The sequence below is a fragment of the Mustela putorius genome, unplaced genomic scaffold (genome assembly GCF_011764305.1).
Source record: "Mustela putorius furo isolate JIRA1106 unplaced genomic scaffold, ASM1176430v1.1 tig00000179_pilon_pilon_pilon, whole genome shotgun sequence".
Classification (NCBI taxonomy): Eukaryota; Metazoa; Chordata; class Mammalia; order Carnivora; family Mustelidae; genus Mustela; species Mustela putorius.
In genome coordinates this window covers 9580695-9719086 of record NW_025421305.1, presented here as the reverse complement: position 1 = coordinate 9719086, position 138392 = coordinate 9580695, and the positions used below count along the sequence as shown (strand labels likewise).

The window sequence follows — 138392 nt, the reverse complement described above, 5'->3', positions numbered from 1 at the left end:
ACTGAGACACACACATGCCCCCCTAACCACCATTTTTTAAGAGAGAAGAACTGTCTCTAAAATGATCCTAAAAAATGAATATACTTAAACAGAAATCTCTAGAGTGAAGGAGCAGAGCACAGGCCAAGTGTCATAACTTAGCTAGCATGGCTCCCATGGATGGTAAAGTCTGGATTTAGTGTGTATAATGGGGTCACAGGTGGTGGGAATTCAACCAGTACAACCCCTGTACTGTGGGGTCAAGGTCAGGAGATGACTCACAGGTGAAATGGTTGGTCCACAGGCAAAGAAGTTGGTTATATACAAGATGATTAAGCAAATAACTAAATATCTTGAAGATAAGAAGAATTGATTATTAATTTTTGAAGGTTCAGATATGAAAAAGGAAAGATTAGAAAAACCCAGTGGTATTCAGTTAGAATCAGTGTAAATTCAGTTTTATATTTATATCATTGCCCATCTGTATAAGTTTTCTATTGCTACATAAAATTACCACAAATTTAGTGGATTAAAACAATACTCATTTATTAGCTCAGAGTTCTGTAGGTCAGAAATCCAAGGGGGCTCAGTTGGGTTCTCTACTCAAGGTCTCAGAAAACCAAAATCAAGGTGTTGGTCAGGCTGGGATTTTATCTGGAATCTCTGGGAAAGCATCTGTTTTAGTCAGGTTGTTGACAGAGTTATGTTTCTTGGGGTCACAAGGACTGAGGTCCCTGTTTCTTTCTGGCTGTCAGGGCCATCCTCCACTACCTGAGGCCACCTGTATTCTTCAATATACTGTCCCTTCATCTCAAGCCAGCAAAAGCATGTCAAACCTTCTTGTGCTTCCCATCTTTGACTTTCCTTCTGCTTCCAGCTGGAGAAAATTCTGCTTTTAAAGGACTCACCTACCCAAACCATCTTTTTTCAAGGCCAAATGATTTGGGACTTTAATTATATCTGCAAAATCCCTTCACAGCAGTACCCAGTTGGTGTTTGAGTGAAAATGAGAGACAATAATCTTAGGCAAGCTATCTTTAGAATTCTTTTCCCCATATCATCAATGGGTTAGTAAATATCTATGTGGGAAATATAGAAATGTTTACGTGTGTGTGTATTTCCTACACATGTCTTTGGAAAGAGCCTAGAAACGATGATACCCCAGTATCGATGAGTATACCTTGCACTCAAATGGTTTCTAAATATCATTCCCCACTAAGTGGAAATAGGGTTTCTTGGATAATTCTGTGTTTGAAGCAGGGAAAGTACAAGAGGCCTTGCAACAGAAAGTAAGGAGTGCTCAAAAAATGATAGGCCATGTCAAAAGGATCAGGGGTCAGGATGAAGGGATTCTCATTAGCCAAATGTGACAATCTAAATAATGATAATAATGGATTAAAACCTACTGAATCAAATAGATATCCATGAGTCCTTATTCATATAATTGGATACATAAGGGAAAAGGGGAAATCTCTTCCTAAAAGCAGAATGTTAGCTAATAAATGTTGAAGAGATGATAGAGTTAGAAATTATTCTCTTGCAATCACAAATGATTCAGGCAAAAAATATCAGTGTATGCTAAAGCCAGTGTGTAAAAGTCTGATGAGGAATGGTATATTTACATAGCCTCAAAGTAACTTCCCATGAATTACATATCAATTGCTTATTAATTATTCATTAACTATACAGTGGAGAAATCCAGCCCGTACTATTTTCACCAAGTGATAACAGCATGGCCAATAATGGGACAGACTGCCATTGTATGTTTCCCAATATGATGTACTGGGAAAAACAGACTATCCCTGTGGTGGTATTTCTGCTGACATGCATAGCTTTATTTGAATCTTGAGGAAATACCAGACAAACCTTTGCAAAGAATACTGCAGAATTACTAGGCTATACTCTTCAAAAAATGTCAAGGTAGAGACGAGACAAAATTGGGACCAGTTCCAGCTTGAAAGAGATCAGAGGCACAACAACAAAATTGTTCTAGATCCTGGATCAAGAAGAAAGGGGGGAAAAGCAAAGAAGTTTTCTCTTTGTTTGTTTTTGTTAGGAAGGACTTTTTTTGACACAGTGGCAAAATGTGAATGGAATTTTGTGGCCTAGATGGCAGCAGGTATTGATGTTAATATCTTGATTTTTATGGGGATAATAAGATTATGTAGAAGAGTGTCTCCATTTTTAGGAAATGCATGCCTTAGTTTTTAGGAATAATGGGGCTATGTGTCTACAACTTATCCTCAAATGTTTCAGCAAAAATAAGTTTTAAAAACCCTGTCGAAGGTTGAATTGTGCCCCCCAAAAAGATAGTATTGAAGATTTAACTCCATCCCTATGAATGTGTCCTCATTTGCAAGTGTGATTTTTGCAGATGGAATCAAAGTTAAAATGAGGGCATGCCGGATTAGGGTAGTCCCTCAATACAATGACGGATGACCGTATGATGAGAGAGAGATTGGGAGGTACAGGGACACAAGAAAAAAGGCCATGTGATGGCAGAGGCAGAGGTTGGGGTAATACAGTTATAGACTGAGGATTTCTGACAAACACCAGAAGCTAAGAGACAAGTGTGCAACAGAGTCTCCCTCAGAACCTCCAGCAGGAACCAATTCTGGTCGACACCTTAATTTTGAGCTTCCAGCCTCTGGAACTGTAAGACCTTAACTTTCTGTTGCTTCAAGCCGCCCAGTTTGTGATACTTTGAGATGACAGCCCTAGGAAACTAAGACAAACCAAATTGCTTGCTTGCTATTAACACCAGCATCTTATGCATCTGATTTTCTGGATATTTTAAAAGAGCAACTGAAAGAGCAATATAATAATGTATTTCTATGTATACATAAAAAATATTTGTTATTTTTCTATGCACATTGCTTTCATCCACGTACCTATGGGAGTCTTGCGTATGATATCTGGTATGGTCAGAATATGTGTGTTAGGGTTGAAATCCTCACCACAAAGGTGACGCTATTACTAGATAGGGCCTTTGGCAGGCAGGTAGGTCATGTAGGTAGAAGCTTCATGAATGGGACTGGTGCTTTTATAAAAGAGGTAGATAGAGTTTTCTTAGCATCTTTTGCCATGTAAGAATACAAAACAAGAAGTCTGTTACCCAAAGAGGGGGGGCCTCACTTGACCATACTGTCACCCTGATCTTAGACTTCCAGCCTCTAGAACTGGAGCGATACATTTCTGTTTATAAGCCACCGACCCAGTCTGTGGTGTTTGTTGTAGCAGCCCAAATGGACTATGATACTCTCTTTTAATTTTTATTTCCTTATTGGATAGCATCTCTTTTAAAATGGCCAATACAAAAAAGCAGAGTGAGCAGTGGAGAGAGTCGTAGAGAATTAGATGAATTAGATCTGAAGCCTGCTTTTGGAATTGACCCAACACAGGTGAAAATGCCTATCAACGTCTGACACACAGTAGTACACCTCCAGTAAGTGTAAATGTGTGTGTGTGTGTGTGTGTGTGTGTGTGTGTGAATTATTATGCAATAATTCTGAGTTGCTTGCTTTAAATTTAAGATCGAGAAACTAACATTCTTCACAGGTTATGTCAGGATAAATAATGAGATAATAAATGTAAAATTTCTTTTTAACTTCTAAACCCTCCTGCAGAGAATACCTATATTATCTATAAAAATGTTACTATCCCACTAATACATGCTTACGATTTCTATTTGCAGACCCGGATGATCGGGTTTGCCATTGTTAACTTGTGAAATAACAACTAGGAAAACAAATCCGATAAACCACCTTTATCATTTCCAGTGGGGCATGATCACATTTGGCCCTGAAACCATATAAAAGCAAATGGGATAGGAAAGATTTTCCAGAGAGGGAAACTGGTTCAGAGGAGTTGTGTAATTCTCTCAAGGTCATGTAGCTTTTAAGAAGAAGAGACAACATGGGCAACCTTCTTATTTAAAATCCCTAAAATACCTCTGTCAGTCATCTGTCTAGAACACAGCTTAGCCAGAAGTAAACATCTGGTTTGAAGCATAGATTGTTGATGGTACCTGAGAACTAATCCACTTATTACTATTTATAACAGAATACGTTTGATTGCTTCATTTATTTTCCCAGTGGGTTGAAAATTCATCTTGGCATTCCGTAGCCCGGGAGTATGTTTTATCTTGGATTAAATACACCCCACAAGGGACTAACAGCATGATGATCCGAGGCCATTTGTGTCAGAAAAAGCATTGCTGACAAACACAACAAGGAAATAGAAAACATTGTTGTTTTTTTTGTTTGTTTGTTTGTTTGTTTGGGTCTCAACTTTGCTTTTTGTTTTTAAAGATTTTATATATTTATTCGACACAGAGAGAGAGAGATCACAAGTAGGCAGAGAGGCAGGCAGCGAGAGAGGGGAAACACGCTCCCTGCCAAGCAGAGAGCCCAATGTGGGGTTTGATCCTAGGACCCTGGGATCATGACCTGAGCAGAAGGCAGAGGTTTAACCCTCTGAGCCACCCAGGCACCCCTCAACTTTGTTTTTGTGGCAGATTCTATGTAAATTTGCGAGGTTTTGAGACAACCTCTACTGGATTGTTTTAACCCACACCGAGTAGCAAAGAACCTCTATCTAATACTGACAGAGTGCAAATTGTACTACTTTCCTTGAATTTTACTTGTTCTTCCTACTTTATAACCATGAAAATTTATTGAAAGCAAAAGGGACTAAGTGGGATGTGGGCTTGCTCTTCAAAATACTTTAATTTTTCACAACACTGTGCTACAAAACTCATCTCATTGAGGTGATGTTCCTGTACTCCAGACCCAAGAGCAGTGTGACCTCTTCAGGGTCACCTGCATGGGGTCCAGTAGAACCATACTCTGACAAACAGATTTACTGGATGTGTGTTCAGAAGGAATTTTGAAAGCACTGTCTAAACATTTAGAAATTTCTTACATCAATAAACAATTTTTATATCCTTACTTTTTCCTCATTCTCCTAAAAAGTGTCAGGTATTGTATCAACTGCCACAGCCTCTGTTTCAGTACATTCTGTGTACATATTTCATTATCCTATCCAGCTGATGATTCTGCTCTATGCTATACAACACCAACTCTATCACAAACTATGAAAAAAGAAACCGAAATTGTTGTTCTGCTTGCAGCCAGCATTTATTTGGTCTAGACCTAATGTTCTGAGAAATGACCTACTAGAAGCAATGTAAAATATAAGTTCAAGACTTTCTTTTATACTTTGCTTTTCAGCCTTCTAAGCTATCATTTTGTTATACTTTAGTATCTTCTCTCTAATGTCTGTCTGGACAAAAAGGAAACTAAGAGCTCTCTTAAAAGAGCTGGTAATGCTGGCTTATGAACTGTAGTGCTTCATCTACAATGTTGATTCTCAACCTTGGCTGTACACTGGAATCCCTGGCAAGCATGTAAAACTTCCCATGTCCTGTTGTACCCTAGATTGAGTAAATCAGAATTCTGGGGTGTGACCCAAGCCTCAGTGATTCTAAAGCTGCCCAAGTGGTTCCAAAGATAGCTGACATTGAGAACCACTGAGCTAGAATATAAAGAGCTGCTTCACCAGCTGCTGGTTAGTCAATAGCTATTCTACCTTGTCTGTGGCTGTGTTCCTGATTGGACTTGAGTTTTGTATGTTCAGATGTGTCTGTTTGTTCCTGTACTCTCAGTGTTGACCCCACACCATTGGAATATTGGCCTGGCTCACTAATATCCATCCCTGAACACCTATGCATTCCAACTAACTAACCAGCCTGGACCTGGAGTAAGCAGGGAGAGAATTCTAGTTCTCCTTCAATATTATTGCTTCTCTTCTTCTGTAGTGATAAAATTGCTTCTATCATTTAAAGCTAGGAAAAGGACATCCAAATTTTCTTTTCTGTTTAAACTCCCTTCCTAGGTAATCTCATTCAACCACTTGGCTTTAAATATACTCTATAAGCCAATGAGTTCCAAATTTATATATTCATTTTGGACATCATCCTTGAGCCCACAGTTCTACTTTAACAACTTACTCTACTTGGATGTCTAGTAGGCTCTTAAAAACTCAACATGTCCCAAAGTGAGCTCATGACAATACCCTTCCTCACCACCAATACCAGAAACACTCCCATCACAGCCTTCCCCAACTTGGTTGATGGTAACTCCATCTTCCAGCAACTAAGTGTAAAACCTTCAAATCATCCTTGACTCTTTCTCTGCAAGTTACATCCAATTTGTTTCTGTTCATTCTTCACTTTAAATCCTGTTCATTAGACTTTTTTTAAAAAATATTTTATTATTTATTTGACAGAGAGAGATCACAAGTAGGCAGAGAGGCAGGCAGAGAGAGAGAGAGAGGAGGAAGCAGGCTCCCTGCTGAGCAGAGAGCCCGATGCGGGACTCAATCCCAGGACCCTGAGATCATGACCTGAGCCGAAGGCAGCGGCTTAACCCACTGAGCCACCCAGGTGCCCCTGTTCATTAGACTTTTAAAATATATCAAGAATATGGGCATTTCTCATCACCTCGTGTGTGTGTGTGTGTGTGTGTGTGTGTGCGCACACGCACATATATATGGTTCACGCCACCATCATTTCTCATCTGGATTATTGCAATTGCCTCTCACCTTTCCTTCCTGCTTCTACTCTTGCTTTTCTTCAGTCTATTCTCAAAATACCAGTCCCAGTGATCTTGTTAAAATATGTTACATCACGTTACTTCCCTGCACCAAATCCTCCAAATGCTTCCTATTTTGTGCAGAGTAAAAGCCAAAAGCTTTACTATGACTTAAAGAACCCTGTATGGTCTGGCCCCCAAGTTATGCTTCTGTCCTCATTTCCTACTACTCTCTCCTTCTGCTCACATCAACCTTCTTGTTGTTTATCCAACCGACATTTTCTTACCTCAGGGCATTTGACTCCATCCCAATTGCTCAAGGCTGAAATTCAGCTGGGTTTCAACATGGGGCCCTAGGGGATGTTTATGACTTGCATTAGATTTTATTGGTTTGGGCATATGCTGTGACTGGTCACTGCCTGTGTTATACTGATTGTTAAATATTCTGAGTATCAACATGCTTCTACCTGAAATGTTCTTCCTGTGCCCTCTCATCCCTGAGATCCCTACTAAGAGGTCACAAGAAGACATTCTCTGGCCACCCTATTTAAAATTTCATACCTATTTTACTTTCCATTCTCTTTCCACTTTAATTTTTCTCCTCATACTTGTATTAGTTATTCTTTGCTGCATCACATATTACCCCAAAATATAGTGGCTTAAAACAATATTAAATGTTTATTTTCTTGAGCAGTTTCTGTGAGGCAGAAATGCAGGAACAGCTTAGCTACATGATTCTTGCTCAGGTTGCACCAAGATGTCAGCTGGAGTTATAGTCATCTTGACAGAAGCTGGAGCTTACACCACACCATCCTATTCAGAGTTGGAGGGAACTACTTAAGGGCAAGAATTGCAGAACACAAGAACCACTGGAGGCTGCCTTAGACAGTATGCCCACTGGCCCCCACGGGATTCACATGCAAACTCTGTTCATTACAGCATCAGCTCAAAATCTAGAATCTTGTTATCTAAATCAAGTCTGGGGCAGTCAAGTCCACACATGTAGTTACTTAGGCATAGCTCCTCCAGTATGGTTCTCTTGACCTGAAGACTTATGAAGTAAAGGGTCAAGTTACTGACCACCAATATCGCCCACATAAAATTATAGGATGCGCATAGGATAGTATAGGTTTGTCCAAAGTATATGATTTGTTCAAAACCAGTATAGGTTTGTTCAAAGGAGGAAATGGGAAGAACATAGGTGTCACTGGGCTATAATGATTCTGAAATTCAGCAAGGTATAGGCTTGTACTTCCTTGATTAGGACTCAAGGCATGGGAATAATTTGGCATTTGGTTACACACTGTGGGCTTTCAGTTCTCTTTATGTGATCTTCTCTTTTCCATGAAAGGTAGCCCAAGTGTGCAGTTGGTAGTTTTCCCAGCCTGGTCCCTGTCAGTGTGAGACTTCATTTCATCATGTATCTATTTCTTTCATTCCAAACTGGTGGCACTTCTGAAAGTACAATTCTCTCCAAAAGTCTTAAGGGAAGAGGAGTGCCTGGCTGGCTCAGTCAGTAGAGCCTGTGACTCTTGATCTCAGGGTGGTAAGATCAAGGCCCACTTTGGGTACAGAGATTACTTCTAAATAAATAAATAAATAAAGTCTGAGTGTTCTTTACAAATTTCATTTTGGTTTATCCCATTGGACAAAAAACACATCTTGGCTTCTGTCTACTTTGGGCTTCTGCTAGACTATTGAAGGCCAACATTCCTAAGCTTCTGAAAGTTTTATTCTTTGATTGAATGGTTCCTGGAGATATTTGTTTCCTTAGATCATTCTAATGTCTTAACAAACAAATTAATAGGCACTCTCTTATGTTCCATTTTAGATCAGGCTTTCAGGTTGGTGCCCTGATTGGAACTCTTCCTGGAGCCATTTCTTAGCAAGCCAAACTAAGCCAAATTAGCATAATTTGACATTTAGAGAGGTTGGGAACTTCCAAAACCAGCAATCCCTAGCTCCTTTTAGGTTCGTAACCCTCTTCCCACACTTTACTATAAGCAGCAAGAACGAAAGAGGCAGGATCTTCCACATTCTGCCTGGACATCTTCTCAGCTGGCTCACTCACTTCTTTAAGCACATTTCCTACTTCCTGCATTACCACAGATCACAGGGTTGCTGTCTACCACCACACTATAAAGATCCCTCACAGTGCTCCTCAGCTTGCGCTGACATTCTCCCCAGAGTCCTTCCTGCTTCTGCCCTCTGACCAGTTTTAAAGCCAAGCCCATATATACAGTTTTTGTTAGACTATGCCACACTTCCAGGTACTATCATTTATATTACTTGTTAACTTCTGTAGTACACTTCATCCCAGATTTGGGGTAGGAAGCAAGAATCACTGGAGGCTGTCTTGAAATCTGACTACTTCTGTAATTAACAATAATAAACTACGTATCTTACTTATTTGTTTTCTTAGTTGTCCATCCAGAATGAAAGTGTGTGGCAGAGGGATTTTTGATGAGTTTATTCACTACTATATCCTTAGTGCCTGGCTTATAGTATGTACTCAATATGTGTGTGTTAAATGACTGAAGTAGGGCTATGTTTCTTGGCCTTTGTTGTAACTAGGGGTGGCTATGCAACTAAATTTGGCCAGCAAAATGTGAGCAGAAGTCATGAGTGTGATCTCTAGGTTGTGTACTTAAAGGTAAACTTATCCTGCAGTTTTTTTTACTCTCTCCTCACTGGCTGGATTATTTATGCTTTAGTTGCAGATAAGAGAAACATGCTAGAGAAGGCAGAGCAACACAGTAGAAGCCTGTACCCTTGATACTGGAATAGAGTAACACCATCACTACACTAGCCCTGGCCTGAATATGCTAGGATTTGTACCTAATAGCAAATTTCTAAGCTGTTTAAACCACAGTTATTTTGAGTCTCTACTATTGCAGCTGAACCTATAGTTTAATACGTTACATGAGAGGGGCTAGATAGAAATACAAGCCTGAAAAGAGCCTGAGGAAGGAAGATAAATAGCCATTTAGCACTTAGAGAATGACAAATACAGAACTCCTCATATGTAGGATTACATTGTTAGAATACTCTACCATCTATTATTATTTCTTTTCCTTGTTTTTTCCCCTAGTTTTAAGATGTACTTGGCATTCAACACTGGATCAATTTTTTTAAAGATTTTATTTAATTGAGAGAGAGAGAGAGAACAGAAAGAGAGAGAGAGAGAGCATGAGTTGGGGAGAGGGGCAGAGGAGAAGCATACTCTCCACTGAGCAAGGAGCCTGATTCAAGACTCGATCCCAGGATGCTGGGATCATGCCCTAAGCCGAAGGCAGATGCTTAACCAACTGGGCCATTCAGGTGCCCCATCAATGGATCAGTTTAAAGTGCATAACATGATGGTTTGATTTACAATCCATTTGTTTCTGATAGGTATATTAATTTGTTTCTAGTTTTATACTCTTATGAATCATGCTTATATGAAATTCTTTTTTTTTTATATTTTTATTTATTTATTTGAGAGACAGTGAGAGAGAGCATGAGAGGCGAGAAGGTCAGAGGGAGAAGCAGACTCCCCATGGAGCCGGGAGCCCGATGTGGGACTCGACCCCGGGACTCCGGGACCATGACCCGAGCCAAAGGCGGTCGCCCAACCAACCGAGCCACCCAGGTGCCCATGAAATTCTTATACAGGACTTGGTGAACACATGTTCACCAATGGTGATGGCTAGATAAGAAAATATTCAGCCTCAGAAGATTTTGCCAATTTTCCAAAAAGATACTGATTCACAAGTCCACTAGTGGGGCATGAAAATTTTGGTTTCACATCCTTACTCATGGTACTTTTTTTCTTTCATTTTAGTAATTCTGTTGAGTGTATGAAGGTATCTCAGCATTATTTTAATTTGCATTTCTCCAATGACAGATGAAGTGGAACTCCTTTCCATATATTTACTAGCCACTTGGATATCTTTTTTTCTTCTTCTTCTTCTTTTTTTTTTTTAATGCAAAGTGTTTGTTCAAGTATTTCACTCAGCTCACTTTATTTTTTGAGAATTTAAATAGTATTGGGCACCTGGGTGGCTCAGTTGATTGAGTGACAGCTTTTGGCTCAGGTCATGATCCTAGAGTCCCAAGATCAAGTCCTGCATCGCGATCCCTTCTTAGCGGGGTGTCTGCTTCTCCTTCTGACCCTCTCCCCTCTCATTCTCTCTCTTACTCTCTCAAATAAAATCCTGAACAAATAAAAAAAATTTAAATAGTATTGATCAGTATATTTATTGAGTATACTATGTTGGATACATGGTACTAAGCACTTTATGCTTACTTTATATATACAACAACAATGTTCAGTAGGTCTATAACTCATTTGCATTTTATAGTTGAAGAAACCGAAGCCCTGGAATGTTCAGTAGTTTACCCAAAGTCTCTCAGTTTTAAGTGGTAGAGTCAAGATCTAAACCCAGGCCGATCTGACAAAGCCTGAAGCTTGCATGACAAACCTGTGGGGGATATCATGGGAATCATTGCCTTTCTTCAGACTGCGTGTAACTTCATTACTGTAATCATTTTCATCACCCTCCCTTTGTCAGAGATTGTTTTACTGGAACCCCAGGGAGAAGAGCCATATAGTTGGCTGGCTCCTGAAGACTATTCAAGAGAGTCTTGAACTCTAACCTCTGTCATGTGCCTGTGGGGAGTCCCAAGCCCAAATCTCCCTCCTGGAAGCCTACAAGACCATGGGAATTTCTAATATGACTCCTTTTTACAAGTCAAGTCAAACAGAAGAACCCTAGGTTTTATCTACAGAAATGGAACGCTTGTTGGCTTCCTGAAGATATTAGGGATGGAACAGTGTCATGAAATGTCTAGGGAGTACTCAGTACCTTCCTGTTATGCCAACCGAGTTCCACTTCAGTGGGGACTGTACACTTATACCAGGCATTTATATATTGGTAGGTAAAACTGCATACTGCTTTATTTCTATTCTGAAAGGGATTTCAAGATAAAGCACACTGAGGATATAGCTCTGTAGTGTTTTAGCAATTGAAAGTCAAGAGCGGCTGGAACTGAAGTTAAGAACTCTTTGAGGACAAATTTAAGTATTACTAGAAAACATATATAAAGCACTTGCACTGACAGCTCAAAAAAACCCCACAATACAACCTTCCATTTATATGGCATCAAGGTACAATTTAGGAACCACTTTCACATATGTTATCTAATTTGGCCATCACAAATCCCTGAAGGTAGATTGGACAGCTGGTCTTATTATGATTAATATTTCCATTTTACAAATGCAGCAGCCAAAGCTCAGAGAGTTTCAGTATTTGTCTGAGGTCACAAAATTCTTAAATGGCTCGGCCAAGTATCAAGTTCAGGTCTTCTGTCCCTCACTGCACTTTCTTTTATATATACCTGGCCATATTTATAAAGGATGTGAATACTTACAGGAGTTGGCTTAGAGTTTAAACATCAGGACAATTAGGAGTTCCCTAGGAGTGGGGAACTCTTTTTGGAAAAAGCATAGTGGTGGGGTTTAAAAATGAGCAGGGCTATGCAAAGTTTCTGTTTGATTCAGTCATCACAACTAAAGAAACCCTTCAGGGGAATTTCTCTCCCACGCCACTGACAGGGTCTTCAGGACTTTCCCCAGTCAAGGGAAATTCCTTTCATCCCTGCAGCCGGCAGAGGTCTTGTGACAGTCACTATATAGTGTCAGAACCCAGGGATGGAAGCCGCTACCCTTGCCTCAGATCAGAGTTTACAAACAAAGCAATGCAACCACCTTTCAGAAGATAGTAAATATTATTGAAAGCACTTTCCCCCTTTTTTCCCCAAGTGACAGGACTCATTATCATCAGAAAAAGAGAGCAAACAAATGTACCTCTTTCCATTCCTAAGTAGAATTCTTCATGCTACACTACAAAGCTCACTATTTTAACACTGTTGAAGAAAAAGGAATTCTATCCCAAATTTAGTAGGTTTGCTACTTGTGAAAATTTGACAAATTGGGTAAAGCACTGTCACTGTAAGGATTATCTGACCATGTAATTATAGGGATGAATGTTGGAGCACAATGGTTTTTATTAATGTTGATTCTAATAGGTTTAGAGACTTTGACATATCTGTTTTTGGAAAAGAATACATAGCTGCTCATGGGGAAGATTATAACAAATGAAAAGCATTCCCAATTCTGAATTTTGTCAAAAGATATATATTGTTACAATCATCTTCCAAAATGTGGAAAGCTAGACATAGACTCAGAAGACCTAAATTCAAATTCTGAGTTCTCCCACTAAATTGTCCCACAATACTAGCAAGCACTTGACTTCTCTAAGTCTCCATTTCCTCCCATCTAAAATGAGGTGGCTAAATGACCTTAAACATGGAGTTAGCATAATAAGGTTCTGTCCCCCACTGTAGCTCCTGGGTCTGACAGAGTGAGCAGTCTATGCTTATCATTCAATTAACATCTATTACACGAACTTAAGGTGACTTATAATTGTACCATTCCATGATTTTATGGCATAAGTTTAAAGAATTTCTAAAGAATATGAAATTGTCATAACACAAGTCAGCCACCACCCCACATATGCTTAAAATGAGGAGATGCTTAGTAGCAGGTGGGGTTTACATAGTTCCTTTGATGAAGAGAGAAATCAAAGCTTTAAAATAACTGCTCTCCTCAATGTCTTGGATTAATTTAACCTTACACTGCAGACTCATACTTAAGGAAGCATGACATTTTTCGAATTTTCAGAAACTAATATTTTCATTGAGACACTTTATATCAAGAAACAGCTGAGATGCTACGTCTCTATATATTTATTCACAATAATGTAAGAGTAATAGAAGGCAACTAATCTTAAAATCAGATATATGTTTTCATTTTTTTAAAGATTTATTTATTTATTTGATAAAATAAATTTGAGAAAAATCGCAGGGAGGCAGAGAGGCAGGCAGAGAAAGACGGGGAAGCAGGCTCCCTGCTGAGCAAAGAGCCTGATGTGGGGCTCAGTCCCAGGACCCTGAGACCATGACCTGAACTGAAGGCAGAGGCTTAACCCACTGAGCCACCAGGCGCCCTGTTTTCACTTATTTCCTTGGAAGATAAAGGACGTACTTGGATATGTTAGCATTAGCCGAAACTGGTGGCGTTTCTTTTTCATTTCATCTTATCTTTAATCTTATCCTAGTGTGTTGGGCTCATTGTAGTCCCAAATTGCTATTTCCTATCAATATCTCATTTTACAACATTTTCCTGTGTACAGCCTTTTGAATCCTCCTTTTCTTTCCACTCAGGTTTCCTTTCCTCCAACCAAAATGTCTTTTGCTTAGATTAAACTTCTTTACCTAAAGGAAGGAATAAATAAATGATTATTTCCTGGAGGCAGTTACATTTTAAAAGAAAACCATTTCCTAAAGGAATCTCTAATCAGCCAAACTTCAGGCAATTTAGCAGTCTCACTGGATTTCAGAGATTCCCCCATAGCCCTTGAGACATACAGGTAATGCTGACATCCAGTAAGGCTAAGGATGCTGCTGGACATCCCAGGATGCTTTGGACAGGCTACAACCAAGAATGATCCAACCCCCGCCTCCCGCCAAAAAGGGAAACATACAGGTAATTGTCTAGTACAATGGTTTGTCAAACTTTAAGCCACGGAACTCTTGTGCAAACAAAATCAGGCAGCAATCTGGTACATGGAAAAGATAAGGGCTCAAGTACTCTGGCTGAGGCAGTGGTAGATTCAGAACCTTCTCCACTCACCATGCTTCACTCCACCAGCCATTGCTGCAGAGGCACGTGACTCTGAGCAGCCCGAGTAAAAGGTCAGTCCATATGTTCACACAAACACACACACACACATAAAAGCATACGTGATACACAAGTAGATGACCCACTCTCAAGTATCCTAAAGGAGCCTACAGACGTCCGTTGTAGTAATAAACCATAGTCACATTTTTTTTAACACTCTGAGAGGGTAGCAAAATGAAATGAACAGATCAAGCAGTTTAGATTTGGCCTATTATCCTCTATTTCTATCTCATGTTTGAAACTTTGGTGTGCTCCATGGTTGGGTTGCAAAATAAGTAACAGTCAACTAAGTGTATTCCAGAGGTCAGCATTACTATTACTAGCTCCTTTAGAAGAACTGGATTTCCCTTATTCAAACTCTCTATTGAATCCAATCACCAAGACAATTGTTTTTTTCCTCTGAAACAAAAGTTCCAGTGGTATTTTCCCCAGATGACATTCTGATGCATTCTGGCCTCCAGAGAAACTAGCTAGATCCACTTTTTGGTGGGCTGGCCAACTGCCTTTCTTACCCTTTCTTACCCTGCAGGCACCTGCAACCCAACAGTTTCCAAATCAAAGTCTTTCACTTTTGCCAAAAACCTGTCTCTCCTCCTGGCTAAGATCAACACTTCTGCCTTCCAACCACACAAAGCTAAGACCTTATAGTTACCATCAATCAGTACCATTAAATTACTGGGACTCTAAGCTAAGCAAATTATGGAAATTAGGATTTTTCAACCTCAGTGCTATTGACATCTTGGGCAGGATGATTCTCTCCTCTGGGAGGCTGTCCTGTCCATCACAGGGTATTTAGCAGCATTCCTGGCCTCTACCCTCTAGACACCATGAGACACATCCTGACCTTGGGCTTCACAATAAAAGGTGTTTCCAGGCACTGCCAAAAGTCTGCTGGAAGCAAAATCAACTCCAACTCCATTTGAGAAGCACTGGTGTGGACTATCTCTTTATTCTTTGCAGTATCCCATAAGCTAAGTATTGTAGCTTCATTCCACATGGTGTAGATCAGGAAAATGAACCTTTGGGAAAATCATTAACTTGTCCTTGGTCATGGGGCAGGTATGTGGCAGAGCTGAGTTTAAGGATACTGTAAAAGCTGTCTCCCATCTGTCTTTGTTACCTCTGGAGCTCGGTTCCTTTTTGCATGTAGTTGTTTTTAGTTAAGTATTTTTTTTTAAAGATTATTATTATTATTATTATTCTTTTATTTAAAGATTTTATTTATTTATTTGACAGAGAGAGATCACAAGTAGGCAGAGAGGCAGGCAGAGAGAGAGAGAAGGAAGCAGGCTCTCTGCTGAGCATAGAGCCTGATGCGGGACTTGATTCTAGGACCCTGAGATCATGAGGCAGAGGCTTAACCCACTGAGCCACCCAGGAGCCCCAAGATTATTATTATTATTTTTTTTTTTAAAGTAATCTCTACACCCAATGTGAGGCTCGAACTCACAACCCCAAGATCAAGAGTTGCCTGTTCCTCTGACTGAGCCAGCCAGGCACCTGTGTATCTAGTTTTTTATCTAACCATGTTAACCTTTCATTCGGAATGCCTTGATTTTGCTCCCTGCTTCCTGTTTCACTTGCTATCCCCTTCATTCAGATTTGTATTTCCTTCCTAGATTATAACAACCAGGCTCTTAATTTCTCCCTGGGATTTCAGTCCCTTCATTTTTCAGTCTCCTTTTCACATTGCTGGCAGAAGATTCTCAAACATCTTATTACATAACTGCCTCATTGAAAAACCTTCTGTGCCTTCCACATTGCCCACAGGGTCCCTCTCAAAGTTCAAAGGGTGGTCCCAAGACCAGCAGCATTGGTTATCTCCAGGCAACTTGTTAGATATGCAAATCCTTGGGCAAGCTAAGGGATAGGCAGAAAAGATTCTCCAGGCAGCCTTGCTAAGTAATCGATCAGACATTCAAGAAATATTGATTACATACCTGGTCTGTGCAAGACATTCAACTAGGGTATGGGCACTTTCTCAAATATGGATTTGCAAGACTCTGTATCTGTAGGTCTGGAGGTAAGACTCAGCATCCATATTTGTAAAAAATCTCTCCCATGATTCCAGTGTGTATTGGGTTGATCCTGAGTGTCCTAATGCCTGCTATACAAAAATGAGAGACATCTCTCGCCTCCCTTGACCTGTATTGCTGGAGATACGTAAACAAATGCTAATGCCGCCATGGTAACAGGAGAAATAACAGGGGCTTGCTTCTCCTCTTGTGGGTTTCCTTTGACTTTTGACTTCACTTTACAGCTTCCTTTAACTTCAAAGTATTTTGCACAATAACCAAACAGCAGTCATTACTGATAAAAGGCAAAATTTTGTTTGATTTTATTAATTCACCTGATCTCTGGAGTCCAAAGTTTAATATATTGTTCACGGTCTCGGATATCCAGCAGTAACCACAAATTAGGGTTACCTGTCAAACAGTCCCTAAATCTTTCAGGATTCTCATTCCCTTGTGGCCACTTGCTCACGAGGTGTCGGTGGCTGATGACGGTTCTCTTTACTGTGCTCTGAGGTGGTCCTGGGACCTTAAACCCAGCCAGGGGCACTCCCCACCCGGCGAGGGTGGCGCCTCGGGAGCTGTGCCCTGCGGTAAGGTCGGAGGGCGCCAGATAGAGCTTCAGTGGGGAAGTCCCTAGGGGCGGGCGCAGCTGCAGCTGGCAGCGGGAAATCGAAACTCTAGCTGTTAAAACCGCTGCCTTGCCCTTCGGAATCGCATCTCGAGACTCCCTAAGCGTCCCTCCCGCAGTGGGCGCCCGGGACCCGCGGACCCAGAGCTATGTTCACCCGCACTCCGGTGGTGGGCTCTGGGCTCAGCGCCTCTCCCGCCCCCCGCCTGACCCGGGACCTCCCTGGGCGGCCCCCGGAGCCAGGCCGGCTGCAAGGCCCCAGACCCGGTTTGGAGGTGGCGCCCCAGAGCCCTGCGCGGGAAAGCCGGGGGCTCCAGAGCCAGCGGGTGTAAGTACTTAACAACCGGTTTTGGGGGCGGGAGCCCAGACCTCAAACCTACAAGCACTTTCTGAATCACTGGAGTTTGAAACCACAGGGGCCCAGTGGCAGGGTTTTTGGGTGAAGGTAACCTTATTTGCCTACACAAAAAGCACTCAGAAATTGCCTTATAAATTGAGTGTGCCAGTCTGCGGGTCTTTACTAAATATCTGAGCTCTGATTCCTTTCAAGAACTCTGCTTTTCTGATTTTTGTGGCTGGCTACAGTATTGAAATGACGTGTGTAGAAATCGCCTGCACTTCCTACTAACTTTCCAGGTATCTCCAGAACTCAGACTCTTTAGTATGAGAATTTTTACCCCTCCTGGTTTCAAAAATCAGGGCTCTAAATGATGCCAGGGTAGGAGCAGAGAGGGAATGTGTTAGGGGATAGAAGTCCAAATGCTGCCTCTGGGAGCACTTTTGCATCTCTACAAAGTTCCCAGATAAACCACTTGGTAGGAGTGAGACCTGGTGAGGTCCAGAGTGACTGTAAGGTTTGGAGTCCTGTCCTGGGTTAGGTGCTGTATGCAAGAACCCTTACTTACAGTGTGGAGCGGGTTGTGGGGCTTGATCCCAGGACCCTGAGACCATGACCTGAGGCGAAGGCAGAGACTTAACCCACTGAGCCACCCAGACGCCCCAAATCTTTTTCTTTTAAAGGGAGTTTAATTGATTCATTTTTAAAAGATTTTATTTATTTATTTGTCAAAGAGAGAGAGCATGAGCACAAGCAGGCAGAGTGGCAGAGGCAGAGAGCGAAGGAGACTTGATGTGGGACTCCATCCCAGAATCCTGGGATCATGACCTGAGCTGAAGGCAGGGGCTTAACCACCTGAGCCACCCAGGTCTCTCGATTTATTCATTTTTTTTTAATTTTTGGAGAGGAATTACAGCATTTTTCTGATGGGAAGTGAAAAAGGAAGTAAAAAGTGCTTAGCCTTCATTTACTCACTTTCAATATGAGTTTATTTACATGCTAAAGGATTGAGATTTAACCTTCTATTGTATGCATCCCTCCATTTATTCATTAGGAAGCACTAGTGTAGGTGTGGGAGCACCAGCTTCAGCTTCGGCTTTAAGGACCAAGGCACTTGGGTCCACATCCTTTTATTTATTTATTTATATTTTTAAAATAAACATATAATGTATTATTAGCCCCAGGGGTACAGGTCTGTGAATCGCCAGGTTTACACACTTCACAGCACTCACCATAGCACATACCCTCCCCAATGTCCATAACCCCACCCCCCCCAACCCCCCTCCTCCCACCACCCTCAGTTTGTTTTGTGAGATTAAGAGTCTCTTATGGTTTGTCTCCCTCCCGATGCCATCTTGTTTCATTTATTTTTTTCCTACCCCCCAAACCCCCCATGTTGCATCTCCACTTCCTCCTATCAGGGAGATCATATGATAATTGTCTTTCTCTGATTGACTTATTTTGCTAGGCATAATATTGGGTCCACATTCTGATTCTGCCATTATTTTTCTCTGAACATCAACAGGGTGCTTAACTACTTTATGTCTCGGTTTCCTCATTATTTAAAATGAGATAATACCAACCTCTGAGGGTTTCTTTGTATTTTTGTGTGTGTATGAATAAAGAGTAAGGTTATGCCTGGTGGAAAGGAAATGTCTTTGGATGCTGATAGCCTTGAATTCATTTAACAAATGTTTATTGATCAACTACCATGCTGTCATCCTGAAGTGGAGTGTTTGTACCTTGAAAAAATACACTGATTTAAAACACCTACTTACATATAAATATAAATAGAGATTTTTAAGGCAATCTTTTAAAATTCTAAATGATTTATGAGAATCTCTAATAGACTCTAAGGCAAAGGCTGTGTTCTTGACTATATTTGGATTTAAGTAATTATAAGTGCTAATTCATATCGGCTCTCCCAGTTATTTTTAGTGGGTGATTTTCTCTTGGCCCTCAATATCATAAGCCATCTACACAGATTTAAAGAGAAAGAAGCTCATATATATTTCAAATCCAAAGTAACACTTTCCCTTTCAATATTTTGCTTTTTTTGGTAAGTATCTCACAACTGACTTCTATGATATCCAGATAAATAAAAGATTAAAGCGTGGGTTTTTCTGGAAGGGGGATTTCACCTGACTTTACTCAATTCTGGGCAATAGGCTCTTCTTTGTGAGAGCAACACAGGGTTCACTTCATTCAGAGGCCAGTCTATAATCATGCCTAGAAGTGGCCCTTTCGCTTGATGCTGTTTACAGGCAATAAAAAGATACTCTGAAAATGAGCCTATAATGTGGAATTCTGCTATACAGTTAAATTTACATCAGATGAATTGAATTCATATATAAATGAACATATTTGTAGCCTACTTTATACTAAGAACTGAAGAGACTTAAAGATGAGCAACAATAATAGCAAACACATGTAATGCTCAGTATGTGGAAGTGTGTTATATATATTCTCTTTCAGACCTCCCAACAAACCTGTAAGAGGATCTCCAGCCCTGGATATTTAATTAAAAATTGAGGAACAAGTAACTACTCAACAGAAGATAAGCCCTAATGTAGCTTAGAGTCTAAATCGATGGGGCAGACAGTGATTAGGTAATTACGGGAGTGACTCTTCATCTGCCCTACAAGGAGAAGCCAGGGTTGGAGCTAGCCCTGGGAGCAGAAGGCTTGCCAAGAAGTGATGCTCGAGCTGCAGTCTACAGGATAGTTAGGAGCTGGGTGGGGTTTTTGCTGACGGTCATACATTATTTCAACACCAACTGACTTCAGTGCAGTTCTGACACTACTCAGAGTTAGCACAGACCCCGTGGGTTAGGGCCCAGTCTCACAAGACTGCCCCTGTTTCAGACACCAGCCACAAATGGGGGTCCCCAGACTACCCGCGCTTCTGCCCGGCTGACTGCAGATGTGGGTGTTTCCATGACCTCTCCTCCCCTAGTTTGATAATTCACGAGAATGAATCACAGAAATCATGGAAACCGCTCTACTTATGATTGCAGCTTTATTATAAAGAGTACAGCTTAGGAACAGCCAAGTGGAAGAGATGCACAGGGCAAGATATTGGGGTGGGGTGTTGCACAGAACCGCCATACCCTATCTGGGTGGGCCATCCTCTCAGCACTTTGAGGTGCTCACCAATACTCAGTCCTTATTGAAGAATATTTATTCTAGCCCAATTACACAGCCCAATATTTATTCTAGCCCAATTAAACCACTCGCCACTGAGTTCTTCACTGAACTAGGTCTCTAGCTCCTTTCCCCCCTCCCCAGAGATGTTAGAAGGGTAGACCTGAAAGTTCTAACCCTTTAATCATAGGGTTGATTTTTCTGGCAAATAGCTTGGCTCCTGAAACATTCTGGGGTTATCTCATTAACATATAATCAACACTCTTATCACTTGGAATCCCAAGGGTTTTTGGATTTCTGTGCCAGGAACCAGGGACAAAGACTAAGTTTTTATGTTTTATTATACCATAGAAGTTTATATAGCCTCTGTGGTGCCCAGGGAAACTTGCTATCCCAGATCTCCTTCAAAAGAACTTACTGTGGGAAGCCCAGTCCACTGACAGCCCCAGCGGTAAGCCATTTGTCCGTTACACCCTTTGTTCTGAGAGCACACTGATTCTGCATTCTTCCAGCCAGTGTCTGAACATTCTAGGGTACTAGAGTCAGCCCATTCCTGGCCAAGGTGAAACTTCTCTATTGGGCAACTTTCACCAGAAAGCTCCACATTGAACTATCTTAGGATTTTCTCAGACCTGTACAGTGGTCTGAGGCTTTTCCCACTCAACCCCTCTCCCCTCTGCTTTCACAGGTATCAAATCTGCTCTTGTTCTTAAGGCTTTCACAGCCTACCCCCGCTCATTCCTCTTTGGTCCTTCACAAGCATTCTTCCCAAAAAACCTCTTACATATCTAATGCTGTCTTGATGTCTTCATTTCGGAGGACCTAAACAACACAGCCTCTTAGATACACCATATCCCTGATTACAATAGCTTAGATACTACGTCTGTTGAAGTGCTGTATAATTGCACTGGGGAAACCCACTCCTCCTTCTTATTTCCTCCTTTTGGGGCTCCAGTTTCCTCATTTCCTTACTCAAACTTCGAAACTTTTCCCAGTTCGCTGTACTCCAAGGAAGGGAATAACCCGGGTAACTGATACTTTTCTTTCCCTTCATCCTTGAAGTCTCACAGGACAGTGAAGGGAGAATAAAGGATGGGTTGGTATGGATCCGTTATTAATGGCCAATTCCTGGTTTCTCTCTCTCTTCCTCTTTAAGAGCACATGTTACATTAGTATTAAGTAGTTTGTAAATAGAAGGTAGGATATAAAGTGGAATTTATGATAATACAACCATTAAGTTATAGGGATCAGTTTTCATGAACATCACTATCTAATAATTGTTGAGTGTATTCTGAATCGTGAAGTAAAAATGTCTTCTGTCCAAGACAGATCATCAAAACTTCTTACGTCATTCTTGAGTCACCTCATTTCAATCAGAACTAGCCACATAAAAATAGTCTTAAATTAAGTGCAAGTTTTTACAAACTTATGAGAGTCTATAAGAACTGCTTTCACTACTTCTTCTTCACTGCAGTGCCCCAGATTTCTCTGCTGAATCCTCACATGAGTGTGAGAAAATAAGTTTTTGCCTATAGATGTTAAATGGCATGAAAGCATTAAGGTATTACTCCTCCCTGGGGATGGAGAGCTAAATAATGATGAAATTCCTTTTAGTACTATGAAATAATAGTACACAGGAAGAGAAAATCTATGATTGATTCTGATGGATAATTTTGACAGCTTAATATACATGGCTATTTGTTAGATGACTGTAACTCAATCTTCAGACAAGGTTCACAGGTATTCAGAAAGTTTGTAAAACAACAGATAGTGTTTAACTCTTAGTGATAATTATATGGCTTGGAAAGCTTGTTAGGTGTCTCAATGATTACTGTATTCTCCTAGCAACCTGATCGGTAGAACTCTGCCTATTTGACTTATTTTTGAAATGAAAAATGTGGCAGAGCACGTGAATACTATAGTTATCTTGAAGTAAATTACTTGTGACCTACAATAATCAAACTGGGTACCCAGAGAGAATAAAAACCAAAGTAACAATCAATAGCTTGAACTCCTACATCTTGGACTCTTAACCATGCTCTGGACCTCATACTACACATGTCATGTAATTCCTTTTTCTTGTCACAATAAACACTGCCACTTTACAGATGAAGAAACTGAGTCTTGATAGATTAAATGATTTCCTAAGGTCTCATGGCTTTCTTTTTTTTTTTTTAAATGATAGAACCAGCACTCCAACTTGAGTCTATCCAGCAAAGTCTAGATTCTGAACATGAGATGGAGTTGAAGGAGGAAGTGGTGTACATCTGGCTAAGTTCCCATCAATCATCATATTTTCACATCAAGAAAATAGAAATTCCATAGGCTAAAGGGAGTGATACTATAGAAACAGTAATGTGACATTTACAGCTTTAAAAGTCTTTGGATAGAGAAGTCATTTATAAGAGTCCAGTTTCTGTGGGGACTCTTGTCTCTGCTGCTTTTCTTTATTTCTTTTTTTTTTTTTAAGATTTTATTTATTTATTTGACAGAGAGAGACACCACAAGACAGGGAACACAAGCAGGGGAGTGGGAGAGGGAGAAGCCAGCTTCCCGCTAAGTGAGAATCCCAATGCAGGACTCAATCCCAGGATCCTGGGATCAGGACCTGAGCCAAAGGCAGTGGCTTAATGACTGAGCCACCCAGGTGTCCCTCTGCTGCTTTTCTTAAAGGATAGTTTGGCGGGCTTGCATTCAGACAGTTCTCTCATCATCCCTGGTTATGAGCAACCTAAACAAATCCTGCCTTCTGGTGGTCTTTCAGACTTCTGAACGTGGGTCAGAGTAAGCAATTCATTTGATATTCATGATCTAGGACATGTTTGGGTCTATATGAGCTTATATACAGGTGAAAAATATTCCACAACTCTCACCCTTACTGTATGTGATGCATGCTGACATTTTCCACTCTCGTTCATTAAAAATAAACCCAAGATATTGGTTTCATGACCCGTTAGTGGGTTACCTGTGTGGTGTGAAAACATAGTTCTGTGCATGGCAGAAGAGATTGCTGAAGTGGATGGAAAGAAAAGACATTTTGGTTTGCTTAGATCCAATTTACCTTCCTGTTTATACAGGAGGATAGAAATTATGGTTCTGTTTAGAACAAATTTCCAACTTTTCTGCAGTAGAGTTCACTCCTCCATATGGAATGCATTTGCAGTCTGCCAAGTCTTAGGGAGCAATCATTTTTGCTCAAATACAATATCAAAAACGAGTGGGCATTTCTCAAAAAGTCTTTGACAGCTGAAACAGTGAAACAATAAAATCAACAGGATGATGAAAGCACGAAAACTCATAATACCTATAATAATCAGTAGAAGCATAGCAGAAATGAGAAAAAAGAGACTTAGTTCAATTACACAGTAAGGTTATTTAATTCAAAGTCAGTAGAGTGCTATAAGGTTATACATATTGTTAAGGTTAATTGCATCTATTCAGAGTCTATTTGAATCTGAAACAAAAGCTTAACAGGAAAAAAATCATCAAAGGGAGAAGACTGCATTTGAAGGGTGTTCTGTATCAGAGAATCAGCTAATGATGATCTTCCTTTGTTCTGTAATGTTTGTAATTTCCCCCCCAAATATGAACACTTAAAAGGCAATCCATTAAAGTTCTATAGAAAAATTAAAGGCATTTATCATCATTAAAACTCAAGGGCTAGTATGGCCCAGTGTTTGTTTTGGGGTCCCTTCCTGGCTCAGTGGGTTAAGGCTCTGCCTTCCTCTCAGGCTCAGGTCATGATCCCAGGGTCCTGGGATCAAGCCCCGCATTGGACTCTCTGGTTGGCAGGGAGCCTGCTTTCTCCTCTCTCTCTGCCTGCCTCTCTGCCTACTTGTGATCTCTCTCTGTCAAATAAATAAATAAAATCTTAAAACAAAAACAAAAAACCTCGATGGCCCCGTGTTTGTTTTACTGTGGCATCAGAGAATGGAAATCCGGAGCTACCTAATCTCTTGTAAGAAAATCTGAGCCCCTGCTTGAAGTCTTTATATTAAATATTTCCTCATTAAAAGAAATCTTTGGAATATTTACCCCTGATTGTAAAAGTAAAGTTATATCTGCTTGCTATAAAAACTGAAACATTACAAAAATAATATAGACAGTAAAAGTCCCCTGTGATTATAATCCTTAGAAATGACCACTTCAAATAGTTTGATATGAAGACATCTTTATATTTAAAGTGTTAAGTTGTGATCTTTGATTCTTTATGCCAAGTAGAAAGTCTTAGGGCCATTATGCCAATAGAAGGTGACAGGCAGGAGAAGATATGTTCATATTATAAAGAGATTATTATAATAAACATTATATATAATATTTTATATGTTATAAAACATTTGAGAATTATATAAATATATAATATATATTATACATATTTTTATATATAAGATTATTTCATATATATATAAAGAAATTTATTATAAGGCTATCAGGTATTGGGTCCCATTATTATGAAGGCTGAGAAGTCCCATCATCTCTCATCTGCAAGCTGGAGACTTAGGAAAGCCAGTGTGTATCTCCAAATCCTAAAAGCAGGAGAGTCTATGGTGTACATTCCCTTCTAAGTGTGAAGGCCCAAGGACCAGGAGTACCAAGGGTAGAAGATCGATGTCTCAGCTCAGCCAATCAAGTTTTAACCTGGTTTTAACCTTCCTCTGCCTTCCTTGTTCTGTTGAGGCCCTCAGTGGATTGCATGATGCCCAACCACAATAGGAAGGGCCACTTGCTTTACTCAGACCATGGATTCCAATGCTTCCCTTTTTCTGAAACATTCCCACAGATGCACCTAGAAATCACCTTAGCTAGATACCAGGGTATCCTGTTGGAGGAAGCTGACGCAGAAAATCAACCGCCATATCTGGACTCTTTAGAAATATTAGTCACGAAAGGCAGGAAAAAGTCAAGGAGATGATCCTGGATCCACTAAAGAGACGTGTCAAACAACAGGCATTGTGATCTGTGATTGGATGCGGTGGGAGGGTAGGGAGAAATATTCTGAACATTGGAACAACTTAGAAATTTGAATATAGAGTAAATATTATATTAATTGGGTGTGATAGTTTTGTTTTTTTTTTTTTAACCTGTAAGTAGGGGAATGTTTTTGTTCTTAGGACACACATGCTGAGGTATTCAGGGTTATGTTACTGACTCTGCAGCTTACTTTCATATGATTCAGAAAAAAATAAAGACAAGGAACGTGAAAGAAATGTGATTAACCATGAGCAATTGGTAAATATAGGTAAATAGTATATGAGTTTTCATTTTATTAATATTTGAATTTTACTTGTAGGCTTAAAATTTAAGATAAAAAATTGGGGAAAAAGTAATTTCAGATTATATTCTAAAGTTCATTATGCCCCTCTCTTTTTTTCCTTTTTTCTTTTGGAATCTGGAGAAATTAAAAGGAAGTTTGTCATGGAGCTGTGTGCTTAAGATATGTACAGTTTGTCCTAAGTATATTCTAGCTCAATAAATAATTTAGGGAAAAAAACCTGGGCTCAGAACCATGCTCTCTTTTACAGAAGACTATTTGCTAATCTTTAATGAGCTATTTATCAACAACACTTTGTTTCATGCAGTGGTTCTTATTACTCCTAAGACACAGATCAAAGAAAAGGATCAGGAACTAGGATACAGATGTTAGAGACAAATGTGAGAAACAGGGTTGTAAAAAGACAATTAGAAAAACTAAATCACGTACATTGTGGAAGACGGAACAAAGAAGAAATTCAGTCACAGCATGAAAAAGGAGTTGTACTGGGGCGCCTGGGTGGCTCAGTGGGTTAGGCCGCTGCCTTCGGCTCAGGTCATGATCCCAGGGTCCTGGGATCGAGTCCCGCATCGGGCTCTCTGCTCAGCAGGAAGCCTGCTTCCTCCTCTCTCTCTCTCTCTGCCTGCCTCTCTGCCTACTGATCTCTGTCTGTCAAATAAATAAATAAAATAAAATAAAATAAAATAAAAAAAAGGAGTTGTACTGTGATTTAGGGTTAGGTTATATTACATATGGTGAAAGAGGGATCATATATATGTTATACATAACTCTTATATTACAATTACATATAATAGATATGTTAAGCATAGATGGCTTTGTTTCTCACCTATGAAATAGGTGTGAGGGTAGTTAGTTTAGGGTTTATAAAAATAGCAGGCAACCATAATAGAACATTTATCACCTAGCATTCTTCTAAGGACTTTATATCTGTACTCTAAGACATACATAGCTGTCATCCCCATTTCACAGGTGAAAAAATAGAAAAACTTAGTAAGTTGCTCAAAATTGTAGTTAGAAAGTAATAGAATTAAGGTTTAAAACCAGGCAACTTGGTGGGGTGCCTGGGTGGCTCAGGCCTCTGCCTTTGGCTCCAGTCATGATCTTGGCATCCTGAGATTGAACCTTGCATCAGGCTCTCTGCTCAGCAGGGAGCCTGCTTCCCACTCTCTCTCTCTGCTTGCCTCTCTGCCTACTTGTGATCTCATTCTCTGTCAAATAAGTAAATAAAATCTTAAAAAAAAAATAAAACCAGGCAGCTTGGTTACAGATTACCACTAATACAGTGGTTTTATAGTCACAGGGCACCAGATAGCTTTTGTCCTTCTGTTCTGCCATTTCTGATGCATGTCTTCTGCATTCAATGCCTCATTGACCAAGATAGCTGCTTCAGCACCAGCTACCACTTTAGTCTTCCAGGAAGTGGAATGCAACAGAAAAGCCATTTCCTGTTTGTCTCCATTTGAGGGAGATTTCCTAGAAATCCTTCTCAATAGCTTCCACTTACATTTCAATTTCCCAAACTTAATAACAGGGTCATACCTAGCTTTAAAAAAGGTTGTGGATGATAGTCTTTTGATTGGGTGCATTGTCAATCTGAACAGGTCAATCTGAACAGTATAAAGGTGCCAGCCATTAGGAGGAGAAGGTGAAAATGAATGGCTGGATAGAACCAGCATCTTTCCTAGTTTGAGAATTGAGGAGAGTAAAAAATAAGAGCAGACATTAATCATTCATCAAACTGTTTCTGGGATTTCAGAAATGCAAATGGGATATGTAAGGAAGAAAAATTTAAATATAGTCCACATTACTGTTCAGAGTATTGATTTAAGAGGACTATTAGAGTTATCTTCTGGATAATATTGTGTGCAAGCTTTATTTTTATGCTTTGTATATCCTGCAAGATTATTTGTAATAGTGAACAACTGAAACAACTGAAATAGTTAGGTGAGAGGTTGAATTATGCTGCATCCATGTTGTGAAGTATTACGTAGCCGTTTAAAATTAAGCTTGTTACATGAATAGTTGGGAAAACCATTTATAACTGAAGACATAAAATTGGACTTAAGATATGATTGCAGCTGTGTAGTAATAGGTACAGAATATAGACTGGACTGAAATTCACTCAAATAAAAGTAATTGGGGGTGGCTTAGTTGGTTAAGTATTTGCCTTCAGCTCAGGTCATGATCCCAGGGTCCTGGGATCAAGTCTGCCTCAGGATCCCTGCTCTGCAGGGAGCCTGCTTCTCTCTCTCCCTCTGCCTGCTGCTCCCCCTGCTTGGCTTTTTCTCTGTCAAATAAATAAATAAAATCTTAAAACACCCCCCCCCCAAAACAGCAATTGTGATTTCTGAGGGATAGGATTATAAGTGACTTTTCAATATTTAAAAATATATTTTTGTACATTTTCATCTATCAGCATGTTTCTTTCAGGATCAAATAAAAAGTGAATTTTTTCAAATGTGCTATGCAGAAATTTAGATATAAATCCCTCATGTCTTGCATTTCTGGTTTTGTCTTTTTTTTTAAGATTTTATTTATTTATCAGAGCAGGGGGGTGGAGAGAGAGCACAGGCAGACAGAATAGCAGGCAGAGGCAGAGGGAGAAGCAGGCTCCCTGCCAAGCAAGGAGCCCGACGCGGGACTCGATCCCAGGACGCTGGGATCATGACCTGAGCCGAAGGCAGCTGCTCAACCAACTGAGCCACCCAGGCGTCCCTGGTTTTGTCTTTTAAGTTATAAATCATCTTGAGGAGCAATGCTTAAGACATGGGGACATAACCAGATCTTAATCTGTTAATAATAATAATAATAATGATAGAAAATGTACAACCATTTGGTAAATATGCAAACGAAAATTTCCTTATCACAAAGCCATTCTTAAAAGAGCATTTATCCTGAATATTCTCTTGTTGGAAAAGACAGCCCTGCTAGGGCCTCTTCCACTTTTATATGTCTTCGGGGGTGTGCCAAGGCACCACACCAGACCATTTTTTCATGTGGACTATTCCTCAAGGTTGCTATGTAGCTGGGAATGTTGAGAGATGAGGTAAGCTTTCCCCAGAACGGAATCCAGTCTTGCTTACCGTCTGTTGTAAAAACGGTGGATTGCTCTGCTGTGTTCCTCACCTGCCATGCAAACACGCTGCATGTGCAGCATCTGTCGTGTTGCCCCCAGGAGCCAGAGAGAATAGACATAAATATGCTGATGCTCAGGCTCTGTGCTGTGGCATGAGTAATAAAATCTTACTAGTCTCTGGCCCAGGAATCTCATGTCTTTTGCCAGCATCTGTGAATAGTAATACTAATAGTAATATAGTGATATATACTAATAGTAATACTAGTGAGTAATAGCTCACTAGTAGGCTAAGGTTAGCTTGTTAGGTTAAGGTTAGTTTGAAAGTAGGCTCAAAAGAAATCCCAGATGTGATATCTCTATGTTCTGAAAATAGGTATTCCTTGTGGTTATTTTTACCAAAGTAGCAACTTTATGCATTTTTGCTAGTATACCTAACAATTGGTCCCCACCCATCTCTACTCCCATCATTGATTTTTGGCCTTTTAAAGATGGTCTCCATAATACTATGCTTCATATATATTCTTTGTATCCTTAGAGTGAATCCTTCCTGCTATCTTCACAGCTTTTATCATTTATGTGTATAGATAGTGTTTTACGTGATGAAGTGTGACATCTTTAAGGTCTACCCTGTATGGTTGTGCAGGTTGGTAACCATACAAACTTGCCTAGCTAAGGGAATAATTTGGAGCTGAAATATATACCAAATTGTGTGGCCTAGTGTATGGTTACCTCCACTTGAAAGAAGGGACACATTTTTCTAATTTGCATAAGTTTACCACATCTCATTAAGTCATAAGCCTACATATGAGTGCTGGGATGGATAGATGTGTGCATGTATATACCTCTTTTGACTTTCCATGAAGTTATCCTATGAACAAAGGTGCTGATGACCTGTAATCTCTTGTTTATCTTTTCCACTGGGTGTCTGTTCAGCCCTCTGGGGATCTACTGAACTGTCCAACAGAAGCTGTGAATTAAAAACTGACCTGCTTCACATCAGCCTCTTGGATGTGTACACAATGTTTTGGGCTCTGCAGGTTGTGAGACCAAAGAATTCATGAGCCCTTCTACACTGGAGTTGTGGAGTGCTGGATCAGGGTTGGTGGAATAGGTTTAGTGGTTAAGGATGATTTGCTCAGCCTGATCTTGCCTGTTTTTGTTTTTCTAGGAAATGTGGTCTATTTAATAAAGAACTTTTGGCAACCTGAATGGCTCAAAAGTTTTGACTCATTTTGGCTAAAAACAGTAAACTTCAGATGCTCATATTAAGGTCATAAGACAAAAACCAGTGTGGAAAGACATAGCTAGAAAATAATTCTCTATCCAGTGCTTTTGATTAATCAAAAAAATCCTTGTTTTTTCAAGTTCACGCAAGGTTAAGATTTTCTTGAACTATGAAAATCTGAAACTAATTTTTTTTTTGTAGGATGGTAGACTACATGTCTATTATTCTGCCTGGAAAGATGTGTTTGTTACTCAATCTCCTACCTCTTTCTGAATTTTTGCTCTTGACTATGTTTCTTTTTCAGTCAAACCAGTGTTGTTCCTAATTAGAAATTTAAATTACATCTGCTGTAGTTTGTACACACCAGGGGATATATTTATGTAATACTTGTAGCCAGCCAAGATATTTTTCATAACTTCAGCATAACATTTTTTCATAGAGTGCTTATTGATGAGACATTATAAAAATTGTGCAAGAATGGACATGAGAGAAATAGTTGTGTAGCTCAGGAGAGACCTCACAGGAAAAACATTCCTTAAATGTATTTTTTATATATATATATATATTATGGTGCAGGAACACATTTTCCTCTTGTCTTGTGCTATTCTTTATATGTTCTCTCTCAGTATTTCTCCTGGATGTGTGCTGTTGGAAAATGAAAATAATCTTACAAATTGTGATATTTCATTAAATTTCAATGAGGTAATTAAGGAAACTAATTTTCAAAGATATACATTTATTTCAGTGACTTGAATGTTGCTTTATCAGAAAATGCTGAGAATACTAAATATAGATAGGTTGGGCTTGTCTAGATCAGCATCTTTGAGAGTCAGATTGTTGAAAGGGAAGACATGCAGGTTAAAACAGCAGAGGCCCTTGCTGTGGGTGGAAACTAATTGGCTGAAAACATGAATAAATTATACTTGTTATTCATGTCAAGAAAAAGCAAGGAGAGAAGGGACGAATATTTGGATCTACCAGCGCGTTACATTCTGACACATGATTAAAGAAAAAAAAAAGATCCTCAGATGTAGGCTCCTCCTTCTATAGCAAGTAAGAGGAATAGAATCTCCATTACTTGCCATGCTTTCTTCTAACTATTGTTTCAGATTTGGCATGTTCAGCCAAGAAAGTGTTGCTGAGATGGTTGCTAAGGAATTCTCTAATATGAAACACTTATTAATGGGACCTCTGTCACTGAGCCTGGGGTTATGTTAAAATGCTTTCAATTAAAAGGCTCTGAATTTAGGGTTGGGTAATTCTGTCCCTCTTTTCATGGTCTTGCCCTGCGTCTGGGAACTTATAGACTATGTGTATTGCAATAGTTTGACTGCAGTTCTCATCCTAAAACGAAAGATTCTAGTATGTTGTTATCAGACTTAAACTTATCCAGATTAGATATTGTAGAGTAATATCTTTTACAAACGGATTGATTTTTCTTTCCAAATCTTTCACAAAATTTGCATACACGAGGCCTATGGAATTTGGAAAATTCTCTTTGAAGCAGCTGTTAGTAAAGTGCCTCTGAAGAAACACTTCTTTTGCCATTTTGGATCCTGTCTTTTAAACTTCAGCTTGCTATCCTTCTCTGAAAATTTCTACCCCTTTGGGGCCTCTGTGACTCTCCCTGACCCTGGATCTCTACTTAACATCATCCTACTTTGACACTTCTTTGGGCATTCTTGTGCTGTGCTCCTGTGGCTTCATAAATTGTTCCAAATTAAGGTCTAAGCTCTGTTAAAGTGGTTGCTGTCTGTTTTTTTTTTTTTTTTTTTGTATTTCCCCTCATTCTTCGAAAGCCCCTTAACACAAGTCCATAAATAGGTGCTCAGTTAAATAGATTACTTTGGAAGTCTATCAAGAGGGTGGAGTTAAATGACAATTATTACTGTATGCTTTCTGTGTTGAGCTGAAGAGTTAGCTACAGATGCCCAACACGTCTAAGACAAAAGTCCGGGGTTTGAGTCTAAGCATCATCACTTAATTGACCCCATGACCTTTGGTAGATGATTTAATGCCTGTCTTTAACAGGGATTTAATCCCTAAGTTCCCTTAAATCCAAATGTTCAAGGATAACTTGATCTAGATAAATGGTTCTCATATTGTGGTCCCTAGATCAAGAACATGGACATCACCTGGGAACTGTTAATGCAAGTTCTCAAACCCCACCCCAGACCTCCTGAATCAGGAACTCTGCCCTTCAGCAAGAACCCCCAGGTGATTCTGAGGGATGCTAAAGTTTGAGAACGACTGATCTTTGTAGAGTCAAATCCCTGGAATGGCGAATGTTAGTGGACACTGAGGACTGTGTAGTCATGTCATGGCTGACATTTAAATCCAGTATCTTGTGCTTCATCTTTAAGGCTCTGTACAACGGTTCACCCCTGCATCATATTCAAGTGTGCAGCTATTACCCACAGAATTGCAGCTCCCAAGATCCTATGAAGTGCTGGCAATTGAGAAGTGAAAAATCTTTCTTAGGGTGAACAAAGAATTTGCAGTGGACAAGGGATTCATTTCCAGTAGCAGCCTCCTAATTTTGTATTCATAATGTCGTATGCATGTGAGGCTACAAATGCAATGTCTGCTGATATACATTAAATAATTGGACATCTTGCAGCCCCATTTGCATGCAAAGGTGGTTTTACACGTCCCCATTTACAAGTCTAAAATTAAAGCCCAGTTTGAAGCAGGCTAAAGTCTTGCAGCTAGGAAAATAATGAGATAAGGAAGAAATGACTTCTGTTAATCAGCACTTCGGCCTCTGCTGTTCAATCTTTGCTAATTTGTCCTTTGAAATGGTACATTCTGTGTTGAAGAGAGAGAATTCGAAGTGTCCGTTTTAAAAAACAAACAAACAAAACCCTACATTTATAAGCTGATTGTGTTTATCTGTAGCATTTCCCCTAAAACTGGATTCACACGTATGCTGCAGTCTGTTGCCACGCTGGATTTCTGCTCTGTGAAGTATTTGTGTTCTTGTGGGACCCCAGGCATCATCTCAAAGAAGAGCCCCCCCTCCCCCCACAATCTCCACAGAGGTACAGACTGAGTCTGTGGCATCATTTCATTTTAGTTCAGCCCACATTCATCAAGCAGCTACTTCGTGCCAGGCATTGTGCCCGAGGCTGGGTGTGTACAGATCAGTCAAGTTTCTGTCCTCAAGTTTAACAGCTTCCTGGTATCTCAGTGTTGCGTATTTTTCCTTAAGTGAAGTCTTCCCCGATCCCCACCCCATGAATTAAAATGCTTCAGGGATCCTTCTCTAATTATGTTCTACCTGTGACCTCAGGAGAAGCAGGGACCTAGTGGACCCATGCCTGGAAGAGTCAAAGCTCCAAAGCACAAGATTGTGGCCAGAGAGCCAATCAGAAGGGTCATGAAGAGAAGGTGGCTGCATTACAAACGGCCTGTGTTTCCAGTTGGTCAAAGGATGTGGGAATGTTTTCTGTACCCCCAGTGTGGGTCAGAGTGGCAGAGAATGCCCATCTCAACCCCTTTCAAAGGGACTTGCCCACAAGTGCCACCTGGAAGAACAATGGATCCCTACATGGACAGTTTACCAAGAGCCAGCTGTGAGGCAGTCACTTGCCTGACTTCACGGGCTGCTTTGTATTTCCGTATTTGGACGTATGCGTTCGTTTTACTTTGACAACTAGTTCCTAAGCTTCCAGAGAACAGAGCTGGGCCTTAAGAAGATTATCTTCCACGGTACCTATTTGGTGGTGAGGATCATAAATATATGAGCAGGAAGAATGTCTAGAGGTTTATATGCATTAGTATTTTCTTTATTTTTAAGATTTTATTTATTTATTTGACAGACAGAGATCACAGGTAGGCAGAGAGGCAGGCAGAGAGAGAAGGGAAGCAGGCTCCCCACTGAGCAGAGAGCCCTGATGCGGGGCTCGATCCCAGGACCCTGGGATCATGACCTGAGCCAAAGGCAGAAGCTTTAACCTACTGAGCCACCCAGGCACCCCTGTTCTAAACATTTTATGCTGTTACTTTCTTTTTTTTTATGTGCTTTTTATTTTATTTTATTTTATTTTAAATTTTTTATTTTTTATAAACATATATTTTTATCCCCAGGGGTACAGGTCTGTGAATCAGGTTTACACACTTCACAGCACTCACCAAAGCACATACCCTCCCCAATGTCCATAACCCTACCCCCCTTCTCCCAACCCCCCTCCCCCCAGCAACCCTCAGTTTGTTTTGTGAGATTAAGAGTCACTTATGGTTTGTCTCCCTCCCAATTCCATCTTGTTTCATTGATTCTTCTTCTACCCACTTAAGCCCCCATGTTGCATTAGTATTTTCTCATGGTAATCAATGTTTTTTCTCTTCGTTCCAGCCCAGGTGCATATACCATGATAGTACCAAATGAAAACCGAAGAAATCAGATAAAAAGGAGTACGTATATTTATTCAGTCAACATTCAGAATGCTTCCCGTCTTCTGAATAGAGTAGGATTGGTTTACTTAGGTTTGTAGTATTTTTATTTTCTCATTTGTATAGACACAGACTCACTAGATCTTATCAAGTTTTTTCTTTTTTAACTTAACTACTTTAATTACACCTTTTAAAATTATTCTATTATTAGTGTTTCTAAATTTGTTTCTCTGTGTTAATAGCAGAACTTATAGTGCAATCATAAACCTTAGATTTCCATGGGGCTTAAACTTTCCCACATCTTTTGCCAATAAATCTACCTAGTTCCCAGGAAATTGGGCTGACTACAGATACTCTTACAGGACTATGAACACTGTGGAGCAGAGGAATTATATATAAAATGCACCATGACCTAATTTGTCCCTGTCTTTATCTGTCTTGTCCCATCCCTTCTTAATGGAATTTTTCTTTAACCACTGTGTACCCTCAGCTGTTTTTATTTGTGTACCTTAGTTTCCTTGTCTAGATTACAATCTCTTTGAGGGAAGGGGTTACACTGTACTCATTTTTGTGCTCCTTGTACCTACTGGGTGTGTCACATATTTGACTGAAGTTTTACGGTAAAATAAATGCTGTCATTAAAAGTTACAGCATTATGTCTTAGAGGTAAATGGAGAGCTAAAGTTCCGCTAGTTCACAAAGAAGTTAGGAGGTTTGTTCAAGTCAAGCTGTGGGGCTAGCCTTCATGTTCTGTGCTCTCTTTCATTAGATCTTGGTAAGAAATTTAATATTGTGGCTGGGAATGGGTCTACAGGCAAAACAAGAAAGCAGGTCTCTAAATTAGAGACTTGGGTCTCCGCCGGACAGGTAGCACCCTAGGTCGTACACCTGCATCAGCGCCAAATACAATAATCACAACTATGCAGAGTAATTGTGGGTACTGCCAGCAGGTGACCAATGGATTCCTTAAAGGTTTTGGCATTTTACAAGCTTTTGATTTCAATACTTTCCAGGAATTTAAGCCTTAGTGTGGTCTGGAATTTGGGGATGTTTCAGAAGTTTTTTGGTTTTTTTTTTTTCCTCTAATGTTTAAAAATTACCATATATGGACATTTGAGACAATCAGGTCTCAGGGGTAGAGTCAGACGTGCACCGAAGAACGGAATTAGTATCTCTGGTGCCCCCTGCTGTCACACAGCGGGTATATTGGGGAAATAGCACCGCTCCATCAAGCGAGGCAGCTTTCTGGCTGGTGGTATCCAGCCCAAGGAACCCATAAACCCTCACTCCTCCTAGTTGCAGTAAGCATGGGGGACATTTAAAATAAAGGTAGTATGGGCATCAGATTCTCTGGAGATACGTTTACTAGGTGTGAAGAGTTCTTATCGACATAAGGAGGTTCTCATTTTGCACACATTCTCTAGAGGAAATTAAATTTAATTTGATATAGGGTTTTTAAATTGCCAGAATGAGAGGAAAAACTAAACTCCTTTATTTTAGTAGGAGTTCAGGTTTTTTTTTCTTTTTCAAATTTGAACCTTCAGTTTATTTTCATGGAGAGAAAGTGCCGGCAGGGTGGTGTGAGGGGGTGTGGGGGCAGGGTGACTCCAAGGGGTGGCTTCCTTTCTGGATATTTTGTCCTCTTGTGCTTACATGTAGTTAATTGCCCTCTGCTGTTTGTTCCTTGGGCTTTCAAGAGACCTGTTTCCTTTTCACATTCTAATAATTGATGATTTGATATTTCTCACCTGGCTTAGTTGCTGAGCAAGAGCTGGAGAGTCTTGAGAAGTGGAAGGAGCAACACAGAGCGAAGCCCGTTAACCTGGCACCACGGCGGTTGGGTAAGCCAGCAAACCAGGTGCCTGAGTTGGGTAGGAGCGGGCCACCCAGGGATCCTGTTAGCGCCTTGCCTACACCTGTCTTTGGATGCACGTTACAGGTTTTGGGGTCACTATGCTGCTTGGAATGGAAATACATTTAAAACTGAAACTCTTAGGTATACTGGTATGTTATTGTTTCTGATTTTCTGCAAGAAGCAAACGTATGATGCCACAGTTACGTGGGAATAAAGTGATGGCTTAATTGCTGAATAATTTAGAGCCTCTTAGAGGATCAGCTCTGAAGAAAGCTTACCTGGGGCGCTGCATATGCCTTGTCATAGCACTAGTCAGGATGGGAGTAAAAGCTAGCACACGCATATTAATCCTGGCAGTATTGAATGCTAATGGGAAAAAAAATGAATGGCGATTCAATTCTAAAAGGAAGATGAGAATGAACTGGGGACCCGGTGGTGGGTATAAAGAGACCAGCTGTTTTTTCATTGTACAGGTAGAGAGACCTTTGGGACTCTGGAGTGTATGCCAGTGTGATGAATTGTGTGGGCTGCCTTTGCCTGGTGGTTGAATCATTCGACAGGGATGCCACCTAAAGGGAATCACTCATGTGCTTTCTTCTCTTTTCTCTTCTGGCAGCATCTGAGAACTGAAAGGCGCTGGATACACCGCTCCCAGAGATTTAGTGAATACAAATGCCTTAAAGTCAGGGGCTACTTGTTGCAAGAGTTTTAGAAAAGTAGTTTTTGCAGGATGTAGGTTAAAATAAGCCAATTTGGAAATTGTTTAATGGGTGAATATAGTGGTATTATTACCATCATTCCACTGTATTTCATGAAATGGTTAATCTCAAGTGTCACCTTTATGCTGAGTAAGCCACATTTGAGGGGCACCACAAGAAACAACTTTATCCTTCCTAATGGACTCCCTCAACCTGACATGGGACTAGTTTTTCCCATGCTGTCTGGAAGAAATTAGATCTTATTGGTCTTTCTCAAATGAAAGCTGTCCAGCTAATTCTAGGCATTAAACAGTGTCGTTTAGTAATTAATGTTCAGTCTTAGGTAGTACTAAAAATTGTTACTCATGGAGATTAAAGCTTCTTCCCTGCTCCAGCTTAGGACTATTCTGGTTAGAAAACTAGCAAAGAAAACAGGACATGGCTGAATTTTCCTCTATTGACTCCCGTGCTCCCAGATTCTGACCCCTCCTGGGTCAAAGGAGGAGAGAGAGAGAGATGAGAGGTAGGATGTGTACTGTACAGATCCTGGTTTCTGAATGTCTTGGTGAATCCTTACTGGGATTCTCACCCCGGGGGTTCTTGGGGTTCTTCAGAGCCCCTTTGCCTGCCATCTATCTCTTACCTGGATTTCCCTGATAGACATGGCATACTTTCCTGCTGGTTTGCTTGGCTTCACCATTGGCTCTTAGTAGGGAGACTGTCTTTGTAGGGCTCCAGTATTCCTCCAGGTGGCCCACGTGGGCAAGTCCTTTAAGAAAGTTTTAGATTGGTGGTCTCTTTCACGACATCCCAGATTGGGAGCATAGGAAACACTTGTGGATCCTTTCTTCCCCCAAACTCTGGGACTGCAGACCATTTGCAATGTAGCCACCTATTCTTGATGACCTAAGGAGCCACCTAACAGCAGCCAGGTGCATGTAGGCTTTGACTTTTCTAGGTAAAGGGCCACTAGGTACTTCAGTCTCTTGGAGACGCAGATTGAGTTCCCCCAAGTAATTTCCATTAAACCTTTCTTGCTTGTCTTGGTGTGAATATTCCTTCTTCCCCAAATACACACACAGACAAAGTGGAACTCAGAAAAACCTCTTTCCTCTGATTTCTACCTCCCTTTGACCTATCCAACCTCTTTTATAGGCTGAAGGCAGTTGCTAGTTAAGTTTCTCCAAACTGTTTTTCAGTTACCCCCCTGCAGAGAGCCAGGTCCCTCACTTTAGAATTTGTAGCAGTTGGTGTCTATTATCTTGGGGCCTTAGGCAATGTGAGTCTCACTGCAGCTTTATGTTAATGATACATCTAGGAATGATCAAGGCTATATGCGTGGAAGGAGGCTGGGTTTAAAAAAAAAAAAAAAGTCTAGAATGTATCAAACTTTGAGACGAGTTTTGAACAAAACCTTCAAATTCTTAGGCATCTGACTTAGGCATCAACTCCTCCCCTATTCCTTTACCGTTTAGAATATTGGAATAGTTCTGGGAGAGGCTGATGGTGGTTGTAACATTAGATAAAAGCTTCAATAGCCCTTGCTGTTTCTTTCCCATTCCCCAGTCCCCCACAACAGAGACTGAAGGGCCCAAACCAAACAGACCTTATATCTCTTTTGGGACTCAGAAGAAATGTCTCTATGGTGTTTTTATCAGTTCAATTACAAAAACTACAGTGAATGCAAATTGTTTTAATGCTTCTTCTGTGTGAATGAATCTTTCAGAGAACTGACACTTTTAGTGACCAAAGCACCAGAGAATTATTTCAAAGGAATCTTTATAATACACATGCCAAGCTTGCATAAACACTAAGAAATCCCTTAGCAGCAATTCTTAGATGATTGTCAAGCTGCAAGAATTTCTGTCCCCAAATTATTTGAGGTTTAGGAGAGAACAGGCAGATAATCTAATATCTATATTTTTCTCTTGAATACCTAAAGAAACAATAATAAATAGTATGGATTGATAATCAATTACTAACTAAAATATTCCCATTATAGTTTTAAAAACTGGATTATAAAGACTATGTATTTGCCTAGTGGCAAGACCCCTGAAGATTTCCTATACTTTGCTACTAGAATATGGGGCAGTAGAGTCAGAAAAAGAAAAACAAAGCATCACTGATCATCATCCTTAGTAAGTTAAGGAATGGTCGTACTCAAGCAGGACGAATGTTCTAGAATTTCTAAGGTAGGCACTATTTCTTATTATTTAGCATGGGCCTTCAGGTGTAATTTCAGTGTAAGTGAAGACTTGAATACATATATGATTTAAAACCTTGGTGAGAATGTCCTCTTCTTTCAGGAATTTGGCACCATAGGCTGAGCAGCTCTGTTTCTCTTTTAAGAAATTACCATTCTCTAATGTCTTAGGAAGAAAACTGGTTATGTCCTTATTTCCAGGGACATGGAAATGTTAAAGAAATTCACGCTGTAGACTTATCATGTATTAATTAGTCTTTGAAGGCTGACATTTTAGCTTAATATTCGTGTTTCACCTTTGTGACTTTTTCCCCATAGGTGGAAGCCAATCAGAGGCTGAAGTCAGACAGAAACAACAACTCCAACTGATGCAATCTAAATACCAGCAAAAGGTCAGATTCCATCTCCTTTAGTTTAATTTTGGCAAGGAATCTGAGTACCAGCACTTTTGATAGCCATGGAACAATATAGTACCTTTACCAAAAACAAAACCTTAAAGTCGATTGCAGGAGGAAACTCTCACAATCAAAGAAATCAAGAAGTGAGAAGTGAAGAGAAAAATATCTAGAATTCTTATCCAAGCCATAGGTATCAGCCAGCAGGACCTTTGATAAAGGGATTTGTTGTTTATAGCTTAACTCTACTATGATTTGAATATTTTTTTAAAAGATTTTAGGATTTATTATTTATTTATTTATTTTATTTTTAAAGATTTATTTGAGAGACAGAGAGAGTGAGAGAGAGAGAGCACGAGAGGGGAGAGGGTCAGAGGGAGAAGCAGACTCCCTGCTGAGCAGGGAGCCCAATGCAGGACTTGATCCCCAGACTCTAGGATCATGACCTGAGCCAAAGGCAGTTGCTTAACCAACTGAGCCACCCAGGCATCCCTGTTTTTTGATGTTTTATTCCAAGGACATGGATTTGTTTAACCAATACCAGTCATGAAAGTAGCGTAAAAAGATTTAAGATGCTAGTGACTTTTTTTTTTTAAATAAGGAACTCTATGAGTTTTATAATAAGGAAATATTATCTGATCTTTCCTCCCCCCAACCTGTGTGAGGGGTGGGATGATAGACAGAGACCAAGGAAGAAACACAAGAGATTAATTTCACAGGCAGGGGATGCAGCCTGACCATTCTCTGTGATCTAAGGAGCTGGAAGCACCAGCCTATAATCATGGCGAGGTAGAGCCCAAACAATACTGTAATTTGCCTTTCATCATAATTTTGTGTTCCAGAGGTTCAGACTGAAAAATAGTAACTGTTTTTTGTCTTCTGTAATTTCAATACAATTTAGCTAAAAAGAGAAGAATCTGTAAGAATCAAGAAGGAAGCAGAAGAAGCCGAAATGCAAAAGATGAAGGCAATTCAGAGAGAGAAGGTAAGATGGTAGAAAGGATGATGAGCTGCCGTTTATGGAAGGCTTTCTGCTTGCCAGGTTCTCTTCTCCACACTGCCCATATACAAATTCATTTAATTCTCACAACAACTTTATGAGTATATGTTATTCTTATTACCTAAGTTTACAAATGAGGAAACTGGCAGACAGGATATATAACTTGCCCAAGGGCTCCTGGCCAATAAACAGAAGTAGGATTCAAATCTGGCAGACTGGCCTCAGGGCTCGAGTTCTTAGTGAACACATCCTCTCACCTTCCAAGCAAGCAATCCAGGTAGGGGCTGTGTATTTGACCAGAAGACAAAGCAGTTAATAACAAAGCAGTCAGTGCACTGCCATGTTTATATCTAAATTTGGAATTTTCTGGGGTGAGAATTCAATAGGTGAGCCTACCTCTCTTCCTGTTAAAAGAAAAAGTGTGCATTTGTATTTCAGTATTACTAATAGGATCTATGCTAAACCTCAGAGTGAAAGTGATGTTTTTAGTTTTGATACTCTTTCTGGGGTTTGGCGAAAAAATCTCTTAAAAATGCTTTTCTGCTGCAGAAGAACAAGAATGTCGTGTTGTTCTACCCCCACCTCTCTTCCTTTTCCCATTCCCTGCGAAGTCCTGAGCTGTAGTAGGTTTTGAGTATGGGAGGCATGGACATTGGTTCATGATACTTCCCACTGAGAGTGGCATCTGCTGCAAGTTTAAGTCATGGAAACAAGTTTAAGTCATGGAAACATTCTTGCTGTCTGTCTGCCTGCCTGTCTGCCTGTCTCTTTCTCTTTCCCTCCTTTCCTTTCTTTTTCTCTTTTAAAGACTGAGTGTTGGGGGCACCTGTGTGGCTCAGTCATTAAGCATCTGCCTTCGGCTCGGGTCATGATCCCAGGGTCCTGGGGTCCAGTCCCATGTTGGGCTCCCTGCTCAGCAGGGAATCTGCTTCTTCCTCTTCCTCTGCCTCCTGCTCCCCCTGCCCCCATGTTCACTCTCTCGCCCTCTCTCTGTCAAATAAATAAGTAAAATCTTTAAAAAAAATTTAAAGACCGAGTGTTGGTCAAAATTTAAGCCTGGTTACCAAGCAATAGATGTTTTTACCAGTTGGAGTTAATGAAGCCAGAAGGTGATGGCTTATAAGACACATGCGAGTGTATGAGTCTTTTCTGCTGTCCACCTCGCTGCTAAGCAGACCACCTTTCTTATAAGGTATTCAGTTATGTTGTATGATCTTGGGCAGCTCCCTGCCATGCCCCTACACTAAGCCCTACCTCATCCCATTCTCTCATGGCTGGGAGCATCTGTAGAGGGAGATGTGTGCGCTGGTGCGGAGATTAGACTGGACTTCTATGGGAGGAACTCTAATGCAATGCTGGAAGTGTACGACAAAAGAGTGTAAGAACTTCTGCTTACAAAATCTGATTTGGCAATCTGTTTCCAATTGATCAGCTACTATACCTTCCCTGAAAAGATTTTTATTACAATAATTTGTTTTTAACCTTTAATGCATTTGTATTGGTCTTTCTACTTCCCTATTCGCCATCCTTTTTCATCCAATTCCCCCCCTCGTTCCTTTTTATTCAAAGGGAGCCTCACACTTCGGTCTTGTGATTGTAGAAGAGGTGTCCTATTTTTACGTAGTCTGTCTACATTTTAGATGGAACTAAGAAAGTCATCCAGTCATCACCAGGAATTGAATTAAGAGGCTTGCAGATCCTGAAGAATTATTGTGTTGCAATTTCTTCTAAGAGCCACGTATTAGTGGTCATTTAATACCATAATTGGCTGGCTTGTGGGTTATTAATAGCTCATTTCTTCCCAGGGTCAAATAATGTACACTATTCAGAAATGTTCGTGGCCGACGTGGCTTTCTTTCACGTTAAGTAAAAGCAACATTGTCCTCTTTCCAAGTTGTACCATAACACTAGATGTATTGCAATCATTAACTACAGAATCTTAATTGGGTTGGCTTTTCTAATGTGATAACTGTAATGATTATTGGCATAATTTTATCCAAAAGTGAAAGATGGGGAGAGAACATGGATATGTTGGTCCTTCCCGTTCAAAATGTGTTCCTTAAGCCAGCAGCATTGGCATCACTTGTCAGAAATGCAGAATTTTGAGACCCCACCTGAGACCTTTTAAACCAGAACCTGCATTTTAATAAGCTCCCCAGTTGATTCTTGTGCACAGAAAAGTTGAGGAGTATTAATATAAGCTTCCTAACAAGATAAGGAGCAGCCTACCCTGGTCCTTCCACGGACTTGATTTCTCTGGTTAATTGCCCTGTGCTGCCACCAGGACCTAGTTCTTCCTGTTGAATATAAATCTGTGGCTTTTCCTACTGAGTGTGAGCCTATCTAGTAGCTTGTGTCAGATAAAAGAAAAATGGACATTAGCCATCTAGAAATGGCATCCTTCACATTGCCAGTGTGGAAATGGCCAAGGGAAGCAATAATAGCAGTACTTATGGAGCACTGATTCCTTAAAGTGCACAGCAGACACACATGTGGACAGCAGCCTGCAAAGTACCACCCTCCTCCCCAGGCAAATGGCTACTGTCCAGGAACTCTGGGTCAAGTAGAAACCAAGCAGCCTACTGCCACCCGAGAGTCCCTAGCTTGGTCTGTGGTCTTAACCCCCCTTGCCCTTCAGTTTTTCCTCTCCCAGGGGGAGTCACCACGGAACGCAGGTCTTTAATTAGTCACAACCTGTATGTGAGTGAGGGGAGAGTAAACTGTATTCCCTGCTAGCACATGTGAGTGGTCTTTGATTTTTAAAAAGAACAAGGGTGTGAAAGGCAGCAAGCTCTTTAGCATCTGGTCACGTTGATGGGTTCAGGACAAGTCAGTCCTATAGGTCAAGGGGAAATTTGGAAAGGGTGCTTGGATACTCCACCAAACTTTTATTTCCTGTACTAGGATATGTTGACATTATTTATATGTGCTCCCGGACTTCATCTTGGTAACTTCAAACTGACCATTGTGGGAGTATTTTCACCACAGAAATCAGTAAATGCTACAAACCAACCTCCCCCTTCTAAGTTTATCAGCACACCGCTGCTTCAATCCTAAGTGAAAGAGGGCCTCCCTCACCTTCCCGTACAACACACATTCCAAAGCCAAGCCTCTGAGGGCTAAGAGAAGCAAAGATTTCATGAAGTATCTGGCATATACTATGTCTGAGGCTTATTGATTTAAATCTAGATTATAATCCATGTAGTAGGCAGATTCATGACCTATCCTGCCCCTCCATATTCTAATCCCTGGAACCGAGGAATATATTATGTTACCTGGCAAAGGTCGGGGGATTACACTTGCAGGTGGAATTAAGGTTGCCAATCAACTTACCTTCAACTAGAGAACCCCTCGTTATCCAGGGGGCTCTATTGTAATCACAATGTAAGAGGGAGGCGGGAGATGGAGCACTGAAGAGATGGCAGCAGGAGAAAGATCTGGCCCGCCAGTGCTGGCTTTAAGATGGAGGAAGGGACCATGAGCCAAGGAATGTAGGTGGCTTCTGGAAGCTAGAAAAGGCAAAAAAAGAGTCTCCCCTGGAGCCTCCAGAAGAAAAGTCATCCTCCTGATACCTTGATTTTAACCCAGAGAAACTGTCTTGCACTTCTGACTTCCAGAGGTGTAAGATGACTAGAGTAAACTTGTATCATTTGAAGCCACTAAGTTGTGGTTATTTGTTACAGCAATGATAGGAAACTAATACAACTTATGCGGTTTTATGATCATGTATTAGCTTCTATTTCTGGAAATCTATAAAACAGAGAAAATATCTCTAAAATATTAGAACATCAGAGTGAAAGAAAGTAGTTAAACCAAGGCAGCCTACCAGGTACATGCACTTTCTTTGCTGGCTGGATCTTGCAGGATAAGTACACAGGTTTTCACAAATCCTCACAACAAGCTTTTTATCTGGATTTTGTGCTGTGGGAGTAAACTTCCACCATGATTTCCCTCATAATCACATTGGTGGATTAGGTAATAATTCGATATCCCTCCCTAGGCTTTCATAATACCCACACACTTGAAACCTGAAAATCTTATGATTCCATGTTAAAGACCTCCCTACCTCCTGGATTCCTCTTATTCTGTTTTTGATCTACTTATGCTCGAAATAATATTATACAGTGGTATATAGTTTATAAATACTTTCATTTAATACTCAGAACCTTTTGACCTCAGAAAGGCCAGGAAACCAGCCAGGGATCTTTCCTTCTTTTTTTCTAGTAAACTATAAAGTCATAAAGCTGATAGTTATTTGGAACACTGGAGGTCATGGTATTTTATGCAGACATTGAGAAGCACTGTTAAAGTCCTTTTTTAAAAAAGATTTTACTTATTTATTTGAGAGAGAATAGAGGGCAGAAGTAGGGGGAGTGGCAGGTAGAGGGAGAAACAGGCTCCCTGCTGAGCAAGAAGCCCCACATGGGGCTCAATCTCAGAGCCTTGGAATCATGACTTGAGCTGAAGGCAGACGCTTAACCAACTGAGCCACACAGGCGGCCCTGTTAGTTAGTTTTAATGCAATGTAGTGAAGTACGAACTAACCAGTAGAAAAGAATGTACGCATATACAGAGATGCATACATATACATATTTTTAAAGGAATCACATTTGTTGTTTCTAGGAAGCAAGTAGCAGCCAGGGCTAACAGTTTAAGAAAGATTACAGGGTAAAACCACACTTATTGCATTATTATTATTATTTATTGCAATATTGTTTTTATAAACTAGGAAAAATGTCCATTTCCTTATCTGTAAAAAGGGTGTAATAATAATAATATAATGGAACAGAAAGCTTAAGGGATACAATATGTGCAAAGGCCTTCCTACAATGCCCAGCACGTAGTAATCACTGAGTTGGGGTGTCCTAACCTAATTAATTATAGATGTAGCGAAGTGCTTTAACACTATCTCATTTGACTTTATTGTATCAAGCTGGTGTGTGGAAGGCAAAGAATTATTTTACACACGAATAAGTTCAATTATTTCATTTTTACTAAACCCTTCTGAATGAGATTGCTAGAGAAAGCAAACACATGTGCTTTTGTGGGTTTTCTTTTTTTGCCTTAGCAGATTGTGGGCGTCCCTCTCAGCTGGGTCTCTAACGATGCCCTCAGTGTAGTGCTTCACTTTGTAGGCCCGGCCCACCTCTAATTACCGAGGTCTTCCTCCCCTCACCTCTTACCCTCTTCTTTCATTTTTCAGGTCATGATCTCTTCTCTTACCTTCTTGGGAAAAAAGTGTCAGGCCATAAGAACCTTTATTTTTCTGTTTCTGTACTGTTCCTTTGCTCTTTCTACCCCCCACCCCATCTCAGGAGGAATAAGAAAGTGCTTGTGTTCATTGCTACGATGGATTCTTCCACTTGTGTTTATTATCTCTTCTTCCCTTCCATCTCCTCAGCAACCTTCTTGCTCCAACCGTTAAGCTCCCTTTTTTCTTGTTACTTTCCTGCCCCCCAACCGTTCTGTCTCTTGGAATATAATCCTACTCAGTTCTCTTAAAAACAAAATGTCCCCCTCTGTTCTGGTTTGCTTTCAACTCCTCCCTGCCAAGTATCCTGGCTTAACTGCTCAAAAGCCTCTCTACCACATTTGGTTCCCAAATGCCAGTCTATGGGCCAACTGGTAGAAGTCACCTGAACCAAAGAATCTCTTGTATTTAAAAATGCCCCTTAGGTGATGCTGGGTGCAGCTGGCTTAGACACCTGCCCAGCCTTTGAGTTCTCACCTCTAATTGTTCCTTGGTGGGCTGAGTTTGATTTCTGTCTCTAGTACTCTACAGGTACTGATTTAATTTAGAAAACCTAATGGGGGAGGGCACCTGGGTGGGTCAGTGGGTTGAGGTCTCTGCCTTCGGCTCAGGTCATGATCTCTGGGTCCTGGGATCGAGTCCCACATCGGGCTCTCTGCTCAGTGGGGAGCCTGCTTCCTCCTGTCTCTCTGCCTGCCTCTCTGCCTACTTGTGATCTCTGTCTGTCAAATAAATAAATAAAATCTTAAAAAAAAAAAAAACCAACAAATGGAGACTCTAATTTCTAGCTTGCTTAAACTCTTTCGTAATATTGGAGCTGTTAAGTACTCTGTCCTTCGAAGTCCACCCCTCTGGAATTCCAGATCCTCTCCCATCCCACATGTTTTTTACTATGGATGTTCTATCCCAGTCCTATCTGTACCTGTCCAACCATAGTCTTAGGTGAAAGTCCTCACATTTCCACATTTAAGGGTTAGTTATTGCTTGTGCTGGTGATTTCTGAAATCTGTATCTCTAGCCTATATTCCTGAATCCCAGAACCATGCATTCTACTGTATGCTTGATACTTCTCTCTAGATGTACCACAAGTAGATCCCAAATCCAGTAGGTTCAAAACTAAACTTCTGTTCATTCTCTTGCTCTTAACGGCCGTCTCCTCTCCTGTCCTAGTCCTCCTTGCCCCCTCACTCATCCTTCACTGATGTAGTCTATCTCCTATTATCTTTTTCCCCCTCTCCTATTATTTCTGTTCCCTGCATTTTTTTGAGAGTTTGCTGATCCTTCTCTGTCCTTGTTGCCTTAATCTGGGACTCATAATTTATGGCCTGGATTACTCTGAGAACCACTCCATTGGTTTTTATATTTGTGGTCCTTCCTGCAGTTTATTCTCCACATTGCTTTTGGAGTGAGCTGCTTACTCTCCTGCTTAAAATAACATAGTGTCTCATCATGGCCTTTAATGAAGTCCAAACTCCTTTACTTGGCATATAAATTCCTCTATAACCACCCCTTCCCATTTTCTCGACCTTATCTTCCATCATGTCACTACAAACACCTTTCAATTTATTCAGTAGCTTCTTAGGGTTCCCTAAACAGCTTTATTCTCTCATGCCTTTGTTTACTGAAAATATTGCAAGTTATGGGAACATCCCTTTCCTACCCAGGGCCCCTACTTGCTCATCACTGCCGTGGTGCAAATTAGAAGTGGATTCTTCATCCAGTCAGTTTTGTGGGTGCTCAGGTTGGTGACGGATAGTACTATCCAGTCAGTTTTGTGGGTGCTCAGGTTGGTGACGGATAGTACTTTTGTGGTTCATAGAAAAAGGCCCACACTGTGCTGAAGCACCCTGTGCTGGGATTTAGGGCTTGGTGAGCTGAATGCCAGCCCTCTTTTAGCCTCTGCAATTCCTTTGCTGCCCCCCCCCAACCCCACCCCACCGAGTAATGAGCAACCTGTGTAATGGAGTGGAGTAGCCCTGCTCCCATCAGCTCCTCTTCCTGGAAAACTTGCTAAGATTATTCTCTGTCTTGGATTTCTACCTCTCATTAGTCCATGGTTCTTATCCTTCAATTTGGTCACCAGCCGCTTGGTGAATCTGAAGAAAGCTGTGGATGAACCCACTCTCTGTAAAAATGAGCATACTTTTTTTTTTTTTAAGATTTTGTTTATTTATTTGACAGAGAGAGAGAGAGAGATCACAAGTAGACAGAGTGAGAGGGGGAAGTAGCCTCCCTGCTGTGCAGAGAGGCCGACATGGGGCTCCATCCCAGGACCCTGAGATTGTGATCAGGACCCTGAGAAAAGGCTGAGGCTTAACCCACTGAGCCACCCAGGTGCCCCCAAATTAGCCTACTTTTAACATAGAGTTCACTCATGAACCCGAAGTTAGAAACCACGTTCTGAATATTAATCAACTTGGCTCCTGTGCCCAGGATGGGGTCTGCCACTTAGTGGACACTAAATTAATGTTTGTGGAAATGTTGAAAACATTTCCTGATGACCTACTTCTGTACTTTTTCTCTGTTCATATTATTTGCAAACCTCTATCCTCCAACATATTTTATATACTGCCATCATTGCTTTCTTGTCTGTGTTCCCAACTAGCCTCTGAAATTTTCCAGAGGAGGCACTGTTCTGTCCATATCTGTATTCTCAGCATTTACCACAGTACCAAGCAGACATTTGATAAATGTTTAACAAATGAGATTTAGTAATATTAAATGATTTGATGAAGGTTATTCAAGTGATGGTGGATCTGGAGCTGGTTACATAATTTTTACTTTTAGACCCCATGCTCTTAAATATTTTAATTAGAGTATATGTGCACATATGCACCGTGGGGACAGGCAGAAGAGAGAGAGAATCTTCAGCAGGCTCCATGCCCAGTACGGAGCCCCATGTGGGGTTCAGTCTCATGACCCTGAGATCATGCCCTGAGCCAAAACCAAGAGTTGAACACTTAACCAACTGAGCCCCTAGATATTTTATATTTTGCATGTGTGTGTGTGTGTGGCGGGGGGGGGGTTGGATGACTCCTTAATTCTCTATTAAATGGAAAGAAAGAAACAGTATGACTAAATGTAAGTATTCAGATTAGTATAATAAATAGCTCCTACATTAATAGGTATTGAATATAATTTTTTAACTATGCTGGTTATTTTGCAAAATACTTCTCCATCAACTTCTAACTGATAAACCTTTCTGGACAGAATTTAGCTACTGAGTTGAATTCAATGATAATCTTTTAGAGAAGAGATCAAAACTGGGTTTCCAATTTTTGACCTTGCTAAAGGAACCCGGCCCTGGTCTCCAGATGCTTGTGTGGTTTTCTCACCATTTTCAAAGTAGCATTCCTAATAGTGGTTTAATGAATCCTTCCTGCTTGCTTGCTGCATTTTATTGCCCCCTGCTTTTTTCCAGAGATGTAGGGGCTCATCACAATTGATCATTTTGGCCTCATGAATCAGGAATTTTTTTTTCTAGGTTGAGAGCCAGTTGATTTGGCTTTATAATTCTCTGTTAGTTTGCTTCCTAGAACTTGTTTCATTAAAAATCCAATTGCTTTGTATTATAATTGATTCTTTTTGTAGTAAATTTTCTTTGTTTTTTTTTTTCTGAAACTGAAACCTCCATTTTACTTTTCAAAATGGGACTAGTAAGTGGTTCTGTGTGAATGGAGACTTTTAAATGAACAACATCAACAGTTTTTCCCCTTCTTTAAAAGATGGAGGAGCCAAACTTACGTCAGGGTTTAGAAGTGAAGATTTCCATTATTCCCTTTTCACAGGTCTTCCTGCTAGGCAAATCCAACTCTTTTCATTAAAGCAAACCCAGCCGCTTGCTGTCTCCCTCGGATTCATTTAAAACTTCAAGTCTCCCCTGTGTTGTTTCAGCTCCACATTAAACTTGCTTTCTAGAAACTTCACTTGTTTTCCATAGGCAAGTTTTTTTTTAAATGACAGTTCTGTCATAGTGAACAAAAAGCTCCAGGGTTATTTGCATTGGATTAAAATATGCCAGGTCCTTGGTGACAGTAATATCAAATATGAAGTCCTTTGTTTCTAGATTCACCAAACAATGAATTAAAAAAAATAACTCTTTCCATTACATTTTTTATGACATTTGCTGTTCAGTCTCTCAATAGGTTTAAATATCTGATTCTAAGTCAGGAGGGAGTTGAGTTGGCTTATTGAAAATCTTTCTGAATGCTTTAGTGGAATGTGTTTTTTATGAACTACTTAGCCATTTCTTATAATTTCTTATAATTTTCATTTAACATACTTGCTGTGGAAATTTCATGTTTCCCTTAAACCATCTTGAAAACACTTCTTAAAATATAAACGTTGCCATCATTTGAACTACAGAATAAAAATGTGAATAATGATTCTGTGATTATCCAGTCAAGTTGGGAGAGGGAGCCATGGCAGGAATCTGGGGACTCCTGGCTTCCAATAAACAGTGCCCATGGGTTGAGAGGTCACATCTTGGAAGCCCTGGTAGGTACCATCTTTGACTGCTGGGGCCACTTGAACCTTAGGATTTTGGACCTTGGGTAACTTTAACACCATGATTCTGCTTAAAGCTTCCCTAACAGGTGGCATTTTGATATTTGCAATTTCAGAGCAATAAACTAGAGGAGAAAAAAAGGCTTCAAGAAAACCTCAGAAGAGAAGCATTTAGAGAGCACCGGCAATAGTAAGTTTGTGTCTTTCAGAACTTTGTACCTTTGTAAGCATAATGCTTATTCTGCTTTTAAATTCTAGCTGATTTTTAGGACCTCTGATATTGGATTATTGGCTATTATATTATGTAATTAAACTCTGTCATTATGTAAGTGAGGTTCTGAGGTTCACAGAGTATTCTTTAGTAGTCAGTCGATTTGAAATACTACTGCTAAATTTGAGAAATTCCCCACTGTAAATAACTAGGATGGCTTATTCTTTGGTGATCCAAGGTACTTCTGATAATACTGACTTTCAAAACACTCATATAAGGAAGATGATATTTGAGAAGAAGTACCCAAGCAGAATTGAAACTAACCAGGGGTTTATCTAATGTACTGAGGACTAGTCACACTTGTATTTTTATAGACAAAAATTGAGGAATAATTTAGCAATTATTGGCAAAATTCCCAATTGGTGGTCATCCACCAAGGCACTTTTTCTAGTAAGACTTGTGAATATCAACAGCTACTATGTATAGGGCAAAATGTGCTATATGATGTAGGTAATCTACTCCGTTATACAGGCTTTAAAGATAAGCTCCTGTCCTAACTCTAAGTAGCTAGATGACCTGTAAGGTGCTTAAAAGAACAGAAAAAGCCAAAACCTGTATTTTTTATTATAACTTTAGACTATATACATACACCCCCTAGAAATTAACATAGGTTAATTCCAAATGTGGTAGCATTAAAACCAAGCATATCTGGATTCAAAGTCCTAGCTCCAATCCCCAGCTGTGACCTTGGACAGTGTATGGAACCTCATTTTTTTTTTTTTTTAAATAGGGATGACAGTATCTCTCCCATAGACCATTTATAAGGATTAAATAAAATATTTTACATAAATGGCATATACAAGTGCCTGAATTTTGTGGAGACAGAAATGAAACTTTGTGCAGAGATCCTTGTTGAGTGGATCAGACAATTTCTATTTTGTAGTGACTGTTATGTAGAGACCATTCTGGTCCCACCCAGAAGTGGCAGTTGGCCTCCACTTTCGGATGGATTATCTGACTGTCCTGTTCTCTTTTCCCATTGTTGTACCTCATTTTCAGAATTTAAGATCATCCTAATGTTGGGGTGAGCATATATGACAACCTAATGTATGTCGCATCCTCTGGTTTTCCACTGCAATTATTCTGTCTCTATCCTAAGCAGCTCTTTCTTGCTTTAAGTTTCCAAGGGAGGAGTGGGAAGAAGTTTCTCAATGCTTTACTTTGTGTCTTAGCACAAAGGTACTTGGGCCTCTGCTACACAGGCCAGAAAATGGGAGACGGAATGGGTTGGGTAGAAATGCCAATGAGTGACATTATCTTTTTTTTTTTTTTTTGACATTATCTTTTTTAAGTTAAAATATGCATTGCCCTTATTTGAGTCATAAAATCCATAGCTTGTTTTTCCCCACTGTTCTTCTAAAACTTGTATGGGGGTGAGGGAACTGGTGGGAATCTACCCACCAGGAGAAATTGTCTTAGAGAGAGATGGCAGGAGGGAGGTAGTAGATCAAGGCTGTTAATATATTATTTTTTTTCTATTCATTGGTAGAGGGTTAATGAGAGTATTTCTAGGTCAACCAGAGGAGTTGAAAGAGATAAGGGGATGCCATGAGGGTGGCTGTAGGCTAGAGAGACAATAAAGACAAATGTATTTATCCTACATCATCCAAGTTTCACTGGAGAAGGGAAGAGCTGCTTACCAATGAGGAGGTCCCAGGTACAGGACCAGGAATTTGAACAAGCCCATTCTCTGGAGAGTTTTAAACATGGTAAGTTGAAGGATGAGAGATTGTTATAATCTAAAGGAAATGGGACATTATGTCACCCAATCACCTTTCTTTCATAGTCTCCACCTTCTTGAGTTGTGTTTTACTAAATACTAGAGATCAATCACTTTTTCTCTGAAGGAAAAAAAAAAAGTTTTACCCTCAACCACCTCCTATACCATCAGTGGAGCTGAATTCAATTACACGCACATTTCACTCATGCTCTTTCTTCTGCTTATCATGAAGTCCCAGTTAACCAGGAAAAAGAAGTTAACTAAAAGTGAGAAGTATCTCAAATTGATTTTTAAAGCCTGCTGAGAAACTTAAAAAAAAACAATTTGTGATTTTTTTAAAGAATATTTTGTATTGAACTATTTTGAAATTGAAAGACTAATAACTCATGAAATGAATGATCATTACATAGCTAGGAATATGAAAGGGACTTCTTGGAAAACATGGTTACTCTCTGTATCACAAACCTCTATCATACCTTCTTATAATCGGTTGATGGTTCAAAAATTGTCTAGGGGAGCTGTTTGAATTCTAATAACACAAAAATTTCATCAGACCCACCAGGCTATTCCCCATTCCCCAATGCCCCCTTCCACCACCAAAAGAATTAGATTCTCCTGAAGCTGTCAAACCAAGCAACACAAAATAGAAACACAGGTAAGAAATTCTTTCAAACTAGTCAATATCTCATGTCCTTGCTAGTTTCAGCATGCTGTGATATGTGGTTCAAATAGCAGACCAGGAACGGTGGGTGTTTTTTTTTGTTTTTGTTTTTTGTGTTTTTTTTTTTTTTTTTGTACAGAAGTACATCCATGGACTTGAGCAGACTGTAAATCCAGGCTGCTGGAGAAAAAGCTCCTGATAGCATCCTGGGGCACCACCATGAGAATCTTAATGTGCTCTTTTTTAACACCTTATTCCTGACTTTGTTCATTTGCTTCTGATTATTTTTAGTGTTGTCAATTATTTAGCTAACAGGCAGAAAACTAGGCTTTTATTGACATCCAAAGGGACTCTCCTGAGTGTAATAATGAAGGCAGTTTATTGAATGCCTGTGAGGTTGCTTTCTAATTGTACGCATTAATCTGCCCATGCAAGCTGGCTGGAAATACACAAGCAGATTGCGTGTGCAGATGGAGCACACAGGATGGCTTTTATGAAAAGACCTCTGGAATGTACTTCTGCAGTACTGTCTTTTCCTTAAAAATCGAATGACTGTGACTATTTCAATTGGCAGCTGAGAGCAGACCAGATTAATGGTGCATTAAGTCTGCTACACTGGCTGGGGACAGATTCATTTCACAATTTAGAATTAGTTCTAGGATTCTTGAGCATGAAAGCAGAGGGTAGAAATAGGTGTCTAACCCTGGTGTACTTTTCACCATTATTTTTACTCTCTCTAATTACTTATTTATAAAAAGTCAAATGTGGCACTTTTCAGGATGGCCTTTTCTATTAATCAATATTACTGGTGGATTTGAGCATTTGAAGTAATAGTTAATAAGCCTTTGGCTGTCCTTTAAAAAAATATATCAAAGGGAGGATGTTGGGATTTAAATGATTTAAAACACTTGAGTAAAATCTCAGCATTTATAATTTTGAATGGTAGCTTATTTTGAGGGTGGTAATCATCTTTCTAATAATGTCTTTTGGATAGATGTAGAGATAGGTTTGAATTATCAGCCTATTTAATCAGTGATGGGGCTCACGTAGGATGGGAGTAAATGAATATGTTTCTTCCCACCAAGATCTAAATTTTGCCTATAGTAGATGAAAAAAAAAAAGCCAAAAAACTGAGGAAGTATGTTAGCTTCCTCTGATTTTCATCATATCTGAATGCCATCCTCTTCCAGGTCCAACAGTGGGTTTAGTACCACAGTTAAATTTACTATAGGGTCCGTGGGCTTTCATGACCTCTCTGGGCTGTACTCTATTCCTAGATACTATTTCTAATATTTGTAGGGGAGAAGGCACTCAGTTCTTAAAACCCCAGTTGAAAAAGCTCTTGGAACCAAGTTCATTCCAAAACAGGACGTTCCTGTTCCTAAAGTGTCAAGCACCACCCTGAGCTTAGCCTGTCTGTTGCAATGGTGGGAAGTTTACTTCATTTCCACCACTAGAACCATGCATCTCTTTTATTTCCATTTGAATAATAGTATGATTAACTCCTAGGAGGCACATCTTCGTCTATTTTAGTTTCCTAGAGTGGAGGATCCAGGCAGGTCTGCTGAATATGCACACTTAGGCCCCAAGTTTGCCTTCTAATATGCTCACAAAACTTCTAATGCCCTTCATGGGAGCTTCCAAAAGACACTTAAGGGCTAAATCGATCCCTTATCCATATGGTAGGCTTAAATCCAACTTCACATTTTATAATCCTAGTAAGGTGAATCCAAAGTCATCCTATTCATAACTTTCTATCTTATGCTAATGAAGTGAACTTATAGATACAAAAAGCTCCTATATATTTTGTTCAGAATAAGACTGAATATTTAATGGGAAATCTGATCTGAGAGGATCCCTGCCTAGTGCTGATGGTTAATACTGTGTCAAAATCTCTACCCACTATTGATTCTTCCTATAGATGTCCTAGTGCATGTTAATTCATTTTCATTTCCCCTGCTACCACCTTCATATAGGTATTTATCACATGCCACCTGCATTATGGCTTCTGTCTCCTTGTGGTCCCCTGGACTACTGGAATGGCTTCATTACCGTCTTTGCCCACTGTCTTTTTCTTTTGGTTGCCTTACATGTTTTATCAGATTCCATTTCCTAAAACACAACTTTAATCATGTCTCTACCCTATTCTAAAAGCCTCAATTATTTCCCCTTTCTTATTAGATGAATTCCAAACTGCCTAGCCACACTGTGGGAAAAACTTTGGGTCCCATTGGTAAGAAGACACCAGACCATGCTAGGATTTGGGTCTGTATCAGGTGACAGGATGAGGCTTTGAAGAAGTAGGGCTCTGTTCTGCGTTCAATGTTATCAGGAGGCAGGTATCTTAATCTTACCTAAAAGGAGCAAGACCTGAGCAATTAATTGTAATGGTAAGTGATAAAGAAGTGGCAGTCACACAAATTTGCTAGGAATTGGGGGTATCTGGTCACATTAGTTTAGAGGAGGTTCTTGTGTCTGCTCAGACATATTAAGGAGTGCTCTTCTTTTGGTCAGGATCCATCACAGTTGCAGAATGACCTTTTTATTTATTTATTTATTTTAAAAGATTTTATTTATTTATTTGACAGAGAGAGATCACAAGTAGGCAGAGAGGCAGGCAGAGAGAGAGAGAGGAGGAAGCAGGCTCCCTGCTGAGCAGAGAGCCCGATGCGGGACTCGATCCCAGGACCCTGAGATCATGACCTGAGCCAAAGGCAGCGGCTCAACCCACTGAACCACCCAGCCACCCCAGAATGACCTTTTTGATCTTGATATTACGTGAAGCTGCTTCCAAAAGGAGCATACCAAGGCCTAACTCTGAGTGCCATGCCAGCTCCTGGATGTCAGGGACAGCTTCTAGCCTTCTCAATATGTAATTAATGCTTGGTAAAAGATGAAAGTTGACTATTGTCTTATTTATAAACTAGTTTCACTAAATTATCTTGTCATTGAAAGCTGGTACTCTCAAAGGTTTTCTTCTTGTGAGGGCAGATTTGGGGTGAGACTACTTGGGCTCAAACTATAACCCACCTGCTCACTAGCTTGAGCATTATTTAACTCCTTTAGCCTTTTTTTCCTCAGGAAGAGCATGGGGTGGGACTAGTAAAAGTTGCTAAATCAAAAGAAGATTAATCAATATAACCATATAAGACATCTAGTATTGTGCTTGGAGGGAGAAACTAGACAGAGTCTAATGGAACTGAAATAAAGACAGCACAGGAAGAAGAGAGGGACCAGCTGATTGGGCCTTTGTTCCCAGAACAGAGCCTAAGAACTTTTTTTTGACAGAAGAGATTTACTAAGGCTGTGGAGCCCAGGAAGTGCTTCTGGAAATTATACTGTACCTGGGGGCATATGTGCCCCACTTCAACCTTAGAGACAAGCTAGCTACAGAGCCAACTTTATCACTTTCCTTTGAGTTCTAAGATCATTCCTGAAAAAAAATTACCACAAAACCAGCTCCTGTCAAACAAATAATGAATCCAAGAAAAAGGAAGAGAGAAGATATCAGAATAATTGTGAACAAAGAAGATAGTGACATTTATAGTCAAGAATATGATGGATTGTTATCTTTTTTAATTAAGAATCAGTGTGATCAAATTAATATCAAGAGGATGTTAGTGCTAGAAAAGGCACAAGGAAGAGAGGGGGACAGGAAGTAACGTAAGTATTTTTTTTTCTTTGCATGAGGAAAGGCTTATGAATTCTACATATTGATGGAAGACTAAGTAATACGTGTTTTATGTGTTTAATTAGATGTACAAATAGGATAGGATATAGGATATATAACTGGATGATGGGATATATAACAGGATATATAGGCTATATAACATAAAAACATTAGGAGAAAAATACAACAATGAAATACAATGAAAATTTGATCATTATAACAGAAGGCAGAAAAGAGAGCAGAAGTTTTATAAATAAGTCAGCAATCACAGAAAAGGTATATAGGCCAAATCTCCTTGTTAAAAGAAGTGCTCTTGGATTGCATAAAAAGATGAAACTCTGGCCATATGTTACCACAAGAGATGCTGCAAAACAAGAGTTGAAAATAAAGGAATAGAAGATTTGAATAATAGTGGCTCAGTATGATTATATAGACAGTTATAAAGTGCTGTACATAGTTTATGAAAATATATATTCTTGGGGTGCCTGGGTGGCTCAGTTAGTTAAGTGTCTGACTCTTGATTTCAGCTCAGGTATTGATCTCAGAGTAATGAGTTCAAGCCCCATGTTGGGCTCCACACTGGAGCCTACTTGAAACAAAACAAAACAAAGCAAAACATATTCTTTACAAATACTGACATTTGTAACTACAATTGGCTATGACTAAGATTTCAAAGTTTCTCAGGCCCCCCAAATACTCCCAAATCCTAGAAAGCACCATTCCTAAGAAAAATCTAATGAAGTTAGAAATTAAGCAATAAGAAGCTTTAACTTTTTTTCTTATCATTTATCTAAATGACCTACAAATTGAAACCCAAACTGAAATTATAAATTACTTAGGGATAAAGGAATACAAATTCTAATGTATCCTGTGTTAAAACCTATAGAATGTGGCAACAAAATTATTTAAAAAATGTAGTTTTAAAAGCTCTTAGTAAAAATCGAAGTAGAATAATCCAAAGCATTTTATTAAGATAGTATTATAACCATAAAATAAATAAATACAAAGTGATAGAAGAGATGGAAGGGTAATATGGAAAAAGATTTTTAATAAGGTAGAGGAGGAATTTATCATCTGGGTTGGGTTAATTTATTAAATTAACCCAAACACTAAAGTTTTAAAAATTCTGATAAAACTTCATACAAATTTTGAACTTGTCTGATTTTAAAAGAAAAAAAAAAAAGAACTACAAGGACAAGAAAGGAAGTATAACCAAAATTCTGGAGGCGCAAAATACTATGTCCTACTTCTAATTGTTAAATGAGGAAATCTGGGTGAAAAAAAGTCTTTCCTGGGCAAATATGTACAACTAGGCTTAAAGCCTGAATAGAATAAAAACTATAAATGGAAGGGAAAAGGTAGTTTGACTTTGACCTACAAAAGACCCTAGACCCAGCTGGGTTTTTTCCAGTGAGTTCTACTAAACCTTCAAAGAAGTTGTTAGATTTCCTTTGAAATTCTAGGAAGAAAGCCAGCTTCCCCTAGTGAAGTCTGGAACAGGATGATGAGAGTCCTTGTTTATTACTGACCTGCAACTAGAGACCTTTTCTATTTCTAACAAAGAAATAAAGAGCCTAAATGTTGGCTCTTTAGAAAGGGGTAAGTGTCTCTGATTGTCTAAAACATCCCAGACGGATCAACTAAAAAATTACTAGAACTGGTACAAATAGTTCAACGAAAACGAATGGCTCTAAAGCCAATAGGCAAGTATTTGTCTTTTTTTTTTTTTAAGATTTTATTTATTTATTTGACAGACAAAGATCACAAGTAGGCAGAGAGGCAGGCAGAAAGAGAGAGGGGGGAAGCAGGCTCCCTGCTGAGGAGAGAGTCCAATGTGGTGCTCGATCCCAGGACCCTGAGATCACAACCTGAGCTGAAAGCAGCAGCTTAACCCACTGAGCCATCCAGGTGCCCCAGTATTTGTCTTCTTATACACAATCAAAAGCTCATTATAAAATATGAAAGAAAAGCCCCACTTAAAATAATCATCTAAACTGTAAAACAGGTAGTTGTAAGTCTAATAAATAGATACTATATAAATGAAATACTTAAAGGAAGATGAAAATAAATATAGACCATTTATGATAAAAGGAAAAAAAATCAATATTATAAAGATAATATTTCTCCTGAACAGGGCTTTTATGGAATTTGATAGACCAAGTTTAAAGAGAAAATACTAAAAAAGTAGATAAACTTAAAAATGAAAAATTGAAGGGACTTGGGAGAGGCTTATTGTACCAGGTATCATATATGTAATAAAAAAGTATGGTAGTAATAAGGTGTTATTGGCATTGTAATAAATAAATCTACTCAATGAAAGAATTTACAAGTAGACCCATGAATATATGGGCATTTAGTATTTAGGACTTCAGCGATTGATAAAAGTTTTCTTTCAAATCAGTGTCAAAAAGACAATTTTTGACAAATTGTATTGAACCAACAAAACTAGAATGTAATGAAGAATGTTCTTAGAAATTTTAAGTCAAGCACATAACTCAAAAGCTATAAGGAAAAGTACAGATTTAACTACAGAAAATATTTATGGTAGGAGACACAGTGAAGAACATTACAAGTGAGTCTAGGAGAAAATATTTGCCTCAAAGAGTAATGGACAAAGTATTAACTTCACAAAGAACTCCACAAAGTAATAAGAAAAGCAACTCAATAAGAATAAGCAACTCTAGAAAAATTGGCAAAGCCCTATACCAGGTTACTAGGTTACTAGGTTCTAGGTATGTATCATGAATACAACAAATAAAGCCCCATAATCAAATGTGGAAATTCAGATGATAAACAAGCTCGCCAAGAAATATATAGGATAACAGACTATAATTCCTATGACAGAACATAGTGGTGAAGTGATCAAGAATACTGGGACTGGGGGCGCCTGGGTGGCTCAGTTGGTTAAGCGACTGCCTTCGGCTCAGGTCATGATCCCGGAGTCCCGGGATTGAGTCCCGCATCGGGCTCCCAGCTCCATGGGGAGTCTGCTTCTCCCTCTGACCTTCTCCCCTCTCATGCTCTCTCTCTCTCTCTCACTCTCTCTCTCAAATAAATTAAAAAAAAAAAAAAAAAAAGAATACTGGGACTGGGAGGGGAGAATCTCCTTAGCATGATCAGGAAGGCATGAATCTCTGAGAAAATGACATTTGAACCGAAGATGGAATCACGAGAAAGAATGAGCTCTGCTGAAAACCAGGGAAGAAGGCCCAAGGCTGAGCGAAAAGCACACAGCGTATACCATAACCTGAAAGGAAGCAGGTATATTGGGGTTGAAATGGGGAACAACAGATCCTGAAGTTGCCAAGATGGCAGGAACCAGACAGATCATGCACATCATGGCATACAGTCTGGGTTTTATTTAAGCTATTGGGGTCAAACCTTCAGAAGCTTTGTTATTCTTTTTAAGAGGTTGATTATCATTTGCTGTGTCCAGAATAGATGTGAGGAGGCAAGAATAGAGATGGAGAAGCTAGAGGCAACATCACTGCTGGAGTCCAGGCAGGAGCTGGTGTGGGCTCAGTTTAGAGTGACGTCAGTGTTTGTGAATTTCAAGTGAAGCCAATCTGTCCCACCGCTCTTCCATCCTCCTCCATGCCTACCATCCCCAAACACCTGATATGTTATTTTTCCTCAAGTTTGATTCACTTGTTCTGGTACACATGCAGAGAAAGCAGATGGTTGACTTTATTTGAGAAAGAGGAGGGAGAGAATTAAAGGCATTTGTAAAGGAAAGGGTCCTGGGATGGAGCCCCATGTCAGGCTCTCTGCTCAGCAGGGAGCCTGCCTCCTCCTCTCTCTCTCTCTGCCTGCCTCTCTGCCTATTTGTGATCTTTATCTGTCAAATAAATAAATAAAATCTTTAAAAAGAAATAGTTTTCAGTGAAGAGAAAGTTACAAAAAAAATATAGCGTTTTGAGTAAGATCTTCTAGCTTCCCCTAATGTTAATATCTTATAAAACCATAGTACAATGATCAAACTAGGAAATTAACATTGATATGGCACTACAAACTACAGGCTTTATCAGAATTTCACTCTAGTGTTCTTTTTCTGTTTTAGTATCTGATTCAGGATCACATAATATAATTATCGGTCATGACTATTTAGTTTCCTCCAATCTGTGACAGTGCCTCATTTTTGCCTTACATTTCAAGACACTGACACTTTCAGTCAGTATTGGTTAGATACTTTGTAGAATGTACCTCAAATTTGGGTTTATCTAATTTTTTTTTTTTATGATCAGATTGAGGTTTTAATTTTCAGAAAACTAAGAAGTGATGCCGTGTCCTCAGAGCATCATACCAGAGGGTACGTGCTGTTGAGGTCCTCATTATTGGTGATATTAACTCTCAATACTTGGTTGTGGTAATCTCCACTGTAAAGTTATTTTTTCCCTTTGTAACTGGGGGAGATTCTTTCGGACTATTCTAATATCCTGTTATCCTCAAAAATTTCCCCCCTGATTTAGCTCTGAGTGCTTATATGAATGCTTTTTGTTCGTACCCACTTACATGAAACTGACTCAGGCAAAACTGTATCTGTTTAGTTTATCTGATAACTCATATTACTAAGCACAAAGCAGAGACTAAAGAAATATCTGTTGCCTGCACAAATGCAGGCGATGTGAATGTAACAATGATTACTTGCTCACCTAAACCTCATGGTGGGGAAGTTCAGGTTTGTGAAACTATTGTGAAAGATAGGAAGAATGTATTATTAGATAGTACTCCTATAGAATGGCTTCTAAGACACACTGAGGTTTTGTTTTCAAATGTGTGTTATAGCATGATTTAATCTTAAGTCAGAATCACATGGACCTAACAGAATTATGCATATTAAATATCCATCTGTATGGCTATAGTAGTTCTCAAGATCACCAGGGGTGCTTTTGAGAAACAAACTCAGATCCTGCTCCAGGCATGCTGAATTAGAAAGTCCAAGTCTTGCATCCAGTAAGTTCCAAGAAGCAAGACAGGTGATTCTCACGATGCTAGTCTCACACAGGTCTTCCTATTGGCACTTTGGAAATTATTGTTCTGAGGAACCTAGAATGGCACGTGTAAAGCTTTTCCCCAAAAAGCACCACAGTGGTATGTATGCTTTTTCTCTTTTTGAGAAACATTTCAAAATCACAGAGAATAGGTACCAACCACTAAAGTCATACCTAAGATTTTGCTTACATGTGGTTCATTTTTTAAAAAAGATTTTATTTATGTATTTGACAGACAGAGATCACAAGTAGGCAGACAGGCAGGCGGCGGGGGGGGGGGGGGTAGGGAAGCAGGTTCCCTGCTGGGAAGGGTCTAAAGAAGCAGGGGATAGAGGCGCCTGGGTGGCTCAGTCATTAAGATCTGCCTTCGGCTCAGGTCATGATCCCAGGGTCCTGGGATCGAGCCCCATATCGGGCTCCATGCTCAGCGGGAAGCATGCTTCTCCCTCTCCCACTCCTGCTGCTAGTGTTCCCTCTCTTACTGTGTCTCTGTTTGTCAAATAAATAAATCAAATCTTAAAAAAAAAAAAAAAAAGAAGCAGGGGATTGATCTGGGTTATGTGTTGTCAGCACGTGGGAATGATTCTATGGGTGTCTCCGTAAATCTTACCTATAGGAAGGACAGGCTAGATGAGTATAAAGCTGTAATTGATGAGGAAGTTGCCATTCATTTATCAAGATGGGGGATATTTGGTAATTTGTGAGATATACTTGTGTGAAATGGATGCTCTGTGGGACCATTTTTGTCCATTAGTAGAACAACATAGTTTAGTCAGATTAGTTTGTAATAACATTGAGTTGTAGATGTGTTAGAACAGTTCCCAGATGTTTTTTTGTTTTTTTTGTTTAATGCTCAGTTTATTGAATCTAGTATGTTAGACATTAACAATCTATTTCATAGTTTTGGAAATCATTCCTGAACACTCTTTGTACTTTGATAGTGTTGACTTAAGCATTAGACCCTTTCCAGACTTGATTATTGTGTGTGGCCATGGGTATTCATTATTTCTTTTTTTTTTTTTTTGACTTTTAATTTTTTATAGCAGCAATGTCCACAATCGCCAAACTATGGAAAGAACCTAGATGTCCATCAACAGATGAATGGATCAAGAAGATGTGGTATATATACACAATGGAATACTATGCAGCCATCAAAAGTTCCCAGATGTTTTGAGCTGCTTTTCTTTTTCTCATCATGTGTATTTTTCCAATTTTATTACATATATATGAAAACACAGAGCCCCCTCCACTCATATATTCAGAATATTGTTTTGCGTCCTTCAGATATTTTGATCACTGTATCATACTTTCACAATTCCCCCTCTCCCCCACTGGATACTGTTTTTTGGAACTGAACCATATTGATTCTTGATGTAGATCAAGTTCATTTCCCTTTTCCTTTCCATTCTCATCTCTCCCACCCCATCCCACACCTGGCTCAATCTATCTTCCTTCTCTCTATCTCTGAGACTTTTACAAGTGATGCTGTTCAGGTTGTCTTTAAATACCTATATAAGAGTTTCTCTAGAGTAGGCATTTAGACATGACACATATACTCAACTCTACTAAGTATTGTCAAATTACTTTCTGAAGTGGTAACACTGATTTTCCCTTCCATTAACAATTTATAAAGGGATGTGTTTTGCAAGACACCCTCCCTAGCATCTGGAAGGTTATCATACTTCTATATACTCTGGGCCTAGGTAGTAGCTTCTAGAACTGACAAGAAGACAAAGCTCAAGGATGAATAGATTCTTCCCCTTTCCCACCTTTTCCTCCCCCAACTAAGGTTCTGAAATACCTAACCTGCCTAGCTGAATCCTTCAAAATCTTTTCTTCCCCCCCTCTTTTTCCTCAGCTCTTATACTAACTTATACTTTTGGAGTTGATCACCTGAATTAAGAAATGATTCTCTTGTATATTTCTTTATGTTGTGTTATAAGGGTATTCTAGGGGATGTAATAGACTTTAAAATATATATAGATTGAGTAATATGGGGTTTTTTCTTGCTCATTTAAGGCATGGGTGAACAAGTTTGAGTGGAGGCCCACTTTACTCATATAGTCAGGCACTGAGCCAATATAGGCTTTCCTGCCTTCTACATACAATTTTCAAGTTTGTGCTGGGATTTATCTTTACTCCAGCCAGCCAGAAGGAGAGAAATGTATGGAGGGGCATGTATAAGAAGTTTGTAATTAGTTAATCCTGGAAAGGGTATGCATCATGCCCTTTCATGTTCTATTGGTCAAGACTCAACCCTGTGCCCAAAATTAACTGCAAGGAAGACCAGGAAATGTAGTCAAGTTGTGTGACTAGAAGAGGAGAACATGAGTTTGGACATTTAGCATTCTCTACTGCAACTGAGTTATGTTGAAGTGAGGTTATCCTGAAGATACCTTTTAGGATAAGCCAGAGGAATCACCCTAAAAACAAGCAGAAACGACCCTTGAAGATCTTAAGTTGGACATGAGTGGACAAAATCTTCTAAGTCAAGTCTGAGTTATTGGTAATCCTTCCATCAGTTCTGTAGAGAATAAATGAAAGGAGTGATCTATTTATGCTTGGGTTAGAGTGATAAAGCAAAAGAGGGTCATTCCCCTTGATAGGTGGCAGAGTCACATGAATGACAAAGGGCAAGAAACACCAAGGGAAATGTAACTCAGTGCTGCAGTCTGGGGTTCTTAGTCTTGTTAGACTTCCCACCAGGAGATTCTCCTACTTTTTGCCTTCAAGGAGGTTGTATATTTTATTTTTATTAAATATGACCACAATTGCCTACCAGGATCCCAATTTAGTTTTGGCCAATATATGGTAATTAAATTATATATGTAGGCATGGTACTAATAGTAGAGAAATAAGTAGCTTGGAACTTGGCTTGTTTATACAGTTAATCTTTGGGAATAATCTGCATTCTGCACAGACCCCAACTTGCATTCCTGTGACAGTTCTGTGGCCCTGTCATTATGATTTAATCCTGTGGTATAAGTGGGGCAGTCATAATTGGCAGAGAGGCCATGGCTAGTGATTGGCTCTGCAGTTAAGTACTTGGCACTAGCAGTTAAGATGCAACCATTAGTACACAATGCAGGGAGGCCAGTCAACTTGGCCTGAAGTTCCTTCGTTGTTTATCACAGTGTTTCTTTTTTACTGCTTTTCCTATGTCTGAATTCAGCTAAGGATATTCAGAAATCTCATCCAAACTTCTGGCAACTCTCTTCTTTTAACACTTTTGACTGATGACTTCATAAAGCCCCGAGACAGTGGGGCAGCTTCCAGATTCTGCGACTTCATTAGTCTCCTTGTCTATTCTGGGCAAGATAAGCAATCCTAGACAAATGGAGAGGCTGTTTGTCTCAACTGCCGAAGCCTTATGTTCCTCAGGGTTATGTACGTCGCTTAACTTTATGCTCTTCCTTTCCTAGCTTAAGCTTCTGACCTTGTTCAAATGCCATGTTCTATCTAAGTAATTATTTGAAGTGAGGTGGGCATTTCTGTTTACTTTTGAATTCCTTGTTTTGACTTTTCCTTCCACTGGATGCCATTTGTTTTTACCAGACCAGTTGTGTTTCCTTTGATGACCACATCTTAAGGGCTTGATGAACTGGATCTTAGCAGTAGGACTAAAATATTAGGGGGAAGAAGAGGGATAACTGAGAGAAGGAGGAAGGCAGATGTAATATAAATTAGGCCTCTATGAGGTATCTGGATGTGAATGTGAAATATGGTGGCAAAAATCCCATAAATTACAATAGGAAAGGACAAAGGAATAGAGATCAATGGTAGGCAGCATGGGAAAGTCACTGAGGTAAGGGCTAGGAAATAATTCTAGTGTGCTTTGCCTGACATAGGGGAGTGGAGAGATTGGGGTGATGGGTTTTTTTCTTTTTTTAAAATATTTATTTATTTAAAAGATTTTATTTATTTATTTGACAGACCAAGATCACAAGTAGGCAGAGAGGCAGGCAGAGAGAGAGAGGGGAGGAAGCAGGCTCCCCGCTGAGCAGAGAGCCGAATGTGAGGCTCGATCCCAGGACCCTAGGACCATGACCCGAGCCGAAGGTAGAGGCTTCAACCCACTGAGCCACCCAGGCACCCCAAGATTTATTTATTTTTTGAGAGAGAGAAAAAAGGAGAGCAGGAGAGGGAAAAGAGAGATGGAGAGAGAATCTCAAGCAGACTCCCCGATGAGTGTAGAGCCTGACCTGGGGCTCCATCTCATGACCTTGAGATCATGACCTTAGCCAAAAGCAAGAGTCAGATGTTTAACTGACTGAGCCACCCAGGTGCCTCCAATGGTTTGGGATTTTGGGGGGAAAATCAAAGAACTTCTTATTAAAACTGATGATAATATTTCTAGGCCAATCTTTCTGAGCTAAAAAGAGATATCAGAAATGCAGGCTAGACCAGCAGCACTTCTTAAGTTCCACGGGAGGTACAAATCAATGTGAAGGGTGTGTGTGTGTGTGTGTGTGTGTGCGCGCGCGCGCATGCACGCACATGCATGCATGTGTATGTGTGTGTATGGAGAGAGAGCGTTCATCCTTGCTTTCAGAATCCCAAAGGGAGGTGGTCCATGATCCATATATGGTTAAGAGTTACTGAATTGGAGGGGCGCCTGGGTGGCTCAGTGGGTTAAAGCCTCTGCTTTTGGCTCAGGTCATGGTCCCAGGGTCCTGGGGTCAAGCCCTGCATCGGGCTCTCTGCTCCACAGGGAGCCTGCCTCCCCCCATCCCACCTCTCTGCCTACTTGTGATCTGTCTGTCAAATAGATAAATAAAATCTTCAAAAAAAAAAAAAAAGAGTTACTGAATTGGAGGGACTATGTGTCCTGAGAGTAGTCAAAGCCATGAGGGAAATGAGAGGAGACAGTGAATCAAGGGCCATGTAAAACCAGTGTGGAATGAGAGTCACAGGGGACCCATTGTACCACAGCTCTTTCGTGAAGTCTGAGGGTCAAGCTTTAATGCTCAGAAGGGAAATTAGAACCCCACGCTGTGGAATCTGAGAGAGCATTTATCTCCATGTCAGGGTACTTGAAGTAGAAAATATGAAATCATAGGTTCATATTCCACAAACCTAATTTTATATTTTTTCAGACCTTTAACGTTGTTCAACAATGTGGTCTTGCAATAGCATTTTGTTTTGGTTTTCTATACTACCTTGTACTCAAACTCACCTTTTGTTCTACTCAGGAGATTTTCAGTCATCACCCAATAAAAGTCTACGCTAGTATCCAAAGGCACAATAAATAATATTTCTATTTTCATGAAAGCACTAATATCTATTTGTGTTTCTTCTAGCAAAACTGCTGAGTTCCTGAGCAGACTGGCTGCAGAGTTGCCAGACAGAAGTACCCATCAAATTGCTCTTCATGACCCACAGTCTTCAACTTGGGTAAGTGGGATGCCATGCAGGATTGCCATCTGGTACTTTGTAAAGAGGCATTTAGTGAATGAGGACTAAGGGCATAGAGTATCCTTATATCATAGATTGTTGGGACTAAAGGCAGATGACCTGATCTAAAACTTTGACTTCAACTGTTGCTTCCTTCAAACTATAAAACAATGCCGCACTTGTTATCTACATTATGGGCACCTTTCAGCCTCTGAAAAGCCTTTGAGCTCACATAGTCATCCATCTATTTTTCTGTCCTTCAGATTTTTATGTTTACATAGGGTCTACCAAGTGCATACAGTCTCTGCCTGGAGGGACTTTTGTTAAGTGAAGGAGAAAACCATAGTTATAAAGTGGACAGGTGAGTGTAGAGCATATAACAGAAAGTTAGAGCTTAAAGGATGAGTCAGTAACATGAGGAGTCATTCCGGGTGTCAGGAAGTAGAACATAAAAGCAAGAATTAAGGCATAATGGCAAGAAAATGCACAGCTTGTGTTAGGGAATAAGAGTTGTGTAGCTCACTCTTCTAGAGAAGGCTGAAGAAGGATGCAGGAATCATGAGGGGAGTCAGGTGGCAGTTTGGGTGGGGGTAGTTCATTCTCTAGGGTGTCTTGGGTACTGCAGGATGTGTGGCATCCCTTACCCCTGAGCACAAAATGCTAGTAGCATCCTCCAGACATCAAGACCATCCAGAAATGCCTCACATGGGAATCCTGTGGTGCTCCCAGTGAAACATTTGTATGATGCTTTGGAAAACTTGGATCTCATTCTTTGAGTGCTAAAGATACTAAAAATTTTCAGGGAAGGTTCAAGGTCAGATTTATATTTCGGCAGAATCATACTGGTAACCATGTGAAGGATGGCTCTAAAGGAATAAAGAGGCCTTTAAGAGGCTCTGTATTAGTCCAGGTGAGGAATAATGAAGACATGAAGTAGGTCAGTGGGTGGGAGGATGGAGATAATAGAGCATAGGTCAGAAAACCACTTATAAGGTCAAGTTGGCAGGGCCTTGGTTATTGACTAGCTAACTGGGGACACAAAAGTAAATGTAATTAAGGATGCCTCTGGGAAGAGGTTATAGTTGAAAGAAAAGATGGATTTAAGTTCTCTAGAGTGTTCACTTTTCCAGGGTTTGGATATGTAAAAAAGAGATTAGAGAAACCTGATCTTCATCTTCTCCATCCTCCTTTAGTGATCATGTTTTAAAATGTCAAGAACACATTATGGCACTTGTTGGGAAAAGTCATTATGCTCTTACAAAAGTTGAAATGTTTCTTATTTTTTTGGTCCACTTCTAATATGGTGTTCCAAGTCTAGAGTTGCCACAAATCCTGTCACATCTGTCATTCCTTCCCTCACTGCAGGGCCATAGAGGAGAGACTTGAGTAGCTGTAGGTAGTAGAGTTAAATCCTGTGTAGGGACAGTCCTTGATGTCTATCCAGATACCCTGTGGCTGTGAGGGAGGGAAGGGAAGTCAGCAACTGGATAGCTTTATCAACTAGGTGCTTGGCTGCCAGGATGGTCTTGATTTTGTTTGAGGGCTTCCCGAATCCTATGGTTTGAAACACCTGGCAAAACTGTGTGTGCCTGCTCAATTGCTTTTTAGCTTGTTTCTTCAATTTAACAAGATCATCCTGAATTTTAATATTGTTGTCCAAAACATGACTCATCTCTCCCAGAGCTGTGTTTTCTGTAGATTGATTAGTGCCTTAGTCACACGATCCTCAGAGCTATTAATAGACAATATAGGGCAGCATTGGACCCGGGATGGTTCTTTTTTTTTTTTTTCTTTTTTTCAAAGATTTTATTTATTTGACAGAGAAAGATCACAAGTAGGCAGAGAGAGAGAGAGAGAGAGGGAAGCAGGCTCCCCGCTGAGCGGAGAGCCCGATTCGGGACTCGATCCCAGGACCCTGAGATCATGACCTGAGCCGAAGGCAGCGGCTTAACCCACTGAGCCACCCAGGTGCCCCCGGGATGGTTCTTTATGAGCTGCATTCAATAGCTGCTCCCCTTTCAACACCAAACTATTAATAATTTGTTGGTGTTCAATATATATATATTTTTTAAAGATTTTATTTTATTTATTTGACACAGAGAGATCACAAGTAGGCAGGGAGGCAGGCAGAGAGAGAGGGGGAAGCAGGCTCCTGGCTGAGCCGAGAGCCTGATGCGGGGCTCGATCCCGGGACCCTGGGATCATGACCTGAGCCAAAGGCAGAGGCTTAACCCACTGAGCCACTCAGGCGCCCCGGTGTTCAATATATTTTTAAGTGATTTTTTTTACCCATATTGTACTCTTCTCATTCTGTCTAATCCATATGCATAGAATGCCTCTGAGAATGCTCAGCAGAACCTTTTCTAACACTTTAGGAAAGCTGCATGTACACAGGGCACTTTTGTGACATGGGGAGAAGACACCAGCAGTTTGCCTCACCTATGGTCAGTGTATGGAATGTGAGCACTGTGTGGTACCCATTTATGTGGGATGTGATGAGCGGCAAGGTTTCAAGTTAAAAAAAATTTTTTTTAACATAATGCAACTTTTCTGAGAAATTATTCTTATCATACTTCCTTAAATGTGGATCTTCCATGGGCAGGTGGGAATCTAATAAATACTATATAATTCCATCAAGACACAAGAAAATTCCTTTGATACTCAAAAGAACTTCAGACAACAGATGCAGTGTTTACTTACACATGGATTGATACAGTTCTCTGTACTCTGTGTGTGTGTGTGTGTGTGTGTGTGTGTGGTCAGAAGTCCCAGCATCAACATGCCTTCCCTAAACATTAACATTGAATGTTTCCGGTTATACAAGAAATGGTTTCCATTCCACTTGGTTGTCTCAGGCCTCCTCCTCCATAGAGAATAATAATGTAAAAAGTCTCAGTTTGTTTAGCCACTGCCCAGTGGCTCCCTGTATCATTAAAGATAAAGTCAAAATTCTTTAGCTTAAACACAAAGACTTTTCTGCCCTCTGCTCCCCTCCCTCCCTGCATGATACCTTTCTCTGCACAGAATCTAGGTCTCTGCTACTCCAAGTGTGGGGTATGGACCAGGAGCATGGACATCACCTGGGAGCCTATGGAGGCCTTGATGAATCTCAGGCCGCACTCCAGACCTGAATAGGAAGCTGCATTTTAACAGTCTGTGGTGGCTTGTGTACACATTAACGTTTGGGGGCACTGCTCCATAACTCATATCTTTCCAGCCATTTCCTTTCACTTCCGCTCCTTGGAAGTCCTAGTGCAGTTTGGTTAAACTTTTATTCATGTGCCACATGTTTTTAAAAAGTCAACACTTAAAGAACGACATGTGTCCCTTCCACCTTTTCCATCTCATGCCCACTCCCAATATTTTAAACTCCTTGTATGTAATTCTAGTTAACAATACTGGGCTGTGTATTTGAAAGTTGCTAAGAGAGTAGATCTTAAAAGTTCATGTCATAGGGGCGCCTGGGTGGCTCGGTGGGTTAAGCCGCTGTCTTCGGCTCAGGTCATGATCTCAGGGTCCTGGGATCGAGTCCCACATCGGGCTCTCTGCTCAGCAGGGGGCCTGCTTCCCTTCCTCTCTCTGTGATCTCTTCCCTTCCTCTCTCCTACTGTGATCTCTCTCTGTCAAATAAATAAATAAAATCTTTAAAAAAAAAAAAGTTCATGTCATAAGGAAAACACTTTGTAACTATGTATGGTGACAGATATTAACTAGACTTATTGTGATCATTTTGCAGTATACACAAACATTGAATCATTATGCTATACACCTGAAACTAATATAATGTAATGTCAGTTGTGGCTCAAAAAAAATTTTTTCCCATTGCTGCTGTAATAAATGACTGCAAACTTAGTGGCTTAAGGCAGCACAGATTTATTCCATTACAGATCTGGACGTCAGAAGTCAGCAATGAGTATGAAGGGGCTAAATTAGCTTCTCCTGGAGGCTCGAGGCAGGCTCAAGGAATCCGTTCCTTGCTTCTTCTAGCTTCCCTTTGGCTACCGACACTCTGGCTGCTCAGCACGTGGCTGCATCTACTCTCTGCTTTCATCTTATGTCAGTTCCCTTTGACTTTCTTGCCTTCCTCCTGTAAGGACCCTTGTGATTACACTGGGCTCACATGGATTATCCAGGATCCTCTTCTATCTCAGAATCCTCCATTTCTGCAAAGTCCCTTTTGCTATAAGGTGACATTCACAGCTTCTAGGCATTGGGATGTGAACATCTTTGGGGTGCCATTATTCATTCTATCACATTCTCCTAGCTGTTTGTTATTTGGATTCATGTATCTCGTAATGTATAGATTACTATTGCTTGACTAATTAAGTTTAGATTTTGTTAATTTATTCCTTCCCTTCCATTCTCCTAAAATTCAGTATTTCATGCTTTCTCTTACTATGGCTACATAATTCTTTTCTCACTGTCAATCCAGTTAGTATACTTTGCATTTTCTTTCTTTTATGACTTCTCAAAAATTGTGTTTTAACATTTGCTTAGTTTCCTCTGAACATCTGACTGCCCTCCTTCAGATTTTTTTACTGTGCCAACAAGTGTCTCTGGTGCAAATTTCCGCACAATTTTCCATTTTGTTCCTGTGAGATAACCTGTCAATTTTGTTTTTTTTTCCCTCCTGGAACCAGCCCTTTTGCAGCACTCTTCTGCCTTAACCTGGACCGGTTGTTCATTTGGCCTCCTATACAGCTGTTGTTCTGGGACTTTCCTTTCACAAAATGGTCCTCAACCTCATCTATACATGGGAATCACCTGGGGGGTGTTTTAAAATTCACTGATGCCTGGGTTATAACCTCAGAGATCCTCTTGTATTATGGCCTGGGCTTCAGGGCATTTAAAGCTCTCCAGGTAATTCTAACGTGTAGCCTAGGATAAGGCTCGCTGTTTTAAGGTCATCCAGGGAATTGCTCTTATTTGTTTTCCTATGTTGGGTCTCCTATTTTCTATTTTCCTGTTTTATTTCTTTGTTTTGATGGAGCATATTATTTGGTGGCCTCCCCAGAGAAGAAGCATGCTCAGGTCATTGCATTTCTGAAACTATCTTTATTCAGTCCTCACACTTAGCTTGTAATTTTCTGGTAAGTATTCCAAATTAGAAATAATTTTCCTTCAGAATTCTGAAGGCATTGCTATTCTACGTTTGAGTATTGGTTCCTGAGAAATCCAAGGCTATTTGAATTTCAATCCTTATATATAAGGGCTCTACCCTGCTTCTCCTGGAAATATTTTAATATCTCCTTCCCCACCCCCAATCGGTATTCTGTAATTTTGAAATGATGTGTCCTAGTATGAGGGTCATTTATATTCATTTTCAGTCTGGAAACTCATTTCTAGTTCTAGGTTTTCTAGATTTTCTTGTGTCATTTCTTTCATTCATTTCCCTTCATGTTCTTTAAGGAATTCTTATTATTGAAATCCTAAGATTTATTTTCTTCTTTGTGGAAAAAAAATATTTTTCTCCTTTAATTTATCTTTGACTTTTTTTTTTCTCCTCCTTGGCATATTGGGTTAGACAAATCCCCAGTCCTTTCCCTCCTGAGTGTCTCCTTTCCTGTCATATGACTGCCACACACACACACACACACACACACACACATCTGCCAACAGATGTGTGGGGGCTTGCCTCATACCAACTAATTCTGTGACAACAGTCGGGGGTCCTATAGTTTAACTCAGTTCGGACACTATCTACCTGGAGGTTCCCACAGGTTAAGGGCTCAGTCCCACAACACTGCCCTCTCCTTCAGATGCCAAACTGCAAGTAGTAGGTCCTAGGTTACCCATAACTTCTGTCCAGCATGGCTACAAATTGTGGGTTCCCATGGCCCCCTTCCTGGGTTCCCTTAATTTTGTAGAATGGCTTAGTTCAAGGGAAACACTTACATACATTTACCAGTTTATTAAAGGATCTGATAAAGGATACAGATGAACAGCCAGATGAAGAGATGCAAAGAGTAAGGTCTGGGAGTGTTCTGAGCTGCAGGTGCTTTTGTCCCTGTGGGTTGGGATATGGTCACCCTCCCAGTGTGGATGTGTTCATCTACCTGGAAATTCCCAGAACCCTCATATTTTTGGGATTTTGTGAAGGCTTTGTCACATAGGCATGATCAATAATTAACCCCATATTCACCCCCTCTCCCCTTTCTGGAGGTTTGGAGGGGACAGATCTGGAAATTCCAAGTGTCTAATCATGGCTTGGTCTTTCTAGTGACCATTTCCCATCCAGTAGTCCATCCAGCAAGCCTCACTGGAAAAAAGATGCTATAATGCTCTTAACACTTAGGAATTTATATGGGTTTAGGAGCCCTGTGTAAGGGATGGAGTCAAAGAAATATGAACCCAAGAGATGCTCCTAATGCTCTTATCACTTAGGAAGTTACAAAGGTTAAAACCTTTGTTGATATCTGTGCCAGGAATGGGGGCAGAGATGTATGTGTGCATGTGTGTGTGTGTGTGTGTGTGTGTGTATGTGTGTGTGTGTGTGTGCACATTTATGTTTTCTGTTATCTCACACATTTTCTTAACTATCTTCTGAATATTTTACTGGCCGCCTTTGTGGAGAGGGAAGATATTTTTATTTTCCAGGAGCTTCTCTCTTCTTTGTTGCTTTTTAAAAATAGCAGCCTTGGGGCGCCTGGGTGGCTCAGTGGGTTAAAGCCTTTGCCTTCGGCTCAGGTCATGATCCCGGGGTCCTGGGATCAAGCCCCGCATCGGGCTCTCTGCTCGGTGGGGAGCCTGCTTCCTCCTCTCTCTGCCTGCCTCTCTGCCTACTTGTGATCTCTGTCTGTCAAATAAATAAAAATCTTTAAAAAATAATAGCAGCCTGTTCTTGTTTCATGGACAAAATATCACCTTCTGGCTCTCAGAGGACTCAGAGCAGGGAGCAGAGGATAACTTTGAAGAAGGGAGTCTGGAAGCTCACTACTCAGTATCCCGGACTTTATACAGTCCTTTCACTCTGCATCTGGGGTTTGACCACCATGAGCTTCCATGCTAGGTGTGCCTGGTTTAGTTTATCCAGAGAATACCCTTCTGATTTACTGTCAGAATTGGGAGAATTACTGGCTGAATTTCCAGGGTGGGAGCAGACAGAGGCACTTTACTATCTTTCATCCGTCGTCCTCACCAGCTGTTGCATCCTTCTTGGGCCCTCGTGTTACTCTGTGGAGAAAAGCGGCTTCTTGTGGGTATCCTCCATCCCAGCCAGCCAGCATGTCCTTTGTTTCGCTCTTTTCCTCTTTTTGCTTATTGTTTCTTAATCTTCCTAGGTTTTTGTCTGGGAATACAGATGTATCTTGGTTTCTGAATGTAGAGTTTGACTCATCTTTTCCTCTATTTGGGGTAATTTTTGAGAGAAGGATGGTGCAGAAACATATTTATTCCACCATCTTGAAATGGAAAACTAATGCTTGTCACGGGTTGAACTGTGGTCTCCCTGCCCACCCCAGAATTCATTTGTTAAAGCCCTGACCCTCTGTACCTCACAATGTGACTATTTGAGATTGAGTCTTTATAGAAATAATCAAAATAAAATGAGGTCATTAGGGTGGGCTGTAATATAACAGGAGACGTGTCCTTATAAAAGGGGAATCTGGACACAGAGACAAATGTGTATTCCATGAAGATGATGTGATAAGACAGGGAGAAGATGGCTATCTACAAGCCAAGGAGGGAGGCCTAGATCCTTCTCTCCAAGACTTCAGAAGGAACCAACATTAAAGATACCTTAATTTTTGAACTTCCAGTCTCTAGAACTGTGAGACAATAAATTTCTGTGTATTTAAGCCACCCAGACTGTGTACTTTGTTATGGCAGCCCTAACAAACAAATACCATGCTATTTTTCATTTGTTCACACAGTAAACTTCCCCCTGCTTCGTCTGATTCCTACTCGCTATTTTTCTTTTTTAAGATTTTATTTATTTATTTCAGAGAGAGAAAGAAAGCACAAGCAGGGAGAGGGAGAAGCAGACTCCCATGCTGAGAAGGGAGCCTGAGGTGGGGCTCAATCCCAGGACCCTGGGGTCATGACCTGAGCCAAAGGCAGACGCTTAACTGACTGAGCCACCCAGGTGCTCCCCTACTCACTCTTTAAAACACAACTTAATGTCAACCCATTTTGAGAAGGTGTTTGTTTGTTTGTTTGTTTGTTTCTTTCTTTTTTTTTTTTTTTAAAGATTTTATTTATTGATTTATTTGACAGAGAAAAAGCACCAGCAGGGGGAGCAGGAGACAGGGAGTGAAGCAGGCTAGGCTCCCTGCTGAGCAGGAAGCCTTATTTGGAGCTCCATCCCAGAACCCTGGAATCATGACCTGAGCTGAAGGCAGACACTTAAGCTACTGAACCACCTAGATGCCCCAAGAAGGTGTTCTGATCCAGTTTAATTAAATGTCCTTTTAGCTTCTTCTGTCATAATACCCATCATGCTGCACTGTAATCATCAGTTATCTTGTCTGACTTCCACACCAGGCTCTGATCACTTAAGGTCTGATATCATGTCTTATGAAGTGATTACACATAGTGGCTTGCATATTATTTATTGAACATATGTATTATAAGCATAGCTTTTGGGGAAGGGTGAGTTAAAATGTATATTTTGGTTGAATAACAAAAATTTAGTATTGATATTATATTAATACTTAGTGATAGAAAAATCATGTGAATACAATGACAGAAGTTGCAGGATTTAGAACTAAGAAAAATTGTGATCAAAAGTTCCCCCTCCCCCATTATTTTTGAACAGAAACTTCCTGTCCTGCCTGGGAATCACAGCTGGGTAAGCAAGAATTAGGATTCCAAGTAACTTTAAACTCTTCATAGTTGAAGAGCCATGTGACTTCCCAGTTTCTGTGGCCTTATAAATGACACTTTGTGACTAATCCCTGTCTTTTTTTTCTGAGTGAAAAACTAGGACCCCTATTCTGATAAAAGGCCAATAAAGTGGTTATGTTAAAAGGAAATTATACAAATAGAATTTAGATTTCTCACTCAACCATCATATCTGCTTTAACTAAATATTTTATTACTCCTTTTAATCTCTTGAGTAGAAGATGTGTGTCCCTGGTCCATTTTCCTCTTTCGGGTCTTATATGGAATATCTGTGATAAAGGCTAGCCTTCTCTAAGTAAAAAGAAGAGAACCACTCATTAGAGAACAACTCTCCACCTTCAGTGTCTTATCACAGTTCTCTTGTGCTTAGGATTTAGATAAGAGAAAATCCTAGGATATTTTTGCTTGTCTAATGAAGCAGGGTTTGAATGTGTGAGGGCTTCCTGAACACATCTGGAATTCCACTCCAGATGTAGTAGTACTGCTGTAGAAGGCCTCTCTCCCTTCCTGGCAAGTGCTTATTATTTGATGGAATGTAGGTTTTTATAGTGACAGAAAATGGGGGAATAAATTAAGAAGTGCTTGAAGAAAAATTATAGTAAGGCAGTGGGGGGCAGCCTTCATAAGCTTTATGGGTTATTAGTCCAAAGAACAAGGCCTGAAATACGTAGTATGCTGCCCTGATGCTGCTGGTAGTTTTATGGGAACAATGGCATTTCCTACATATTAGCTTATCAGGCTGCCCTCTCTACCTTACAGAGGGTGGGCTACAAATCACTGTGAGCCAAGAAAGTATACGACAAATGAACAGACAATATACTTGAAATCTCATAAATTCCAGAAGGCACGGTCACTATGCCAGTGTGTGAAACCCTGTCATGCTGGGTCAGTGGGACTAGAGGGCATCCTACTGTGTGTGCTGCTTCTCCCAACAAGGCCCCTTGAGGCTCTAATTCAGCCAGAAGTAATGACCCTTGTGCTTCTGAACAGCCTTTGTTTTCCTTCTCAGAAATAAAAATGAGCTTCAGGTACCGATGAAGGATGCAAAGACTTAGAAAGAAATGCATCTCTGGAATGTTATGGTATCAATCACCAGCTGACAGGCTATTTAATAGGCTACCATTAATGAGCAGTAGGTATGTCAGTGCTTCGAAAGTCACTGTCTTTGTTGCTTGTCTCTGAGATTAACTGATCAGCTACTTGGAGTCTATATAATTTACAGAAGAATATAGCTTTATTTGAGAGCAATATTTTTCCTAGGCAGGGCCCACATTTACATGTGTAAGGCCTTAGTTGAGTTCCCTATATGTTGAATACAACAGCATTTTAGCTGAGCAGCAAAGGAGTGGGAAAGGCTGAAGGAGGGACAGCCCAGGCAAGGAGGAGAATGGCAGAATCAGGGCTTCCGAGTCTGACGAGCTGCAACTGGAACTCCACTGTGGCCTTGTGGTCCGGTCAAATTAGTTCACATACCCAAGTCCATTTCCTTATCCACAAAATGAGGATAAAATCTACTTCATAGAATTTAAGGGTTAAATAAAGTACTAAAAATAAATGCCTGGCGATTTAATGCATTCGTGCTGTTGTAAATGAGGTAAAATCTATAGATTTTCCTCCTCCTTGATGGGCTTATTCTAAGTCAGTTTCATCGCCATGCTCTCTGCTTACCAGAGTCTAGTTAGAATTGATGTTAGTTGGAATATACTTGAAATAGAGGAAAGTTAAATATGTTTTTCAAATCCTTACAACTAGAAGAATAAACTATGTTGATTATCTCTGAGGGGTATTTTCTAAGCTTAATTAAACAAACATTTAGATCATCCTTTAAAATGTGCTGGATGATTATGCATATACTAGCCTTGTTTTTATATATCCCCTGGGACATCTTCAGACATATGCATAAATCACTCCATAAGCAAGTGTCTATGGAGAGCTTACTGTATGCTTGGTGTAGAGGTTGAGTTATTAGAACCAGTCCTGTGGTAGGCAGACTAGTATATTGTGGCAATGCTTTTCCCTATGATTTTTTTTTTTCTCCTATACATTTACAGGCCAGAAGCCGGGCTTATAAGGATTCTCTAAAGGAAGAAGAAAACAAAAAATTGCAAAAGATGAAGGAGGAACAACATCAGAAGGTACTCATAAGAACTTTTAGTCACTGCTAATTATCTGCTTGTAGTACTAGATAATTTTGAAGGTATTTCTGAACAAAAAAATTTACATACATGAAAATTATTTAAAAAAAGCATTAAAAATAAAAAGTGAGATTTGGGCATATTTTAAGAATATGATGGGGTGTGGTCAACTCTCATGGTACTTAGCTTCCTAAGGGGGCTGGAGTGTATCTGCTATAGGTGGGCCAGTAATTCAGAAGATAACCGAATACTCATGAACTTCTGATCTACAGAATATATCAATGTTGCTGTCATTTTTTCAACCCAAAGACATAGGAAACTATAGTGTTCAGAGAATACTATAATGCATAACAAATAGCCATAAAATGTTATGAAACTAGCTTAAATATTCACCTAAAAATACCCATAAAACAAGGATACTCTATACATGTACACAAATATATGAGGTATTCCAAATGTTTTGAGAATAGAAATGAGTGAAATGAATGCAGAGCCTCCTAAGAACAGTGCTTAAAGGGCAATTCGCATTAGAATATAAAATTTCTGGCATGAGAACTGAAAACATTCAATGTTGTGACTTGATGGTCACACCTGCCTTTTATACATTGCTCAGATGGGGCCAGAAGCTCCTCAGCATGGGATGAGAATGAACACCAGTGCTTAGCTCTATGGTACCACTTCATTCCATATCTTTTGTTTTTTAATTTTTTTTTATTTATAAAAGATTTTATTTATTTATTTGACAGAGAGAGAGATCACAAATAGGCAGAGAGACAGACAGAGAGAGAGAGATGAGGAGAAGCAGGCTCCCTGCTGAGCAGAGAGCCCCACACGGGACTCGATCCCAGGCCCCTGGGATCATGACCCGAGCCGAAGGCAGAGGCTTAACCCACTGAGCCACCCAGGCGCCCCTCATTCCATATCTTTTAAAGAACAAAATTAATTATTTAGGTAGTTGGACACCATTATCTTCCCCATCATTCTCATTTTCTAACTTCTCCTCTTGCCGTATTGGTGGTTGATAAATCCTGTCATTTCTTCCAGAATATCTCTCAAATTTATTTCTTTTTATACAATTAACTTGAATTCTAACTCTCATTTGATTTTTTTTGAGTTGATTTAAAATTTTTCCTTATGTCTCTGCTGTACAACATAACTTATTATAGCAATTATGTGTAAAATCACTTTATGAAATAGACTGTATGTAACTAATTGGCACTGCTATAATTTGACCCTTTTGAGTGCTATCCTCCTTCCAGCAATGGTCAAGCCCTTACTCATTGTTCCCATCAGCATATCTTATAGAGGACTTGTGTCACTCAACTGCTTTGTGCATAGCAGATAATAATTAAATCACTGGAAGAAATAATTTAAGTAGTAAATTTAGTTACTGAGCTACTATGTAAACAATGAAGAAACCAAGAAAAATTTTTATTCCTTTATGGTTTTTTTTAAAACATCTTTTTGTTTTGCCAAAGGCCTCATATTGAAATCCACAATTTAATAATTAATATAGTAAGATTCTAAAGCAATTAGCATGTAGAAGCTAAGTCCAATATACACTCATGTTTTATTTTCAATAAGTCTGTGAAGTGACATGTAAATGTTAGTCTATTTTTGTGACCTTTTAACTTAATATCCAGTCCTGAGGTACTTAGATACTGAGGAGAATGTTGTGAAGTTGGTATAAGATATACTTATATAAAAACAACTTTTAGTGAATTTTAAATAGTACTTTATAAGGTTTGGTGGAATATTTACAACGTAAAAACCATTAAAAGTAGAACATTTCACAAAGAGAATGCTCAACAGATTAGAAAATCAGATCTGGGATTTAATTTTCAGGTTGAGCAGTTATTTTAAACAGTGAAAATCAAGCTTTTTATTTCTTAATCTTGTTTTTCTTCTAGAGTTAGACAAATATTGATACATATTTTCTGGTTATTGATTGAGCATATTTTTTGCATAAATTATTTCCCTTTACTTACTGTAGCTTTCAGTAAAATGAATAATTTTGGCATACACATAATCCCATCATTAGAGTTTTCAATAACAGTAGAATAGAGAAGGGTAGTTACCTTATTTTTATTTCTCTTCCTTTTTGTTCAGTCTGTTGTTTACATGTCTCTGAAGGCATTTCCTGATTGGTAGAGTCTCTCATTCTATATCACTTCTAAGATTTAGCTTAAGAAAACAAGCATCAGGTTTATGCTAAGAAGATACAGAAAAAAACAAACAAACCCAGACGTATAACATCACATCTATTCATGTGTTTATTTATTTCAGTCATTCAACAAATACTTAGTGAATACCCACGATGAAGTGATTCATAAGCAGATAATCTAGGTTAAGTTGAGGTGATAGCACATTTATTTTGCTTTGTGTATCTCTTTCACACTCTTTCATTACTCTGATCTCTGGACACAGTAAGTTCTTCCTTAAGGTTAGCCTATATATATTTTACATTTAATTCAGTTTTCTCTTCATACAAAAACTTATTTATAATTCCCCTTTTCTCCTATATACTCAATATGTTCTTCTCATCTGACTACATTTTTGTTGTGGCAAACAAATACATTCACTCTTGCTTTTCTAAAATAACCCCTTCCTTGATTCTGCTATCCTTAGAGATACTATTTTTTCTGTTTCTACTGGAAAAAAAAAGACAAAGGTAATTTTACTATAATCACATCTTTATTATTAATTTTGCCCTTTCTTCCTTATGTTCTGATTTATATTTAGAAGTGCTCATACTGAAACCTCTCCAAAGGTAAACTCCTTCTGATCATTCAATTCAGTGGTCATTTTGCAATCCCCATCTCCCTGTAACTCTGTAACAGTATTTAATATCAGTTTGAAGTTTTCCTTTTCTAGCTTTTTTTTTTTTTTCCTGGTGGATCTATCTCAGAGTAATCTGTCCCAGTATCCAACCATCCATCCTATCAACAAACATGTATTGAACTCCTACTATATTTGGAGCCTTTTGCAAGATGCTAGAGGTTCAATGAAGAACAGGACGTCAGGGATCTTCACAAAGTTTGCTTCTTAATGGAGGAGACAGACAATTAAAAGGAGACAAAGAAATAAACAACTGCATTTTTAATTTATGGCAACCAATCACTTTGCAGTAATTAATGCTGCAAAGAAGGAAATTGCGCATTGTGATAACTTCAGGGTGGCTTATTGAATACTGTTGATTACCTACCTTTCTCCTAAAACCCTGGGTTCTTTTTTTTTTCTCTCATGTATACATCCTACTTAGCATAGCCCATGTTTCAGAGAAGGCAGGCATATCCAAGGCCCAGGGATCTATTCCCAAAGGGTCTAACTGCTCGTGGGTATTCCATTCTCCTCAACTGTTAACTGACTTAGCTATGGGCACAGGAAATTGTTCCAACCAATGAGACTTAATGGAAGTCTGTTGTTCAGTACAGATTTTTGCCATTATGAAATATACTAGTCTTCCCATTTAATAATTTTCAGCTTGATTTTTTTTTTTTTGCCTTTTTATTTTGTCTGATTCTAATATTTTCTTTTAGCTTTTTTGTCTGAATTTATACAGCGATTTCCTTTTCCATCACTTAATTTAACCTCTCTGTGTCTTTTGTCTTAAATTATATTTCTGGTGACGAAAGTAGCTGTTCTTCCTTTTACCCCGTTTCATGGTTCCTTTTAATTTAATATATTCTCACTTATTGTGATGACTAGTGCATTTGTACAAATTCTTGCTGCTTAATTTGCTTTTTAGCTATATTTTCTTTCTTGTTTTCTGTTCTCTGTTTTTTTTGACTTTCTGAATTTTTTCTGTTCAATTTTTTTTTTCCTTTCCTCCTTCTTTTCTCTCCTGTCTTTCCCTCTCTCCTCCCCTCCCTAGTGGTAAGAAATTTCAGTGTTTTGTTTTTGACCTTGTATGACCTTTGGTCTATTTAATTGCAAATAGATTTTGGAGTCTGAGAACTGTTCTTTAAATCTCATATTGTTTTCCTTATACTTCTATCTGTTCGGCCTTTTTCATTACATTCTGGGAGAAATCTTTAATTAGATCACCCTGCTTACTAATTTATTTCATAAGTTTCCATTCTGCTTATTTGGCACTTGTATTGAATTTATTTACCAAGACTGCTGACTTTTTCACAGCAATATTATGCTTTATAAGCACCATCTTCTTTCTGATTTCTTCATTGATGGTAATTACACAAACATTAAAGTTTTCTGTTTACCATTTTAACTTTTTTTCCCTTTCCATTTAAAGTTTTATCTCCTGTGATTTTCTTTCTCGACTATATGATTCTTGGTCATCTTGTTTCTTTGGGCATGCTGCCAAATGAGGTATTTAGGAGCTTGTCATCTGGGAGTAGTAGCCTCTTTTTCTCCTCTAGTCAAGTCGGTACCTGGGACACTGTCCTGTTTCTCTGAGCCCAGATATCCCTCCTCCATTCACTGGTTACCCAGTGGCCCATGTCTGGGCTGTCTGCTGTGTAGTGCAAGTGTGGGAGGAAAAAGAGCCCACGGCCAAGCTGCTCTCAATGAACTTCTCCAACTCATCCTTTTCATGACTACCTCAGTATTACCTCTCAGAGCTCTTTCAGAGGCACAGCTAACTCAGCTCAGCTTATCCTGCACATTTGTTTCCCTGTGTAATTTATCCTGTCTCTTTTCTACTATTCAGAAACTTAAATAGATTTCCAATAGGCCAGTTGCACTTTTTGCATGTTTATTCACTTTTTATAGTCATTTGGAAAGTAAAAACAAGCCAAAAAATAGGAGAATACTGAAATAATTGGGTGACAAAGAAAATTATTATAGAATATATAAAAAATTATGAGAGCATTTTATGGGGAATGCGTACAAAATTGTATTCTGAGACATTGTACTCAGAAAAGAAGAATCATAACTTTTAAATCCAATCAGTATTAAGAAAGAAATGAATTAAGCATCCAATCTAAGAACTCAGAACATGAACCATAAAGGATAGTGAAGGCAGTAATTAAGATAAGAACAGAAATTAATAATAACTTCAAGAAACAGCTGTTATAAAAATCCAACAGCTTGTTTTTTGATAAGGTCAACAAAATGAACAAATCTATGGCAAGTCTAATCAAGAAGAGATCAGTAAAAATGCAAATACACAACATTAGAAATGAGGAGCCAGAACCATAGATTTGGAAAAGATTAAGCTTATATTATTGTAGATAGTGCTATGCTAATAAATCAAATATGGGGATTAAGTGAATGATTTTACAGGGAAATATAAAACTCAAATGATTCAGAGTTAAAACAAATAAAGACAAATGAAAATGCAAGTGATTTCTAAAGTTTTCTCTTTCTAAAGAGATTTCTAAAGTATTCTCCCTTAACAAGCTAAACTTGGAAAATTTTACAGAAAATTCATTGGGATTTTCAAGGAACAGTATTTTTTCCTATGCTTTAGGAACAACTTGCTTTAAGGTTGTTTCAGAGCAAGGAAAAGATGAAGTAATTTAGAATTAATATTGAACTGTACTCTCCAAGATGTCACTGCCTGATAAAGAGAACACACACACATAGAAACTTATAGAGGTTAAATTTGAAAGAAAATTCTAGTTAATGGTATTTTTTCCTCTTAACTAATTTACCAAGGCAAAGTAAGATTTATTCTAGGAATGTGAAGGTGACTGACTATATATTATAACTTTTTATATCTTTTCACTACAGGATAGGTCATGAAAGAAAATCCAATGGACCTCCTCTTTAGCTATTAAAAAAAAAGGCATTGATAAATTTTAATCTCTGTTACTAATTTAAAAATAACAAAAACAAATACGGTGAACTAGAAATTTAAAAGGTTGTGTTAAGATACATGCAGTCAGAAAAGAAGAATCAGAAAAGAAGAATCATAACTTTTAAATCCAATCAGTATTAAGAAAGAAATGAATTAAGCATCCAATCTAAGAACTCAGAACATGAACCATAAAGGATAGTGAAGGCAGCTTATCCTGCACAATAACCGACATTAACTCAATGGTAAAATACTATAGCAGTGAACAATATTAGGACATCTTCAACTCCTACTACCAACCAGTATCCGGACCTGGAAATTCTAACCTAGTTTGTAAAGTTATTTGATGGAAAACTATTTTTTTTTTAACTTAAAACTCTTAATACAGTATGGAACAAGATTTGGGAGTTATCATAACCAACTCGATAGGACAAAAAAAAAAAACAAAAAACGGAGCTTTTCTAATTACTGAAAATAAGTAAAACTATTTTTGGGTGAGAACAATTTGCCTGCACAACCTGAGGGAATCAACTGAAAAATGATTAGAACAAATGGAATTAAATTAAAAAGTTAAAAATACAGCAGGAATCAAGAACTTTCTCAAATATTAGCAAACATCAATTAAAAAATAAAATGGAATAAAAAGGCCTTATCAAAAAGATATGTAACTTGCATATGTGACTTGCAACCATGTAAACGCAGTGTTCAATTTTTAAAAAAATAAACAAGCCAAAAAAACTCCCCAAATCTCCTATTATCTGTAAGTGTCAGTTTGAATAATGTAGAGATGGATGTTGCTCCTGCGTGGTAAGATTCGATATTGTAGTAACTGTAGTTCTATCCATATTAATTTGTGAGATGTGTGCAATTCCAATAAGATTTTCAGGGGAATGAGGTGGTTTGAAAAACTATTCCTACATTTCAACCATGAGAATAATCACAAAATTAAATAAGAAGCTTTACAAAAATATGGATAATAATTTGTGTGTTTGCTGGGGCAAGGAGAGTATACAGAATTAGCTATTAAAAAATACCTCAAACACCCTCATACTGCCGTTTGTAAGAAGTGAACTGAAAAGGACTCTTTGACAACATCAAATGAGAGTTTCCAAAATGTGAAAGTATTAGATATAAAAGGTCTAAGTTTGTTCTGCAGAAATAATCAGAAATCAGAAATGTACATAAGATGTACATATAACATTGTGGTTTTTAAAAAATATTACTGGAAGGTTTGAAAGTTTGTTCAAGGATAGAGGATTGAGGATTTTGAAGTTTGGAATACCATGCAGCAACTGCTACTGTGTCTGAATGATACAGGCATATGATCACCTATATAACAATGAAAAAAAATTATAAAATAGACTCCAGGCAAGTTCTGAAACATGCCCCTTCTTATTGTGCTCTGTGGAAATTACTTCATCCCTCTAAGCCTTATTATGTATGATAGTTATTTACCTCATGATACTGATTCTAGGACCAAATGAGAGAAAAGCCTGTAGAAAGTTTATCTTAGTGGCTGGCATGTGGTAAGCCTACAAATGTGACCTGAGCTGCTGATAAGAAGTTATAATCTGTGTGTATAAAATCAAGAAATGAAGAAATTGACATGTTATTCCTGGGTAGAGAGATTTTATGTGTGATTATTATGTCTTCCTTTACTTTTTTATTTTTTAAAAAGATTTTATTTATTTGAGAGAGAGAAAATGAGAGCATGAGCAGGGGGAAGGGCAGAGAGGGAGAAGGAGATGGAGAAGAGGGATTCTGCCTTGGGGCTCAATCCCAAGACCCTTGGGTCATGACCTGAGCCAAAGGTAGATGCTTAACCAACTGAGCCACCCAGGTGCCTCCATGTCTTCCTTTATAGTTTCTGTACTTTTTATACTTTCCACAATGAATAAGTAACTTTCAGGAGAAATCTTTTTTAAAAGAATCAAGTTGGGGTACCTGAGTGGCTCAGTGGTTAATACTCTGTCTTTGGCTCAGGTCATAATCTCAGGGTCCTGGGATCAAGCCCTGCATTGGGCTCTCTGCTTAGTGGGGAGCCTGCTTCCCCCTCTCTCTTTGCCTACTTGTGATCTCTCTCTCTCTGTCAAATAAATAAATAAAATCTTTAAAAGATAAAAGAAGAAAGTTGATAGGATGTATTTCTGGGTTGGGAGCTAGAGAGCTGGGGATTCAATGATTATTATAGCTGGAAGTCCATTTCTCTATATATTAAAATGGTAGAACTAAAATAATTAATGAATGGAGAACACACATTAATAATGCTATTTTTTACTCCCCTACTTCACCCATTAATATTTCCTTCTTTTGACTTGGTTGTCTCCTCTTAATTTTTTGAAGTGCTTTCCACTTTTTTTCCTTAGTGAATCCATCTTTGTCCTTCTGGGCAAAGATATTGCTGTGAGGAGCCCCCAAATCAGGACTTCTCTCAACTGTCCCCTCCCATAAAGCTCCCCTCGTGTATTAAAAAGCATTCAAAGAAAGGGGTCCTTTAACATCTGTGGCATCAACTCTCCTTCCACTATCCTTTCCTCTTGAGTTGAGAGACCATCCTCCCCTGGGAGAAGCTTATCCTAGCCAGGCGATGACACTTTAATGTTTACATGAAGCAGTCAAGCTGAACCATGTGGGAACACCCCTCGCTGGGATTCAGACATGATTTCAAAATGACCCTCTCTTACTCTTCAGTGACTGCATGACAGCCATGCTCTGGGGCATCCCTTTCACTCTGGCCACACCAGGTTTCTCCAGTGTCCTGCTTGCACAGACCTGGCTGTCATGTGGTTGACCCTTTGGCACACTGGACCACAGAGAAGTGCCTTCTACAACCTCGGGCAGGAAATGGTGAGCTCTCTACTTGTTGTTGTTAGCTTGGGCGCCAGTGCTGATCTTTGGTACCTCCTGTAGCTCCCCAGCCAAGCAGCCTGTCCCCTAGTGACAGCAACCCTACCTGAGGGGTGAGCCAAGGCAGAGGCATGGTTTGCTGTGTTGTCACATTTACCGATCCCATTTTGGGCAGTATTTACAGAAGATTCTGCTCTTAGCATCTCCAGGATGTTATCTTACTTTATCCTATTACTTCAGTGCCCTCTTTGAAGGCAGCTCTGTCTGAATGGAGCGAGATGTGGAAAGCAGCGAGAAGACATGGTCTCTGTCCTCTGGGAGCCTTCATGACCCAGGCATACTGTTGCACAACAATTTGCTCCTGGGTTCTCTGCACCCTTTCCACTGTAGCCTCAGGTCCTGTTGTTTGAACTGGTGTTCAGCAGTACATTTCTTTGTGCTTCGTCTTGGAGTTGTACCTGCGTCTGTCTCCCTCATTACATTATGGTTTCCGTCAAAGTGGAGCTGTCTATTTCCATCTGTACCTTCCGCATGAATCCAGGTGTCTAGAAAACAGTTGGTGCTTAACAAATTTGTGTTGAGTGGGACAGGCTTGATGGTTTCTCAGACGCTATGCGTCCTATTCCTCCTGTTTAAAGTGTTTTGATTTCCTTAATGTCCAAAGCTCAGTCCTTGGAACCAGAACAACTTATTTGTATCTGTCCAACTAGATATTGCACTTCTGGATGAAAAACCAGTAAATGAACCAAGGATATGCTTATAAGGCATGCGGACGCATCTGCAATGGCTGTCAATTCAGCAGAACAAATTAATTAGTTGAAATTATCCTTCGTGCTACCAAAGGAAAACCAGCCTTTCTCTAATAAATATGCTTTGCTAGATACAGAATAATAATCCTGAGTGCGGCATTGCCAGAGCCTCCCCTCTGCCATCTGGAGTGATGTTCCTGCATGGTGATGCCTCATCAGCTCTGTCCCGGTTTCTGTCCTGCTCTGGGTTTTCTCCTCTCCCTGTCCTTACTCTGTCATAGGATAATGTGTGTCACTCTCTCCCTGTCCTCTTTTCTTCCCACTGGGCAGTTCTTGGCTTCCTAATGGAGCGTTTTGCTTTTTAACATCTTTACATATGAAAAACTATGTATTTATTAAGATTTTTAAAAAGAGGAAAATATAAAGAATGAGAAATAGTCTCCCATGTGGAGAAACCTCTGTTGATGGTATGAGGAAGTAATGTGAGCACAAGGATCAAAAGTTAGAAAGCAAGAATTACATGCGGTGTTAAAGCTGCTTGCCCTGCCTATCCACCTTCCATGCTTCTTACCCCAGTGATAATTACAGTTAACATTTTGGTGTATGTTTTTTATAAAATTATTTTAAATGTGATACACATCTGTATATAAAAGTTGAAATCAATGTGCATGTATCTTTTCTATTTATATGGAATAGTCCCAAGAAAACTGCTCTGAAATTACTTTTTTTTCCCCTCTATTTGTCTCAGGGGAAGTTTTTTGTGTATTTGACACAGAATGTTACATTAGTTTCAAGTGTACAACTTAGTAAATTAACAAATTTATACCCATGCTAGGTTCACCACAGGCGTGGCTACCATCTGTCCTGATACATCAGTATCACAATATCATTGACTGAATTCCTTATGCTTTGTTTTTTATTCCTGTGACATGATTATTCATTCCATTACTGGAAGCTTTCTCCCATTTTGCCCAACCCACCACCCTCCTCCTCTCTGGCAAATGCTCAGTTTGTTCTCTGAAACTTTTATTACTTAATGTATCTTAGTGATCCCTCTACTGGTGCCTCCCCTTCTCTCCCATCTGCCTTATTCTTTGTATCTCCTGCATAGTATTCCATTGTGTAAATGCTTTAACTTACTGGTACAGTTCCTTATTAATGGACACTAAGACTTACTCTTGATCTTACATTTTTCAAAAATTCAATTATGTAAGTTCAATAGTGAACTTACATAATTCAATAATAATAATAATAATGATAATATATCCAACTGTAACTATTCCTATATGTGTATCTCTGAACAGTTCTACAAAAGACATGTACATTTTACATGTTGCTGGTTGTTGCCAAATTGTCCTCCAAAAACGAAATCAGTTTTCACTAATTTAGGTATGCCACAAAAGTGCTTGACTATACTTGTTTTTCTGTTGATCTTTTCTAATTTTTTTCCATTATGATTGAAAAATTTTATCTCATTGTTCTGATTTTTATTTCTTTGATTGTGTGTGAATGTATCATGACCATTTTGAATTTATAAGCAATCTGTACTTTGTGAATTTTTCCTTCCTCTTCTTTGGTCCTTTCTGTTTGGTGGTTGTTTTTTTCTCACTAGTTTATATGAGGTCTTAACCACCTCCTCAAGCCTCCCCAGAATCTTCATCTAAAATAGCAACTGAGTCTCACATCAGTGTGTTTAATCCTCCACATAGGATTACAACTGGATATATTTTTCACTTGTTTTGGGGTTTCCTCTTTTCTAGAGTAGAAACTCTTAAGGAGAAAGGTTCTCCTCTATCTTGTTCATTATTATATCCCTGTCATAGAGATCCAAGCCTGGCTCATAATAAGCAGTCAGAAGTTGTTGAATGAGTGAAATAATAATTGAATTTGTCTATATGTGTTACAAAAAGTTTTTAAGTTTGTTTTCTAATTTTGTTTAAGCTATTAAGCTATTTTTCCCAATGAAAGCTTTGAATTTTCATACAGCCAAATTTATCAATCATTTTCCTTTATGATTTCTGAACTTTTCTTGCTCTACACCTATAAATAAATACACTCATGCCTCCTTTGAAAATTCCTGTGGCTCCATCTTTTAAGTTAAAATCTTAGACCTTGGAGCACCTGGGTGGCTTAGTCATTAAACATCTGCCTTCAGCTCATGCCATGATCTCAGGGTCTTGGGATCGAGCCCCACATGGGGGCTCCCTGCTCAGTGGGAAGCCTGCTTCTCCCTCTCCCCCTGCTTGTATTCTCTCTCTTGCTGTCTCTCTTTCTGTCAAATAAATAAATAAAATCTTAGAAAAAACTCAGATCGCTATAAAATTTATTTTTATATTAAAAATTTTTAAAGATTTATTTATTTATTTTAGAGGGAGGGAGAGAGAGAGAGAGAGAGCGCATGAGCAGTAGTAGGAAGGGAGAGGGAGAGAGAATCTCAGGCAGACTCCACACTGAGCCTGGATTCCCAAATAGGGCTCGATTTCAGAACCCTGAGATCACAACCTGAACTAAAACCAAGTGCTGGAAGCTTAACAGACTGCACCACCCAGGAGCAACCCCTCCCCACCCACACCAAAATTCTTTTAAAGCCATAACCCAGTAAGAGCAAAATAACAGGTTGGAGACTACAGCAAAGAAAAGGAACCATCAGAATTTCAGAAGCTGAACCACAGAGCTAGGGAAAGCCCAAACTTATTTGCAAGAAGTAGTAAGTTGTGAGTTGAAGCAGTCCCAATGCAGTTCTTTAACTGGGGTACCAGCTACTTTGAGGGCTGGTGTTGAAGAGACAAGGATGACTTGGAAGTCTAAAGACTTGGAAGTCTAAAGCCGTAGGACCCTTGGAGCCCCTCCCTTGCCACTGAACTTTGGAAAACACTGTAAGGATGAGGGCTGAGGATGGTGATATAGTGAGAAGGGAGGTTGGGGTTGGGATGGGGGTTGTAATAGAGCCCCAAATCTTCCACAGTAGGAAGGCAAAAGATAGTATCTTTTTTCAAAGTTAAGAAATAGAATATACATACTATTAAGAAAGAGGTAACTGACAGATGAAACCACACACATGAACTGAAAGTGATTTTGGTGTCAATGGGGGAGGATAGGAACTTCTTTTATTTTAGTGTAAGGTTTGGTAGTACTAATAAGTAGCTCTCTTACTTGGTAGCCTTTTAAAAACTATGTTCATATATTTTAGTGACAAAAAATAAAATAAAATTATTTTATGCCATTGTAGGAAAGTGAGTCTCTAGCACAAGGCCTGGCATCTACTGCATAAATGCCCATACAATGATTGAGTGAATATTAATTTATTTAGAAAACCTGCTGATTTTTTTCCTTTGGTGGTGGTGCTAGATAGTAACTGGAATTAAATAATGTGCTTTAGGGATTGATGAGTAATATATTTGTAATATCACAGTATATGAAACCTGTCTCTTTGTTTTGGGGATGGTGGAATGTTAGAAGGCCTTTAAATAAAGTTAAAAAATAAAATGTCAATCTGAACTTTGAATTTATTTTATAATTTTATTTTATTTTTTAAAAATATTTTATTTATTTATTTGACAGACAGAGAGATCACAAGTAGGCAGAAAGGCAGGCAGAGGGAGAGGAGGAAGCAGGCTCCCTGCCAACCAGAGAGCCTGATGCAGGGCTTGATCCCAGGACTCCGAGACCATGACCTGAGCCAAAGGCAGAGGCCTAACCCACTGAGCCACCCAGGAACCCCTATTTTATACGTTTTATCAAGGACATTTTGTGCTTAAAAAAAAAAAAAATACACGTGTTGGCATGTGTTTATTAGTATTTTCTCCACTAGAAAATTCTCTGACTCAGGCCCTAATTTATGACATGGTTCTGGTAATTCTCATCCCTCTGCCTTTTCCTGTCTTTGAAAAGAGGTTAAAAAATCAGTCTGCTTCAAGGAAGGCAATTGAATACTAGAGAAATGCTAGCACCTAGTTCTTTGGCTTAACACCATAAACAGAGTAAGTTGAAGGTGATAATCTGAATGTCAGACGCAGAGATTTAGTTGTAGTAACATGATCTCACCGAAGCAATGTATCCCCTCCAGGGAGTCCAAAGTTCCGCTGATGTTAGAAGTAACTAGTCAATAATAGGTAAGTTGATTATTCTCCAGGAGGGAGGATATTTTACTAAGGGAGTTTCACTACAGAATTGAGATCAGCATTTATTTGTAAGTTGCTATACATTCGTTGGGAAAGAAATGCTAGAGAAATACCAGGAAATAGTATTGTGTGACATTTCTTGAAGAACTGATTTGATTTTTCTTTGGAAGACATAGGTGAGTTTGACTTATATTGTATTTTCTTCTGTGTATGTTGTACCTATTAGTCCAATATCTTGAGCATGCACATTGGCGTTTTAATCTTACAATTTTATACTCCCAGAGCTATTGTTTGACTAAGGTACAATTATTTTTGCTACCTAATTACATAAGAACATAATTTCACATGGAAATGGTACTTAAGTAAAAGTTTCAAAAATGAAATAGTATACCATCTCAGGTTAAATATGTAATTGATTTGGGTATCTTATGTACAATGATGTTAATTGAAAGCCATATTTTAAATTTTTTATTGTTCTTAGAGTGAATTACTGGAATTTAAGCGACAGCAACAGGAGGAAGAAAGGACCAAAACTCACCAAGCTGAACACAGGAGGTATAAATGGCTAATAAAATAAGCATCCTTGATTAAAATAACTACCTATAAAGTTTTTGCAATGTTTTAAGAAAGTACTATAATCATACTGAGTATGGTTTTGGAATCTATATTACCTTTGTAACTTTATATTATTGGGGCATGTTATGTATGTGAGGATGACAACTGCTATATATGTATACACATATACATACACATACACTAGCTGATTTTTCATACATAGACATAAAATATCCAGCTTTTCTGGGGAGGTGGCAAAAATTCATACTAGAAAACAGAATCATGCTGTCAAGCTATGTGTTTATTTAGGTGACACTTAATTTGCCTCCCATGGGACAAAGTATCATTACTTTGAGATGATCTTTTACTATTTGTACACAACTTTAGAGTAATAACTGAATTCGTATAGAGGGTGAGATACTCATACTTGAATACGAAAGGTCAGACAAGAACTATTTTATATTGACTAACATATTAGGAAAAATATCTTAAAATAGAAACCATTAAACAATTTTTAACATTGTAAGTACTCTTATTCCTAATATCAGACATTAAGAGTACCCAGTAAAATATCATGTTGATGTTCAGCCATTGCTAATAACCTCCATATCTATCATTATTCTAGGATTTTCCGGGGGGGGGGGGGCGCTTGGTTTATCTGAGTTTATTGCAATGTGCTTGAGAATCTCAGAAGAATTTAAAGGGTTTCATGATCTAAGAGAGCAAATTCTTTTGAAACTGAGTGGTGTCACTTATACGTTTAACCTTCCCATTGTTGCTAATGTGTATTTTTTTAGTTGTGGTGGTTTCATTTTTTAATTGAGAATTTACAGAGTGTTAATGGAAGCTCCCAATTCTGCTGAAGCTGTGAACTATGGTTGGGTACTCATATTTTTTTGACCTGATTATTTTACTTACATAGTCAATCAAAATATTTTTAAAATGTCAATTGTGAATTTAGATGGTTTTCTCTGACTAAAAGAAAACATCAGAATTCTGATGCATTGGTTAGGCTATTTTTGGGGGTGAGAGGTAGCAATTACTGCTACCTTTTTTTTCTTATGGTTTTTCTCATTTTCTAAAAACTTTTTTTTTTTTTTGAAGATTTTATTTATTTGACAGAGAGAGCACAAGCAGGGGGACAGCAGGCAGAGGGAAAGGGAGAAGCAGGCTCCTCACTGAGCAGGGAGCCCAATGTGAGACTTGATCCCAGGATCCTCGGACCATGACCTGAGCCGAAGACAGACATTTAACCGACTGAGCCACTCAAGTGCCCCTGGTTCTTCTCATTTTCTCTTTAAAATTCTTTCTACTAAAAAAACCATTTCTTTAACACTGGTTGTTAGTAGTAGCCAGTTATTTCTCTGGATTTCTGAGGATTGAGGATTGATTAGATTGTAAAGGTTTAAGCATCTTAAAGATAGTGCGATATGTTACATTAATGGGCCCTCTTGGCTAAGAAATTCATGTTCAGTGGGCATCCAATAAAAACGCAAGTTATTTGGTAAGAGGTAGAAAGGATTAATTCTTTGTGGGAAACTTGACCCTCATTCTTTATTTCCATAATACTGGATACCTAAATCTTGGTGGGGTTATTTATTTTCTATACATTATTTTCTCTTTTTATTGATTCTAGTTAAATATAGATGCAAATTTAATCTAAGAGGAAATCTCTCCAGGTAATAACCTCAGTAACCAGTTTTGAGGTAACTGATCAAGTTTTTGAGCACATATTTTATGTTCTCAGTCAGTTTTTGAGGAGAGCATATGTTTATATTGCCCTTTAGAGTTTAAAGTAAGCTCTTGCATGTTAAATGAAAATACTCATTCAATAGCCTCTGAACGACTAAAATCCGTGACTATTCCGGCGGAGGGCAACAGCACTAACTCTGTGTATATGTGTGTGCATGCACACACACTCATTTGTGTGTGTGTGTGTAAGGGCCATAAGTTAGATTTTCTCCAGGTATATAATTTTATTAGAGTCAAAAAGACAACATGTATTCTACCATTTAGAAGTTGACATAGCAGAAAACCCAACTCTGAGTTTTGTAACGGAAAGCTTGTGGAATTCCTCACAAGCTTTTCAATGCATCCTATATTGATTGAGCCTGGCTGCACCTGAACCTGACCCATGGTAACTTTCTGAGAGAAGAAAGTTGAAACTTCAGAGAGAAAAGACAAAGCACGGGGGTCAAGGACTTGAAAAGATCTGAACTATGAGTTGAAAAGTGGAGTGAACTGAACTGATTTACTGAAACTTGAATCATCCTTAAATAGTAGTTTTTATCCATATTAACTCTTAGAAGAAAAGCCAGAGCAGTGATTTGACAGCAATAAAATGTATGTTCTTTCTAACACTAGTAAACAAATCTATAAGCTGGTACTTTTTTCTTGTCTTTGAATTCTCAATAGGAATTGAGAAAAAACACAATCTCTTTACCACCTATGGGCTCTTGTCGACCCACTGTGCTGTCATCCTAGTAACTGATGGCCAAAAGTGAATTGTACCACCTGTGTCCATGATAAGACAGTGTGTGAACGAACTGAGAGCTGTGGACATTGGGCCATTTTACAGCCTATACTCACCACCATTGGTGGTTTCTTGATGCAGCTGTAGTCACAGAAGCAGGCAGATATGGGGACCACCACGCACCTGGATGATCATTCATTCTCTTCTTACCTATCAGGACAAGGCTCTGTGGAGGTTTTGTTCTAGGCGTTGGGAATAGGCATAAAATAGCAGAGAACATCCCTAACTACATGGAAATTACAATCTGGAGAAGAGAAATAGAAGTCAACAAGTTAACAGCAAGAGTATTTCAGACAATGATATGTACTTTGAGGAGAGAGATTGAAGGTGGTAGTCCCCATGAAGAGGTAACATCAAAGGACAAGAGCCAGTCACATTGTAGATATCCCCTATTATTAGGTGTAGGAAAAAATGCAAAGGCCCTCAAATGGGAATGAGTTTGGACTTGAGTCTCAAGTGGCTGGATTATAGATGGTGAGAAAGAGAGTAAGATAAAATGAGGTTGGCAGGAGCCAGAAAATACAAGATTTTACAAGCCAGTATTTTGTTCTAAGACTAATGGGAAATCACAAGAGACTCTTAACTATAGGAAATAAACTGACAGTTGTTGGAGGGGAGGTGTTTGGGGGATGGGATAACTGGGTGATGGGCATTAAGGAGGGCACTTTATAGAACGAGCACTTGTGGTTATACACAACTGATGAATCACTAAATTCTGCTCTGAAATTAATAATATGCTATATGTTAATTAAACTGAATTTAAATAAAAAAGTATAAAGACTAATGGAAGATCATAGGAGGGTTTTAAGCAAAAGGAAGGCATGATCCCTTGTATAATTTAGTAAGGTAGTTGTGTGGAGAATGAATTACAGAGGGTGGGAGTGGAAGTAAAAGCAAGATGAGAGAGGATAGTGATTTGGACTAGAATGGTGGCCATGGAAAGTTTTAATTTTTTTATATTTTATAACATATAGGAAAGTCCATGAAACAAATATTTAGAATGATTAATTAGAGAGTGAACATTCAAGTAGCCAGCTCCAGAATATAACCACCACCCTACTGTTAACCCTTATTCTGACCTCTATGATAATCATTTTCTTGCCTTTCCTTAAGGTTTTACCTTCTATGTGTTAACCTTAATTTCTGAAATTGGTTACTGCAAGTATGACCAAACATCAGGGAAGGATATACCCATTCTTTCTTTTGAGAGCTTGAGCTTCCCTCTTTTAATATTTCCCATTTCTAATATGAATCTCTTCCCATTTTCCTTCTAATTTGCACTTATGGGGTTTACTTTAGCAAGACTGGCAGTGGGGTACAGGTCATTTGGGAGGGACATCTCCATTGCAACAATAGTACCACAGAGCTATTTTTAGTTCCCCTTCATTTTTCAGGTCTTTCCGAAGCTTCCATCTCTTCTCAGCCTCTAGATTTCGCATCTGGCAGGTCTTGGAGGGGTATGGTTGCTGGGGAATAAGGCTCTTGCAGAACTGGTAGAAGATGAAGGAATGAAGTTCTGAGTTCAGAACTATGCCCCCTCTTGCTGGAGTCACAACTGGCGAAGGGCTGTTAACAGCATGTCATATGGCTAACGTGAAAAAAAGTCTCTACAGATTACTTCTAAACTGAAGGGAGGGAAGCAATCCTCACAGTTCATACAGCATGTTAGGTTCTCAAAAATCTCTTAACCCTGTAGCAAGCTTTCCACTTACACATATTTTTCATTGTTTAAAGGGTAAATAATGTTTTCCTGGACCGGCTCCAAGGCAAAAGTCAACCAGGTGGCTTTGAGCACTTTGGAGGCCATTGGAATACGAATAGTGGTAACAGCTGGGTGAGTTTTTTTCTTTTCTCTTAAAAAAAATATCTTTCGAAGTTGAACAGTAAAAACAATGAGAATTTTAAAAATATGTTGTGGCTTTCTCCCAAGATATTATTTTTTTGTTGTGCTGTTCAGCTGTATGATGGGCAGTCAGCCAGGATGATTACTGTAAATTCCACAATAGTTTCTAGAGAGAGGGAAAAAGTCCTGGTTTCAGTGCTGGCCAATCACAATAAAAAATGACACCTGCCCTTTGTTCTCAATATGATTGCCTGGACTGTAAAGATTTTTTATCACCCCTTGCCCAGAACTACAACAAAAACAAATGAAAAAAATTTTTTCAAGAGGATTTTAAGTGCAATACGGATATAAAAATAGTAAGCATTCTCTAGTAATATATTCTTTCAGTGAAACTAGCACATCAAAGAAACCAGTATATAATTTTTCACTACAAAATGATTTTTAAAAAACCCTACAGCAAAAGGCACTTTTTGGAAATGAAATGTCCTTATGGATTTCTGTGAAGAAAACCTTGCAACTGTGTCGTAATATGTGTTTAATGTGTTTTGTGTGCACAATATATCATTGAACCAGCACTGAATCTTCGGAATGTATATAATTGCAGGCTTTGCAATGTGTACAGAATCAAAACTACACTGGGTTTCATAATTTAATTGAGACCCAAGTGCATACATACCTACTAAAAAAATGGGGCAGATAGAAATCTTTAAACTGGTAAAATACAACAAAATAATCAAGTGCTTGCTGGAAACTCTAGAGATCACCCTTAAATAAATACTTCATGGGCAAAAGATAATTTTTGAGAAAGTCTGTTGGAAATCTTATGCATGTTTTCTTGAAAGGCATTTAGTAGTTAAAATTGATGAATAGATCTCACAAATGTATATATATTGAAGATAATTGAATGTAGGCAAGTTTGCAAAGAATTTTACTGGATATGTATCCATAATGTATGCTCTTGTGTATCACTATGGAATTCAGAATAGGGACAACATGTAAGAGAGAGAAAAGAATAAAAACACAGGATTTTTGTATCAGGAGTTACAATTTATAAATTATTGACTTAAGAATATATGAGTAGGAGTCCTGTGGAAAATGGGGCATTGTGACTTGAAGACATCCACATTCATGGAATTTATAAGTTGTGAGACATGATTGAAACTTGGATTTTGGGCAGGACTTGGAAACTGTGTATTTTCTCCTCTACTTACCAACTCTCAAAATTTAGAGAGTACTTAGAAAAATAACCTGGGATTGAGGGGAAGATGATGGGAGAGAGTAAATGAATACCACATGGGCTGCTGTTAAGGGAATGAGGGTTTGGAAAGCTGGTTCACCCCTGACTATTGATAGGCCTTATGGGAGTGAGCTGTAATCTCTGCTTAGATTCTTCATGGATAAAAAGAAAGGAGTATCATTTTCTTGTGATATGAGTGAAGGTTGCTAAAGTTTCCTTAGTAGGACAGTCTTGGCCAAAGTGGTTATCAGCTCTTCCCTTACTTGAAAGAAGCAGTGACCTAAAGGTCCTCAGGCCCCCACCTCTACATCCCTATGGACATCCTTACTTCTATGTCTGCTTCTCCTTGGGGACCAGATTCTCTCTTATCTACCTACTGGGGGACTTTGTTCTAATGATATTCTTCTCTCTCCTGAATTCACCTGAACTAGAAAATTCCCATCAGCATAAAATATAAATATAAATTATATTGATACCCCTTCCCTCTTGCTACTGTCCTGTTTCTTTGTTCCTCTTTCAAGCAAAGCTTAAGAGGTTTCTATCCTTTAGTTGTCTGTAATTTCTTTCTTCCCATTTCTCTTAAACTCATTTAAATCGTGATCTAGATTTTATCAGTCCAACCATAATGCTCTTGTCATGGTCACTAATGATGTCCATATTACAAAGTTCAGTGGTTATCCATCAGCATCATTTGTCATGGTGAATCACTTCCTCCTCTCTGAAACTATTTACTTGGCTTCTGGGGAATTATTCTTTCTTGGGTTTCCACCAATCCCAGTGGCTACTCCTTTTCATTCTCCTTTGCTGAATCCCCTGCATCTTGCTGTCCTCTCAACATTGGAGCACCTCAGAGATCCACCTTGGATCACCTTCTGAAGTTTATGTTCACTTAACACCTTGGTGGCCTCATTTGTTCTCATGAATTTAAATTCCACTTACATGTTTATTACTCATACATTTCTAATTCCAGCCTTGACCTCTTCGTTGACTCTAGACTTGCATATCCATTTATCCACTCAATGTCTCTACTTGCATGTCTAATGGACATCTCAACCTTAACATGTCTAAAAGTTGACCTTTGATTCCTTCTACCTGAGTGCTCCATCCACACTTTATCCTTTTATATATTGGTACAGCCCATCTCATATCACTCACAATTGATTCATCAGCAAATCTTCTTTTTTAAAATTTATTTATCCATTTATTTATTTGAGAGAGAGGGAGACAGAGAGCATGAGAGGGGGGAGGGTCAGAGGGAGAAGCAGACTCCCCACTGAGCAGGGAGCCTAACGTGGAACTCGATCCTGGGACTCCAGGATCATGACCTGAGCCGAAGGCAGTCGCTTAACCACCTGAGCCACCCAGGCACCCATCCATCAGCAAATCTTCTTGACTTCTCCTCCAAATATGTACAAACTAGCAGCTTCTCACTACCTCCACCACTATTATTCTACTTCCAATCTCTGTTAGTGCTCATCTAGATTCTTGAAATAGTCTTCTAGATGGTTTCCTTGCTTCTACACTTACCCACCTACAGCCTATTCTCAATATGAATGATCCCTTTGAAACAGAAGCCAGATCCTGTCACTTCCTTGCTTAAAGTCTTCAGGTGGCTCCTGTGACTCTCAAATCACATGGAGTAAAAACCAAAGTCCATACTGTAGCCTACCAGGTGCTTCCTTGATCTAGACCCCACTTTATCCCTTTGGTGTTCTCTTACCACACTGCCCTTCCTTCTTCCTCATTCCTCCCAGCCACATCAGCTGTCTTGCTGCTCTTTGAAAACTTAAGGAACTGGCTACTTTCACCTTATGGACTTAGCACTGGTTGCTCCCTCTATACTTCTTAATATGATTTTTTTCTAGAGATTTTTCTCGAATCTCACCTCAGTGAGGTTTCTGTGGCCATCTATTTAATGCTGCCACTTGTGCCCTTATCCCTGGCTCTAGCCATCCTTTTTCTGGGCTTCACTTCTTTTTCTGTGGCACTCCACAACTTCTAACATACATTTCTAACATTATTTGCTTGTATGTATTATTTTCTGTTTACTCTTAATCTCTCTCTAAGGTATAATACATATTCCATATTGCATCAGTCAGGGCCCTTTGATTGTTTTATTCATTGATCTATCCCAAGCATACAACAGTGGTTGGATCTTAGCACAGGCACAAGGAAACAGGTGGCTGTGACTGAGGGATGGCAAAACAACAAAGATTTAGAACCAAATGATTTGATATACTGAAATGCTTTGATACTAAATTTAAAATAGCTATGTATAAAACATATGATGTAATAAATTTTGGATTTGAAACAATGAGCAAAAACAAGTGACAAAGACAACCAAGAAGATTTGAAAAAACAAACAAACAAAAAAAACAAAACAGAACTTCAAGGAAGAAAAAAACATGATCTCTGGAAAAAAGCTCACTAAATATTTGAAAAACAGATTATTCTAGAGGTCTAGAAAGCTTTCCAGATAAATGAAAAAAGAGAAAACAATCTCCAAAGAATTAAACAAGTAACTATAACCTGAATCATGATCACACACAGAAAAAAAATTTATGAATATAGGCTCATTCAGACTTAAAAAAAATCACAAAATTTTGACAGATTCAATAATAAGTTTCTTTAAAAAGCATAATATATCCTTATCAAATTGGACTTATCTCAGATGGAAGCTTGATTTATCACAAATGAATAAACAAAACAAGACCAAAAAACTGAGATGATTTACCTCCTAAATTATAGGAGAAACACCATATGATCATCTCAGTAGATACAGAGAAAACATTTGAAAATTTTCAGTACTCATTTGTAATAAAAGCTACTTGGAAAGGAGAAATAGAAAAAACATTTCTTTAGCTAATAAAGGGAGCAAAATTTATAATATAAATATGTGTCATTTATTTAGAAGTTGACAGATGACACCTGAGCTCCCCCAGGAACGAGAGAGTTCACAGAGGGGGCTTGGAGGAACTACTGGAATCAGTAAAAAGCTGAGGAAGCAGAAAAGGAGGAAGGCAGAAAGTACAACAATGATGAAAGACAAAGAGAAAAAAAAAACCTTGTTTCTTGGAACATCATATGAACACTTAAATAGGTCTTTGATAAGTGTATTTGTGTAGACAGACTGATCTTCATCTTTCAATCTTTTAAAAATTAAATCACATTAATTGCATATCCCTTTATATATAATTAAAAATTATTTTTACATTAAAAATTTTTTGGTTTTCTAGCCTCCTCTGCTACTCTTTTTTGATAGAACTAGGGTAGGACTTTGAAAGAATCACTTCAAGTTCTGTTTTCTCTGATACCAATAGGTGAGACTCCTTAAATGCTGTGGAAACTCTAAATCCTGTGTCTTCAAGGGCATTTGCACTTTCAACATGACCTATGAGGCAACCTGAGATTTTAGTTTCCTGGAGTGTTAGAGCAGCAATAGTCTGAATCCCAAGTGTAATGTTGCACAGCATTCTGGGAGGTTTGATGGAGACTTCTTGACCCTTTGCACAGGGTGGGGGTGCAGGGGACTCATTTAGTCTAGTTCCCTTCCTGGAGGTCCCCTTAGAAGTCACCTTTCTGCTGCATAATACAATGCCATTCTACGCCATGCATTTCCATTTAGATTGCTCTGCTTCACACTGTGTTGTCCTGTCCTTGCTGTAACTATGGAGGTAGGTGACAGTATTTGTGAATACTATTGTTTGTGACCTATGTTAACCTCTCTCTAAGAACACAGCTGATGAGCTGTCACTCAACAAGTCATTACATTGTTGACAGAGACTATTTTGTGAATCAAATGCAATGGGACTTAAAAATGAAAACATGTAACTGGGACAAATCATTAAATACAAAATAGACATTTAAGCCCAGTATAGTAAAGGGTGTTCTCTGAGGGAACTTCATTACAAAATGAATAGAGGCTTATAGAGGCTCTGAATTTGTTTTGCTGCTTATACTCATTTTTGTTCTTTTTTTTTTTCCAGGATGTATGAGAAATATTTACTTCATCTGTCCTTTGTCACCTGACCTTGAAGGACCTCACTTGATGATTTTCCTTAAAACTCCTTTATTTATCTTCACTGTTTTTACCTTGACTTCAGTTTCCCATCCACTCAGCTGAACAAATATTGGGGATGACCAGTTTTCCCCTGTTGTTATTGATGCATGTTTGTAGAATCTGATTGCTGAGCTCAGATGTAATTTCTACTGCCAGTGAAATGTTACACTGTTTCTCTCACTGATTTCACATCTTATTGGAAGCCTAATTACAGCAATGTTAGTAAGATAAAAAAGGAGGGAATAATTCGATAGTTTTGGGTTTGCAAGAGTTATGGGTGCTACATGCTTATCTCTCAAAGCAGCTAATTCTTATGTAATTCTCAGATAACGCTGGGGGAAGCTTTGGCATTTTTTAGATTAAGCTCTACTTAATCCAGGGTACAAACTTGAACAAAAGAAAAAAATAAATCTTTTATACTCTTTTAAATACATTCATAAATACCTTTTGAAATACTTCTGTATAAATGGTTTTTATTTTTAATGAAAAGCTCTTGGGTTGTTCTCTTTTGATGGGTCTCATTTTTATATTCTTTATAGTCTATGTAGATCAAATGTAGGACTGCAATCACTATTAGATCTGCCTTTGGTATTGATTTACTTACTAATACTATTCCTCTGGATTTTCATAGTGGGCCAGTTAATCGCCTGAAAGGACATGGTTTGTATAAAAATCAACTAAATGGAAATATGGATACAATGTGGTTTTTAGGTGTTTTGGAAACTTGTCTTTTCTCTATGCACCCTATGTCCTATAGCTAATTCAGCAGGCTTTCCTGTTCTACTTTTATGCCCTTACCTGGTTATAGACCTGAGAGTGCAAGAGGTTGGTTTTCCCATGCTTTATGTTCTAGTCCCAACTCCATGTTATATAGAAGAGCATTACATTTAGTCTTAGAATGAAGGCTGGAAGAGCAAATAGTTTTGCAGCTAAGAAACTTAATACTATTATTTAAAATGGCATTTAACTGACATGCAATGTTATATTAGTTTCAGGTGTATACCACAGTGATTTGACATTTGTATACATTGCAAACAGATCACAATGAAGCCTAGTTACCATCTATCATCTTGCAAGTTAAAATAATAATACTTGGTATATTCCCCATGCTGTGCATTATATTCCCATAACTTACTCATTTTATAATAGAAAGTTTGTGTTCCTTCATCCCCTTCACCCAGTCCCCTACTTCTCTAAAACCTCTCTGGCAACTCTTATTCTGTTTTCTGTATCTGTGTGCTTGGGTTTTGTTTGTTTTTAGATTCCACATATAAGGGAAACCATGCAGTATTTGTCTTCCTCTGTGTGACTTATTTCTCTTAGAATACTACCATAAGTTCCATTCATGTTTTCACAAATGGCAAGTTTTCATTCTTTTTATGGCTCAGTAGTATTCCACTATACATATCTACCACATTGTCTTTAGCCATTCATTCACTGATGGACATTTAGGCATTGTTTGCATATCTTGGCAATGGTGAATAACACTGCAATGAACAGAGGGGTACCTATATCTTTCCAAATTGGCGTTTTTGTTTTCTTCAGTTAGATACCCTGTAGTGGAATTGATCATATGGTGGTTTTATTTTTTAAATTTTGAGGAAACTCCACATTGTCTTCCATAGTGGATGAGCTAATTTACATCACTACTACCAACAAAGGTCTCTTTTCCTCACATCCTTGCCAACGTGAATTTCTGGTCTTTTGGTAATGGCCTGATGGGTGTAATGTGATTATCTCTTGCTGTTTTGATTAGCATGTCCCTAATGATTAGTGATATTGAGCCTCTTTTCATATGCCTGTCAGCCATCTGTATATCTTCATTGAAACAATGTCTCTTCAGATCTTTTGCCCACTTTTTCCTTTTTTTTCTGTTAAAGTATTTATTTATTTGAAAGAGAGAAAGTGTGCAAGACAGCATGAGAGGCGAGAGGGGCAGAGGGAGAAACAGACTCCCAGCTGAGCTGGGAACCCAATGAGGGACTTGATCCTGGGACTCTGGGATCATGATCTGAGCTGAAGCAGTCACTTACCCAACTGAGCCACTAAGGTGCCCCCTTTTGCTAGTTTCTTAACTTGACTGTTTTTTTGACTTGTAGTTCTTTACATATATATTGGTATTAACCCCTTATTGGATACATGATTTGCAATATCTTTTCCTATTCACTAGATTGCATTTTTATTCTGTTAGTTTCCTTTACTATTCAGAAGATTTTTAGTATGATGCAGTCCCATTTATTTTTGCTTTTGTTTCCCTTATCTTTGGAGTCAGATTAAAAAAAAAAAATCTCTAAGACTGATGTTAAGGAGTTTACTGTAAAGAAGTTTCTTCTCAGAGTTTTGTGGTTTCAGGTTTTATAATCAAGCCTTTAATTGATTTTGTGTTAATTTTTGTGTATGCTATAAGATAGTGGTTTCTTTTTTTCTTTTTTTTGCACGTAGCTCCCCAGTTTTCCCAGAACCATTTATTGAACAGACAGTCCTTTACCCATTGTGTATTCTTACCTCCTCTGTCATAAATTAATTGGTCATATATATGTGGGTTTATTTTTGGGTTCTCTATTCTGTTCCATTGATCTATGTGTCTGTTTTTAATGCTGATACCATACTGTTTTGATTAGTATAGCTTTGTAATATAAATTGAAATCAGGGAGCATGATATTCTTGGCTTGTTCTTTCTCAAGATTGTTTCAACTATTTGGAGTCTTTTGTGGCTCCATATAAATTTTAGAATTATTTGTTTTCTGTGAAAAATGCCATTGGGATTTTTACAGGGATTGCACTGAATCTGTAGATTCTTGGGTAGTATGACATTTTAATAATATTAATTCTTCTCAGCTGAGAGCACAGAGTATCTTTCTGATTATTTGTATCACCTTCAATTTCTTTCATCAGTATCTTATAGTTTTCGATGTATAGGTCTTTCACCTCCTTGGTTAAATTTATTTCTAGGCATTTTATTCTTTTTGATGTGATTGTAAACAGAATTGCTTTTTTGATTTCTCTTATAGTTAGTTCATCATTAGTGTACAGAAATGCAACATATTTTTATGTATTAATTTTGTATCCTACAACTTTACTGAATTCATGTATTAGAATAGTTTTTTTTTGGTAACATCTTTAGGGTTTTTCATTTATAGTATTAAATCATCTGCAAATTAGTAACAGTTTTACTTTTTCCTTTGCAATTTGGATGTCTTTTCTTTCTTTTTCTTGCCTAGTTGCTCCGGACAGGACTTTAGTTATTATTTTAGTACTAAAAGTGGGGAGAGTACACATCCTTTTCCTGTCTTGGGTCTTAGAGGAAAAGCTCTAAGTATTTCCCCATTGAGTTTGATATTAGCTATGGTTATATATATTCCCTCTGTCCCCACTTTCATCAGTTTTTATCATGAATGGATGTTGAATTACACCAAATGTTTTTTCTGCATCTATTGAAATGGTCATATTTTAATCTTATATTAATGTGGTATATTGCAATTTATTTGTGGATGTTGTGCCACCGTTGCATGCTGCAATAAATCCCAGTTAATCATGATGTATGATCCTTTTAATGTATCATTGGATTTGGTTTGTTAATACTTTGTTGGTAAGTTTTGCATCTGTGTTTATCAGGGATGTTGGTCTGTAATTTTGCTTTTTTGTGGTGTCCTTGTCTGGTTTTGGTATCAGGGTAATACTGACCTCATAAAATGAGTTTGGAAACATTCTCTCAAATTATTTTGGAAGCCTGTCCCTCAGGCTGAAGCTCCAGGTTAAGTAAATAAACCTTTTCACTGGAAGACTACAGTCGTGTCTTTTTTTTTTAATTTATTTTTTATTTTTTTTAGTCTTCTGTCCATACAGTGCCCTGGGCTTTGGTGGCCTTCCAAGAACTGTCTTTCTGATTGTTACATTCCTGTGAAGCTCACAAATGCAAGCCTCCTTAGACACCAGGGCCAGGTGATTAAGGGGCATTCTGGGGTGCCCCCATTGGCTTTAGCTAGGTAGAAAATATAGGGGGTGGGGCATACTCTCTGGCTTCAGTAAAGCAGCAGGAAAATATCTTAACTGGAAGTGCCCAGGAGCTTCAGAAATGCAGCAACAGAGTGTACCAGCTTTATTTTGGGAGATGGAGAATGCCATGACTGCTACACTTGCTAGCCCTAGCCAGGGAATGGGGAAAGTGTTGCAACTTTCCACACTTCAGAGGTTTAAGCTAGGAAGCAGGAAAGTGCTGCCACTGTTCAAGTTTGCCTGCCTCAGTCAGGGAGTAGGGGAATGCTACAGCCACCTATGCTGCTGGCTTCAGCAAGGCAGCAAGATAGTGCTACTACCCTGGCCCCTGTCATAGCAAAGTGGTGGGAGGGCTCTGTGTCCAGGCTCACCCACCTCTGCTAGCAGGGTAGATGAAGTGTGCAAAAATGGCATCTGGTAGTACCTCCATCTCCAGGGGGTAATTTCAGCTGTCCTCTACCCCTCTAGTGGATGCTTCTAGATTAGTAAATGAATGTCCTTTACATATAGTTTAGGTGCTTATCAAACTGCTGCTTTTCTGCTGGGTCTTGGGACAGATGAGACTCTGTCAAGTCCTTTGAAAGGAGAGTCTCAGGTTCCTACAGCACTTTGGGTCCCTTGGATGTCAGCCCTGTTGACTTTCTAAGTCAGATGTTGGCTGGGGCGGGGAGCTCATCACTCTGGTGCAGGTCCCAGGGGTTGGGGTGACTGACATGAGCACCAACCTCTCTTTCCAGCAGAAGTGCCAGACTGATGAGATCCATGTTGTGTTTCAAGCTGGGGGTGGAGTTTTCATTGAGATTGTGCCTCTACTTCTACCCATCTCAGTGTTGGTCTTCTAATCTCTTGTTGTAGCGAGGCTGTTCATCTAGTGCTCATCTTTTTCTGAGAAAAACAATCCATATGTAGCTGTATATTTGGTGGGTCCTTGGGAGAATGTGGGGTCAGGATCTTGCGATGCCACCATCTTGTGGAACTCTCCTCTAAACTCAATACTTTGCAGCATTAAGAGATCTTCTGTGTTACCAGTCATTGTTGAAGTGAACTTTCCAAATGTGTATTCAGGGAAGCCTTGGGACTTTAGGTTCTGGGGATGAGACTGAGGGGGCTCACAGAAGCAGGACAAAGGTGTAGGACAGATAGGGCTGCATTGGGTAGGGGTGGGTGGCTGAGAACAGATGGCACTCAGCTAGCTTCTCTGGAGTAAATAAAATGCAGATACGCTTGGTTTTCCTCTCTCCTGCCTGCTGAAGCTGCGTTAGTGCTGTTGACACTAATATGTTTGGTCCATTTGAAATCTTTGTTGTTGAAATCTTCGTTCCAAACCCTCAGCCTGGATTGGAAGCATCACCAAAATGATCATAAATGTGTGAATGTTGTGGGCATTTTACTGCTGTGGCATGCAGCCATTTCAGCCTTACACCTGCCACTCTGGCTACCTCAGAGGCCACAGTCATGTTCTGTTTTTTTGTGTGTAGGCCCAGCATTCCTCACTTGCTGCTATTTCCCAGTGTGTAATCAGGAGCTGATACAGGGTAAAGGGATGTCTTTTTACATTGGTGGATCTCAGGACAACGGGCATTAATTTCCCTTCTACTGCCTACCATATCCTGCTTCCCCCCCCCAAAAAAGATTTTTTTAAAAGAGTTATTTATTTATTTTACACACACACACACACACACACACACACACACAGAGATCACAAGTAGGAAGAGAGGCAAGCAGAGAGAGAGGGGGAAGCAGGCTCCCTGCTGAGCAGAGAGCCTGATGTGGGACCAGGACCCTGAGATCATGAGCTGAGCCGAAGGTAGAGGTTTAACCCAGGAGCCACCCATGTCCCCCCAAAGATTTTGTTTAGATATCTGGTCTCTTTAAAAAAGGGAAAAAATCACTGTACATGTATGGAAAATTGTGACTCTGGCCAAAATTATCTAGAATATGTATGGTGTTGTAAACATCTTTCTTGAACAATTCTCTATGTGGGTGAAAGGATGCAGAAAAGAAGCAAGAGTTGCTGTGTAAGGGAGCCTACTGTTTGCTTTTCACATTTAATCTGTCCTGTTGAATCAATTGGAATAAAATTTTGACTTGTAGATAACTTTGGATAGGAATCTCAAAGTTTCCATCACAATGTCTATGCTTTAGAAGTGCTTTCTTCTTCTGAAAAAGAGAATATACATGAGACAAATTCTTACAAAATAGGTGTTATAGAAACTTTAGACATACAGATGAGTAATAAAAAGGCAAAACCAGCGATTTTTCAGGTGTTATTTATAGTCAACCACAGTTATTATTTTGGTATGTACCCTTTCAAATATATATTTTTAAAGATTTTATTTATTTATTTGACAGAGATCACAAGTAGGCAGAGGCAGGCAGAGAGAGAGGAGAAAGCAGGCTCCTCACTGAGCAGAGAGCCCTACGTGGGGCTCGATCCCAGGACCCTGGGACCATGACCCGAGCCAAAGGCAGAGGCTTTAACCCACTGAGCCACCCAGGCACCCATTCTAGATATTTTTCTATCTGTATGTATATCAAAATCCCTGCAATAAAAATCCTTATAGTTACTTGTCTAATGATTGGATAAGGACAAACACCTTGAATTAGAATTTATAGAGGTTTTAATATATATATAGTTGAATTACTTTCCCAAAAGGTGGCACAAATATTTATTACCACCAAAAGCATTCCCTATACTTAATACTGTCCATGCTTTGTAAATCACTGCTTATATGCTAAGTGAAAAATGTCATTTGAGAGCTTAATCCTTCTTTTTTTAATAGATTTATTGGTCATTCTTTATCTTCTTGTGTGTGTGTGTGTGTGTGTGTGTGTGTACAGTTGATTTGTAAAATGTCTATGTAAAGATATTATGTTGTAAATACTCTAATTTTTATATACCTTTTAATACAGCATTATTTAACTTAGTATTGAGTTTTAAATATTTATGTATTTGGATATAACAATCTTTGTCCTTTGTGGTTTCCTTTTGGTATTATGTTGACAGATTTTTTTAATTTTTAAAAATGTAACTTAAGTGACATTCAGTTTCCTTACTGGAGGCCTGCATCTCCTTCTCCCCTTCACCCATTTGCCCAACTCCATACCCCTATCCTTTGGCAACCATCAGTTCTCTGTATTTATAGTTCTGATTCTGATTTTTGTTGATTCACTTTTTAAACAAGATGTATTTATTTATTAAGAAAGAGAGAGAGTGAGAAGGGGAAGGGGCAGAGGAAGAGAGAGAGAAGCAGACTCCCCACTGAGCATGAAGTCAGACAAGGAGTCTGATCCCATGATCAGACTGATCTGGGGTCTGATTCCATGACCCTGAGGTCATGACCTGAGCTGAAATCAAGAGCCATTCAGCCAACCAACCAAGCCACCTAGGCACCCCCTTCACTTTTGTTTTTTAAGATTCCATTTATCAGTAGAATTATATGGTATTTGTCTTTCTCAGTCTGACTTCATTCACTTAACATAAAACCCTCTAGGTCTATCATTGCTCTCAAATGGCATAATCTCATCCTTTTTTTATAGCTGTGTAATATCCCACAGTATGTGTATGTGTATGTGTGTGTTGTATAGTATATGTATGTATATGTACATATATGTGTATTCCATAGTGTGCGTATACACATAGACATCACATTTTCCTCATCCATTTGTCTATTGATGGACACTTAGCTAGCTTCCATGTCTTGGCTATTGTAAATAATGCTGCAGTGAACACAGACATACAAATATCTTTCAAAGTTAGTGTTTCTGTTTTCCCTGGGTAAATACCCAATAATGGAATTATTGGATTATATGGTATTTCTATTTTTAATTTTTTTAAGAAACTTGGTACTGTTTCCCACAGTGACTGCTGCATTTACATTCTCACCAACACTGCTTGAGGATTTCTTTCTCTCTACATCCTCACCAACACTTGTTGTTTCTTGTATTTTTATTTTATTTTTTAAAGAATTTATTTATGGGGGCACCTGGGTGGCTCAGTGGGTTAAGCCTCTGCCTTCAGCCCGGGTCATGATCTCAGGGTCCTGGGATCAAGCCCCGCCTCAGGATCCCTGCTCAGTGAGGAGCCTGCTCCCCCCTCTCTCCCTACCTATGATTTCTCTGTCAAACAAATAAACAAAATCTTTAAAAAAAATTTATGTATGTATGTATGTGACAAGAGACTGAGAGAGCACGAGAGGGAGAAGCAGGCTTCCTCCTGAGCAGGGAGCCTGACACAGGGCTCGATCTCAGGGCCCCGGGATCATGACCTGAGCTGAAGGCAGATGCTTAACTGACTGAGCCACCCAGGTGCCCCGTGTTTTGATTTTAGCCACTCTAACAAGTGTGAGGTGGTATCTAATTTTTGATTTGCATTTCCTGGATAATGAATAATGCTTAGCATCTTTTCATGTATCTGTTGACCAGCTATATATCTGCTTTGGAAAAATATCTCCTCAGGTCCTCTGCCCATTTCTTAAATTGGATTGCTTGGTTTTGTTTTGGTCTGGTTTTGCTTTTTGGGTGTTGAATTGTATAAGCTCTTTATATGTTTTGGATACTAACCTCTTAGTAGATATGTCATCTGTAAATATCTTCTCTCATTCATTAAGGTGTCTTTTTGTTTTGCTGGTAATTTCCTTACCATGAAAAAGCTTTTTATTTTGATGTAGTTCCAATAGTTTATTTTCGCTTTTGTCTCCCTTGCCTTGGGAGATAGATCTAGAAAAATATTGCTGTGTCTATTGTCAGAGAAATTATTGCCTGTGTTTTCTTCTAGAATTCTTATGGTTTCAGGTCTCATGTTTAGGTCTTTAATCCATTTTGAGTGTATTTTTGTGTATGGTATTAGAAAGTAGTCCAGTTTCATTCTTCTATATGTAGCTATCCAGTTTTTGCAGCATCATTTATTAAAAAGACTGTCTCTTCCCATTATGCATTCTTATTTCCTTTGTCAGAGATTAATTGGCTATATAAATATGGTTTTATTTCTGGGCTCTCCATTCTATTCTATTAGTCCATATGTTTATTTTTGTGCCAGTATCATGCTGTTTTGATTACTATACCTTTGTAGTATATCTTGAAATGTGGAATTATGATACCTCCAGCTTTGTTCTTGTTTTGCAAAATTGTTTTGGCTATTCAAGGTCTTCTGTGGTTCCATACAAATTTTAGTATTATTTGTTCTAGTTTTGTGAAGAAATGCTATTGGTATTTGATAGGGATTTCACTGAGTCTATAGGTTGATTTGGGTAATATGGACATTTTGATAACATTAATTCTAGTCTGAGCATGGAATATCTTCCCACTTTTGTCACCTTCAATTTCTTTCATCAGTGTTTTCTAGTTTTCAGAGAACAGCTCTTTCACCTCTTTGGTTAAGTTTATTCCTAGGTATTTTATTATTTTTGGTGCAATTTTCAGTAGTTTTTTAAAAAATTTCTTTCTGCAACTTTGTTGTTAATGTATAGACATACTATGAATTCGAGTTATTAATTTTGTATCCTGTCATTCTATGGATTTATTACTCTAGTAGTTTTTTTGGTGGAATCTTTAGGATACTATGTATAGTATTATGTTGTTTGCAAATGTTAAAGAGTTTAACTTCTTTAGCAATATGTCTGATTCTTTTCTTTTTCTTCTTTTTCTTGTCTGATTGCTGTGGTTAGGACTTCTAGTACTGTGCTGAATAAAAGTGGGAAGAGTGTACATTTTTGCCTTGTTCCTGACCTTAGAGGGAAAGCTCTCAGTTTTTCATCATTTAGGATGACATTAGTTGCGTTTTTCTTTTTTTAAGATTTTTTTTAGTTATTCATTTGGCAGAGATCACAAGTAGGCAGAGAGGCAGGCAGAGAGAGAGGAAGGGAAGCAGGCTCCCTGCTGTGCAGAAAGCCCGATGCGGGGCTTAATCCCAAGACCCTGAGATCATGACCTAAGCCGAAGGCAGAGGCTTTAACCCACTGAGCCATCCAGGTGTCCCGAGTCGTGGTTTTTGTATACGGCCTTCACTAGGTTGAGGTATGTTCCCTCTAACCCCATTTTGTTGACAGTTTTTTTTATAATGAATGGATGTCGTATTTGGTCAAATGCTTTTTCTGCATCTATTGAGATGATCATATAGTTTTTATCATTTGTTTTGTTAATGTGATATATCATGTTGATATGTGAACATGGAACCATCCTTGCACCCTAGGAATGAATCCTACCTGATCATGGTCAATGATCTTTTTAGTGTATTGTTGTATGAGATTTACTAATATTGTTGAGGATTTTTGCATCTATGTTCATAAAGGATATTAGTCTGTGGTTTTTGTTTGTGTATGTGGTGTCTTAGATTTTGATATCAGTGTAAAGCTAGCCTCATAGAATGTATTTGGAAGAATTCCCTTTTACTTTTTAGAATAGTCCAGGAAGAACAGGTATTAATTTTTGTTTAAATGCCTGGTAGAATTCACTTGTAAATCCCTCTACTCCTGGAATTTTATTTTTTGGTAGTTAATTACCAGTTCAATTTTGTTACATGTAATCAGTCTGTTCAGATTTTATATTTCTTCTTGGTTCAGTTTTGGAAGAAGATGGTATGTTTCTAGGAATTTACTCACTTCTTCTAGGTTGTCCACTTGGTTGGCATATAATTTTTCATAGTATTATCATAAGCCTTTCTCTTTTTTTCTTGATTTGTCTGGCTCAGGCTTTGTCAGTTTTATCTTTTTAAAAAACCAGTTCTTGGTTTCATTGATTTTTTTTTCCTATTGTGTTTTTAGTCTCTACGTCGTTTATATCTGCTCTGATTTTTATTATTTCTTCTACTTATCTTGGGATTTGTTCTTCTTTTTGTAGTTCCTTTAGGAGTAAGATTAGATTAAGTTTTTCTTATTTCTTGGGGGAGGTCTGTATTACTATATACCTCCCTCTTAGGATGGCTTTTGCTCTATTCCAGAGATTCTGAACCATTTTCATTCTCATTTGTCTCCATGTATTTTTTTCCTTCTGTGATTGTTTCAATGACCCACTGGTTGTTTAGTATATTGTTTTGTCTCCACATGTTAGTTTTTTTCTAGTTTTTTTCCTTGTGATTTATTTCTATTTTCATACTGTTGTTTTTGGAAAAGATGCATGGTATGATCTCAGTCTCAATTTATTGAGGTGTGTTTTATGGCATAATATGCGATCTATTCTGGAAAATGGTTCATGTGCACTTGAATCTATATTTGGTCATTTTTGGATGGAAAGTTCTATATATATCTTCTATGTCCATCTGGGCTATTGTGTCGAAGACATTGCTTCCTTACTGATTTTCTGTCTGGATGATCTATTTATTGATGTAAGAGGAGTGTTAAAGTTCCCTATCATTATTGTATTATCATCAGTTCCTCTCTTTATGTCTGTTAATATTTGCTTTATGTGCTTTATATTTAGGTGCTCCAGAATTTCTTGTTGGATTGATCCCTTTATCATTGTAATCCCTTTGACTTTTATTACAGTCTTTGTTTTAAAGTCTATTTTGTCTAACATAAGTATTCCTACCCTGCCTTTTTCCCCCTCACATCCGCTTACATGGTAAATGTTTTCCTATCCTTTCACTTTCAGGATATATGCATTTTTAGGTCTAGGTAAGTCTCTCGTAGGCACCATTTAGATGGGTCTTTTTTTTTTTTTTAACCAATTCTGCCACTCTGTGTCTTTTGATTGGTGCTTTTAGTCCATATACATTTAAAGTAATTACTGATAGGTATATACTTATTGCCATTTAAAAAATTTGTTTTCTGTTTCTATGATTCTTCTTTGTCGCTTTCTTATTCTCTTTCTTTGTGACAGATGAGTATCTACAGTGTTTTGTTTCGCTTTCTTATATGTGTATATGTGTGTGTGTGTGTGTGTGTATCTATCACAGGTTTTGGGTTTGTGGTTACCATGAAATTTATATATAACATCCTAAGCAAATAGCAGTCCACATTAGTTTGATGGTCATTTAAATTCAAACACATTAAAAAAAGAAAATAAAGTTAAAAATTTTTTTCCTTTCTCTTCCTTTTTACTCCCTTCTCCACATTTTATGCATATGTTATCATATTTTATATCCCCTTTTCTTATAATTATGGCCAATTCTTTTTCCACTTAAAGAAGTCCCTTTCCTGTAAGGCTGGTTTAGTGGTGATAAACCCCTATATCTTTTGGTTGTCTGGGAAACTCTTCTCTCCTTCCAATTAGAATGATAATCTTGCCAGGTATTCTTGGTTGTAGGTTTTTTTCCTTTAGCACTTTGAATATATGGTGTGATATCACACCACTGTGTTCTGGTTTGCAAAGTTTCTGCTGAAAAAACAGCTAATAGTAGTCTTATAGGTGTTTCCTAGTAGGTAACTTTTTTTCTCTTGCTGCTTTTGAGATTTTTCTTTTTATCTTTAACCTTTGACATTTTAATTAGGATGTGCCATGGTGCAGACTTCCTTGGGTTCATCTTGTTTGGAACTATGTGATATTTGGACTTGGGTGTCTGTTTCCTTCCCCAGGTTGGGAAGTTTTCAGCTATTATTTCTTCAGATGACTTTTCTACACCATTCTCTCTTGTTTTTCTGGGACCCCTGTAATGTGAATGTCTGTTCACTTCATGGTGTCCAAGAGATTTTTTAATCGGTCCTCAATTTTTAGTGTTCCTCTTTTTCCTCCTTCCTCTTTTTGCTGTTCAGCTTGTGTGCTTTACAATTCCCTATCTTCCAGATCACTGACACATTCTTCTGCATTCTCTAATCTACTGCTGATTCTTTCTAGTGGTTTTTTGTTTGTTTCTTAATTTGTTATTCAATTCTGATTGGTTCTTTTAAATATTTTTTACCTCTTTACTGAAGGTCTCTAGGAGTTCTTCCACTCTTTTCTCCAGCCCAATGAGTATCTTTATGATTATCATTTTAAATTGTTTATCAGGCATATTGCTTATGTGTTTCATTTAGTTACTTTTCTGAGGTTTTTCCCCCCTCCTTATTCTTCCATTTGGAGTATATTACCCTGCCTCTTATTTTGCTCCACTTTCTGTATTTGGCTCTATGGACTAGGCAAAATGGCTACTTCTTTTACAGGTGAAGAAGTGATGTTGTGTATGATGTCCCCCCTGTAGACTGTGCGTGCTTTGTGATTTTTGCTGCCTGGCTGCACCTATGACTGTATACGCTACTTACTCTTTTAAACTGTGGCTTTTTAACAGAAAGAATAAAGAAAAAATAGTAACAGAAAAAAAAAAAAAAAGAAAGAGAACCAGAACACCCCCCCATACCCAAACAATAAAAGACAAACTTTAAAAAGTAAAATAAAATAAGGTAAAATTTAACCCCCCCCCCCAACAAAATCACTGCTTGCTTTTTTGTGCCCTAGCATCATAGGGAAGCTGGTGTGGGCTTGTGGGCCGTGGGCACACTGAGGTCCCAAGCTCACAATGAGCTGAATCCTGCTCGGCTCTGGGCCTCTAAGTCGGAAGGGGAGAGAATATTTGCACAGTTCTTCAGCCCTTTTAAACTGTGGCCTTTTTCCCCAAGCTCCAGCGCAACGGAGCTGGTATGGGCTTGAGGGCCCTGAACTTGCTGAAGTTGCCAAGGTCCCTGGGACTACTAGACCCTCTAATAATGGCCCACCCTCTATGGTGGTCACACCCAGCTCCACTCTTGAGTTCTTCCGGTGGGGAGAGGGGAGCACTGCCATACTTCCTTGGCCCTTTTAAACACTGGCCTTTTTTCTGTGCCACAGCGCAACCGGGGCAGGTGTGGGCCCGCACACCCTGGGCTTGCGGAAGGCTGCAAGCTTTTTTAGAGATCTGACCCGCCAGTTATGGTACGGGGACCCACTAATTATGGCGCCCGAGGGCACCCCTTGCAGCACCCAGATGCTGCTTGGGTCCGGGCTTTTAAAGTGGAGAGCGAGGGAGCTTTCCAACAGCTCCTGAGCCCTTTAAAACCCCGCCGTCTTCATCTGTGCCGCGTCATGACCAGGCGGGGGTGGGCTTCCGACCCTGGGGAGAGGGAAGTCCGACCGGCTGCTCGCTGTGTCCCCGACCTGCTCCGGCCTGGGCTTGTAAGGTAGGTTGACAAAGGTAAATGGTGTCCTTCTCCGGTCCCTCTGAGCTGGAGCGGCTTTCCTATTGCTCCTCCACCGCTTGGCAGAGATGTAGCTTTTCTCTTTTCTCTGCTAGTTCTTTTAAACCCCAGCTTTTTCTTTTCCTGATTCTCTGTGCACCCCCCCCCCACCACTTTCCCTCCCCAGTGCCGCTGGCAGAGTGGGAATGGAGGTTCCCTTCCTTACCAGGTCTCCATCTCTCGGGCTGTTCTCTCTGCGGCTGTTCCATGGCGTTCCGTGTGCTCTCCGTTCCACTTCAGGACCGGTGGTTCTCTGCGCGGGTGTAGTGTGGTGTGCTCCGCGGAGGAGGCCAGGGCCGGCTCTTCCTCGCCGCCATCTTGAACCGGAACCGAGAAGCAGGTTCTGTGAGGATAGGTTTGAAAACGCGCAAAGCTGCCGCCCACCCGGTGACTCATCCTAGGAAAATGGAAAACTGCCGGGAATGGTTACTGACGATATGGGGCAGGTGATTTATTCCATTCCTAGCATAGACCCTCACATTTGTCTTATGGACTTTCCCAGTAGCGAGAATTTTCCTATATTCCCTGAACACTTGAAGTAGAAAACCTAACAACATTTTTTCCTTCACATTGATTTTGTTAGATGTTACAAAATTCGGTCAGCTTATTTTTATTTTTTATTTTTATTTTTATTTTTTTTCGGTCAGCTTATTTTTAACTTGAAGGCTTGGTTGTCTTTCAGAAAACATCTTGGGGGAAATTACATTGTATGTATAATGTGGACATACATTCTTCCAAAATAAAATTCTTGGCATTTATAAGACAACGAAGACCTTAAGTTAAAATTCAAAGTTTTGGGAACTAACTGAAAATTTGTATTGATTTTAGTTTAACCCATAATCATATTGATAGTGCCTAGAGGCTTAATTTTAACTTTCAGGATATTAAACAGATGATTAGCTGGACCTAGGGAAGAGGTTGCCAAAGGCGGTAGCAGGCATTGTGTTAGAACCGTAGCAGGTAGAAGGAAATCATAAAGAGGTTATGGATTTTTTTGTTTTTTAACCCTGTGAACTAGTGCATATAGAAGCTAGCTTTGTACAGATGTGCATGAAATAAGATTGGGATGCAGTCTGGTACATTTACAAGAGGAAGAAAAATTATGTTTTTCAAGTTACCACAAGGATTACAGGGAGAATAAGTACATGTTAGGCATTTTTTCAGGAGGAAGCTCTGTGTTGGAATCCTTTCCTTTTTGAATAGTCCACCCTTTAACAGTAGAGCTTAAAAGGGATTTAAAAAAAAAAAAAAAGATATTTTTTTTCCTCACAGAATTATATGCTCCACAGTGAGGGTTTTTAAAGGCGAATAAGGGCAAATGGAGGACCATTTTCATTATATTGATTGCCAAGTCATTGTGCCAGTTTCTGGAGCAGAGGATACAGAGGTACTGGTGCTGCAACACTCACATCCCCCAGCAAGCTGCTTACCACCCCTTTGCTTTGCCACTCAGAATTGTGTGCATGTGCTCAGGGCCGCCCTTCTTTTGTTCCCCAAAGAACACTGCTACAGCCAACCTGTAGGAATTTTTCAGTCAGTCCTCAGAGGGAGGACTGTTTTGTTCTCTACAAAATGCTACAGGAGTGGTCAACCCTGTATTATGAACTGGTTAGACATTTTAATTTTTATATTTTAGAAACCATAATGGTGCCAAAATGGAGCGGAAATTGTGCTTTAGTATTGAGATGACAGAGACAGAGAAGAGGGATATTTGAAATTGGACATTATGAATTGGGAAAAATCAGAAATAAATTTAGACACAGTATTTATATTCTAGTCTGTAGAGACATAGAGATAAGTGGTATAGTTTCTGTCCTCAGGGGACGGAGCAGTCAGGATAGACCAGGTAAACTTGCTGCTGGCACAAACCAAATGGCTGGCAAATGATGTTGTCAAACCTGTCTTTTAATGCCTGCTGATCACCAGCAATGCCTTCAGCTGTAGCATCTTGTAAAGGAAGGAGAACCACTAGGTTACTGGGCTCTACCATTCACTAAAACAGTTGGAATGCTCTTGGTCTTCTTTCCTTGAAAATGTTGACTCTTCCTCCTCCCTACTTAATCACCATTTTATAGAACACCTCTGACTATAGAATACCATCAACTCTTGTATGACTCAATAGTCTTTGCTCATCCTCACAGAACTTACTGGTAGGACTTGTCATATTTTCACAGTATCTTAGTAGTTGTCCTCTTTCTTTCAGTTTACTGCAATCCACTTTATTTACTGCCATCTACTTTGGTCCCTTGGTATATTGTAAAGAGACCATTGTTAGATAGAAGTACCTGGTTTTCTGGCCCCCTATACCGCCCTCCTGTGGTAGCGTGGAAGTGATGGGACTATTGTGAGGAAGAGTCCTATCATTTTAGGATTTCTGCTAGCCGAGCAGAAAGAAGGCTTGGAATGCTAAGACAACTACTCAAACTCCTAGAGAAAGCAGATTTCAATGAATTCAAGAAAAGATGATTATAATTCTATTGAAGGGGGGATTCAAAGGGGTGAGTGAGCTGTCAGAATTATAGTCTATCCTTGCAATTACACATGTTGTTCATATTGAGGATGAAAAGTGAAGGCCTCTAGAGCTAACATGGCAGCACTCTCTTCTGAGAAACTCACATTTGGAAAGGGCATGCGTGAAAAAAATGGAAAGAGAGTCCTGTTGCCAAAGATTATGTGAAAGAAAGGCAAGATCCAGTAACAGAGAACAGAAGGAACAAAGGCCAGAGTATTCTGAGGCCTTTGAGGAAAAAAAAGAGAAGGGCAGATAATGGAGGGCTTTTAACTTTGGAGTAAGAACAAGAAGGAAGAGGCTGGTTGCTTCAGGCCAATAGTGTGACGTTGATGGATAATGTGAAGAAAGCAGAACTCCTTTCCTCCCATTTCTCTTGTCTTCTCTGTTAAGGAGAGCTGTCTTTGGACTAAGCAGGGTGAATGAGCAGTGTTAAGAGAAGAATTAAAACCCAAGGAGCATAGCAAATAGCATGGAGGACAAGGGGAGATGGAGAGGAGAAGGGAGTTGAGGGAAATTGGAAGGGGAGGTGAACCATGAGATACTATGGACTCTGAAAAACAATATGAGGGTTTTGAAGGGGCGGGGGGGTGGGAGGTTGGGGGAACCAGGTGGTGGGTATTAGAGAGGGCATGGATTGCATGCAAAAACAATGAATACTGTTACGCTGAAAAAAATAAATAAATTAAAAAAAATGGATGAAGAGATTCTGCAAAAGCATGCATTGGCTGTAAATGAGCCCAGGTTTCTGGCTCTGAATGAATTATAGTGCAGGGCTTGGAGAAAACATGCTAGTGAGTTTACCCACCTAAGGAGGGGGAGCTTTGAGGGTGGAAAAAGGGAGAAAAGCAAACTGGCTGGAGATAGGTTAATTCTAACACCTGGGAACTATGGAATCCAGATTTAGAAAGGGCCTAAATACCTAGTTTAATCCATATCCAATGCATTATTACATGTATAAGTAGGTATTTTATGAACATTCAAGGATGCCTTTGATAGACCCAGCTTATCTGTCTGGTATGTGATCCCTTTCTTTAGCACTATAAGTACTTAATGTTGTCATCATTTTACAGTTGTCAAATAATCTATTCTTTTTTTCCTTTCTTTTCTGTTTCCATAAAAATTTGTTTAGTGCATACTATGTTATATTATCTAGGGAGATAAATATGACATAGTTCTTGCCCTATAGTTCTTACAGGTAGAGGGAAAAACATGAATTTAGTTCTTTGTTTATTCAACAAATATTAAGTGGTCCAATGTCCGCTTGGCACTCTTTCAGGTACTGGCGATAGGGTTTTAAATAAAACCAAAGCCATGCCCTCATGAAGCTTATAGTAGAGTACAGACAGATGACTAGCAATGAACATAATATCTAAGTTATATAGCATACTCGAAGGTATACATGCCATAAGAGATGTGTCAACAGATGGGTATGGTGACGTGTAGGGCTCTTTGGGGACGGTGGGTGCACAGAGGGAGGAGGAGTAAATTCTCCTTGGGTGCTTGAGGACCTAATCCATGAGCTGAATTTTGAAAGATGAATGGTTTTGAAAATAGTTGCTTTGGGGGAGGAATACAGCTCATATTCCAGGAAGTGGGAGATATTTGATCAAAGAAGTATTAATAGAAACTGGAATGTGTTAGGGGAATGTCTGAGTAATCAGCATCATTTCATTTGATACCAACAGCTAGAGGGAGGGATTTTTTTTTCCTTTTCCTCTTTTTCCTTCTTCTTCCACCCTATTTATCTTCCTGCTCTTTCTTCTTCTTGTAATGATTAATACAGTGGCCTCCTGTTGAGTTTACCATTAGCTAAAATCTTTGTTTCCACTCACTTTATTTTTGAGCCATATCACCCTTATCTTTATTATTTGGAATAGCTTATATTCTCAATAACATTATATGAATTTATGTTGTGTAGGTTTTATGTTTTGAAGAAGAGTTGAAATAACTAAAGTAATTAGGTTGGAGAAGAGATATGTCCAGAAATGGATGATAGTTGTCTCCCCATATCTGAAGGTCCATCACAAGGAAGAAAGCTCCATTTTCCTTCTCTGTGGCTATTCTTACTAGTGGGGGTGGCGGGGGGGGGGGACTTCAGAGAGTAGATTTCAACTCCAAGCCAATAAAAGCTTCTAGAAGTTGATTTGAGAATTGGCCAGGTATATTTTTCAAAGTGTGGTTTGGATCTCCAGGAATCTTTTGGGGAGATGAGGAGGTCTTGGGTAAAATACAGGAGGTCTTGGGTAAAATACTCCAGCGTTCCATCCTGGGCTTTGTGAGCAGGGGCAGGCATCTGCTTTGTAATAGGTTTCCAAAGAAATCCTTATGTACATTAAAAACGTTAGGGAAGAGAGTTAATATTTTTTTTGAGAGGACTTCACATCTTGGGAACCTTTGATCTTAGAAGAAGACCTTAGAAGGGGGAGCTAGAGAACACTCATTTTCTTTGAAGTGTGAAGAGCCTGATGTCTTTGTAATTAAGGTGACGGTAGAACTTACCATTCAAACCAGAACACTCTCTTGAGAGTGAAAGGAGGTACTAAAAATAACTACATATTTTTGAAATGTTTATTTAATGACTGATAAAGTGGTTTCATTATGTTGATGGAACTGTAAAAGTTACATTCAAGAACTACTTAAATATAATTTTTCCTGAAATATATAACCTCTTTGTGTGTACATTAGAATAAACTTTAAAACTGCTTTATATTGAAAAGTTAACATAAAAAAATCAGAATCATTATTCACCCCTTTAAATTAGTTCCTTAAAACACATTTATCTCACATACCATGGCACTGTATTTTTCTGAAGATGTGGGCTTTTTTCCTCCCATATGATCTTGCTATTTAAACTACAAAAAAAAATTACCTGAATTTTTCTTTAAATTTGCATTTTATGGCTAACAAATTTGAGTTCAACTTTCAATTAACCTTTCTGTAGACTATATTATGTTGGAGACTGTACTTTCTGTACCATACTTAATAAGATCAGAATTAATTTTAAGTGGGTGATATTCTTAATTCTATTGTAGTTTCAAGGGTACTTTTGCTTTCATTAAGAGTACCTTTTTTCAAAAAATATTTTTGCAAGGCAGAGCTTGTCAAGTTAGCTGTCGCTATTTTGCCAAGTTTATATTTTGCAAAAATTTAATTCTTGATTTTATCCTAGTCTGGTACAATGAAAGATAGGAACTTAATAAAAAAAAAATTCTTTCTACAAATTGGGATATTCCAAATGTAATTACAGAATTTAATAATTGAATCTTACACATCATTTGAGTTGTCATTATTTAATTTGTTCACTCTTTTCTTGCTTTTGTGGGAACTAATTTTAGTGTCTTGCTGTTATTAAACCTTGTTACCAATAATGCCAGTTTGCTGAGATTCTGAGAAACTGAAGTTCGATCTTCCATTCACTGAAAATGTTGATAACAAATTTTCCAAAACTGATTTGGAGAAATATGACCCAAATTTAGAAGGCTCGTTTATAAAGCGTTCAACACCATCATCAGTTATGAGAGTTACAAGAGTTCAACACCGACAAGGCTCAAATTTTTCAAAAATCCTCTTTCAAAAGAGAAAATACATACTGCTTTGTATTCAGAAGCAGACTTTTCACAAAAAAATGTATAGTTAAGTTATTCTAAGTAGACACACACACTAATATTTATAGACTCTTGTAGCCAGTGCTACTCTTTTGAAATGAATGCAAGTGTAGATTACATTGTATTACACCCAATTCCGAGCACATTTCTACCTCATAAGTTGTTGGGTTTTTTTTTTTTTTTTTTTTTAGAGAAAATGTAGTTTTACCATGGTACTGTGTTCCATCAGAATTTGTACTTGGGGTGCCTGGGTGGCTCATTTGGTTAAGCATCGGGCTCTTGGTTTAGGCTCAGGTCATGATCTCATGGGATGTGGGGTCCAACCCCATGATGGGCTCCATGCTCTGCAAGAAGGAGTCTGCTTGAGCATTCTCTCTCTCCCTCTCCTTCTGCTCCTACCCCTGTGTATGCATGCGTGTATGTTCTCTCTTAAAAGAAAAAATGTGCTTGAATTATTATGCAAGGGGAGCTTATCTTTAGTTTGGACTAAGAACTGAATTTACAGCAGCAGGGATTCATTTAACTGAGTTTATTTTTCCTATATTAAAGATTTTATTATTTGAAAGAGAGAGAGCATGAGCAGGGAGAGGTACAGAGGGAGAAGCAGGCTCCCTGTAAGTGGGGTGCCTGACGTGGGGCTTGATACCAGGATTCTGGGGTCATGATGTGAGCTGAAGTCAGACACTTAACCAACTGAGCCACCCAGACACCCCATTTAACTGAATTTATAATGGCATCTCACTTTTAGTAATGTCAGATGTTTACCTTCAACAGAATAAAATCCCAAGTGCTTTACTTTGGTACCATGAATTAAAATGTGAAAAAAGGAATCAGTATTGAAAATAACTGTTTTTCAGTTGGTGGCATCTGATTACATTTATATAAAAATGGCATCATTTAATTACTTAAAATGATTTTCTGCCCGTGGAGCCAGCATGTTAATATCTGTCTATACTTTTTGTGTGTGCACAAGAAAAATAGAATGAAATTAATTTATTAAATTGATTAATAGAGTAAATAGAAATCAATAAATTAATGATAGTAATTAATAGAATAAAGTTGATTTAGAACAGCAGTTATTTGACCTAAATGAAAATCTCTCTTTCCCGCTTATTTTCCACAACTGCACTGTATTCCAGCATAGTCTAGGGAGCTAATACAGATACTTAAGCAGATTTTCATCTTCTGGTTTTTGTGGGATCAGTGATATATGGGCCCTATAGTAGATGAAAAGTGTCAATCAGCATTTGGAATTGATAGGTTTGTCATCAACTTTCTCACAAGTAGAGTATTTAATTTTCTATTATATAATCCCTTTGATTTTTTGAACAAATTAATGCCAAAATATTTGTTGCCATTTTTTAAAGTGTTACCAAATAATAACAAAATTTAATATTATAGATGCATACAAAATACCATTAATGTTAAAACCACTGTAGCAAGAGCATTTAGATTTGTTTCCATACAATATGTGATAGGACTGCTCTGTGTCTGTTACCTGTATTTCATGTACATCTAGACTAAAACTTCCCTGGTTTTCCACTGACTTCCCTGAAATGATGGCCTGCTGACTTTAGGCATCTCTCAAATTAAGACAAGGATCACCCTATAACTGGCTGGTGTATCAAGAGGCCAGCAGAGGCAGCAGCACCAAATCTTCTCTCATCATCATCCCAGATGGATGAGAGCTCTTCCCCTCAGTGGTGTCTTGTGTTGGGCCAAGTAGCTGGGCTTTCACACCCACTTCTTACTCAGTGTGGGCTGTCCTGGAAGGTGCATGACCTTCAGTGGGAGCTGTTCTCTACAGCTGAGCAGACCCTGAAGGAGCTGACAGGTAGAGGCTGGCTGTTCCTTGTGCTGCCCACATCTGGGAAGCAAGTCCTCCCTCAAAGAGGCATTGGGGCATCACAGAATCTGGCACACATGGTGTCTAGATGAGACTGGGCGAAGCCAGTTAGATTACCTCTGGGCACCCTCTGATCTAATCAGAGTAAGAACTTCATTCACTACCTATGTGTCTCATGGATCACCGGATGTATTAATGTCAAAAGTGAAAGCACCAAATGGCACTGGTTGGAGGCCATGAGCTGCTCGGAAAGCCACGTCTGAGGAGGAGATTGATGTGCAAGACTTTGTAGGGAGTGCTCTTGAGACCACAAGCTCTGGGAGAGGAAGGAAGGGAGGCAGCAGGGTGGAAGGAGAAGGCAGCCTCGATGCAGACCAACCCCATGGGGAGCTCTGAAGCTGGCCCAGGCCTTTCTCCTTCTCCACAAAAACAAGTCACTGGACATGGGGCCCTGGGAAGAGGACGTGGTCATGTTGAGATGCCACTTTTCATCTGAAGCAATTCTGATTTGGGCTGACAGCTGGGGCAGCTGCAGGGATAGTCCTGCAGTCCTGACAGGGCCTCTGAGGGATCCCCCCCCCCCTCTATGGGTCATCCCCCTGGAAGTGTACCGAGCCCGTTCTGGCTAGTTTATGCCACCATGATTCTTGCTGTTGCTACCAGCACTACCACTCACTTGCAAGATCCTACACAAATGCTGCAAGAGGGAGCATCCCAGACCGCAGCTCTAAATGAAGGCTGTCCCTCAGTCCATGGGGAGTCACCTACCCTGGCTCTAGTGGAGCTGAAGGCATGGTTGCCAGGAGAAAGGAGGACTTCTTTTCACAGCCTTGGAGGGGGAACTGCCCGATCAGAAATCTTTTGAGCGGATTTGCTTGAATTTTCATTCAGGTTTCCCTTAAATGCAGAAGGGTTTACACAGATTATTTCTGCCTTTTGTTGAGGGTGGAGGGTGGCAGGGCTTCTTTATTTTGCAGTGTTTCCTTCCATTTTCTGCCACCCCCTTTGTGATCTTTCTGTCTGCTGCCCTGCCACCGTCCAGGGCTGCCTGGCAGTAGGGTCCAGCACGCCCAGGTGCCTGCACTGTTTGACCCCCACTCTGCACACAGCCTTACTTCCCCTTAGGCTGTGAGCAGAGGATTTTTCACAACAAGCATAAAACACAGACACTCATCCCCACCAATCCTTTCAAAGAGTCCAGGGACCCCCAAGCCATTCCAAATGAGAAGCTTCTGCCAAAAGAATGCGATGAGCGCTGCCCTCCCTACCGGAGGGAGGCTGGTGTATTTCGTTTCCTTAGGAACTCAAACCAGGGTCGAGAGGAGGTTAAAATACCTTTATTTAGCTCTCAATCATTGTCATGGCTGGCACACAGTGCTGCAGAAATATGAGGGAGCAAGACAGAGCAGAAGGAGCTCTGAACTAGACATCAAGAGGCGTGGGTCCCAGCCCTTTTCAGGCGCTGACATTCTGATTCTCTACGGATCAGGTCTTACTCACTCTATTCCCACTGCCTAGGAAAGCATCTCGGTCACAGTGGGTGCTCCTATGTGTGTGCTTTTGGTTTTAGAGCTCCCCCGCCCTGCATATTGCTTATATAAAGAAAGATAGGTGTGGAAAAAAGCTAAGGAGTTAAAAGGTTGCGATCCTTTGCTGCACATTCTTCTACCACCACCCAAGTCACACAGTACCTGCTCCTGACATTGTATCTTGCAGCCCACTGAAAAGATGTCTCCCAACCTCATCTATCTACCCTATCAGTATTTGGAATTGTCAGTGTGTACTCACCCTTGGAGCACACTTTATGTCCAGAACAGAATTCTGTGATTAGTCAGATCGAAATACTGCTTTTTCACCATTCTCTCTTGTTATTTTACTAGATATATATCCAGCTTTTCCTCATGTTCTATGTTTCTTAATCCCTCCTGCATATTTTATATTCCTATGTATTTGTGCTGCAGTTTGTGTTATTTCCTCATATATTTGGGGTTTCCTGATTTTCTATTGAGCTGGTTCTCATCTGCTATAATCTGTTCATAGAGTTTTTTAATTGTAACTTTTTTTTTGAAATACAACAGCTTATTAAAATGTAAACTTCCCTCTGATACCTTTTATTGTGGTTAAAAAACATGTAACATGAAATCTACCCTCCTAGCAAAATTTTAAGTGCCTAGCACTATATTGTCTGTTATGGGCACAGTGTTGTATGGAAAACGTCCAAGAACTTTGTCATCTTGCATGATTGAAACGCTATAACCACTGAACGGTAACTCCCCCTTCCTCCCTCCCCCAGCCACTGGCAACCACCATTCTCCTGTCTGCTTCTGTGAGTTTGACTGTTTTAGGTACTTCCTAGAAGTAGAATTATGCAGTATTTGTCCTTCTATGCCTGACTTATCTCACTCAGCATTTTGTCCTCAGAGTTAATCCGTTTGAAGCATACCTTTTATTTCTCTTTGTTGTCTGATTGCTGTTGCTAGGACTTCTAATACTATGTTGAACAAGAGTGGTGAAAGTGGGCATCCTTGTCTTGTTCCTGATCTCAACGGGAAGGCTGCAAGCTTTTTCCCATTGAGGATGATATTTGCCGTGGGTCTTTCATAGATAGATTTGATGAGGTTCAGGAATGTTCCCTCTATCCCTAAACTTTGAAGCGTTTTAATCAGGAACGGATGCTGGATTTTGTCAAATGCTTTTTCTGCATCAATTGAGAGGACCATGTGGTTCTTCTCTCTCCTCATATTAATTTGTTGTATCACATCGATTGATTTGCAAATGTTGAACCATCCTTGTAACAGCCCAGGGATGAATCCCACCTGATCATGGTGGATAATCTTTTTAATGTGCTGTTGGATCCTGTTTGCTAGGATCTTGTTGAGAATCTTAGCATCCATATTCATCAGTGATACTGGTCTGAAATTCTCCTTTTTGGTAGGGTCTTTGCCTGGTTTGGGGTCAGGGTAATGCTGGTTTCATAGAAAGAGTCTGGAAGTTTTTCTTCTGCTTCAATTTTTTGAAACAGCTTCAGGAAAATAGGTGCTATTTCTTCTTGAAAGTTTGGTAGAATTCCCCAGGGAATCCGTTAGGTCCTGGGCTCTTGTTTTTTGGGAGGTTTTTGATCACTGCTTCAATCTCGTTACTAGATATTGGTCTATTCATGTTGTCGATTTCTTCCTGGTTCAATTTTGGGAGTTTATAGTTTTCCAGGAATGCATCCATTTCATCTAGGTTGCTAAGCTTATTGGCATATAACTGTTGATAATAACTTCTGATGATTGTTTCTACTTCCTTGGTGCATATAACAGGATTTCTTTCTCTTGAAAAGCTGAATAATTCTCCATTTTTTTTTTGTATATACCACATTTTCTTTATCCATTCATCTGTTCCCAGCCACTAGGTTGTTTCCACCTCTTGTATGTCATAAATAATGCTGCTATGAACATGGGAGTGCAGATAATCTCTTTGAGATCCTGATTTCAATTATTTGGATAAATACCCTGGAATAGGATTGCTGGGTCATATAGTGGGTCTGTCTTTAGTGTTTGGGGGACCCTCCATACTGTTTTTTACAGCAGCTGTACTGTTTTACATTTCTTCTAATAGCACACAGAAATTCCAACTTCTCCATAACCTCACCAGTGCTTGTTATTTTTTGTTATTCTGTTTTGATTTTTGAGAATGGCCATCTTAACAGATGTGAGGTACTCTCATTGTGATTTTTGAATGCATTTTCCTGATGGTTAGTGATGTTGAGAATCTTTTCATATACCTGTTGGCCATCTTTGAAAAATGCTTATTCAGGTCCTTCATCCATTTTTATAATTGGGTTAATGTCTTTTTTGCTAGAGTTGTAGGAGTCCCTTATATATTTTTAATATTAGCCCCTTATCATATATGTGGCTTACACATATTTTCTTCCATTCTGTGGGCTGTTGCCTTTTTACTTTGTTGGTGATTTCCTTTATGTATTCCCACTTGTTTATTTGTTCTTTTGTTGTCATATCCAAAAAATCATCGGCAAGACCAATGTTACAAAGCTTTCCCCTATATTTTATTCTAGGAGTTTTATTTATAGTTTCAGGCCCTTATATGTAAATCTTTAATCCATTTTGAGTGATTATTGTGTATGGTATAGGATAAGAATCCAATTTTATTCTTTTGCTTGTAGATATCCAGTTTTCCTAGTGCCATTTTTTGAAGAGACTGTCCGTTCCCCATTGTATAGTGATGGCACCCTTGTCAAAGATCAGTTAGCATTTTGTATTTGTGGGTTTGTTTAGGGGCCGTTCTGTTCCATTGGTCTGTATGTCATCTCTATGCCACTACCACACTATTTCAATTATTGGCTTTGTAATACGTTTTGAAGTCAGGAAGTCTGAGGCCTCTAGCATTGTTTTGTGGATTGTTTTGAGAAAGCTATTTTTTTTTAAGTTAAAGGTAATATGTGTTTTGTTTGTTTTTGACTTGTCTCTTTTTTCTTAGTTCTCAGCTCTTCCAGTTTAGTTTTGGATCTTATGATCTCTTTCAGAGTATTTTGTCAGCTACTGTAGAACATGTGGTGTTAAATCTACTAATGGTTGTGTCTGCTGTTCTCCTTCAAGTAATTTCATTTCTTGGGGGGTTTTGTAAATTTTTACTGCAAGCTTCTTTTAAACTGGGATTGCTTTTCCCATGTAAGTCACGTACTCCCTTGTGGCTCAATTTTGCATTTACTTTTGCTTGGGCTTCAGGGGATCCCTAGTACTAGAGTGGTTTTGATAATATTCTCCTTTTTATTTATTATATTCCTTGGGCATTATAACTTCTAATACCATATCTGGTGTTGGGTTTCAATTTCATGGAAGATTTTGTTTGTTTTCCACCCAGATTCCCAGCAATTTGTAAGCTTTTTTTCCCTTTATTGAGCTGATGGGTAAAATTTTTCTAGTCCTCTCTCTCCAGAGAAGGAAGTCCTTCCTAGGACTTTTCTTTATGCAGAATTCTTATTTTCTTTAGCTTCCTGCCTCTCCCTGCCCTAGGACATTATCTCCTTTTCCCGATGTAAGGTAAAGCCTCTACCCATAGCTTCTTGGCGGGCTCTGCAGACCCAGCCTCCTGTGGGCTCTTCTCTAATCAGTAGTCACAATTACTACTCTGCTTTTGGGTTTTCTTTTCATCCTGCTTTCTTAAGGTTTTCCTCTTGTCTTTGCTCTCTTCCTTCCTTCTTTCTCCCACTTCCCTTCCTTTTTCCTTCTTCTGAGTTGAGTATGTATTCTGTACTATTGTTCTGTCCTTATACTTGGCATTCTTATGGTGGTAATGGCAGTGGAGGGGTGAGGAAGAACTCGGTTCATGTTGCCCAAGGATCGTGGGTGATCTTTTAAAAATGGAATAAATCAAGTCACCTTCCAAGTTAAAGCCTGCTGATGACTTGATACTGGATTTAGATAACTCCAGACTTCTGATTTTGGCTTAAAATACCTATATAAATTGATTCCCATCTCCCTTTGCCTCCAGAGCTCACGGTACTTTCCCCATCTCCCCTTAGCCAAACCAGCCTTCCTTCTTGCCTTAGTATCATTCTTCTTTCTGCTGGAATGGCTGGTCCTGAGATCTTTCCATGCACATCTGCAACCAGAAATCCAGATGGTGGAATTGTCACCTTCCTTAAAAGGTATTCCTTGCTGCCTATCAAAAGTAGGACCTCACTCCTTCCGCTCATATCAGTCTATTTCTTAGTCTTTCATGACACTTACCACTTGGTTAATTCACATTGATTTATGTTTTGCTTGTTTATTCTTTATTTTGGAGAGAACAGCTATCAGGGATTGCTGATGGAGAAAGAAAGGCATAATCAAGGATGAATCCTAAACGCAAGTGAGCAGACTTCTGTAAGAGAAACAAGTGTAAGATGGAAATCAAGAGTGCTGTTTTTATGTTTGTGATTCCTTATGTTTGCAATTCCTGCTCTTCATCCTAATGGAGACATCAAATGGGAAATTTGGTATAAAAGTCTGGAACTGAAGCAGAAGTCAGGGATGGAGAGAGATATGCATTTGGGTGTCATCAGCATATAGATATTATTTAAAGCCAGGTGTCTAAATGGTGGTACCAAGGGGAGACCTGAAGTGTCACTAGAAGAGAGAAGGTAATACATCTTTTGAAATGATCCCCAATGTGGCATGGCCAGAGCTTCAAGGTAATACTGTTGAACAAATATATGCAAAATGCAGGAGTGCCTTTTCATAAGGAAATTAAGCGGAATGATCAAAATGTTATCTAATTAGCTTAGCTCAGAAGTTTGATACTGGAACCACCAGGGAATAGCCACTGTGGATTTTCAGAGGAGGAGAAATAAACTTTTGGGACTCTCCCTCCAACGTGACTTGACCTCCCCAAGCACATGTGCTTGAAGATTTCATGAATGTGTTCTTTTATCCTTTTCCATAAGGATTGGTGTGGGGCAGGGTGGGGGGTGTCTGACAGAGATGACAGGTAGGTATTGTCCAAAATAAACAGTCATGTAAGAAATCTCTGGGGAGCTTCATCTTGGCTGTCTCATCGAAGGCTATCGAGAATGGGCCAGAAGAGCATTTTCTTCCCTCCTTATTTTGGGGAGACTAAGTTATGCATTTGAGCAACTTATTTGTCCTTCAAAGGAGAGTGATGTTGCTAAATTTCTTTAAGCAATTTAGTCCAGGGTGGGAATTATGCTCTGAGGTTTTGAGATATGTGATAAGGTTGAAAAATTGTCAACGATGGTCCTGGTAATAGAACGAACAGGCTGTCTGCTCCGACTTCCTTGAGCCACAGATCACCATCTCGCTTTTAAATCTAACTTACTTACTGCTCTCATTGTCTTCTAGACTTATTTAGGCTATAAAAGGTTTGCCTAGAGATATGGCTTGTTTATGCAGATGGTGTGGCTTCAGCTCTGCAATATATTCCTGCCTTTGCTTTATGATTTCAGTCAAAACAAAATTAAAGGCTCATAATCACCCTTGTTCAGGAAGCAATGAGGAATATTTTAAAGTTCACACTTTCATTGATCTTTCATCAAGAGTAGGACCGAAGTTCCAAATGAGATGCATTTTGTATAATGCATGCGGGGGCTCTGTCCTGAAATCGCTATTGTTTTTGTCATTCTGATTTGCTGGGCAGACGGTTGGATATTAAACAATAAAAAATAAGTTTTTGTACATGACATTTCACTTTTGGATAACCAGCAGCCCAAATTCCCAGGCATTAAGATTAGTACATTCATCTCCATACGTGTCCAGAAATGAAATGAAATGTCACCTAAAGCAGTAGACACACTTCATTGCTATTATACCCCAAACTTCCTCCAGTAAAATATTTTATTAAAATTAAATGAAAAACCAAAATCCACATGGCAGTTGTTCAAGCAGCTTTAATGGGCTTTGGGACAGAGCACACCCCCAACCATTCTGTGGTGGGTATTTTATTATGCACAAGAATATTATACTGTTCTTTCCTCATCTTTTTGGCTGTGTGTTGAATCAATTAAATTGCAACTTATAAATTTCTGCTTAAAATCTCTGAGAAAGTAGGCTTTTGTTTCTATTTATAGGTATGTAATTCCTGGAAGTGTTTTCCCTCGCACTGACTCATTCTCTCTTTTCTCATTCTTTAGTTGTTCATTTAGCAAATTTTTATTTATGGCTGAGTTACCATCTTTGTTCTTAGGGTAACAATTGAGAGCAAGATAATTAAGGTCCCTAGGCCCTTATGAAGTTTCTAATTCAGCCAAGTAGACAGGCAACAATAAAAAATAACAGTAACAATGACAGTTTCTCATGTTTTCTCAGGGTTGACTACTTGCCAGATACTTTTTTAGGTGAGGTCATGTATTTTATCACAGAATCATGACAACACAACGAGGGAAGGTCCTCTGAGCTCGCTTCCATTATTATCCCACGGAAAAGGAAACAGATGCACAAGGAAGCTTTAAGTCACGTGCCCAAGGCCACACAGCTAGAAGTGGCACTAACCATACAATGTGACCGAGTCATGATGTGGGAAGTTCAGAATATTGTGAAAGGCTCATTTAGAGAACCCTGACCTGGTGTCTTAGACTTCTTGGGCTGTTGTAACAAAATGGCACAGCCTGTGTGGCTTAAACAACAGACCCTTATTTTCTCAGAGTTCTGGAGGCTGGCAAGTCCAAGATCAAGGTGTTTGGGTTCCCATTCCCCACGAGGGCTTTCTTTCTGGCTTGCAAATTGCTGCCTTCTCATTGTGTCCTCACATAGCAGAGAGTGGAAGAGCAAGCTCCCTGGGCTGTCTTCTTATGGGGACACTAGTCCTCATGAGGGCCCCCTCCTCGTGACCTCATCTGAATCCAGTTACCTCCCAAAGGCTCTATCTCCAGATACCATCATGTTGTAGGTTAGGGCTTCAACATAGGAATTTTAGGGGTGGACATAATTTAGTCCACAGCAGCTGGGTTTAGAAGTTTTTCAGGTCAAGGATTACAGACCCCTTTTCAGATCAGAAATAATATTTAATAACTATGAAAGAGACTACTTAAAAAGTCTGATTATCTCATGTTAGATCCCAATAGCATTATAATTGGTTACTACATAACCTTTAGCTTTTTGAGGCCTTTAAGCCATGGCCTTCCCATCTGTAAGTGGGGAGGAACATTTTGTTGCTGTCACACTTATATATATATATACAGCATTTATATATGTCAGTTGTGTATATTTATGGGAATGTATGTATGAATGGTGAGGTGTGTACATATGTGTGTGGGGGCAGCAAGCAATCTTTTTGGCACTTCCAAATGTACAGCCCTTTTTAAAGTAAACTAGATGCATATTCTGTCATCTGATCATCACAGGTGAGGTGTTCTTTTTATTCTTATTTTTACATGTGTAGAAATTGGGCCAATAAGTCAAGTTTCTTTTCCAAGGTCATGTAGTTGGTATGCGTATGAGGCAAGATGAAGTGTAAACAATGGGCCCCTGATTCCTAGGGCAGTGCTTTCCCTCTGCCCTAATACTACCTCATGCTAGTGCCCATTCTGCCTGACACTTGGGCTCTGAAAAAGATATTCCTTCTCTCTTGTATGCTCAACTGACATTTCATTTTGTTTCCTTGCCATCCATGACTACACCACAGTGGTGAGTGTTTCGGTGTATTTTTGAAGTATTGATTTCCAGTCAGCCCCCGTCCCAAGCACCCTACCACACACCCATTTCTGTTTGCTTCTCTTCAGCTCACTGCACATCGCCGTGAGAGCTCATGGTTTGTTCTCGCCTAGTTTACACGCAGACTTGCAGAGTTTCACTAGAGCCACTAGGCTCCAGTGCCAGAACTGAGTTCCAGAAATGTGAGCAGATTTTGGTATTTTTTTAAGTTAAAAACAACTTTCTTTGTACATGTAGAAGTACATTCATTTATATTACTTCATACAAACCCATGCACTGAGTCATAGCATAATGTCTTTTTTAAATTTAAATTCAGTTAGCCAACATATAGTACATTGTTACTTTCAGCTGTAGAGTTCAGTTAATCATCAGTTGCATAAAACACCCAGTGCTCATTCTATCACATGCCCTCCTTAATGCCCATCACCCAGTTACCCCAGCCCCCCACACCTCTCCCCTCCAGAAGCCCTCAGTTTGTTTCCTGTAGTTAAGAGTCTTTCATGGTTTGTCTCCCTCCCTGATTTCTTCCCATTCTGTTTTCCCTCCCTTCCCCTATGATCCCTGTGCTGTTTCTCAGATTCCACATATGAGTGAAACCATGTGATAATTGTCTTTTTCTGATTATTTCGCTCAGTATAATGCCCTTCAGTTCCATCCACATTGTTGTAAATGGTAAGATTTCATCCTTTTTAATGGTTGAGCAGTACTTCATTGTGTTTTTATACATATACACACAGAGGTGCACAAACAGACACACACACACAAACAACATCTGTTGTTCCCTGACTTGTTCATTTTAGCCATTCTGACTGGTGTGAGGTTATATCTCATTGTGGTTTTGATTTGTAGTTCCTTGATCCCAAGTGATGTGGAGCATTCTTTTCAATTATCTATTGGCCATTTGTATGTGTTCTTTGGAGAAAAGTCTTTTCCTTTCTTCTCTCCAGTTCTTGACTGGATTATTTATTTTTCGGGTGTTGAGTTTGATATGTTCTTTTTAGATCTTGGATACTAGCCCTTTATCTGATAAGCCCATTTGCAAATATCTTCTCCTATTCTGCAGGTTGTCTTTTAGTTTTGTTGACTGTTTCCTTTGCTCTGCAGAAGCTTTTTATCTTGAAGTCTTTTTTTTTGCTATTGTTTTGCTTGCCTTTGGATACATGTCTAGCCAGAAGTTGCTGCAGCTGAAGTCGAAGACATTGTTGCCTGTGTTCTCCTCTAGGATTTTCATGGATTCCTTTTTCATATTTAAGTCTTTCATCCATTTGAGTTTATCTTTGTGTATATGTAAGAAAATTGTTCAGTTTCATTCTTCTGCATGTGGCTGTCCAGTTTTCCCAGAACCATTTGTTGAAGAGACTGTCTTTTTTCCACCGGTCCAAGCTTTGTCCAAGATGAGTTGACCATAGAATTGGGCGTCCATTTCTGGGTTCTCTGTTCTCTTCCAGTGACCCACGTGTCTGTTTTTGTGTCAGTACCATACTGTCTTGATGATTACAGCTTTGTAATAGAGCTTGAAGTCCAGAACTGTCATGCCACCTGCTATGATTTTCTTTTTTCAACATTCCTCAGGGTCTTTTCTGGTTCCATACACATTTTAGGATGATGTGTTCCAGCTCTGTAAAAAATGTCAATGATATTTTGATGGGGATTGCTTTGAATGTGTAGATTGCTCTGGGTAGCATAGACATTTTAACAGTATTTTTTCTTCCAATCCATGAGCATGCAATGTTTTTCCATTTCTTTGTGTCTTCCTCAATTTCTTTCATAAGTGTTTTGTAGCTTTCAGAGCATAGATCCTTTACCTCCTTGGTTAGGTTTATTCTTAGGTGTCTTAAGGTTTTTGGTGAAATTATAAATGGGATCAATTCTTTGAATTCTCTTTCCTCTGTCTCATTGTTAGTGTAGAGAAATGCAACTGACTTCTGGGCATTGATTTTATATCCTGCCACATTGATGAATTCCTGTATGAGTTCTAGCAATATAGGGGTGGAATCCTTTGGGTTTTGCACATAGAGGATCATATCATCTGTGAAGAGCCAGAGTTGACTTCTTCTTTACCAGTTTGGATGCCTTTATTTCTTTTTGCTATCTGATTGCTGAGGCTAGGACTTCTAGTACTATGTTGAACAAACAGCAGTGAGAGTGGACATCCCTGTTATGCTCCTGACCTTAGGGGAGAAGCTCTCAGTTTTTCCCCATGGGGAATGATATTCACTATGGGCTTTTCATAGATTACTTTTATGATATTGAGGTATATGCCCTCTCTTCCTACACTATAGAGAGTTTTAATCAAGAAAGGATGTTATATTTTATCAAATGGTTTTCTGCATCAATTGAGAGGATCATATGGTTCTTGTCCTTTCTTTTATGAATGTCATGTGTCATGTTGATTGATCTGCAGATATTGAACCACCCTTGAAGCCCAGGAATAAATCCCAGCTGGTTGTGGTGAATAATCCCTTTGAATTACTGTTGGGTCCTATTGGCTAGTGTCTTGGTGAGAATTTTTGCGTCCATGTTCATCAGGGATATCTGTAATTCTCTTTTTGGGTGGGGTCTTTGTCTGGTTTGGGTACCAAGGTAATGCTGCATAATGACTTTTTTTTTATTTATTTGTGATAGAGATAACGAGAGTGGGAACACAAGCATGAGGGAGCTACAGAGGGAGAAACAGGCTCCCTGCTGAGCAGGGGGCCCAATATGGGGCTCAATCCCAGGATGCTGGAATCATAACCTGAGCCGAAGGCAGACATGTAATGACTGAACCACCCAGGTGCCCCCATAATGCCTTTTTTAAAAAAGTGAAGTATTTTTCTTCATCTAGCTTTCTCTACTCTTTCCCAACCCATAACAGCCTCTACCCCCAGCTACTCCATGTTTATAATTTAGCTTGTGCCCTTGCAAATAATTCTCAGTACTCATCTTATAAAGTCACATGTAAACATACATATATGTGTTTATATATACATATATGTTTATATATGCATATGTGTTTATGTGTGTATTTATATAACATGTATGTAAAATACATATGTGTATATATTACAAAACAGGTCATCATTTTCCAGAAATGGGTTGTTTATTATATTGCTATATGCAGTTTACTTCCTCTTGCTCTTTTCACTCAATAAGAAATCATGAAAATTGCTCCAGGCCAATTGTCAGAACTCTAATTTATTCCTTTATTATTTTTTAAATTAAAAATGGAAATTTAAGATATACACAAACATGGAGAAAATAATATAATGAATCTCCACTGCCCATCACCTGGCTTCAACAATTATTGCCAATTTATTTTATTTTATATTTCTGCCTGACTTTAAAGTAGTTTCATTTATTTTTTGCTGAAATATTAAAAAAATTTTTATTTGACAGAGATCACAAGTGGGCAGAGAGAGAGAGAGAGAGAGGAGAAAGCAGGCTCCCCACTGAGCAGAGAGCCCAATGTGGAGCTCGATCCCAGGACCCTGGGATCATGACCTGAGCCAAAGGCAGAGTCTTTAATCCACTGAGTCACCCAGGTGCCCCTTGCTGGAATATTTTTAAGGAAAGCTACACTTTGTGTTATTTTTTATCAGATAAACACTTTAGTATGAGTCACTAATAGAGATGTTTAAAAAACATAACCGTTATAATCATTATCACTTAAAATAAAATTTATAATAGTTCATTAAATTTACCTTATATTCAGCTTATGGTCAATCCCCCTGATTTCCTCAAAGATGTCTTTTTTATGGTTGGCTTGTTTGAATGAGGATTCAAATGCCAAGCCTTACATTTTCCTGATATGGCTTATAAATCTCTTTTAAATTTGCAAGTTTCCCCTTCCCCTTTAATGCCTCTATTTATTGAGAAAACCAGGTTAATTTCCTTGTAGAATTTCCCACCTTCTAGATTTGGTTTACGGTATCTTTATAATGTCATTTAACACCCTTTTTCTACCCTGTGTTTCCTTCAGATGCTTGAATATAAAGAATTGACTAGATTCAGGTTCATTTCTTGGAGTAAGAATACCAAACAGCTGGTGGTGGGCTGCTTCTTGCTGCATCACATTAGGAAGAATAGAACATTGGTAAGCCTACTTTAAGTGATGCTGAAATTGATCAGTAACTTAAGGTGTGGTCAACATTACTTCCCCTATATAAACTTCCAAGAACCCAGTAGTTCTTGGACATTCAGTGAGGACTAAGGAAAAATAACACTTCTTCAAGCAGATAGACAATTTCTCCTGTGCTTCCTGGAGCTGATCTTTAGCCAGATGAGAAGCTGATACCCTTCCTCCCTCCTCTCCTCTCTTGGTTGGAGAAGAGTTTTCCTTCCTTCTTTTGGGAAACTTAGTGAAAGCATGTTTTCTGTTTGCTTTTTCTAACTGTGCTTCTGGCAAAGGGATGTACACTAGCTTTCCAATTCATATAGCAGCTTGGACCTCTCATCAGCACTGTACAACTTTGGATGAAGGTGCAGCTGTGTGCCATATTGGCAATAGATTTTATTCTCACAGAGGGTATTCTGGCCTCCTTGATTCTATATTTTATTTCTTTGCCAATCATCAGACAGTGTGCAATGGAGGAAACAAAATTTATTGAGAGCTTTCAGCTCTGTGACTAGCAATAACCATTCCTGGCTGGTTACAAAGTTCCCCAGATGCACTGTGCTATATAACCCTGATATTCTAGTTCATTGTAAATTCACAACACTATCCTAACTCTGCCAACTGGCCTCTTTTCAGTATCTACATAAAAAAGAAAGCTCCTGGTAACACTCTCAAAGCTTTTGATAATACTTATTGACTTTACAGAAGAACTTTTATTATAGTATAATATACATTGCAGAAAAGTACATATAAATATATAGCTTGATGAATTTCTACAAACTGAACACACTTGATGTCATCAGCATTTGGATCAATGAATAGCACATGCTAAGCACCCCAGAAGTCTCTTTATGCTCCTTTCAGTATCTCCCCTTCTACCTCTAAAGACAACTATTATCCTAATTCCTAAAAGCATGGATTAATTTTGCCTGGCTTTGTACTTATTAAACGGAATTGTATAGTATTTATACTTTTGCATCTGGCTTATTTCTCAACATTTGTGACATTCAGTTATATGAATATATGTAATTGTAAATTGTTCATTCACTTGTCATTAGGGATTCTTATGTGTCTTATGTGTGTCTCTACCATAATTTTTTTCATCCACTCTCTGTTGATGAGCACTGGAATAGTTTCCAGTTTGGGGCTATACAAATACTGTTGCTGTCAACATACCAGTACATATCTTTGTTGAACATATATATGCATTTCTGTTGGGTATAGACCTAGAAGGGGGATTTATGGCCATAATGTATACAGTAGGTTCTTTATGAGAAAATGCAAAACAATTTTCCAAGGCAGTAGAACCAAATCATACAGCCACCAG

At 39.1% G+C, this 138392-nt stretch overlaps 1 protein-coding gene across 7 annotated transcripts; it reads left to right on the top strand.

Moving 5' to 3' along the window:
* The first annotated feature begins 17016 nt into the window (after window positions 1-17016).
* EPSTI1 (epithelial stromal interaction 1) lies at window positions 17017-102192 on the top strand. Of its 7 annotated transcripts, XM_013059827.2 has the most exons (12): window positions 17026-17326; window positions 34406-34536; window positions 36201-36284; window positions 39518-39591; window positions 40496-40579; window positions 50468-50541; window positions 66965-67058; window positions 75814-75846; window positions 77951-78034; window positions 91991-92064; window positions 96332-96431; window positions 101664-102192. In XM_013059827.2, the coding sequence occupies exons 1-12, from the start codon at window positions 17148-17150 to the stop codon at window positions 101670-101672; spliced, it is 1020 nt and encodes a 339-aa protein (XP_012915281.2). In that variant the 5' UTR covers window positions 17026-17147; the 3' UTR covers window positions 101673-102192. The 7 variants fall into 7 exon arrangements, with proteins under 7 accessions (XP_044932570.1, XP_012915284.2, XP_044932569.1 ...); XM_013059830.2 differs by lacking the exon at window positions 40496-40579 and having other exon boundaries at window positions 17025-17326; XM_013059829.2 differs by lacking the exon at window positions 101664-102192 and having other exon boundaries at window positions 17028-17326; window positions 34406-34464; window positions 96332-96470.
* The last annotated feature ends 36200 nt before the right edge of the window (window positions 102193-138392 follow it).

Excerpts from the sequence above, each read along its gene's own strand:
- EPSTI1 (XM_013059827.2), top strand. The coding sequence starts at position 17,148 with ATGTTCACCCGCACTCCGGTGGTGGGCTCTGGGCTCAGCGCCTCTCCC. Across the intron at positions 40,580-50,467 it reads AGGCAATTCAGAGAGAGAAG|AGCAATAAACTAGAGGAGAA; the intron begins GTAAGATGGTAG and ends TTGCAATTTCAG. Across the intron at positions 75,847-77,950 it reads TGCCTGGGAATCACAGCTGG|GCCAGAAGCCGGGCTTATAA; the intron begins GTAAGCAAGAAT and ends ATACATTTACAG.